The sequence below is a fragment of the Chenopodium quinoa genome, unplaced genomic scaffold (assembly GCF_001683475.1).
Source record: "Chenopodium quinoa cultivar QQ74 unplaced genomic scaffold, ASM168347v1, whole genome shotgun sequence".
NCBI lineage: Eukaryota > Viridiplantae > Streptophyta > Magnoliopsida > Caryophyllales > Amaranthaceae > Chenopodium > Chenopodium quinoa.
In genome coordinates this window covers 1,710,748-1,841,945 of record NW_018744092.1, presented here as the reverse complement: position 1 = coordinate 1,841,945, position 131,198 = coordinate 1,710,748, and the positions used below count along the sequence as shown (strand labels likewise).

The following is a 131,198-nucleotide window of genomic DNA, read 5'->3' as shown; positions in this document are numbered from 1 at the left end:
ATTACTACTAAAGAATAATGAAAAAGAAAAGTTTGAAGAGGAGAGAGGTGAGAGAAAGTAATAATGAACATTGAAATTAGTACTCCATCCTATATAAAATTGAAAAAATACACTATCACATGCAAAATTGAGGACAACATGAGATATTAAAAAATAAAGCAAGGGTAAAGTAGTCCAAATTTTATGTCTTAAAATAAAAAAAATCTTAAATGTAAAGAATAAATAAAAACACCTAAAATGGAAACGTAAAAAACAAATAGGAACGGAGGGACAAGAGAGTATAAGATAAACCTAAGCAAGTTTTTATAAAAATTAAAAAAAAAATTAATTGCTTAATCACAATGCTATACGTTAAACATCAAACGAATGCACAATGCTCCATAAAATTAAGTTCATTAGAATTTATGTTCATGTTATTGAAATGAGACTTAATATTCAATATATGCATATGCCTTAATATTCATGTTAAGAAAAATTAAATATTAGGGTGCTCTCTACAAGAGGGGAAAATCGTATTTGTATATCCAATTTCAAAATTTCGATACGAGCATATACAAACCCTTGTTAACAGTAAACACCGTATATTACTTCCTCTTCTCTATTTGATTTCCAATACCTATTTAATTTCATTATTTGCTTCTCTCCTCTCTCTCATTCTTGTTAGTCGAATCTGATGATTTTCATCATTGATTGAATTGACGAGCCAAGCTTCTTAGCTATGAACAGTGGCCAGTGAGTAACCCGCTTACACCACTCATCAACCAATTACCTGGTATTATTTTGTTACGTAATTCTGCTTATAATTTGTTTTTGATTCGAATTTCGACTTTTAGTTGTGTGTTGTAATCAATTTAGAAAATTAGGGTTTTGATTAATTTTTTTAGATATGAACTTTCTAATAATACTATATTCCAAGTCCTAACACTTTTTTACGTTTTCAATTTTATGAATTTTTTAGTTTGTGTGCTTTAATTCATTGCTAGTTACAATTTGCGAATTTAAATTTTATCGTATGTCAATTGATTTTTTATTTTTTTTAGTATACTTTTTTTAATGCTGGATATATAAGATCTTCTTGAAATTGTGGAATTTAATTATGAATTATGTGAAATTTCACCAGCCGTTGTTACGGAAATCAAAGAACCATAGCCGATTTTGATATTTTGGTGGCCCCGAGAAAAATGATAATTATAAATATTTATGTAATTTGCTAATTCATAAATAATTTTATGTAATTTGTTAATTGCTTCATCCGTTATTTTAATTGTATTATTTACACTTCTCCACTATTCACAAACCTATTTTAAATTTCTTTTGTGATTTATCCGTTAGAAAAAAAATATAATTGAATATCATATTTTAAATAGTTATATGTAATAATTTATTGCATTCACCCCTTAATTTTGTGATTAATCAATTTATTACATGGTTATGACACACACAAAATGTGCATGATTACACTTCTATGTTGGAATCCTTCTTTGACTCAACTCATTCTATAAGAGAGTATTAAATTTACTTACTTATCCCTATCTATAAATATGAGTGAGTAATAGATAACAATCATGTTACATAAATAATAAATGTAGCTCTTTCTTTTAAAATTAAATTAAGTTTGCATTAATTTTTTTTCTTGTTACTTATTATTTAAATAATTAAATGATTCAGTCTACTTTTAATAAATGTATCATATCATAATTAAATTATCACATCTTATCATGCTTGTAAACAAATCATTAAATAAAATTCATCAAACAATCCAAAAATCATAATCTTCTTATAATGATATCATTTCAATTTTCAAAGTATATAAAATACCTAATATGATACTATGCGAGTATTAAAAATTCATACATGCATACATACCAAATAAAATTGTGGTGAATAGTCACAATCACTAAAAATCATCTCACTCGAATTCTCATATATCGTAAAAATAATTATTGTCAAAATAAAATTGCTTGATTAAAATATTCTAATCTTTCTTTGCCAACTAGCTTCAACAGAGTCAAACACAATTCCTAGAACATCTGTTGCCTCTATCCATGCTTTTATGGTTTCCTTACTCTCATTCCACTCCCACATTTTCAACAAATCAGTATCATCACACAACTCCAACTTTCTTTTTGTTCTAGGTTTATCAATGAGCATAGTGAAATATTAAGGGAGGTAGACATTTTGTTTTACAGAATCCTCGAACATGTACTCAAACAACTCCATTAACTTACTCCTATTAGTGTCCTCAATCAACACATCAAATGCATCATGTTTATGAATAACCTTTAGCCACACATGATTCTCCTATATATGCACACAACAAATTCACTAAGTGCACAAACAAAATACAACTACCAATTTACTCCATTACATTCATCAAACACATTCATCAAACAATAATAGGTATAAATCAAACACATTTATCAAACAATAATAGGTATAAATCAACCACATTCATCAAACAATAACAGATATAAATCAACCACATTCAAGTTACACTTATTAAGCAAACACATGCAGCTCATCATTTCAAAACCCTAAACCCTAAACCCTAAATCAATTTTCACAAAAACCCTAAAAAATGAACGCGATTTCAAGATCGAAAGAGAGAATAGTACCTTAAGCGACTTGTCAGACAACAAATGCAATGTTCCGATTACACTTTTGCTTCAAAGTCAACCTACCCTCTCGCAACACGTCGCAAAGCTTCTCTCTGCCCACAATTCAGTCTCACTAACTCTTTGGTACTTTGTTGTTCCAGGTTTGAACTTCAGATTTTGGAAATATTGGATTTTTCGTGATGATTTTTTAGGGTTCCTTTTTGCTAAAACCTTGAAGAACAGAGCAAGAGAAGATGAGAAATACGAGGGGTCAAATTTTTTTTGGCTCTTATGATCAAGTCAAAGAGTCAATGGTATTCATGGCGCCATTTAAGACAATAAGGGCTAAATGGTAAATTTGTACTAATAGAATTAACGTCAGGGGTCAATTAAGGTCAAGGTGTGAATAGTAACAAACGTCAGTGGTATTTGGTGAATTTTGAAAAACTTGAGGGTATTAGGTGAATTTTGAAAAGGTCAAGGGCATTTGGTGAAAAAATGTTATAGTATCAACAAAAATGTATATTAAAGTGTTTCAATTACTTTAGGATGATTAATTTTGTAATTTTGTAGGGTACCCCTACGTTTCTTTTTATTGGTTATTATCAGATTTTAAATATTATTCATAATACTCCCTCCGTTTCTTTTTATTGGTTATGTTCAGATTTTAAACACTATTCATAATACTCCCTCCGTCCCAAAATACATGAGACATTGGACCTTTTTTCACTAAATGTATTAGTTTTGATCATAATTTTTTACTAACATAATAAAAACATATAATTCTACACAGTAACCCTCAGATGTTCACTTTTCCACGTTGTGCCCCCTCCTTCTAAAAGTTCCACGCTGTAACCTCAAGGTCCATTTATTGACTACCCTGTAACCTTGCCGTTAACCCTCCGTTACATGTTGCCGTTAGTGGGGCCCACTTTACACCTATTTAATTTTTTTTCTCGATTTTCGTGCTAAAATAATGTTCCGTTAAAGGTTTTAGAGGTCATTTTAGCCCTTAAGGATCCAAATTGAGCTCGGATTTTGCAAAAAAAACAACATAAAAGCCCCGTTTTGTGAATTCTAAATTTAACTACGGGAATCCGAATTCACAAAACGGGGCTTTTACGTTATTTTTTTTGCAAAATCCGAGCTTAATTTGCAAAATCCAAATTTAAGGAAGATAATTAAAATACAAAACTAACAAAATAACTAACCCAAAATTAACATATGGTGACCTCCACTACAAGTTTTAGGAAAATATTTGCTAGATTTTAAGGATTAAAAATGATTGTGTAAATAATATATTCTATAGAAAATAATTAACTAGAAAATATCAACTTAAAACTAACTTAATTAATTAAGAAAAATCAGATTTTCTACACTTAGAAAATCCGAAAATCTTATTAATTAATTTAGGAATTTCGGCCCTTTTTAAAATACAACTAGGAAATATAATTTTGTTTAAATTAAAATATCCGATATATATATATATATGTATATGTATATATATATATGTATATGTATATATATATGTATATGTATATGTATATATATATATGTATATATATATATATGTATGTATATTGATTAGGGGATTTTTATCCACCAAGCACCGTTTGACAAGTGGACCAACCAGGTTCCGCCACGCGTCCTCCACGGACCACTTAAGACACGCCACGTGTCCACCCATGCCAAATGGGACAACCGGCCATCAAGGCCCATTTCAGTCTAGAAGCCCGATCGGCCCTAGGTTTACCTTAAACCTAGAGAGTTGCACGCTTCCCAAGGCTATAAATACTCGATTAATCCTCATTAATCAAGGGACCGAATAATTGACAGAACACACTAATAACCGGCTGATCTCGCTAGCAAAGCAGATTACCTACATTAAATACTCTCACCTAGAGAGACCTTATTACTTTAATTTCTGTATTAATTACTCCTTAATCAGGTACTAACTTGACCGTTGGAGGCGGAGCTCTCAGGAGTCTCCGTTATTTTGCAGGTACAGGCGTCCGGTTCCAGTCTCGGAATTGTAACTCTCCCGCAGGACATCAGAAAACCCCGAAACATTTGGCGCCGTCTGTGGGGAGAGTACTTCAGAGATGGCATCCAAGTCTGTACCGACCCCAGAAGAGAGGCGTCCCCTAGACGACCCTCAAGTTCAGTCGGACCATGATACCGAAAGTGAATTTGAAGTTGAAACTCATACAGCTCCAGACGGGACCCTAAGGGCCCGCCGTACCCGTCATACTGAAATAAGGGAACGGGAGTATCTTCAAACAGGAAGCGAGCCAGCAGGCGCACCGCTTGCTCGGCAACAGCCGACTGATGGGTCTGCTCCGATCACAAGGAACGAACTCATGACCTTCATGAGGGGATTCAAGGGAGAGATCCAAGAGTTGATCAACAAAAAACCGCCTGCTTCAGTCAAAGAGCAGGCGGCCAAAAAACCTTCCACTTCACTGAAGAGGAAGCCAGTTCAAGGGCGAGAGGCGACTCCCCATCCTAAATCTAAGAAGCGGGAGCCGTCTGCTCTTGATTTCACAAAACTCCGTTATCCTACGGGAAATAGGAAACCGGTTCGTCATATTCAGGCGGACGGGTCAAAGCAAACGTTCACAGATGCTCGGCACCTGCTAGAGCAGAAGAAGAGTGACCGATTATCAGAGTCGGCTTCTACTTCAAATTTTCAGGACAGTTTGCGAAATGCCTCGATGAGGCCAACTCAGTCGTACCATGAGAGTCAGTCAGGCGGCACCTCCCGTCAGTCTGGCTTTCATAGTGCGCAGGCGGTACCAAATTTACCATTTGTGCCGCAACAACAATATTTTATGCAGCCACCTCCATTTGGTGGACCTGCAGCAAAAAACGTCCAACCTATGGACTGGCAGCTACGGCTGCTTAGACTTGGTGAACAGCCGTCGGCCTTCTCCAAGGAAATTACTGAAGCCGCTCAGCCGGCCAAAGTAAAAAATGTTTTAGTAGGCGCCTATGATGGCACTACTAACCCGGAAGACCATCTGATGGCATTCACCAACCTGATGTACCTTCAAGGGTTGGATGATCCCACTTGGTGCAAGTGTTTCCCAGCAACTCTCAAGGGAATTGCACAGCAATGGTTCGGCAACCTGCCGACTGGTTGTGTAAACAGTTTCAGGACGCTTGCTTACTTAGTTGCCTCCAACTTTGCAATGAACATCCCTGCGAAGAAAACGACCCTTGATTTGGGAACAATTCAGCAGGGTGAAAAGGAGGGGCTTCGTTCCTACATCAGGCGGTTCAACCTGATGAGAATACAGATTCAAGGGTTACCGGATGAGGTAGCTTATACTGACTTTTTTAGAGGTCTCAAAGACGGGTCTACCTTCAAATTTGATTTAGTTCGAAAAAGGGTGGCGACTCTTCAAGAGGCCTTGATTGAAGCAGAAGCCTATATACAGGCGACTGATCTGTGTACAATGAAACAGTCGGACGGGAAGAGGTTCGACAATAGAGAAGGACGACAGAAACAGTCGTCCAACAAAGATGAAAAAAGAAAAGGGGTCTGGGCGGCTGATTTCTCTAAACAGCCGGCCAAGAAGAAAAAGGAATTCAAACCATACTCCCCAAAGTATGTGTTTAACAAGGATAACCAGTTTATCCTAAAAGAAATAAAGGGACGGCTCTCAATTGAGAAACCGCTCCCCATGAAGGGTTCTGCGAGCAACCGGAACCAAGACAAAATCTGTGCTTATCATGATGACATTGGTCATCACACCAACGACTGCATTAGTCTCATGCGGTACCTAGACCGCTTGGCTGATCAAGGTGATCTTGACACTTATGTCAAGAAATCTACGGGGAATACTTCCTCAAAAAAGCAGTCGGCCAAAAAGAATCAACAGGCCGACAGTTCCGATACAGATGATGCAGTCGTCTACACCATTGCAGGCGGCTTCTCAGGAGGCGGCCCCACTATTAGGGGCAACAAAGATAATATAAGGCGGTTAGATGTAAATTCCGTTCACCAAGAACGACCGTCCAAATATACATTTCCTGAGATTGTCATCACTGAAGAGGATCTAGGAGGAATAAGGGGGCCGCATGACGACCCTCTCGTTATTGAATGTAAAGTGGCCAACCAGAGAGTTGGTCGAATCCTCATAGATACTGGGAGCTCTTCAGATCTCATCAGCAGCAAATGTCTGTCAAAACTGAAATATCAGACGGACTGCATACATCCGGCCTCCCACCCTTTAATAGGGTTTGGAGGAGGAGTCGTCCACCCACTGGGACGAGTTGATCTACCCGTCCGCCTGGGCGAAAAAGGGGAAGGACGACACATGGTAGTCCGATTCCTAGTTGTAGAGGAACTCTCTGCCTACAACATGATTCTGGGTCGCCCAACCCTGAATAGTGCCAAGGCTGTTATAATCCCGTCGCTTATGCTGCTTAAGTTTGAAAGGGACAATGGAACAGTCGGCTCCCTAAGGGGAGATCAGAGGATGGCCCGAGAGTGCTATCTCTCGGATGTCAAACCCACTGCTAAGGCCACTGGGTCAAGTGGAGAAAAAACAGACCTTGACAATGTCAAGGAAAGTGCGCCTGTTCAAGAAACAGGCGACAGAAAAAGAAAGGCGTCCCAGACAGAGTCCGCCAGAAAGGCAAGAAAATAGCAATCATTGGCAGAGGACCGGCCGGATGAGTTCCGCCCTCAGCCGGCTGGTGAGCATACGGACCTGATATTAGACGACTCCTGCCCTGACCGAACAGTCAAAGTTGGGACGACTGCTCTGAGAAACCTTGGTGATGACTTTCACAACCTGTTGAAAGAATACAAGGACATCTTTGCATTTGAAGTCCATGAAATGCCAGGCATTAGTCCTGATCTGGCAGTACACAAACTCGCTGTGGATCCGAAAAAGAAGCCGGTACGGCAAAAGAAGCGGAACCATGGTGAAGAAAGAGGTCAGGCGGCCGCCGCCGAAGTCAAAAAATTACTTGATGCAGGGTTCATTCGGCAATGTTACTTCCCAGATTGGGTTGCAAATGTGGTACTTGTTAAAAAGCCGAATGGCACCTGGCGAATGTGTGTAGACTACACAGACTTGAACAAGGCGTGCCCCAAAGACAGTTACCCTCTGCCCAAAATTGATAACCTGGTCGACTCAACAGCCGGCCATGCCTTGATGAGTTTTATGGACGCCTATTCTGGTTTTCATCAAATTCCTTTGTGGAAGAAAGATCAGGAGAAGACGGCCTTCGTCACTGATCAGGGATTATACTGCTATACGGTCATGCCGTTTGGTCTTAAGAATGCCCCGGCTACATTCCAACGAATGATAAACACAGTGTTCTTTGATCAGATTGGGAGAAACGTCGAGGCATACATTGATGATATGATTGTTAAGACTAAACTTCAGAAAGATCATCTGACGGACCTCCGAGAAACTTTCGCCACACTCAGGCGGCACCATGTCATGCTCAATCCCAAGAAATGTGTATTTGGAGTTGAGTCTGGGAAATTTCTCGGATTCCTTATCAACCAGAGAGGAATAGAGGCGAACCCTGAGAAGGTACAGGCGGTCATTGACATGCAGTCGCCTCGTACCGTCCGAGAGGTTCAGAAGTTAACAGGTTGTCTGGCGGCCTTGGGAAGATTTCTAAGCCGATCAGGCGACAAATGCCTATACTTTTTCCAGGCAATTAAGAAAAAGGCAAGGTTTGAATGGGGGCCGGATGCTGAGGCCGCCTTCCAGAAATTAAAGGTTCACTTGCATTCCTTGCCAAGGCTGGTCAGCCCTTTGCCCAAAGAAAATCTCTACATGTACCTGGCCGTCTCTGATCATGCGTTAAGCGCGGTGCTCCTTGCTGAAAGGGACGGCTGTCAACTTCCGGTCTACTTTGTCAGTCACGTACTGAAAAATGCCGAGTTGAGGTATCCCCTAGTGGAGAAATTTGGTCTTGCACTCTTCATGGCTGTTAAAAAATTGAAGCCCTACTTTCTGGCACATGCAGTCGTCGTGTATACCGACCAACCGATCAAGCGGCCCCTTACCACCATGGAGTCCTCCGGACGAATGATCAAATGGGCCATAGAAATGCAGAGTCTCGAAGTTACTTTCGAGCCTAGAAAAGCAGTGAAGGGGCAAGCCTTTGCTGACTTTATTGTAGAGATGACTCGTCCTCCTAACTCTCAAGTTCCAGAACAAGTCTGGAAGGTATATGTGGACGGAAGCTCTACTTCAAACGGTTGTGGAGCAGGCGTCGTATGTCAATCTCCAGAGGGCGACAGGTTCGAGTATGCTCTACGCTTCAGTTTCCAGGCTTCAAACAATGAGGCAGAATATGAAGCTTTACTAGCCGGGATCCGCATGTGTAAGGCGGCCGGGGCAAGGAAAATAGACGCCTGTTCTGATTCACAACTGATAGTGAGTCAGTACAATGGCGAATACGAAGCAACACATCCGGCCATGATCAAATATTTACAGGCGGTCCGACAAGCAGTCGGCTCCCTTGAGGATTTCCATCTGATCCAAGTACCGAGATCAGAAAACAACCAGGCAGATGCACTCTCGAAATTAGCATCATCCGCCTCCTCCGATACTCCTCGAACTGTGTTTTGGGAAGTAATGGAGAAGAGAAGCATCGAGGAAAATCCTATTGGAATTCTAGACAGAAGCTCAACCTGGATGGATTCAATCAGGGCATATCTGACAAACGGTACACTGCCGGATGATCCTCAACAGGCGGCATCACTGAAAAAACGAGCCTCCTGTTTTGAAATGATACAGGGGGAACTGCACAAGAGGGGGCACCTTCAACCTTTCTTAAAGTGTGTTACTCCTGAAAAGGGACGAGAGATACTAGATGATCTTCACTCTGGTTTCTGTGCTTCCCATACAGGTGGTAGGATGCTTGCTCAAAGGGCAAGGCGGCAGGGCTACTTTTGGCCTACTTTGGAAGCAGATGCAATGGAGATGGTGAAAAAATGTGACAAGTGCCAAAGGTTTGGCAAATTAATTCACCGTCCGGCTACTGACCTCACTACCATTCACAGCCCACTACCGTTTGCTAAGTGGGGCATGGACATTCTGGGTCCATATACGCCTGCTACAGGCGGCAGAAGGTATATACTTGTTGCCGTTGACTACTTCACTAAATGGGTAGAGGCGGAGGCTGTAAAGGGAATCAAGACGAAAGATGTAATTTCATTCATTTGGAAAAACGTCATCACTCGGTTCGGGGTTCCCATGTCTATGGTTTTTGATAATGGTCCCCAATTTGAGACGCCTGTTCTCAAAAGCTGGTTGGGAGACCAAGGAATTGGACATTACTTTGCATCTGTCGGCCGTCCACAAGCAAACGGCCAGGTAGAAGCTTTTAATAAAATCATCTCAGACGGTCTCAAGAAAAAAATTGAACGAGCAGGCGGCCTATGGGCAGATGAACTACCACATGTTCTTTGGGCCATTAGGACGACTGAAAAAGGGGCGACTGGAGAAACTCCATTCCTCCTAACTTATGGTGCAGAAGCTGTTCTTCCAATAGAACACTACGAGCCGACTCTTCGAGTAATGCTATATGACGAAGAGGCAAACTGGGAAGCTATGCGCCTGGCATTAGATTCACTTCCTGAAAAGAGGGGCAATGCTGTTTTGCGCCATGAAATCTACCGCCTGAGAATGACTAGATCATACAACAAGAAAGTGCACAGGCGTCCACTCAAAGTAGGGGACTTTGTACTTAGAAAAATGGAAGCAGTTGGTAGGGCTAACGAGTCTGGCAAACTAACTCCCAACTGGGAAGGACCCTACCGAATCTATGCGGAAGTCAGGGACGGTACCTACCGTCTGGAAACACCAGACGGACAACCGTTGCCTCGAACTTGGAATGTAGATAACCTTAAGAAATATTTCTTTTGAATGATGTAAAGTAAAGAGCTACTTAATAAAGTTGGCACTTACTATTCAATTTTGTATTACGAGGGGCATGCCGTCTGTACCTTTACAGTCGGCTACTCTCCATTGAGTTTTTTCACTCTATCTTCAGAGGGGCATGCCGTCTGTACCTTTACAGTCGGCTACTCTCCATTGAGTTTTTTCACTCTATCTTCAGAGGGGCATGCCGTCTGTACCTTTACAGTCGGCTACTCTCCATTGAGTTTTTTCACTCTATCTTCAGAGGGGCATGCCGTCTGTACCTTTACAGTCGGCTACTCTCCATTGAGTATTTTACTCACAATACTTAGCTAAAAAGATTAGGGCCTGGCCGACCCTGTGCCTAACAGGCGGCTACCCTTCTTTGACTTAGCACCTACGTTCACCAAGAACTTACCAAGGCCACCGGCCGAATGATCAGACCAGGCGCCTAGTCAACTGATCTAACTTTTAAAAACTAATCCGACCTGTCCCAACATTATAGCAGGCGTCCGGCGGCATCCATTCGGATGAAATTCGTCGCAGAGAGCAGCTCCCTTTTGGGTGGAACATTGTTCTATAAACTAATTACACGGCACCTATACGACTGTCCCAAAGGGCAACCACGTAGCCGTTTTTGAGACAAGGATAACTCTATCACTAACCAAACCAGTGGTAACAGTTGACATCTAAGTCAGATGACCGCCTGTATTACTTGGGATAAATGCAGGGGGTACCTATTGAGATAATAGCCAACAAACATTGGCGAATCAAGGGGTCTAGCCGGCCTACGCCGCCTGGTACCTCTACTTCTCAAACAAAAGTGACGGCGACTGAGTAACTCCAAAGTTAACTCATAGTCACTCCTTCAAATTTGGTATGGAACCTAAAAAGTTTGAGTCGTCCGCCTGTTTTATACAAACAAGGGCACTCGAACCCCTATTCCTACTGGATAACCTATTGAGTAAATAGCCAACAAACATTGGTAAATCAAGGGGTCTAGCCGGCCTACGCCGCCTGATACCTTTACTACTCAATCAAGATTGTGACGAAGACTAAGTAACTCCTATGTTAACTTAATAGTCACTCAAACTTAGTACTGAGCCTAAAAGGTACGAGTCGTCCACTTGTTTTTAATAAACAAAGGCTCTCAACCAATACTCTTGCTAGGTTAACAAATAACAAATTAGAGGCCAACATTGGCAATAAAGGGAAACAACCGGTACCCGCCGCTTGTTTTCCTACTTAAATTCCTTGGCTACTTGGTAATTCTATTTACTTGGTCAAATTGAATAAAGAGTTCGAATACCGATTGATTAAATGGCCGACTGATCATCTATCCTGGAAACAGACAACCAGTCGTCCAGGGGCATAGGCGGCATACTTACTATTTGTACCTGTCTTAACGTTCGGCCATACACAACAGTCTGTCTAGTGAGCAAATTTCAAATACTTAGACAAGTTTGAACAAAAACAAAAAGTTTGATTAAAATGAGCCGGCCATAAAAGACCAGCAGAATATTCAAAACCCCGGCCCCCTGGCCGGGTAATTACAAAGCAAACGGCACGCAGGCCGTGAAAAGAAAAAATATACTTAAAGCTTAAGAAGGGGGCAGTTCAGTATCAGCAGCAGCCGCCTGGTCAGCACTCTTCTTGCTGGACTCGGCCTTCGCTGCATCATCTTTTGATGCCTTTCCCCCAAGTGGCACAAGCGCCACAACCGGCTCTTCCTCCTCCAACGCAACGTCCATCGCCTCTTCTTCAGCAGCCGCCAGGATCTGTTGATTATATATTTCCGAACACTGGCGGTACGTTCTTTCCCATGAGGCAAAGTCGGCACTGGGGAACAGTCGTTCCCAGGTCATGCGTTGGATTTGGGCGGAGTCTTCCACCATCTCCCGGACGAGCTCTTGTTTCTCTTGCTCGGCCTTGTCCGAGAGCTCTTGGGTAAGACTCTTCTCCTGGTTCACCAGGCGTTCTTTTACGTTAGCCAAAGATTTCTCCATGGCTTCGTAAGAGTGCATTTTCTGACGAAGGGGCTTCAGCTCGGCTTTAAGTTTGGTGACGGTCCCCTCCAGCTCGTCAACCTTCTTTTGGGCCGCCTCTAGCTGAGCCCGAACAGCGGCGGTCGCCTGCGCCTGATAATAAAGAAGATCAATGGTCAGTACTTCATTTTGGGCAATTTGAAACATTGCTTTATCACAGCTGGAGGCGGCCATAGCCTTTGCGGCCTTTACCTCTTTGTTTTTCCGATCAATCGGCTTGCGAAGGCTGTTGACTCGGAGCAGGGCCTAAGAACAAAGAAAAACAGGCGTCAGTTTCCAATCATAAGGGTTAACAGGCGTCCTGGAACTTCAAAAGGGTATACCTCAGCTAAGATCCCCGAAATTCCATCGAGGTCAAGGGTGCCGGCACCCTTGACCGCCTCCCTGTCAGAGGGAGGAACTACTTTAACCATTGACTTGGCTACCTCAACCAAGTCAAGTCCCTGGGGGCCGGCTGCATTAAGCAGAAGGAAAAACAAGTTAGACCTAATCAAGAAGGAATCAAGAGTGAGTTTTTACAAGCAAGTGTCCATACATCTAGGCGGCCCCGCTTGGGTTTTTGAAGAAGTGGCCGGCTGCTTCTCAGCCGCCACTGTTTTCCTGGAAGACCCAGGAGAGCTTGCAACAGTCGTCCTCCGGGCCTTGGGGTCCGGCTGTTGCGAGGAAGAAGCCCTTGGAGTGCCAGACTGAAAACAAAAAGAGTTAGTATATGCATAATACAACTTAAAGGGGAAGAGTTTTCAAAGCTTACCAAGGGTGCCTCCTTGCTGGGGGAGTCGGCGTACGACTGCTTCATTAGCGAAACCCGCAGCATGGCCGCCGCAGTCTTAGATGCTGTTATTTTACTCATGGCGTCGGCTGAAAGAAATAAACAGCAAAGTTAGTAAAAATCCCAAGTAAACAAGGCGTGAAATAACAGAGTATTCGTCAGGCCGGCTACCTCTAGAGCACCGACTGCCGAGGCCACAGGCGGCCAAGAAGTACTCATCATAGAGCCACTTGAAGCTCGGGACGCAGTGTAGGGGTACTTGCTCTCGTACCCCTGAAGTAGAGTTCACCCTAGTCTCTACTTTGAAGAGTCCTTTGTCTAGGATCTCTCTTTTAGCCTTTGGGGGAACAGGCGGCATGCTGCGGCCGCCTGCAAGAAGAGGCGGATCCCTGTTCCACTTGTTAAATCGTTTGTTCAGCTCCGTGTCTGAACTCTCGATAATAAGGAAGGTGTTCCGCCAATCCTTCCATTTGCTTGCCTTACCTCTCGTCATGAGGTAACCCCTGTGGCTTGTTAGTTGATACCAGCCGGTACCTCCCGACTTAGGGGTCCGGCTGAGATAGTTCATGTGGGCGAAAGCCTCAAAACTTGGCTCCACCCCGTTCAGTTCGCACCCGGCCACATAGCCGAGTACGTTTACCCAAGAGTTGGGGGCTAACTGCCATAACCCCAGATCATACCCATCTAAAATCCGCTGAACAGCCGGATGTAATGGGAAGCGCAGACCAGCTTTGATGGCCGCCACATAGCAGCCACGACAGTATCTTCTGGATCCGGCACAAACAGTAAATACTCCGGGCTCATTTTGTGGTTAGCAATAAAGCTAGCCACGTTGTCTCGCATGGTTGCGATCCGGCCCCGGGGCACCCTGCAGTAGTAGGGGGTGTTTTCCTCTCTGTAAGAGGCGGACGGCTCTGCCCAATTATCCCCCTTCTCCACTGCATGGGAACTTCTCGCCTCTTGTAGGCGGTTATGTTTTTCTTCTGAGTCAGAAGAACTATGGTCAGAAGAGCTGGAATCGGACTCGTCCCCTGACGAGTCCGAAGAGGACGACTCCTCCCCTCTCCTAGAGGGGCCCGCCTCCTCTCCCTTAGAAGGAGCAGAAGGTAAATTGGACATGTCCACGGTTAGATGAGAAGGGAACACCTTGGTCCCTCTCTCAGAACTGTCAGCTTGACAGTCGCCTCGTTCCACATCTGGCGCCTGGTCAGATGTTTCGCTAAGGAGTACCCTTTGGGAGGAGCCGTCTGAGTTTGATATTCTAGCAGTCTTTTTTGTTCTGGCCATCACGTTCTGCATAGACACAGATTCAGTCGGACTTTGTATAAAGGGCAAAGATGGGTCCAGAAAAGGGCAGGCGGCACTCCTAGTCCTAGATTCAGCCGTCCCCGGTGACCGGCTGATCACTAACTTAGGGCGTGTCGTGTGCTTCCATGGTGCCATTTCAAAAAATAAAAAGAAAATTAAGAGTAAGAGAATTGAGTTACCTGAACGGATGACAGTTGATGAAGTCCTGAAAGTTCGGGTCAGTCGGCTTGACAGAACAGGCGGTAGGCAGAAAAAGTCCGAAAATGTCAGAGCAAGTTCAGGGGTCCGAATGTTCTCGCAAAAATTCTCAAATGTGAAAATGACCGAAGTCAGCACTTCCTTTTATAGGCAAAATGAGAAGGCGAAGGGTCGCTTCCGAATTCAAATTTGGGCGGGAGAATCTCCCGGCCGTCTGCAAGGTGACACCTGTAACGGGCCGTCGCCTGTCACCGTGCGACGCCTGTCACAGGCGACACGTGACCAGTCGCGTGCCACCTGTGAGGGGCAAATGATTAGGGGATTTTTATCCACCAAGCACCGTTTGACAAGTGGACCAACCAGGTTCCGCCACGCGTCCTCCACGGACCACTTAAGACACGCCACGTGTCCACCCATGCCAAATGGGACAACCGGCCATCAAGGCCCATTTCAGTCTAGAAGCCCGATCGGCCCTAGGTTTACCTTAAACCTAGAGAGTTGCACGCTTCCCAAGGCTATAAATACTCGATTAATCCTCATTAATCAAGGGACCGAATAATTGACAGAACACACTAATAACCGGCTGATCTCGCTAGCAAAGCAGATTACCTACATTAAATACTCTCACCTAGAGAGACCTTATTACTTTAATTTCTGTATTAATTACTCCTTAATCAGGTACTAACTTGACCGTTGGAGGCGGAGCTCTCAGGAGTCTCCGTTATTTTGCAGGTACAGGCGTCCGGTTCCAGTCTCGGAATTGTAACTCTCCCGCAGGACATCAGAAAACCCCGAAACATATATATATATATATATATATATATATATATATATATGTATATGTATATATGTATAATTCGGTTGTTATTAAAATAATAAATGGATAATAAATCTTATCCAAAATGCAAAATAATAATTGAGTTTTGAAAATATTGTTGGCGCCAAAATTCAAATTTCATTTTGGCTCCAAAATTCAAATAGTAAGATAAATTACTAAAATACCCTTTTTTAAAAATACTAATTAATTAATTACCTGGAAAACAAGTCTCAAAAATACAGGGTATTACAGAGGAGGTGGCCGGTCGAATTTCGGTGGGGCTGGGGGTTGTGGCTAAGGGGAGGAAGGATGGTGGCTGGCCAGGAAGGGTTTTTAATTATTTTTTTTTCTTTTTTTTACAAAATAAAATTTGGACCAATTATGTTGCGACACATCACACATGGCTTTTACAAAATAAAAAATCACCCTTTCTTTAGGTCACTGGTAAATCGACCTAGTGGAAGAAAATCCACCCAAAAGTTCATAGTGTTCCCAAATAAGTGTAAGTTTGGATTATTGAGAGTAAATCGCTGAAAGTTCGGATTGATAAATTAAAGTGAATTTTTCTAAAAATTTTAACTTAGATTTTGGAAGCACCCAATATAATAGATTGAAAAGCGAGGATAAGTCGAATTCAGGGTTAATTGGAGGATGAAATGGAGTCGTTTGACTCTTAAAATGACCCTTTTTAATTTCTTTAGTTTTAATAAAAATGTGTTCCTTTAATGGAAGTGGTGTTACTTATGTTTGTTGAGAGATGGAGCAAAATTTCAATTTCAGGTTTACATAAACCCTTGTTGAAGGAGGATGGTAGTAGGTGTTGTTAAACCCACTTGTATGTGATGATGGTAAAAGTCATTACAACATCATAACCTTGTATGAGAATATATACTCCCTCCGTCCCACAATATAGTTTTTGTTTTCATATTTTAAAAGCCCAAAATGTTGTTCCCGTTTCTATTTTTGGATAGTATGTAAAGACCATTATACCCTTATTTTTTACTTTATTCATTGAACTTCCTAATTTACCCTTAACTTATCCACTTGCATTGTATTTTTTTTTTTTCACTTTCTCTCTCTAACTTTTGTCTATAATTGTACTTTTCACTTTTTTCCCCTTAAATTATTCACTTACCTTGTACTTTTGTCTAGCTTTTTTCCACTTTTAATGTATTTCTTCCACTTCTCCTCCCATTTCATAAATACCGTGAAAAAACACAATAGGAACTATATTATGGGACAGAGGGAGTATAAAATATGATTTTTTCAGATCGCATGATTGACATGTATGAAGCATAGATCTCAAGAGGATTTTATCCATTTGAATTATTGGGGTCCCTTAGGGTAAAACATACTGATTTTGGGCCATCTCCATCATTTCAGTAACATTCATAGATTTTTAATTGTATGTTAGAAAATACCTTGCATAACACGAAACATCATCACTAACTTCCCTCGTTCTATCAATAGTCTCATCGTATGTTTAAATGTATGTTGGTAAGTCTTATTTGCGTTATCCTCACTCGTTATAATAACTTAGAGGTAAATGTCGTTAATGACCTTAATTGGTATTGTGTGCGGGCTTCTTATACCAATAGTAACTTATGTTACTTTATTGTCCTTTCGTTTGTTGTAAACTCAGTTTAATTAATGTAATTTCAACTTATTTTCTTTTAAAAAATCTAAAAAACTTAAAACTTTAATGTGTGAAAATATTTAAAAAATATTTAAAACATGTTTACTTAAAATCCCTGTAAAACTCACCCTTTCCCATAATTACACGATCACCCGCCCCATTTATTTATCAGACCTCCATTATAACTATGGCGGGTCATGGCTCTTAAAAGGCTTCCATTCCTCCATTCCTACCTCTCTCAGTTATTTCATTGAAGCGCACTCAACGTTCTCCATTGAAGCGCAGTTGACGTTCTCCATTGAATTGCTCTCTCTCAGATATCCACTGAAGCGCATTCAACGCTCTCCATTGAAGCGCAGTTGACGTTCTCTGTTGAATCTAGTATCCCCCATTGAAGCAGCTTCTAAGGTAAGTTGTTTGTTGTTGTTATCATCGTATCAATTTCACAATCTAGGGTTTATATTTGATCTAATGTAATTTAATTATCAGTGCTTTAAGTTTAGGGTTCGTAAATCCTTAGATTATCTAAAGAAAAGAAATTTATGAGCCTAATTTGATTATTGAATCAAATATCCCTAAAATTATGAGATAATTGAATATGAAATTAAATCTCTTTTCCCTGGGCCTAGGGTGGCCGCCCCTCCTGTCCTGCCTCAGGGACAGGCCTGCAAAGAACAATGGAAGCAAAAAATCCTTTGACTAACAACTTGTTAGCTACGAGTCTACGACTACTGATTTGCATAAATAAATTGAAATTGATAAGCTTATACTATGTAACATTTATGTGACTTGAACCCTTTTTGTGATTGCAGACAAGCCAAATAAGGCATTGTTATCATCTGTGGTTTTATTTCGTTAATTATGGCTTCTTCAGATGATGCTGATGACAAGGCTAAGTCGCCATCCTCGTAAAATTTCTTACCTTCTTTTTGCTTCCCGCATATCCTGCTCAAATCCCTTTTGGCTCTTTTCTACTGCCTTTGCTCGTCCTGATCATGTTTTGCATTATGGATGCGTATTTTCAGGCCAAAAGATGTCTATAAGGATCCAGATGATGGGCGCCAACGCTTTTTGCTTGAATTGGAGTTTGTTCAGTGTCTTGCAAATCCAACTTACATCCATTGTATGTCACATCACTTATGTTATTATATCTAGTGAGATGAAATCTGGAGTTGTGCTGTGAATTGTTTAATTAGTGGAAAAGTATTTTACATGTGCAGATTTGGCTCAGAATCGCTACTTTGAAGATGAAGCTTTCATTGGTTATCTGAAATACCTTCAGTATTGGCAGCGGCCTGAGTATTTAAAATTTATAATGTAAGCATTATTTAACCACTTAAATGGTTGGTTACAATAAAACATGTACAATTTGCCAATTTGATGATTATGTAATGGAAACTTTGTTGGCTATTCTTTTTTTCTTACTTGCTTATCTAACATGACCTTGTTAAATTCAGGTATCCGCACTGCTTGTACTTCCTCGAACTTTTACAAAATGCTAACTTTCGCAATGCTATGGCTCATCCTGGGAGCAAGGTACCTTTTGTTATCTTTCTTGTTTGTCTTGATGATGCATTCAAATGTTGGTAATGAAAATAAAGGAATGAATATTTGTTGACCTGATATTGTTTAGTGTATACCTACCATTCAAAGCAAAGACTTTTGTCCTACACTCCTACCATATGTTGCCTGTTCTATCAATTATTCTGTTTTTATAGGTTAGAGGAGTACAATGTTACACATTGATTTGGGAAAAATAGCATGGTCTGAGTCAATTTGTCTATGGGCCCCCATCTACCATTGCTGATATGTGGGTTCTATACTTCTATGTATATGTTGTACTCCATAGTCACAAATTCACAATAGAAAATTTAACAAAGCCCATATTTGTTCACCTAAAAAGGGCAATTTCCAAGAAAATAAGTTTAGTTAAGGATCAATAATTCTATAAAAGGGTCATTAGCTCTAGATAAGGGATACCAAGTTTATTACTGATCATAAGGTGCTAAAGTTTTGTTAAGTTCAGATTAGATGATTTAGATAAAATCATTTTTAATAAACTTGAGATAAGGTAAATTTAGGTGAAAAGAACAAAGTGTTGATAATTTTCAAAGTAAGACTCTAGCTGTATCATAAATGGTGTTATGACTCGGTTGTAGAAAGCAGAAATCTGACTAATGTACTTGGAAGATTGTACAAAGTACAAAGAACATGTGTTGTATGAATACATCTTCATTTTCATATAGCCTTTGGTTCCAGAGTTTAGACATCATTTTCAAAGAATTTTTTGTCACAATTTGATTGCTATTATGATTGGTGTTGCTGGAATGCCCTTTTGCCCAGCCTTTCCCTCCCTCATGTTTTGGGATGCAAGTTAAGATGTTAAAACCTCACAAGCTTAGGATGTGAGTTACTGATTGTGATCTATCTATATGGTATTTTAACTTATTGTCTGTAAATAGGCTTATCACAGTAATGTGAATGGAATTCCAAGTTTGCGACTTTTTCTTTGTTATACTCCTTCCATCTACAAATGAGCGTCTTCTGTGAGTTTTTCTCTTGTCCAAAAATTGTCATTTTTTTTTTTCATTTTTAAACTTGCTGTAGGCCGGGGACTGCCCTGACAGCAAATCAACTTTATTTTATGCTTCTAATGAGTGTAGCTTAAAACCTGAAGGAAAGAGGCAAAGATTTGCCCTACAACATATGAAAGGAATAATTATAAAAACAGAGAAAGAGAGCCCTATGAGCCAGAATATTTAGATTTTACTCATTTTAGTATTCTAAATTCCATAAAAATAAAGGAAAAATTAAAATTAATAATCCCACCTTTCACTAACTTGCTCAAAACCATCCCACCTTTGAATAATCTGGAAATAATCCTACCTTTGACATTAATTTTCTTAAAACATGCCTTTTAACCTACAACTTGTTTAATAGGTTAAATTTTTATTTTTTATTCTTAATCTCTCTCATCCCCTCACAAAGTCATAACCCTCTCTCCATCATGACCAATTGACCACCAATGCTATTAGCTCCTCCCTCGCTATCTCACGCATCAACAATGTCAGCAACATTGCCCTCATCCTTCACCTCTGCCTTCACCCCACCCTTGCAACACCCAAAACAACCGCATCTCTACCTCTCCAAGCAACTACACAGTAGCAACAAAAAAATTAACGCCCAAATTGCGGCACTCCTAGCTCGGAGATTTCTCACGCCTAGCCAACAAAAACTGTGCACCTACTCCTCCCTCGTTATTAGTGTCGATGAATGAAGCTCCGTAAAATTTAGATCAAATTGGAGATGAGAAGTGATAAAGGGACTGTGTGATGTGCGTGGTGCTAAAGTGCTAAGTGGGGTGGTGGTTAAGACGAGCTAGGTTGCACGAAAACGGATACAGGAATAAAAACGTGTACGAATACAGGAACGGTATACGACAAAATCAAAATTTCCAAAAATGGGTTACGACATGGATGCGGTAAAAAAATAATTCAGTATAATATAAATCCATAAAATATTTTTGATTTAATTTTTTTTATATTAAAAAGCCATATCCAATTGAGAAATGACACGTGTCAAATTTACTTGTTAAATGGGTTACCAACAAGTCTCAACAGGTCATAGCCTGTTTTGGGAAGATTGATGTGAAAGGTGGGATTATTCTCAAATTTAGTTGTGACTGAGGAGATTGGTAAAAGGAGGGATTATTAGTTTCAATTTTTCCAAAAATAAATAGTCGTAAGTAAAAGAATCAATGTACATATATGCAACAAACGAACGATGTAACCACATCTTGGAATCAGCATCTCAACAATCGAAAATTAAATGATATAGACGTTATCCTAGTAAATGGCACAAGCCGTGCTCAACGCAGAATCCTATTCATCATTATAACCAAACCACAAATATTGAATAATCCCATAAAGTTAATATCACAAAACAATTAGCATAGAGAGAAATATGTGCTTACAATGAAGAAATCTGGGGTTGAAAAAGTGGAAGAGAGAGGTGTGGCAATGAAAGCCAAATGTACATGAGATGAAATCAATTTGTATTTGTTGAGTACCAAAATTCCATATTTTTTTACCAAATCAGTGGTGTAATAAAGCAGCTTTACTGTCTAAAGACCCTTAAGCTTTGCATAAGCTACTACATATTTGCCGGCTGAGTTCTAGCTTTTAAATCTTGGGTTAAATTTCATCTTGAAGTCCTTAAACTGAATGCCGGTTTCCTTTTTTTTTACAACATAGTAAGCAAAATAAGACAAAGACTACTTCTTATCTCTAGCGATACATGCTAGATTAATGGCAGCCTTATACAAGATACAACTACAACTACACTTAGAATTAGAATTACAAACACATAAACTATTATTAAACTTCTTCCTTGGATGATCGGAGAGATTCATTGTCGTACCACCCTTTCTCTTCATACTTGCATGAAAACTGGATTTACTATTAGGATAGACAAAGTGTGGATGCAAACTCTTGTCCCTTCTTCGAACCCTTTCTCCGATTCTCCACTTTTGAAGACTGGATTTGTTGACAACGGCTTCAGACAAGCTTTTCCTCCTTGACTTTGTCTTAATCTTGGCCAAAGAAAGAATGATGTCTTTCCTAGGAACCGGCCAAATACTATCCTTCACTTCAAGGTATTGGACTTGATACTTAACCTTGTTGTACTCAGCACCTTCTTGTTGCGGATGAACATGATCGATTTCCACACCAACAGAAGCATTCTTATATCCGTTAATCCATTCATCGATGACGACTTTTTGGACTGATGTCATCATCATGGGTAACACTTGAAGTGGATACGAGTGAGAGGACCGCTGCTTCCCTTAAGCTATGTTTGTGTGTGTGGGGGGGGGGGTCTTTATCACGATATGTTCTTTTGGGGTGAAGGTACGTACAATGTTATTAGTTGTGGTTGATAGAGCCACAACTCTTTCCCTTCCCTCAATTATCTAAATCTGCACGAGCAATTCTCAAACATGAAGATGGCTTTTTTCGATTGACAAACGAAACCTTAGGTTATGAAGAGTTAAGGTTTGAACAACACCTTGATTTCGAGTTTTTCAAATTACCAATATCCATGGGGTCTCCATCTTCTTTATTTTATGACTCTTGCCTACCATTTAGGCACTCATCGGCAGTTCCTGTTTTTGGCTTAGCAACAGAACACTCCACCTAATTCTTCTCTTCCTTGGACCCTTCAAGTCTTGTGTCATACTCCTTCAATCCTTCATTGATCGAGTTTTTTTTATCTTCACCACATTGTTGGAGATGCAATCTCTTCTGCCATCGAGATTTCTAAAGACTATTTTCTCCGATCTTTCCATCCTTTCCAATTTCCTTGTTATTTGGCTCAATCTCCTTTGTCAATTTGAAATCATCATACATTTTCTCCAAAAATCCTGACTTCTCCAACGCTACTCCCCTTCTAAACAAGGCCTTCACATTCCTTTTATTGTACTCCAAAACCAAAGAACAAGAAGTGCTAGCATCACTAAATTTGTTGAGCTTAATTGAACTTGCTGCAATATTCAAATGCAGGCAAATAGCTAGCTCTTTCAACTCAATACTAACCTCACGCTTATGAGGGTCTTCACTAACGGTACATATTATAACACACAAGCATTTGATACCCTTATTGTAAAGCACCAAAGCAGAACAAAATTTTGTCAATTTTAACAAGGAATTTGCCTCTTCCTTCAGGTCAGTCACATATGAGATAGCCCCCTCTAGACTGCTGGATCCCTCAAACATTTCCTCAACATCAATATCATCCTCCTCCAATTGATCTAGGTGATGCAACATTAAACGTCCTAAACTTGAAATTTCCCCCATACCTTAAAAATCACCCAACTAAAAAGACCCAAAATACAACTAGCATAAATCTGAACAAGCATTTAAGTAAATGCAGACCCAGAAAAGAATTAAGGGAAAATAAATAGATCTGGAGAGACTTACAAAGCAACGAGCGGCCACCCACTAATCTTCGAGGACAAAAATTGGGGACGACTAACATCAGAGGTGCATTATAGAAAGACAAGCTCGCCGGCGACCAGAGGAGGGGGGATGACCGCCGGCGAGCTTAATGTCGTTGGAACAATAGGAGGGATTGGAGAGAGGGGTAGTGGAGTTTAAGGCTAATAATTTCTCTATGGAACCTTAGAAGTGAGATTTTTCAAGACCAATGCTAGTGCTTTAATATAATGTATGTAATTTTTTTTTTTCCTCCCTGTTTCGATTTCCTTCTAAGGGATGAGATAAGAGAACATGTGAAACAAGGTGATCAAAAATATTTGGACCCCCATATATAACTTCCTAGATCCACCATTGCTCATAGCAAGTTAATGTAAAAAGCTTAGCATATATATATTCAGGGGGGGGGGGGTGGTGGAGGGATTTTCTTGCAAAATATACTCCAAAATACTAAACTCAACTCAAAGCTAATGTAAACCTATGCTGCAATTTTCCATGTAACAAATATTATTGAATGCATGTTAAAAATTAATCTAAGGATTGCTGATTATGTATGTTATATCCACATGAGACACTCAGTTATGGATGTATGAAGAGAGTTGGTTCTAATAATGTGTAGTTCTTTTAAGTGAGGAATGGGTGAGTAATCGAAAACAGAGGACTTAAAAGTTAAGATTCTTATCAATGATTTGAAAACCAAAGCTCTTGGAGTCTTGACTTTGAGCATTGTGCCACTTTAAAACAACTTGAATCTGCCATGCTAAATTCCTGTAAATCATTATTACTTTCTTATTGCTTTGCTAATTTAGTTCTTGGTTGTGACAATACCTTTTACTATCTTTTAGGTTGGGCGGTAATATGGTAGGAATGGTGATGGATTTGTGTAATTTTGCAAGCGAATTAAATACTAATGTCTATGATAATGGAACCTCGCCTTCATCTATAGGATTTTCTTCATAATTTTATATTCGTTGTCATTCTAGAAGTATGACTGAGTGCTAGTGAAAATATTAAGGATAGAGTTACCAACTTATTCTGAACTTTAGTATGGGATTTTTATTTCATCAAAAGTGCAATAAAGCTCATTGTCATTACCTTTATTTATTACTCTCTCCGTTTCATTTTGTTTGTCCCATTTTCCTTTTAGCACAATTTTCAGGGCACAAATATTTAAGCATTAGTATCTTAAATATGCGTTGTAAAAGATTGTACGAAGTTGATAATTAAAATCTACACATCGATATTATCATAAAAATGCCCTACATTTATTTTATCTTATATTTATCGATTCTTTCCAGATGTAATTGATGATTTTTTCAGCAGCTTAATGCACTAATGTTTGTCACTGAATTTCATGGAAGAAATGTTTTTGTTTTAGGTTTCTTTTACTTAATCTGTAAGTACTTTAAATTTTCAGGAAGTGGCACACAGACAACAGTTTTATTTCTGGAAAAATTACAGAAACAATAGGCTGAAGCACATTTTGCCAAGATCCCTTCCTGAACCTGCTCCTGCACTTCCAGCTTCAACTGCTGTGCCATCATCCATTCCTCCTGCTATTCCTCCCACATCTGCTCCCTCTCCAGCTCTATCTCCAATGCAATATGCAATCCCTCCTGGATCTGGTGCTGCAAAGAATGATACAAGAAACAGTGGTATTGATAGAAGAAAGAGAAAGTAAGTTTGCTAATTTTGTAGGATCTTGAAAGTTGACATCGTGCAATTCAAAGGTACACATGTAAAAAGGTGCACAGATACTGATGCAAATGACATGTACACAGGAAAGAAGGATAAGCATCTTGATTACTGGATTTGTTATTGGTGGATTGAATCTCAACCATTCTAGGAAGCAGGAGTTTGTTTAGACTTCTTGTCACCAATGGTAAACCACCACTTTATATCTTTTGTTGTAGCATATCAAATCTTTCCTTTTATCAATCAAACGTTTCAAACAAACAATATCTTAAAGTAATAGTACTTAGAAAGTGGACTTAAAGTCCTCTCTAACGAAGCTTTCCATGAAAAAAAAAAAGAAAAATTTTGATTTTCTTTTGAACTAGTAATGGTAGAACCTTATTGACAAATGTTGCTTATATGCATTGGTGTCTTAGAGCTTTCTAAAATCCCTGCATTATAAGAATTAGTGTACCTACTAATCCTTTGAGAGATTTTCCTCTCAATGCCATTTTGGCATTTTCAAATAGAGTATAACAAGAGGGGATGAACTTGATTGTAGAAAACTCTTCTCATGGTTCTCTAGTTAATGTTGCTAATTGTTGTATAAATATGACACGTTTTTCCCATGGTTGTATACTGTCTTGTCCTTCTTGGTTTTCGAAACCCACAAGATACCTTTGCCTATGGTAATTAGACCTCTAAACTTCATATGTAGCCACACTATACATGTGCTTTCTGGACTAGCTTATGTATTGCAAGTTCAGTTTGGTGTGAAAAAGCAGAGGAAAGGTTTTATTTATGGGAAACGAAGAATCTGTTCATCATGTTTGGAGATGTATATGAATTGGGTGTTTCCATTCTTGTAAATTTAAATTTGAAAGTTTGAATTGGTCATTGAGCATAAAGTAGGTTATTGTGCTCCAAAAGATGCCTTCTAGTAGATCAGAAATGAATATACCCCTCTAGCTAATACACAGACTGTGGTGGGGAATATTTTTTTTCGTCTGTTTTTGTAGAGGGGCAGATAGTTTTCCCCAAAGTGGAAACTAGAAATACTTTTTTTTTTTTTTTTTGTAGAATGCCCACATTTTCTGCTCTATTTCTTCCCTTTTACCCTCTCTTCTCTTTCATCCCCCGCCCTCCCCTCCCCTCTGCTTCCGTTCTTCCTTTTCTCTCTAACTTTTCTAATAAAGAACCATTTTCAGTTTCACATGTTTTCTGCCCAATCAAACAAAGTATCTTGGCACTAACATTGTTAGTTTGGTGCAACCATGTAGAGTGATGTTTTTCTGCCAATTGGCTCTTTTATAGGGGTGTGTGTTAAGTAATTGTAGATACAAAAAATCTACTTGAAATTTTGTAGAATTTCCTGATGTCATTCACCTCATGCGTTTTCACTTTTAATTTCATTTCTTTTACAACCATCTTAATTTATTTATTTTTATTTATTCTGATTTTACTTTGTCTTGCACCTTTTTTCTTTCTTATACATGATACATTGATACTATCTTCATAGGGGTAGCCCATGTACATGCTTCTACCGTAAGTGCTGACTCTCATTGGTAAGAAAAACCTGTTGTTAACAAGGTTGGATGTCTTTTGAGTGTACAAGAGTTTTGGGAGGGTTTAAATCTTCCAATCTATATATTTGTTTATGTTATATTGTGTTTAGGAATTGTACGTCGCTAGGTGCAAAGGCCAACATGTGTTTTTGTGTGTGAAATTTAAGTTTAAAAGAATACAGAGATAAAAGGCATTTAGATCGTTCAGTATTTGGAAATCAAATTCTCAAGAGTTATAATAGATATTAGAGCCTTTAGAAGTATCCATGAAGTCCTGAACTTCCGAAAAATTCTTTTGTACACTCAAATGTTCCTTAAAAAAAAGGCACACCAATGTTAAACATGTAGGGCACATAACTTGACACAAGCCCTTAATATATCACACAATGGCATGCACCTCGCATACATTGGCGATTGACTTGCTTGCTATTGGTGTGACACTGATTAACATTATGGCCTTTTACTGCATAAATAGTTTGTCTTTGTATCCTCAACAATTTTCACCAAGGGCTTCTCTCCTATCCTACCCCCATATTATATACTTGATTATAAATTATCTAGTGTTTGTTAGGTTAGATGAAGTATTAGTTTCTAGTAAGTTCAATGTGCATTAAAATTACTTAAATAGAGAAATTCCCACTTCCCTTGGGAAGTTTCACTCACATAGGAGGGATTAGGTAATTGAACTCTATTTTGTGGGAAGAGTTCTTCCTAGGAAGCTCTGATTCTTACTCCATGTTATGTTGTCAACCAAACAAGTGGATATGAATCTACTTCCTAGCTAGGAACATCTATGTGTTAGTTAAACATGTGCTTTGTCTCGACCCAAGCCTACGTGGTCATACTGTAGTAAGAGGCATTTCACCTTGTCAAGTTAGTACTTAGTAGTTCTATGATTTGTAGGTATTATTTCAGGATTTAAGTTGCTGAAATTGAAAGAAGAAATCCAGTACTTAATGATTTTTCTGTCAAGTTTGAAATATTGGTTTGATTGGGAAAGCTGAAAGCATGGACATGAAATGAGTTTGATACTTTCATACCAATAATTGTGACGGGGATGGGAGTCAGCAGATCATCACTTTGAATTTCTTGTTTTAATATACAAAGTATATATTATTTTTTAAATTTTGATTTCGATTTTGATAGCTTCCTGAACTAGGAAAGTTGTAACCTTGTGGTTAACCAAAGACCTACATCTAAGTTGAGCATCCTCTCTTTAAAGTGAATATAAAGAGTCACAAGGAAACAAGTCTATGGCTAATCCATGATTTTAAATTTCACAGGCACACACCTCTATAATTTAAACCCTTCGTTAATATATATTTTAGATTTCTCTTGTCCAAAAGAAAAAAAAAACAAATCCAACATAAAAGATTAAACGAAATATCCGTGTAGAATCTATAGCCGATTTTGATGAACAATCAAGGATTTCTTAGCTCACAAATCTTTCCATACCCTTGTATCTTGTTGCTCGTTCAATCAGCTTAGTCTTCCAAGTAACCCTTTAAAACGTCTTTTGTATATTGTTGTTTGTTAATCGTAGTCAAGTGGGTCATGATGCCTCATTAAAGTCATCATATACAGGGGTTTACTCTTCTATTATTGTTCAACCAAGACTTAATAGAAAATTAGATACGTTTATTATAATAACCATGATATTAATCAGCTAACTACTAGCGCACCTAGCATTTTAAATATGTTCGAGCGAAATATTATTATACGAGTTGCCGTCTTGCCGACAATAAATTTTACCAAGGAAACACTAATGTGGACTAAGAAAATGATATAGTAATCAAATCAATAAACTTTATTTTCCCAAAAATCTTCGTAACTTTTAAATGGTAGTAGAGATTCGAATGAATATTAAAAAGTGTAATAGATTTTATGGAGAATAATCATTTGAGGAGATAAATTGAAGCTATTAATTAGATATTCATATGGTCGCAATTTTGATCTATGAGAAATCTAGTAGTATGATATTAATTGGAATATCGAAGTAATGCACGGATTTAATTCATCAAACTATAAAAACAAGTAAACAACAAAGAAATATTGAACTTGTGGAAAAAACTTTATGAATTTAATGGAAAGAAAAACTTAAATTTTTACTTTAAATTACAAGTAATTTCCTCCGTTTTGGAAAGATTTTGATGTTTATCAACTTGTGGCCATACTTGGTAGATTAGATATAAGAATAAACATTGGACCTTGTTAGTTTTATTTTACCCTTTATGTTCAAAAGTAGTTGTCCGGGAGCATAATGATCAATCTTGATTCATAGAATAACAATTGGCAATAACTTGTCTCTAATCAATAATTGATGACAATTTTCCTTGTCATAATATGATCAAGATATCTTTCTATAAAAGGAATTAAGTTGATTAAATGGGAAATAAATAACAGAGTTAATCTGTTCTAGCTACTTCTTTATTTAGCTACTAAGGAATGAAGATGGTGTTGGTTTGAGCTATTGGGCATTGTCCGACATAACTAAAGTATGGCACGATAGAAACACAGGATAGTCACGATATAATACGTTAGAGTGCATGTTAGACCATGGACCACATTTGTTCTAGGGAAACACAGTATGGTATGATAGAACATAATCCAATATAACTGATCACAATCAAATCCAATTTAACTTAAATACGTAACTAATGTAAATATGAGACGACACGACACACAAACAATAGATTCGAGATGAGCCTTGGGCCCTTGGCTACCCTTTGAAAAATTTCAACTCGCACAACATTTAACCAATGGGTGCAATATTTACGGAGTACAATCAGTAGTTCAGTACTTGACCTAGTATTACTCGCGGAAATCTTCTGTATCAAAGTGAGCAATTGTCGGTTCAGAACGACAGGGTCCCACCAAGAATTTTGTTACAGTACAAAATTGAACCCACCAAAAAGCGACATGCTAATTAGCAAACGAATAATGCTAAAAATGATTGATTATTTGATTATTTCTACTTGCAGAGAAAATTTGGGCCCCATTTTAGAGCAATCAATCATAATTAACACCCTGTACTTGTTATAACACCACGATTATTCCCATACTCCCTTACTATATATACTCATTCTTCACTCTTCACATGCTCCACTCTTCCCCATCACCACCACTTGATCTCCTCCTCCTAACCCAACATAATCACAATGCAGCCATCCATGGCGGCGGTCGTATCCCTCCTCCTCTTCGTCCTCCTCGTTCCTGCCACCACGGCGTTCAACATTACGAAGATCCTTAAAGCACACCCTGAGTTCTCCACCTTCAACCAATACCTTACCGAAACCCACCTTGCCAATGAGATCAACCACCTCCAAACCATCACCATTCTTGCCCTCGACAACTCTGCTATGTCTTCCCTCCTCTCCAAGGGTTTTCCTACTCGCGTTATTCGCAATGTCCTCTCACTTCATGTCCTTGTTGACTACTATGGTGCCAAAAAACTCCACCAGATCACTGATGGTATGTACCTAATTACTAATAATATTATTTCGATTTTTTTTTACATATTAAAATTTTTAGACTTCGTATAAAATTGTGTCACAATAACTTAATGTAAGACAAGTTAATTTGTTACTATGCATATTTGAATTTTTTTTAGATGTCAACTAGATCGGTCACATAACTGCCCTTTGTGCATCTTTCTACACCAAAGAAAAAAGAAATTGTTTTTGGTCTAACTTGCGTATAAGCTACTACTACGCAATATTAGTAAGCCATGTCAACAAAAAAATAAAAAATTACACACTTCTACGACTTATGTTCATGTTGAAATTGCTTTCTTGATTTTATTTGATACATTACAAGTTAATCTGATCATAAGATATTGATATATACTTCGTATTATGTACAGGAACCACGACGACGGCTTCATTGTTCCAGTCATCAGGGGATGCCGATGGGGATGCAGGGTATGTGAACATAACAGATATGCACGGAGGAAAGGTTGGGTTCGGACCAGCTAACACGGGTGACTTGAACTCATTTTTTGTTAAGGCAGTACTAGAAAAGCCTTACAATTTATCAATTATTCACATTAGTCAAGTGCTTGATTCAGCCGAAGCCGAGGCTCCTACACCTGAGCCTAGTAAGGTTAACTTGACTTCCTTGTTGTCTTCCAAGGGTTGTAAAGAATTTTCCCACTTGCTCACCTCTACTAGCGCTCAAAAGACCTTCCAGGTAATAACTTTAGCACACCTATTATTTTGTGTCACATGAACTTTTCTGAATTTATTGAAACTTACTAAGTACATTAATATATCAAAATAAGGTGCGGAGAACAAAATTGTCATAAATGTAACACTAATGGATAACTAGTATTAATAGGGTACAAAATTTAACGTTGTTTCTCTTTTGTGTGTTTCTTATAGGAAAACATTGAGAGCGGCTTAACAGTATTTTGTGCTAGTGACAGCGCCGTGAAGGCTTTCATGCCGAAATTCAAGAACTTAACGGCCGGAAACAAGATCGCGGTACTCTTGTACCACGGTGTTCCAGTCTACAGCTCAATGAGCATGCTCAAGTCCAGCAACGGCCTTATGAATACATTAGCGACGGAAGGACCTAACAAGTACGATTTCACCATTCAAAACGACGACGAATCCGTAACAATAAAAACTAAAGTAGTAACGGCTAAGATAACGGGGACGTTAGTTGACGAGGATCCTTTAGCTGTATATAAATTAGATAAAGTACTCTTGCCACGTGAGCTGTTTAAGCCATCGGCTACACCTGAGCCGGCTTCTTCACCCGAAGCTGAAGCGCCGGGCCCTGATGCAGCCGATGGCCCTGCGTCGGATGAGGATGATGATGTGGCGGATTCGACGTCTCATAAGAAGAAGAATAATGCAGCTGGATTGATCAACGGTGGAGGATTTTTGGCTTTGGGGCTCACTTTGTGTTATTGTGTGCTGGCTGCTTTGTAAAAATAATCCAAAACATACCAAAAAATACAAAAAAAAAAAAAAAAAATATTATTTTTTAAAATTAATGGAAAAAATTGACGGTGTGATATGACGTGGATTAAGTAAAGCTGGAAGTGAGCTGGAAGATTATTTGGCAAGGTTTGAGCACCGACGATTAGCACATGAGATAGTGAGAAAGTTTATGAATTTTTTAATTATTGAGTGTAATGTTAAATAATTGGTCCACATAAAGGTTTTTCTTTATTTTTGGTGTATAATGATATGATTCTTTTTGTTTTTTGTTTTTGATATTTGGAAGATTGTACAACACGTCCCTTTTTGAATTAAATAATTAAATTGTACATGTTGGTGTGGGATTAGTTGATTGCAATTTAGATCTTACATTCAATAGTATTATAAATTTATGCATTATTCTTTGGAGGAGATGAGATTTGTGGTCGAAAGTCTTATGAGCAATGACAATAAGTCAATAAGTTATCTACTCTTTAGTAATGACAATAGTTATGACTACACTTTAGTAATGAAAATAGTTATGTTTAATGTTGAGGACAATGTGATGTATATTCGTAAATTCGACAAGTAATTATAATATCCAACACTTTGACAATCCCTTCGATACTTTTAAAAACACATCCATATTGTTGAAAGTACAATAGAAGTATAGGGCAACAAACGAAAAGAAAAGAAAAAGTGAGAGAGAGAGAGAGTGAGAGTAGTAAATTTAATTGTGTATATGTGTTGGGTTTGAGAAGTGTGGAGAATGATTTAAGAAGGCATAAGGGTGCATAGCTTTGGAAATAATTAAGCTATGGATTGATTGCTTGGTGCAAAGCAACAATGAGCATATCTCAAGATCTAGAAATGATATTGAGATGATTCAAGTTGGATGTGATAACTCGTCTAAAGAGCTTTCCAACGACTGGTCATAAGCTCGATTTGGTCAAGAATCGAGGAAGTTATGGCTGTTTTATGAAGAGATGTCTGCGCATTGCGGGAGTTCGGTCGAACCTATGAAAGTTCGCCCGAACCTGTGCATGGTTCGCCAGAACATGAGGTAGGTTCGCCTGAATACAAAGAAGAACAACATTTGAAGGCTTTTGCCAATGGAGTTCGCCCGAACTACAGGGAAGTTCGGTCGAAGTTGACCTGGTTACTGGGCTCTGTTTTTTGTGGCCCGTTTTCCCTCTTTGCGACGTGTTTTAATCTTGAACGTAGGATCGTTATATATATACTAATGTTTATTCATTGTAAGTGAGGGAATAAGATGAAGGGAAAGATGTAAAGAGACAGCCTCAATGTAAAACCCAAAACACTTAGGGTTTGAGTGTTTGAGAGGGTGAGTTTCGGGTGGGAGCTTTCAAGGTGAATTGAAAGCTTGTAAACTACATTGTTCTTCATCAAAGTATTTCTTTATAGTGGATTGGTGGGTTTTTCTCCTGGTTCTCGGGTTTCCCACGGTAAATTTTCCTTGTCTTGTTTATCACTTGTTTTTCCGTCTTCGCTATTGTTAATTGTCGTTAATCGCATACAAGCTAGCACAATGCATGCGTTAATCCTTTCAATATGTAGTTGATGATTTATGTTATAATAGATGCAAGGGGTATTAGAATGAAGCATATGAATATATGATTGATGAACTTAATGATAGATTTGTCATGAAGTTTAATAATAGGATATGTTTATTTTGGTGGAGAGAGAGTCACAAATGACAATAATGTGAACAAGATTAAACATCATGTAATGATTATCAACCCAACGCGTATATCAACTAATTGACATCCACTCGACATTAGGATACATGCCCATCAGCCCATATGTATCATTTACTCTCGAATCTTGAGAAACATAGAAGTTATTTTAAGTCACAGAAATCTTTACATTCACCTTTTGAAATTTGCATAATAGACAAGAAAGTAAAAATACTATTACAAGTAAAATAGACTCTACAGCCTGTCATAAAATCATCAATATTTCTCAGTCGTGCCAAATCTCAGTTGGGATTTATTAAATCAGAAACACAACTTGAAAGTCCAACCATGACAGAAGAAGCTGACACAGACAGTAATCACTAAGCAGCCAAAGCACCACAGTATATCATCGGGGATAGTCTCAATAGACTTCTAGCCCAACAAAATAGTGCTACATTACAACCACCTTATTCACAATTATTCATTTGGTGACACTATAAACATGCACTTGACCATGTCACAGCTAAGCGACTGGTTGGCCGTGCTCGTTCACAAGTTACGTACAAGAGATACAACTACTTTCACCACTTATTCAATGTTTATACGTGGGGTGAAGAAGAAAATATCACCAAGCCGGTCATTGCTAGGTGAATTACCACCATAAACCAACAACCCGGGTTTTCCATTGCTTTTTCCATCAGCAAAGGCGCACCAACCCCTCGGGCCTGGATGATCAGCTGAATTGTAGCCATCCTCCAATTTCTTCCACACTAGTGTTTCTGTGTCCAAAGCATAGACTTCTCCTGAGAATTTACCAGCACCTAGGTGACCCAAATCACTAGGGTCAATCTCTCCACCATATATGAATATGTACTTGCCAATTGTAGCAGTTGAAAATACACTTCGAGCTGTGGGCTTTTCGCCTGTTGTTTCAACCTCGGCCCACTCTTTCTTGATGAGATCAAAGCAGTGGACATCATCCACCTCTTTCCCTGCGAATCCATACACAACCCAAACTTTATCTTGTACAACTGCAAGCCCAGGCCCACCTCTTCCTTTGCAATTTTCACCAGGAGGTGGGAAGTTCATCCATTTTTTATCAATGGTATCATATGCCCAAAGGTCGTTTAACCGGCCAGAGAATCCACAGCCACCAAAAATGTACACATGACGATCATCAGTTGCTGTAGAATGGTAGCTTCGGTGGAGTGGCCCAGTTTCGCCACTAGAAAGAAGGGTCCATTTGTTAGTAGTTGTGTCAAAGGAAAAGAATTCATTGAGCTCTTTGTGTTCAGCATCCCTACCACCGAAGACATAGATAGTGTCATTTACGGCTGCCATTGAGACACCAACACGTGGCGGTGGGATATCTCCACTGGCTTCATTGACAGACCATGATTGGTCCTCAAGATCAAAGACATACAGCTTGTTATCAACGGGGACTCGTGGCATGAATTCACCCCCAAAGGCATAGAGCTTCTTTCCTACTATGGCTATTGCATGTGAACTCCTTGCTCCAGGCCCTATTCCATTCTGTTCAAACTAAAAGCATACAAGTATATAACTAACAAGCACCTCAGGATTTCAGTATTTTCTCTCAAAATTAAACTCAGAACACAGCTGATAAAGATCATATTAGTCGTTACAAGAAAATATCTGTATGAAGAATACCACTAATATCTTCACAAGGTAAGCGTAAACATCTAAGAACTTTATTTTAGGATATCCAAACAATGGACCAACTCTGTCCTGTCACAAAAGTATATTAGCAAATGTTTTATCATCTTTACTGATCGTATAAATCCTACAAGATTGCAGCTTTTCTAGCCATTGATAACACATTTGCAACGGTAGACTTGCTGATAACATTAAAAGTGTATGTCACTTGAAATTATGGGAAACTTTGAAAGGATATAAGCAGTCAAAACCATCATAAACATATCTGGTCTGAAGACAAATTAGACCCGCATACAAGACCTATGAGCAAAACAGTCCTATTTTTAGGAAACATAACAATTCTTGTAGGACATATCAATATACTGTAGTATAATGACATGTTTGTGCTCGTTTTCATGAAACTTGGATCAAAGCTAACAAAAAGGTTGTTTTAAAATACTCATAAAGGTCAGTGACATTAGACTTTAGACCCCTCATTGAAAAGACCCTGATCTTAATATTGCTACATCAAGACTCTGGTTGACTTGAAGTAAGACTGTGATTATGAAACAAAAATTATACCTTCAATTAGCACTAATGAATTTGATCATTTTTGTCAAACAAATGATTGGTGCATACTACATCCATCCATCCATACTCAATAATAGTGAATTAAAGTGCACTTTATTCACCTAATTTGTTAATTTGATCTTGTTTTAATCGTAAATTGGACTTGAGTATCCCTTACTAACTCTTATTTGAACTAGTCTAGACTTAAGGTGAATAGAACACAGAATCAAGCTGTCCCAAACCCTTCAAAAACAAATTTGTATACCATGATTTCACTCTTTTTAACTGGGATTGAATGTGAAAATCCGTAACCTATATTCATCAAGTTGTTGGAATTGAAAATAATATACGTGGCAATTAATTCCTGACGAAAGGAGTGTATTGATTTATTGTTGCTGAAAGGAATGTAACTCTATACAATGACACAATTACAATGATGCATGAGAAAATAGAAAGAAAAAAAAAAAAAAAATTCAAATTCAAATTCCTCATTTTAGAGAATTGCAATTTCATAATTTGCACGCAATATTGACAAATTACAAATTACAACCATGAACCTTTAAACTGCAAATTACAACCATGATCCTTTAAACTGCAAATTACAACCATGATCCTTTAAACTGCAAATTACAACCATGATCCTTTAAACTGCAAATTAGAGCAATTTACTTATTTGATCATAGGTTTTTTCTTGGTCATTACATGTTGGATTTGACATTATAATGCAAATTATAAGATTCAGAAACTCCTCGCCTCATAATCAAACAAAAGTACTCTAATATAAATTAAACCAGTTAAGATAAGCGAGTTAAAACAACAAATTGGAGCAGAATTGAGAAAAAAAAGGGACATAAATTAAGAAGCAAACCTTAGCCCAATTACCCTGAATGAACATTGTTCTATTCTTTCGAACCTCCCACTGTTTTTTTAGTGTAAAGTTTGTTCCTCGCCACCCCTTTTTATTTGTCAACGGGCCAACTGCCTCAGAAAAAACACTTCTAATGCTCTCTCTGTGTATAATATCGACGGTATTGGACTATTGGTAAATGCCAATTGCAACTGAGGCGGGTTAGGTGGATAATTGGATACACTTAGCCATATCAAATTTCAAACCAAAACCGTTTAACTGTCCAAAACCAACCGACTCAAATGAGAACTGAACCGATTAACAACCGATTTTTTAAAATCGAAAAACGACCCGAACCGTATTTTAGTAAACCTATAACCGAACTGATCCGAATAATGTTAAACTATATAAGAACCGAACCCGTTAACGAACAGAATCAGTTCTAAACCGAAATGAAATAAAACCAAACCGAAAAAGAACTTAAATTAGAGGTAATCACTGGGCGGGCCGGGGCTAAAAAAATTTGCCCACTTCTCGGGCCGGAATTTTTGTGCCCAAAAATGGTCGGGTCGTGCGGGTTTTTCGAGCGGGCCTACAAAATCAACTAAATATGCATTAAAACGCATTCCCAAACCCGCCCAAAAAAAATCGGGCCGGGTCGGGCCCAATCCGATTTCAGGCCGAAAAATTCTGCCCAAAACCCGCCCAAAAATGGGCCAGGCCAACGGGCCGGGTCTAGATGTTTCTAACCCGAAACTGTTTGATCAACCGGGATAAAATTCGTTTACACCGAACCGTAACAAACCACAAACTGCTTGCACCGAAACGTTTATAAACCGAATCACTTACAAATCGATCCGTTTATAAACCAAACTGTTTATGAACCGAACCGCTTATAAATCAATTCGTTTACAAACCGCATACTATAAAGGGAAGATTAAAAACACGTTAAAAGGAATTTTAAACAAAATCTAATTATGCACACATGTTTAATACAGGGTACATTAATGTTTTCCCTGACTTTTTTTTTGATGTAATTGTGGATTAAGGAAAATAATCTTCTTCTTCTCTTTAAATGACAATATCAAAGTGCTTCATATTTTGCTCGGAATTATATTGGACCAAAGCTATGGCCTAGTCAAATACTTATGATGTATTATTGTAATTCTGGAAATTTATAAAATGAGATGATTACATCCTTTGATCTTTCAAAAACAAATTAAAGTCAATACAAAAATTATAATAAAGAATATTATTAATCAAAACCGTTTAATTGCCCGAAACAATCAATCCAAATGAGAACCGAACCGATTAAAATTGATTTTTAAAACTAAAAACTGACTCGAACCTTATTTAATTAAACCCAAAATCGAACCGATCCGAATAATGTCAAACCGTATAAAAACCAAACCCGTTAACGAACCGAATCCGTTCTAAACCAAACTGAAATAAAACAGAACCGAAAAAGTACCGAACCGTTTCCAACTCGATACCGTTTGAATCGGATAAAAACAGTTTACACCGAACTGCTAACAAACCGCAACCCATCTGCATCGAATCGTTTACTACCGAACCATTTACAAGCTGAACTGAATTAAAACCGCTTCAAAATAAACCAAAACCGAATCGATAATAATTTGAACCGAAACCGAAACCGAATTGTCAAACCAGTTTGACATTGCCAAATACACTATTATTATGTACCCGTGCTAAGTTGAATCCGTATGGATAAAAGATTGATGCTTTAACGGATAGTGTTCGTACAAATTTTAAACTTTTGAATAGCTACGTAGAAGATATTAAAAGATTGGAACAATTATGATAGAAATTGATACATTGAATAGTTACATAGACGATTTCAGAACCCAATAAAATCCTAATTTTGTGAGAAATTAACCAAAGAACATTTTATAAGAAATTACTTAATAAAACCTTGATTTTGTGAGAAATTTTGTAATAAAAAAAATATTGTAAGAAACTATCTAACAAAAGTTAGATTTTATTAGGTATTTTCTGACAAAAAATTCTTAACCTAGTTTTGGAGTAATTAGGCATGTACATAACTATTCGAGAATCCAAAAATCCGATAATCCGATTCGCAACCAATCCGAATTTTTGGATATTCGATCCGAGTTTTCATTTTGAATTGGATATCCGATCCAAAAAAGCGGATATCGGATGCGAATTTGGATATTGATTTTTAAAATTTCGGATATTATATATCCGAAATATAAAGGCTGAAATAGTGAAATATATATAAAAGTTTTAAATTGTTCATATGAAGCTGACCCTAGATGGCTGTATTATTAACTTATTATAATATTCTTAATATATTTGATGATAACTTTTATTGCAAAAAGACTATTATTTTGTTAAAATATGTTATACAACTTAGTGATAAAAAGTGGTAAAATTAGTGAAATTTAGAAAGTAATCATAATCAATTTTACTTAATATTCAGATATCCGAAATTTTCGAATCGGATTTGGATATCGGTTTTTAACATATGAGCATTCAGATATCCGATTCAAAATGCGAATATCCGATCCGTGAACGGGCCTAAAAGTAATGTTATTTTAATCAAATTTGAGGCAGTCACTATCCATTAAATTGGCAACATGCAATTCCACATCACCTATCCACCTACTCAATTTTCTATGAAACGGATTTTTGTTTTAGTAACTTATATGGTCGAATTCATGCCAGTGGACTCTCTAATCATTCATACTCTATGAATCCTAAGTTCCTAACTCTTATTAATCCTTTTGTTATTGTGGGGTTAATACTTAATACGAACCTAACATATTAATTGCTATATAGCTTAGCTAATACGGACGTGATCGACTATCTATAACGAAATTGTAGGCAAAATCACTTGCATAAACAAAAAAGGCGTTTATCCTCCTCTTCCCTCCTTCTTATGTGTTTCCTTTCACTCCATTTTCAATGTGAATCAATTACCTAACGGTTAAGATTATTCAAACCATTTTAGTCAAATTGGTTTCATCACTTTCATGTCCTAGGTTTCTTATACTTTCGTAATCTCGTATGTGTTTGGTTTGCCAATTTTGGCTAGCTATAGGCACTTCACAAGTTAACAATTGCACTAGATATTTTTATATCGTATAACAATGGGTACAGATCGACAAGATTCAATTATTATTATTATTATTATTATTATTATTATTATTATTAATATTAATATTATTATTTTATTTTTATTTTTATTTTATTTTTAATTTTTTGGCAACAACGGGAACTATTTATTAAGTCAAATCAAGCAAAGTCAAAGTCAAAGGCATAGACTTTGGGGGAAAACATTCATACAAATTCGTTTCGTATCAATCAAAGTTTCCCATCTAGCAATACTATGAGCAACTACATTACCATCCCGCTTCACATGCCTACAAATAAAAGAAGTAAAATTTTGCATTTAGCAAAGACACTTCATCATAAAATAAGAAAGCTGGAGCAGCTCCATCTTGCTTGGTTTGGATAGCCTTGACTGCATTAGCTGCATAACACTCCAACTCAACCCTATCAACTCCAACTCCAACTCAACCCTATTATTCAAACCAACTCAATCTTTAATTCTCTTAATCATACATTTAATCATCTCATACACTTTACTAAACAAACTCAACTAACTTCTCCAACATTAATTTTGTTAATTGATTACCACTTATACTAATATCTACTATCTAGTCATCAGTTGATCAAGGTTCTGTTTAGTTCACCTTATTAAAATTATATTCATTGAACTACTTTTTCATTGTATCATCACTGAAATTATATTATTGAACTTTTTCATTATATCATAACTTATGTGTGAATGTGTGATGGAAGATTATTCAAATTAACTTATTTAACTTAACTTATTTTGTCTATAAGTTAAAATAAGTTGAAATAAATAGACTCTATACGTGTACATGTAACCTTACCCTAGAATAAGCAACATAATTACATAAGTAATCTATTAATAAAGTGAACATACATATATATGATAAGTAAACCAATATATTCCCATTAGTTTATCCAAATCAAGTGAAACAAAAGTAATACATGAAGAAAATAGCAGAATAAAGAGGCTTCCCAAACAACTCAGTAGTAGTGGTCATCGTAGAAGCAGAAAAATTATGGTAAGGTACATAAGTATAAGGACTACTAGGAGGAACATATTGTCCTTGACCTCCTTGACCAAAAGGTGGCCCTCCACTCATTGGAGGACCATTTGGGTATTCACAACATGATGGGACACTTCCCGGAGGACAATTAACCCCCTCATAACCCGAACTTGCCGGTGGCGGTGGAGCTTCAGGCGGTGGTGGCGGCGGCTTTGGTGGCGCTTGACATGGGAATTGACATATTATGGGACAATTACTAGTACAAGCTTCAACATTATTGTTATCATCCTCTTTCTTTTGGGATGATAATGAACAATGGATTGTGGAAATTTGCAACAATAATAAGCATAGTAGTGTTAGTTGTTGTAGTATTATCTTTGTAGGGAACATTATATCGTGCAACTTTTTTTTGTTTTGCCAAAATATAACTAGTGAGAAAATATAATTAAGCTAGTGAATTGTTAAGTTTGAAGCATTATATTAATTTCAATTGTTTGTGGTTCAATTCTGAAATATAACAGAGCTAGGAAGTGAAATAATAATGATAGAAAATGTTGTGTGACACATTGCCATTTAGAAAGGGTATGTGTCACCTTAGAAAGAAATGTGCATGCAAGTATTTATTTAGTACCGACATATATAGGAGGTGATCATGGCAAAATTGGATGGTATGTATACCTATAATGTTAATTCGGATGTTCAAATTGGATTTGGCAAGGTCGGGTCGAGTCTATTTTAAACTTGAGTCATGCTAAATTATTGTGTTAATGCGAGTCAAAATCTAAATCGATATTTTTCATGTCGTTAGATTAGTCGGGTCAGATTTTGACACCTCTATATATATTGCTACATATTATGAATTTATACGTAGAGTTGAATCATTATCTAGGAAAATAGGTTTTAGGAAATTATGTAAGGATGTGTCAAATATATAACAAATCAAGTCAAATATAATACATATATATGGATGTATCAAATATATAACAAGATGGTGTTGGTTACCTCGTTTCTCTCTCTAGAATTTCTCTTTCGACTTATTTAGGGGTTTTCTTCACACCCTGGGGTGTGAGGTCCTCGGGAGTTTACTTTAGTTTAATTTTACAATTTGTTTTCTTTCTTTTTTAACTCTTCTTTTCAATGGAAGAGGGTACTTCCACCAAGAATCCAGCTAGTTCAGGAAACACAAATGATGAGATGGTTGATGATCAAATGGAGGATTGTCAAGCAATAGCACCAACATTTATTGCTTCGAGTCCAAAGGGAATTATTTCCACCCCTATTTATTTTAGGGAGGTTGTAGCTTCTTCTTCACAATGGTTTAGTGAAGCACTAAACATTGCAATCACAACTTTGGATTGGGAGGAACAACTGAAGGAGCTACCTAATTCAGATCTTGCTGTGGAATAATTCACCCCACAAACGCTTTCAAGGCTTTATGAACCATGGAAGCTAACTCTAGTGGGGAGATGTTTAGGGTTGAATATTAGGCCTAGTTTTATGGCTTCACGCACTAGAATCATGAGGAAGGTTAAGGGCTCTTTGGAAACAATCGATGTAGGGAATAATGTATATCTCTTTCGTTTTTCCACACTGGATGATTATGAAAGAGCTCTATATGGGGGGGCATGGTTTATCCTCGATCATTACCTAGTTATTACTAAATGGAAGCCTAGCTAAGTTCCTCCACCACAAACTTTGATGTGATGTCTGTCTGGATTAGATTTCTTGAGTTACCAGTTGAATATTATGATAAGGAAGCTCTTTTTCAAATTTTACAAAAGGTGGGCATACCTATTCGAGTTGATTATGCAACTGATAAGCTTTCAAGGGCACGATGTGCAAGAGTTTGCATTGAGATTAACATGACTAATCCATTCATTACAAAAGTTTGGGTAGGCGGTGGATGGAAACACATTCAATATGAGAATATTCATTCTCTTTGTTTTTCATGCGGTAAAATTGAGCACCTACTAAAGGATTGCAAACAAATGGCAAAGTTTGATCCAACTGAGACGGTGCACGGATCAGGCCCTACAGGGAATTTTTCACCTCCACCTTACTTTGGGTCATGTTTTTAAGCATGGCGGTGCTCCAAGGAAAAGAAGCTAGAGAAAAGAGTCGCCAACAAGTTTTAGGAACTTGTAAACCGTTCATGATTGTGAAGGTTACACCCCATTCACAATCACCACACACAGAGATTGCTAACCCCATAGTGGGTCGGAACCATGACTGGATGTTCGGGGATGATGGTACGAACTTAACCTTAAAGAGGTTAAATCCGCCCTAAAATAGGCCTCTACTTGATTCTTATTGATATTTATGCGCACTTTTCGATCAACATACATACATCAAATTAATCCTAAACCTGTTTAATCTACGTTGGTTGATTATTAATGCACAATCAAATCTAATATAGGTGATCACTTGAATTAAAATCATATTAAACCTAATCGGATTATTAATTATCTTTTTAGGCGTGATTTCAAGTACAAATTCCCTTTAAGCCTGCAGAAAAGGGCATGATCAAACAATAACGATAAATCATGGATAATCAAGCAACATATAATTAATATAACAATCATCATCATAAAAATATCGTTAGAACATCGTTAGAAGTAAGATCCTAGGCATGATACTAAACAGATTAATAACAATCCTAGCATGTCACTAATAACAAAATCAACACGTTATCCTAAACATGAATCAAATTCAAAGCGTTATCCTAAACATGATTTCTATTCAAAATTAAAAGAGTGATTAAATAATCAAATTACTTACTTTGATGCTTCGACCTTCTTGCTATAAAATCAACACACACGTTAGTAAACTTCAAGAAAGCGAAATCAATAAAGTAAATAATAAACTAAATTAATTAAGAATTGAAATATAGATTTGGGACCAAACCCTCATAACTATCAACCTTTCACGTTGAGGTCGAAGACAACGACAAGTATGGTTTGGAGTATTCGAATCACGCAAGGGAAGTATGGTGTATGATTGGGGTGTGTTTAGGCTAAGAGCATGGGTGTTTAGGAACTTATGTATAGATGAATATTGATGATTGTTAATAAGGATTCTTGATGATTGTTACTGGGGAAATGGACCTCTATTTATAAGGAAAAAAGATAGTCGAATTGATTTAAAAAAATCAGAAATTCTGAACGAAAAAGAACTTCTTCATCACGACACGACAGGTTTATCGCGACGTGTTGGCCCTTGTCTCGGCACGACAAGGCTAACACGACGCGTTGGACCTGTCGCTGTGCGATGGTTCTAAAGGATAGCAAAGTTCGTACGGAGTCTGGTCCCTGAAGGGTTTTCTATGAGAAATGTATCCAAACGTCTTTGAATTTGAATAGGATAAGGATTATCATATGAGAAGTTTAATTCAATCTCGAATTTCTTTGATCTTTGTCTTTTCGGAAAGGATAGATTAGAATCTTTTAGAGGATTCTAGAGCTGATTTAGAATTAATATGATCATGTACGGCCTAAATAAAATATTTGGCCTCCATACAATCATTGGGTTGTACTAAAGGTGGGCCTAGGCTCAGTTTGGATTCAGTTTAGTATCTTGGCCATAACTCATTCATTTTAAGTCGGATTTGGGCTTATAATATATTGTTGGAAAGATCTTTTCAACCCCATCCAACTAAACAATAATGGGACTGAGAACATGGACCAAAATAATCAAGTATGGACGTTTTTATAATTTGGTCACAAAATGAATGATTTAATGGACACGAAATAAATGATTTTGGGTTTACAGACACGAAATGAATGATTTAGATTAAAAAAACACTTTGGGGAGAGGTTAGAAATATGGTCAAGGCTTAAAGAAACTTTGTGCGACTCTTCAACTCTTTGTCGGACTCGTCAATCAAAACGTGAAAGGTACTCATCACTGGGTTTGGTGTTTAGGGAGACACAATCAGGTGTCTACAGGCCCACAAAAAGATTTGGCATCTTCTATGAAGCCCACAAATCCAATTGTGACACATCATTCTCTAGGAAAACAAGTACAACCTAATGCAAATACTTTCAAATTGAATGTAGGGGCCCACGTTGAAAAGCCTGATGAATATTTTGATGGGTATGGGCCATGGACTTTGGTTACAGGATCCAAGAAATCAAAAGGCAAAGGACAACCTAGTTTCAAAAATAGCGCCAATAATCCAAATTGGAAGAATAAAAACCAGAGCTCAAAGGTTCAAATTCAGAAACAATTAAACTTTAGCATTAAATCTGCTCAGGGCTCAAGGCATTTATGGAAATTTTTTTATGAAGGTATTTGGGAGATGAACAACTCCAAAATTCTACTGTTCATCATTTATTGCCACCTACATCTAGCCAGTGTATTAAAGCATGAGCTCTGGTTGTACTATTGATAAGCTAGAATTAACTTCTTCTTCTCAACACTTGGATAAAGTGTCAGAAGAAAATCTTGTGAAAGATATTGCTATTCATGATTTTCCTATTTTACACACTTCCTCTTCTCAAGTTTTTTCCATAAAAGAAAACCCTACTCTCGAATTACATACACTTACTACTGTTTTAACTCCTATTTGCTTTTCTTCTCCTGCTATTTTAGTTCTGTCCTTTCATCTTCTTCAACAAAAAATCAAAAACTTGATCAAAATGGAAAACAAAAAGGTGATAGTTCCCTCAACCCTAACAATGACCCAACCAGCTTCGTCTAAACCACCACGATCATCACCAGTATGGAAACCAGTTCCATCTCAACATCATCCAATCCCAACTCTTCCACCAAACATAACTCCTCTAGCCAACCCATTTCAGCCCTCTCCAACCATGATGAACCTCAATCTTCCACCACCACAAACCTCACAACCACAATCACTGACTTACCAGTTCCAAGGCCCTGCATTAACCAGAAATTGGACGTATAGGGTTCAACCACCCCAACCATCCACTCTTGCTCTTTTCCCCCTGATTCCGAGACCAATTTGCACAACTACAAGAATTCCCACAATAGCATCCTTACAAACAGCCTCAGCTATGGTAGCCCTGGATGCCTTGAGGAGAAGGGAGGAGGAGATGCCTCCTCATGCGAGAATGAGCCTATCTCTCCAATGGCCATTTATGAGAGGCTACTTCAGTTCAGACGCATGCGCAAAAATCTACCAATCATTCCCTTGCAGTGTGCCACTGAAGGCCAAGACATGGCTCAGCAGGGGCACCTTATGGAGATTTATCAAACTCAAGGGGAATTACTAGGGATTCAAGCTCAGGTGTTGTGCATGGAGGATCCTCGCTCTCTATTAGCTCTAAAGAGTTACATCTCACCAATCAAGGTGGAGGATGTCCACGGATTAGGGCATTGGGCTCACTAGAGGGACTAGGAAGAATTCTTTCTACCCCAGAATCATCAACCAGGTGATATTCCACGTTTATCCCCTCAAAAACCTCTTCTAGATTCAAAAATGAAGCTAATAGTTTGGAATTTTAGGGGAGTGAACAATGATGATTTCATTTCGCATGCTTGGGATTTAGTTATAACTCATAAGCCTGATATTTTGATTTAGCTTGAAATTAAGTGTGATGCTGGTAAAGCTTCTAACATTAGGAATCATTTAGGTTTTCATGAAAATAGAGTTATTCCTACCCGTGGTTTGAAGGGTAGGGTTTGTGTTTTTTGGAAAGTTACCTTGGACTTGGTTTTTTACACTAATGATGAGCATAATTCCACTCTCCTTTCAAATTCCATAATCACCAGCCTGAAGTATTAATCACAGGCTTGCATGCTCTAAGTGTTGCAAGGGAGAGACATGCATTTTGGAATGACATGTAGTCTCATCTTCCTCCCCCTGCTATACCTTGTATGGTTGTTGGGGATATGAATGAGGTTACTTCTCAAGGAGAGAAGCAGGGAGGTCGTGCTTTTAGGACTTCCCAATGTAAGGATTTTAATCATTTCACCAACGAAGCAGATCTTATGGATTTGGGAGCTGTTGGTAATCCTTACACCTGGGAGAATGCAAGGTCTGGGATACATTTAATAAGAGAGCTCCTTGATCGTGCAATTGCTAATGCTACTTTTGTTGAAATCTTCCCTTAGGTAAAGGTTACTAACCTTGTAAGAACATGTTCTGATCATAATTCTATCTTGATTAGTTTGTGTGATGAACCTGCTAAAGGTCCTTTCCCCTTTCAATGAAAGGAAGCTTGATTACAACATGATAATTTCAAAGATTATTTCATTTCAAATTGGAAAAATTGTTCCCAGCCCCTCCCTTTTCTAGTTAGAAGGTCCAATTTTCTTTCAAATATCCCCTATTGGAATTCTAATATTTTAGGGAATTTAAATAAGAAGAAGAAAGTTCTTTTAGCTAGAATAAATGGCATTCAACTTTCATTAGCTAATAAATAGTCTTATTTTCTTGTCAATTTGGAGTATACCCTTATTCAGGAATTAAATGTCATTTACAAAATGGAAAGAGTGATCTAGGCTCAGAATGCAGGGATAAATTGGAGAAAGTATGGGGACTATAACACCAAATATTTTCACATACTAGCAAAGGTTAAGAAAAGTAGAGGGAAAATAGTTGCTTTGAATGACTCTTCTGGCACTTTGATTGATGATCAAATATTACTTAAGCGGTAAGCTAAAAATCATTTTATCTCCTTGTTCACTAGTTCTACTTTGAGTAATGGACCTTCCATGTCTTCTGCTCATATTGTAGCTTTAAATGATTCAAAACAAAATTTACTTGCTTCTATTCCAAGTATTGATGAAGTTAAGTCAAATCTATTTAGAATGGATCCCATCAAAAGCCCAAGCCTAGATGGTATCCAACCTCTTTTCTATCAACACTTTTGGGAGGATATTGGGAATTCTATTCATGAGTTTGTTGTCCAAATCTTTATAGAATCTCAAATCCCTGATAATGTCAATCACTCCTATATTTCTGTAATCCCCAAAAAAGATCATCCTACTTCCTTGTCTGAGTTTAGGCCTATAGGACTTTGCAATACATCTATAAGCTAGTAACCAAAATCTTTTCCTCAAGGCTTAGAAGTATTTGCATCGTGTCATTAGTCCTTTTCAATCCAGCTTCATTAAGGATAGATGTATGGGAGATAACATCATTCTCATTAAAGAGGTTGCTCATCTTTTCATAAAAGTGGGAAGGGTAAGAACTTGATGGCTTTAAAATTGGATTTAGCTAAGGCTTATGATTGCCTGGAATGGTCCTTCATTTCTGATACTCTCAATAGTTTTGGCTTCCCTTCCTCTATCATTAAGCTGATTATGCATTGTGTTTCTTCTACTCAAATTTCTGTTTTATGGAATGGTGAACTCACTGAAAGTTTTAAACCTTCAAGGGGCATAAGGAAAGGAGATCCTCTCTCTTCTTATCTTTTTGTCTTATGTATGGAAAGACTTTCTCTTGTAATTGAGGAAAGTGTAAGAAAGGGTATTTGGAAGCCTCTCAAAATCTCAAAAAACTATAGCCTTTCACACCTTTTTTATAAAGATGACGTGTTTCTCTTTGGCACTGCTAATGTTCATAACCTAAACACTATGATGAGTATTCTTGATGAGTTTGGGGTTTTCTCTGGTCTAAAGGTTAATGATTTTAAGTCTAGTATCATTTTACCAAGTAAAATGGAATATAATATTAGACAACAGCTTATTACCTTATGTAATTTCAAGTCTAGTTTCTCCTTTAGGAAGTACTTAGGAATAAACATTAGTCCTAACAAGATTAAAAAAGGGGATTACTAGGAACTAGTTTCAAAGACTTTGGATAAAATTAAGGGTTGGCAAGCTAAATTGTTAAATGTGGCTGGTAGATGTACTTTAATCAAATCAGTTCTAAGTTCCTATCTTGTCCATGAAATGTAGCATAGTCTTTTGCCTACTTCTATTTTGCATGACATTGAGAAACAATGCAAAAGATTTCTTTGGAACAGGATTGATTCCATTAGGTACACTCCAACAACCAAATGGGAGAATGTCACCATTCCTACAGCTATGGGGGGTTTAGGTTTAAGATCCTTAACAGATTAGAACCTTTCCTTTATGGCTAAGTTGGGTTGGATTTATCTAACCAAGCCTGATAAGCTCTGGGTAAAGATCCTTAAAGATAAATATGCTAGAAGATCATCAAACCTGCAAGACTATTTTCCAAATGCTTCTCAATCACCAATGTGGAGAGATATTTTAAAAGGAAGAGATTTGTTATTCAAGGGTATTATTATTAGAATTGGAAATGGTGAAGATACTTCCTTATGGTATCATCATTGGGTTGGTTCAGAACCACTTTACAAGATTATTCCCACTGATATAACTCAATCAAAGTGTCATTGGAGAGTTTCCAACATTATAAGAAATGGTAAATGGTACATTGATGACATCAGATACCTTTTACCAAATCATATTTTCTCTCTAATTCTCTGCACTCTTATTCCTACTTTTGATCCCTCCTCTTCTCCAGACCAACTTAGATGGCAGCATCATGTATCTGGAGACTTCACCATTAAAACAGCTTACTTCCTTTCTAAGAATCCCTCCCCTTTTTACCTTCCCTTCTCTTTCAACTGGAAGTCTTCTGGAATATTAGAGTGCCTTTCAAATACAACATGTTTATGTGGAATTGTGTTCATTCAACCAAACCCTCAGTTTCTCTTCTTGCTACCAAATTCCCAAATTTTGATGATACTTGTTCCAGGTGTTGTACATCTGCTGAAACTTTCATTCATCTATTTAGAGGCTTCCACACTTCTGGTATTCTTTGGAAGATGATTTTTCAGAAGATAAAGCCACCCCATACTTTTAACTACTCCACCTTCATGAATTCTGACTGGGATAATTGGTTGATTTTAACTTTTCCCAAACACCAAGGTGGAAGTCTATCTTTATTATGAGAATGTGGCATCTGTGGAAATTGAGGAATGAAATTGTTTTTAATGCTGATATTTATAATTGTAACTCTGTGTTCAACATATTTATTATAGATTATCAAATCAACTCCTTTGTTTTACAGGGTACTGGAGGGGGTAAAGGAAAAATGACTGATGGTGCAGGTCCTTCAATTGTCAGGCCTTCATGCTGGCGTTCACCTAGAGGTGGTTTTATTAAGTTGAATACAGATGGAGCTTGGGTTTCAACAGAAGAAGGAGGAGGAGGAGGAGGTGTTTTCAAAACTGAAAAAGGAGAATGGTACTTTGGCTACTTTAGCAAGTACAATGCACCCAATGCTTTAGCTGCAGAGCTGTATGCATTAAGGGAAGGTTTGAACTATGCTCAAGCAATGCCTCTTCAATATCTGGAGGTTGAAACTGATGCCCAAGCAATAAGAAGTCTACTCAACAGGGAAGGAGATCACATGCACCATGAGCTAGCTGCAGTCATCATTGATGTAGCAAGGGCCCTCAACAACAAGAAAATAGTGATAATTTTCAACACAGTACCAAGGGAGCTTAATGCTTTGGCTCACTATTTGGCGAAATATGCTATGGATATGCATGTGGGTCATACTCCACATTATGTAGTTCCTACCAGTGTTGTTGCTCCGTATGAAGATGATCTTACCGCTCTGCAAGCTCCACCCTCTACCTAGGCTTTTCTTAAATGGTTGTATTCCAACTGTTTGTTTTATGAACTTTTCTAGCGGCTATGTATTCTGCTACTTTAGTTACTTTGGTTTCGAAGAATGCATTTTGGTTTTACGCATGTCATTGAAATGTAGGTTGTAATTATAAGGGAAATGCCTAAGTAATATATGCTTCCTTTTGTGTTAAAAAAATCAAATATATAACAAATTGAAGAGAAAATTTAAGCTAATATCCTATATAAACAAAATTTGTTTATATAGGGGTATAAAAGTCATTTTCGCAATTTATTTATGGATAGTGTTGTAATTTCATTAACACTGGAGCTTCAACAATAAAGATCTTCAACAATGGAGCTCGGTCGTCTGCTTCTTCGTCACCACAACAATCGCCGCTTATCACGTTGAACCACTGTAAGCATCATCGTTATAAGTAAATCTATAGTAGAATGTTCTTCTTTACCTTCTTTAATTGTCTTTAGACCCCTCCGAACCAAGCCTTTCTTCAAACTCTACATTTTTTAATAGATGTTCTATTTGTTAAAGCCCATGTACCCTCAACAATACCTACCATTTTTAACCATTCACTTAATTTATGTATTCTTTCTTAGGATTTTCTTTAAATTTAGCGGCGTATCGTTGTGCATCGGCTATTTTTCATGGAAGAAGGAGGGTTGTTGATGGCGTTCATGGAGGAAGAAGAAGTTGTGGTGCTACTATGCTTGTGTTTGGAGGAAGAAGATGAAAGAAATATTTTTGTATTTGTTGATATTAACATAAGTGTTAATATAGGATATTAATTGTCTGGCTCAAAATTGAATCAAATAAAGATTCTTTTCAACAAATTAAAATTGTGATCATTGCATTTCGTCTGATTGTAGTTGAAAATTTATTAGTTATATTTTTTCGATCCCACATGAAAACTTTACTAAGGCCCCGTTCACTTCACCTTATTTTTGCTAAACTGAAATTATTTTTTTTTTAACTTAAATTATTTTTACTGAACTGAAATTATTTTTGCTGATTTTCTATTATATTTCTTCTTTAAGTTTACTGATTTTGACTAAACTGAAATTATTTTTACAGAACTGAAATTATTTTTGCTGAACTGAAAGTACTTTTACTGAAATGAAATTAATTTTACTGAACTTAAATTATTTTACCGAATATTATTGTTTTAAGCTGAAGTGAACAGGGCCTAAGAGATGAATTTTTACATATTGAACACAAACAATTCAACTAAAATTGAACCCTACATAGTCACATATATGGTTATCTCAAATAATATTGACTACACTCTCATAAAGTGTATATTATTGAAACTAGAAATGGAAAAAGAAAAAGGGAAAAAAAAACCTAAATTGAACGAACATAGAAAACAAAACGAAAATAGTCTAATTTCCAACAAGGCAACAAGATTGAAAACCTAGATTGAAAAAAGAGATAAAAAGGGAGGGTAGGTAGCTGTAAAATTGCTAAATCAAAATGTTTCACTTATTTAAATACGAAGGGAGTGCTTTATAATAGGTTAACAACTAGTATAGCACCCGTGCGATGCACGTTTAGTTTACTAATAATATTCACTTTTATCTCGCGTAAAATCTTAAATTAATTGAATATAAGAATAACAAATAATTTCTGTAAATTAGTACATTAATCATAAATTCTTTTCAATGTTAATCATAAAAAAATTCAAGATACAAACCTCTCTAAAGGATAAAATTAAATGATGTATGGCCGAAATACTTATTAAAGCAATTTTTTACTCTTATTTTTAAAGGATCAAATTAAATACAACAACTTAAACTTAAATTTGGTGACTTACAAAAGGAAAGGCGAAGTAAGAGCATGCTATTGAAGACGTTGCTACATAAAATAGAGTACAGGGACACGTGTCATCCATGGAGCTAGTGTACCCTATTTTAGTATAGTATATAGATTGACAAATTAAAATAGACCTAATCCACATAAAATTACTGGGGACCGAGCCCATCATATGCCTTTTATAATAACAACAAAAAAATCGATTTATTATATAATCACCTTTTATTTGTTATAATCATCTATCTTTTTTGATTCGATATATTCACTTTTAACTCTTACTTACAAATATATGATCTATAAACCAATAACTTGTATTTTATGAACAACTTTTTCTTCTTCTTCTTCTCTCCACCACCACTAGCACTATCCTTCGGGTTGACAAAAGCACTTGCATCACAATTGAATAATGAACTCCTTTCGAATATCATCGACGACATCTTTGTAACACTCCAAATTAACATGAGCCCACTCTAATAGATATTGTCCTCTTTAGGTCCTACCCCGCAAGGATTTACTTTGGTGTAGTCGTGCAAGACATAAGTGCTACTTAAAAGGCTTTTACTAGGTTGATGAGGTATTAACCCCCTTTATAAGAAATGCTTCGTTTCCTTTAACTTCTTATATGGGAGCGCCATATGCGGCACATTTTCACCTCCTTTAAAGAGTCTGTGTTCCAAAGGCACAACAAGACATCGAAATGGGCGACCATCTGTACCATCTGAAGTTAACAAAAGTCTGAAGGTTTAAGTCTTCGTCAAGTGCAATTACTAGATATATAATAGATCAAATTATGGAGATAATTAAGTTCGTTCTTTTGGGTCGTCGTTATATCATAGCTAGAGGTACTAGAGATCTTTGATCTAGTAAAATAGTCCAAAGCCTAACAAAACGGATCCTATAAGGTCACACAAAGGGCCTAGATTGAGCATAAGAGGAAGAGGCCCATGATGGGCCTTCTCCCTCTAGGTGGCCGGCCATATGGAGTAGATTAGATGGATTGGGCTTTGCTTCCTAGTCTAATTATAATATGATTATAAATAGACTGGGTGCCTAGGGTTGAACATATAATTTAGTGATCATAGATCTAACCCTAATTGGCAAACACAAGCCAACCTCTCTCATACTCTCCCTCTATCACGGCTCTCTCTCCTCTCCGTGCGCCGGTGTGTGGGGTTCGGTGGTAGTGGTGGTTTGTGGTGGTGTCGGTTGTCCGCAAAGGTGGTGATCGTGGTGTTTCCCTTTCATCCGACCAATCTAGTATTAGTGGACAGCTTATACGAATCCCTTGGACTAAGTAGTTGAGAAACGCTTGGGGCTCTATTCTCTCTCTAATTGTCAATCAACTTGCTACGTGGAGATCACGCTTCAAAGATATAGTTATGTGATTCTTGTGTGTTATGCATGCGATCTTGTTTTAGGTGCATATGAATATGATTCATGAAATTCCACTTAGAGTACCTAAATTCTTACAAAGCCTACTAGTAGATATTGTCCTCTTTTAATTTAGCCCTAGCTCGAAAGGATTTTCTTTGGTGCATAACATAAGTCATACCTAAAAGACATCTACTAGGCTGATGAGATAGATATTAACCCCTTATATAAAGGGTAAATACCTCAAACTAGTATTATTCCTTTTTTCTTCCAAGTGCTAGATAACCCCAATGGATCGTGGAGTGCTTTTCGTTCACTGAACAATCTCCTATTGCAGCACTTTACTTTGCTACACAGGGCAAACTTCACCATTCACCTAATTTATAAGCTATTGAATCAGGCGATCCAAAAATCCATTTTTTTTACTCCACGGATGATCTGAAGTGATTACTTAAGCCTCTTTCTTGGGGCCTTTAAATTGCGACTCTACCATTATTTTAAAAAAGAAAAAAGACCTATTTGTTTGATTCAATTCATGAATTAACCTGCGCTTTAAAAATAATTGACCCGTCAAATATCCGAGGCCTTTTGAGTTGGACTTTTTAACAAACATAATACAGTAATGCAATAAAAAATTACCAATATGACAAATTTCACATAATGAAATATGTTAAGGTTACAAGTAATTGATATAATGACATCTTTATATGCTATAGTCAAATCGCGTCGATCAGTTGAATTTAAAAAGAGGGAGTAATTAGTACTCGCTCTGTTTGTCCCCCCCCCCCCTTTTTTTTTGCTTCATTTGACTTTTAATGTTTTTCGAAATACGTCTTAAAATATATATATCTCCATTCCATGCAAGTAAAATTTATAAAAACTTTATATGAAAACTTAATATTAATAAAATATAAAATGAGATGAATCAAACAAAATCACACATGACTATATTTTTTTTATTAGATGAAAAAAGCTAGGTTATCCCCTTTAATTGGGCATACCTAAAACGTCCTTTTAGATGATAAGGGAAAGGGAAGGCGCATAATTATTAAAAGACCAAAATAGAGTGTTATGCTGGTGTCCCATGTAGTTTGTCGTACGTTCGTCTCCTTGCAACAATGTTGAATGGAGTAAGAATCGAGAGTGTTTAAATCCACCTCCATGTCACATATGATGTTGATCTCTTATGGGATTTTCCACGTCCTATTAATGACATTTATGACTGCAAGATTATCGTCTACTATAATTAGATTACTAATAATGCCTAAAAAGTTATTAGCTTCTTTTAAGCCTTCTCTTTGCTAATTTTCTAACTAGTACTGTTAGCAATAATGGTATATACACCTGTTGCTGCCAAAATTTAGTTAGCATACTAATATTTCCAATGATGTACATTTTCTTTTTCGCTTGTATATTGTGTGCTGTAATTTTGAAACTTTCCTAACGTTCAAATTTTAGATTAACATAATATTTTCAAATAAGATTTAACATGTAATTGCAGATTCTAACAACATCAATAGTTGTAGATAACTCTACAAAATAAGCCAGGATAGTAGTTTGGTGTAAGGTTAAGTCAAAATAAGACTGAAAACATGAAGACAAGCGTTAGGGTTTAAAGTATAGGTTTTGAAGAATATTGATGAAAAAGTTATCTAAGCACTTTAACCCTAAAAGTTATCTAAGAACTTTAACCCTAAAGTGCTTGGATAGAAATAAAGGAAGGAAGGGGAGGGTGGAGGAAAGAAGGGAATGGGAGGGAAGGGAGGAAAAAAAAACAAAAAAGCAAAAAAAGAAAAAAAATAAATAAATCAAGTTTCCCTTGTTTGAATGAGAGAGAAGAGGAAGGAAAGGGAAGGTAAAATGAGGCATATCAAAATTTTGTAGTTGTGCTGCAAATTTGCAGGTTTGTTTACAGATTTGCAGTTAGAACTATGCTCAAATATTTGATAATAATACAAAACCAAGCAAAAAATCGATCAACTGCTCAATGCAAATATACCGATTGAAACATCAAATTGAACAAAAAGATAGGGAAAATATCGATCGAAAAGCGAAATTCCATCAAAATCGAACCAGCTTAGAAATCTCAATAAATACGTTTTGAATTAGAAAATCTAACAAATTCGAAGTATAAATTACATTCTATAAACCCTAGTTCCAAATTGGGGAAAAGTTAATTGGGGGTTTCCATTGAAGAGAGAGAATCAGAGGAGTGGGAAAAATCACAATAAGAGGGTTGAGAGAGGAGAGGAGAGAGAAAATCAATGGGCTAAAGTAAGGGTAAATTGGTCTTTTTCATGTTATTCAGCTTTTTTTTTAATTCATTTTCCTTCCAAATCTCTTTAAAATTGGAGAGATTTTGATTCTCAAACACTGAAACAAAAAATTTCCTTCCATTCCCCTCCCCTCCATTTCTCTCACCTTCACAAATTGGTAGCCAAACAGTGGAAATTGCCCCCTCTTCTTTTCCCTTCCTTTCCATCCATCTAACAAGCTGTAAAAGTTATCTAAGAACTTTAACCCCAAAATTTTTCTAAGAACTTTTAGAGTATCTTGGCAACATGCATAATTGAAGCTAAGTTAAGAAAGACCAAGAGATGATAGAGATGTTAAAGATTTATTATGCAAATGTATGCACTTTGTAGCACAATCTCCTTTGTTCAAGGGTATTTATAGTTGTTTAGCCCATTTTGCACAATGTTATTATCATAAATTAGTGTTTATATATGTATTTTTCTGTCGGGATACTAATGAATAATTAGATTGTTTTATTATGTTATGTAAACATATCTGGTAATCCAAAGCCTATTAAACCTAAATATTTGGATCTAAGTCGGGTTAGGCTCCAATTGGAGGGAAAACTTTTCTATTCACTAGGGCGGCTAGCACGCGCCATAGATAACCATGTTCGGGAAGCTCTTTTAGTTTGGCCTTCTGTTATCGACAAAGTTAATAATGGAAAATATACAAACAAATATTTTTAGCGGTATAAATCTCCGCACATTCTTAAGAGTATTTTTTTTTAACATAAATAAGGACAAATAAGTAAATTAAATAAATATTTTAGAGGGTGATTGTACAAATGCAATTCATAAGAGTTATCTCAGACATTATAAAAGAAAATAGGGAAAATAAATGGAAAGAAGTAAAACATGGCGCATGCGCAAGCAAAATTCTTTGGAAATAGAACAAGTATTTAAAGAGTATACGAAGTATATGTTAAAAAAGAAACAAATAATTATTATTAATATTAAATATATTTATACAAGAGTAAATATGTAAATAAACATTTTAACGGGCATAATTAATTATTTCTTAAACAACCAAAAATAAAACAACAAAAATAGAACAAATTTTATTAATATAAAGGTAAATATATAAATAAACATTTTGAGGGGCATAATTATCTCACCACTATTCATAAGAGTTTAATATGGGTAAATATGTAAATAAACATTTTAAGGGGCATAATTGTCTCACCACTATTTATAAGAATTTAGTCATACTTTTAATAAGGCAGGAAAGTGTTCTTGCATTCCTAAGTTTCGAGTTCGGGCCAGAATCTTGATTAAGCTAAAACAATATCCTCTTGAAATGATATGAGTTGTTGCCTTGTGGAGGGTTTATTATATCTATGAATACAAAACTTTGGGTTTGTAATGAAATGTTATCAGTTGAAGTTAATTCCACTGTTAGAATTTCTTATTATCGATCCTTATTGATAGAGTATGGAAACCAATCTTGGTCTTCAACCATCAACTTAAACTTTTGATTGAGATGGTCCTCTTAACATGGTATCAAGAGCCAATGTGACAAGAAGATCACGGGTTCAAATCTCATCTACCCCGCATTTTAAGCCCAAAGGACTTTTATGTGTTGGGGGGGGACGTGATAGAGCATATAAATTCGATTCTGGGCTTCAACCATCAGCATAAACAATATCAGAAAAAGAAGAGCTAGTACCAATTATAAATCCAAATCAATATCTGCTTGCGATCCTAATACTAATGGAACAAATAAAAATAACCCTTCAATTAGGTACAATAAGGTACATATAATTATAATTGCATTTATTATGGTTAAACATGTGTATTAAAAAGTGTGTCACTCAAGCTGTTATAAATCTTACAATAACTTCCTCAAACTATTTCCTCAAATTACAACAAATTAACTTGTTGGTTATCTTTTAAAGTATACATTTATGGTCAATGGTGTGTACTTGACAAATATACAAATCAAAATTATTTTGTTTTACTCCATGATACTAATTATTTTTCATATATTACTCAAGAACTATTGTCAAAATTTGTATATATATAGTGAAATAATTCAAAATGTATCAATTATTACGAAATAAATGAAGTACATCTTAAGAAAATAGGTGTATCATTTACAAACAATTAATAAAAAAAAAAAAAAAAAAAAGTTCTCCAAAACAATGTCAGAAAAAAATGGGTACTAGTAGTACTGTCAAAACGGTTTGACAGTTCGGTTTCGGTTAGGTTTGAAATCGGTTCGGTTTGAAATCGGTTTGGTTTGAAATCGGGTCGGTTTGAAATCGGTTCAAATGTCTTACGAGTCGGTTTCAGTTCGGTTTAAATAATTATCGGTTCGATTCGGTTTCCGTTTATTCTTGAACGGTTTAAATTTGGTTCGGGTTGTAAACGGTTTGGGTAGTAAACGGTTTAGTTCAAACGGGTTGCGGTTTGTTAACGGTTCGGTGTAAACGGTTTTTATTCCAGTTTAAATTCGGTTCGGGTTGTAAATGGTTCGGTGCAGACGGGTTGCGGTTTGTTAACGGTTTTTATCCCGGTTAGAAACGGTTCGGTTCTTTTTTGGTTCAGTTTATAACTAGTTCGGTTCGTTAACGGGTTCGGTTCTTCTACGATTTAATATTATTTGGATCGGTTTTATTTCAGGTTTACTAAATTACGGTTCGGGTCTGTTTTTTATTTCAAAAAAACGGTTTTTTATCGAGTCGTTCAAAAAACCCCTAGTAGGAAGTGGTTTGTAAACGGTTCGAATTATAAGCGATTCGGTTCATAAACAGTTCGGTTTATACGCGGTTCGGTTTATAATCAGTTCGGTTTATAAACGGTTCGGTGCAAACGGGTTGCAGTTTGTTAACAGTTCGGTGTAAACGGTTTTTATGCCAGTTTAAACGGTTTTGGGTTATAAACAGTTCGGTTCATTTTCGGTTCGGCTTTCTTTCAGTTCGATTTAGATTTGGTTCGGTTCTTAAACGGTTTAACGTTTACTCGGATCGGTTCGGTTTCAGTTTTACTAACATGCGGTTCGGGTCGGTTTTCGGTTTCATAAAATCGATTTTTAATCGATTCGGTTCTCATTCGGATCGGTTGAAACGGTTCGGTTTCACCAGTTCGGTTCGGTTTTTGACAGTGCTAGGTACTAGTACAAAAAAAACCGAATAGGGCACATGAAAACACACCCCACAATACAATATCAATAATTTAGTAATGCCATTTTAAAAAAAAAAACAAATAATTAATAATTAGATCTTGCTAACAAGCATCCCGTCGAATAAATTAAAATATTACTTAAAATGGTACTCCGTATTAAGTTGGTAATGCACGACAAAATAACCCGTCAATTGATGCAATTAATGTTAATTTTTTTCTTTGTTAAATCCCCTTTAAATTGTTTTATTTAACACTCGAGGGATGCTCGTTATATTTTGCCTCAATATACTTTAATAACTAGGTAAGCTCCCGTGCTATGCACGATAATTTTCAATAACCATTATTAAACTACGATTATAATTGATTTTTTATAAACATTGTAAATATATAGTTGACAAATTGTAATTATAATAAAGAATTACAAAAGAAATGCTACATATATATAAAATGATGTAGAATGATTAAAATTAAACTAAGGACACATCAGAAGATAACACGTGTCATTGGTGGTGTGTCTTTTAGTATATTGTTATTGATTGATTGATTTAATGCTAGAAATCCTAGTGTTGTTCCCGCCCTTTAAACGTGTACTAAATACTGTACACTGTACCTTTCAAAAAATACTGTACACTGTACGAGACAACTAGTACATGTTTCACCGGCTGTGACGGTATCACAGGTGACAGCAAAGGACACGTCAACAGTTAGTTTACCAGACAGTGAAAATACAATAACTAACTATTCGTCTAAAAGTCTGTGACTCACAGCCGTTTGATGCGCATATACACACGAAACGCATTTGCATCCATTAATAATATTCAATGTCAGTCCAAAATCCAAATTATACTTCCTTTAATTAAATTTAATTTTTTTTATTAATTGTTCTAAAATTTTCTCAATCTCTCTCTTTCTCTTTGTAACAAATACAATACCCACTTTGATATTTTGATGTATGAATAGTCAAATTGTTAAGAAATTCTTGATTTTGACCTTTTTGATTGATTTAATTTTCTGGGTTTGAGGAGAATTTGACAATAGCGTGTTGCTTTGATACTGGGTCTTTCTGAAAGGTAACAATTTTTTGTGTTTTTACTGTAAAATTGATTAATGGTTATGTGGGTATATGTTTCTTGCACGCCATTTGCTAAATTGAAGTTGATCATTGGTTCTATTCTGCTGGTGGGGTTTGTTTTGTATATTAGTAATTCGGCCCGAACTTAGTTATCACGTTACTAGTTTAAGCACTATTAACGTGACTATCAATTCCGGAAAGGACGGAGGGGAAGAGAGTATGTTTTAATATACTTCTGTTATTGATTTTGGACGTTTGATAGTTTTTGTGTTTGTTGAATATGTTTGCAATGTACTGATATCTGCTTGTGGTGTTGCTAGCACTTGAGTTTGGTAGGTTAATTGCTCTATTTACATTGAATTCGCTACTTAAGTTTATATATAATGTTAATCATGTGTAGTTTTGGGAAAATTTGAAGTGTTGATTGAGTTAAATTTATTTTTCATGTGGTCATGTTGTGTAGTTGTAGCTATTTAATCACTATTGTTATCATAATTGTATGTGGAATTTGATTTTCTAGAGACTTTACTTAAAAAATGGTTTTAGAACCAATAGTAACATACTAACATAAAGCTTGTGTTTGATCAGTTTTTTTGAGGATCTTGCTTAAATGGCGGCAATACTAGCTTCACAGGGCTGTTATTGCCGCAATATTGAGTTATATCAACAAAGAACAGCAGTTGATGACCTTGGTTCTTCATGCTCAATTTCTGGGAGAAGATTGCCCAAGTCCGAGGGGCAATCCTTTACTAAAGGTTTCCGGTTTCAGGTGGAGATGCGACAAACCAAAGAGCCGACAGGTACAGGTAGTGATAAACATTCAATTAAATTGGTGCCAACAAGTGAAGTTGTAAAAACTATAAGAAACCCCCCTGTTGACAAGGCTAGAACAGTGAATGGTACCAAGCAGAATATTAATGGAGCAAGTAAGGTTATTAATGGAGTGAACATAGTTACGAGAGATGCTACTTCATCCTTGGTTAAGAGGTCCAGAATTTTGGAGGATGAAGGACTTCCTCCTTTAGAGGAACCAAGGGTAATGCCAAGTGATGCAGGGTTTAGTTGGGCTAATGACAATTACAGTTCTGTTCAAAGGTCTGCTGATGTCTGGTCGTTCGTTCTTTCTCTTCGTGTACGTGTTTTATTAGAGAATGCAAAATGGGCATACATTGGTGGATTTGATGAAGAGAAGCAAGTATGTTTCATGTCCTTTTTTTAAACATTTAAAAAAAAAAAAATTAATGTTAATTTGATGCCTATTGCTTCCATCCTGTTTGAATCATGTTTTCCTGTCCTTTGGCTCTAACAGTTACGCCTTTAGTAATTTTGTTTGGCTTTTTGTTCATACGTCCTCAATACTGTTATGTGCAGAAGAAGAGAAGGAAAAGAACTGCTTCATGGTTGAGGGAACGTGTGCTGCAGCTTGGTCCAACTTTTATTAAAATTGGGCAACTGTCATCTACGAGATCTGATCTATTTCCCCGAGAGTATGTAGATGAGCTTGCCAAGTTGCAGGTAGACATATATGGTCACAACTCACAAGATGTCTTTTCTATGCTCTATTCAAAGCAAAGCAATATCATTTATATTCAGATTCTGATTTGTAATGAACTTAATTTATATATGGAATTGTTTGCAGGATAGGGTACCTGCATTCTCATCGAACAAAGCAAAAGAGTTCATTTCTGCTGAACTTGGAGCTCCTGTTGACATTCTCTTTAGAGAATTTGAAGATCAGCCTATTGCTGCTGCTAGTCTTGGTCAGGTGTCCACTCTCTGACTTTTACTCTTTTTCTTTGTCGATTGATCACAGTGGTAAAATAATTTCAGTAAATTCTTGGTCAGTTGTGAACCCACAATGTTTATTCAAGGCTGCTCTTGATTGGATAGCAATGTCATACGTTGATAGTCCATATACTGTATTATTTTTCCTGGGACTTGACTTAAATCTGAACAAGTCTGAAATATGGTTATCGTTGATTCGTGGGCTTTTTGGGGGGTCGTATCACAATATGTACACAACATTACTTCAAACAAATCAAGATTAGTCGAGAGTCTCTTTCAAGCACTTTACTAAAAACAAACTCTGCTAGCATGTAACTTGATTTAAATTTACTGTAATTTCCAGTTGTATTTTCTGGCTTTACATAAGTCAAGATAGTTAAAGACAAGACCCTCTACTCCTGGTATACAGTGCCTTTTCATGGGCCAGAGTAACTTGAGATCAAAGAACTTCCCTAATCATGCAAAACCAAAGGACAATGCTATAACAAGGATGTCACAAACAATGCTACTCTTCATTTCTCATTTATACTTTTGTAAGATTTCCATATCATTCTTTCTATATTAAGACTGTCTTCAGTATGGAAAATGCAGCTTTAAAAACTGAAACATTAAATTTCTGGTAAAATAGACAAGAGACATAAGTACTTATTTGGGGATGTCGAAGTTGATTTCTCTCAGCATTTTAGTCCTGATGTGATGGTGGTTTATGGGAGTATGTTCCCACCAGTAGGATGATTAAATGATCTCTTGTCCAACTTACCCTAAGAGGCTAAGATATACTTGCTGATATGCTACATTGACATATTTAGATAAATTTTTAAATTTTGTACTATTACATGTATATTCTATAGTGAATTTATGTTTCATTGCATTGCAAGAGATCCTATCTCAATTTGAGCTGATACAATGAAAATGAAACTGTAGCGTCCTGTGTTTATTAAATCTGCAAAACCTATATATCTGTCATCTGATTATGTAAGGGCTGATCGAATATAGTTGTTCTCATGTTAAAAAATGAATAAATAAATAAATGAATAAAAAGAACATAATCACATTCTAATATAATTGAATTCACTAGATTTTTGACATAGTTAAAAGTATTCTTGCATTTTTAACTTTCCATATAGGGAATATAATGCAAGAATAAGATTTGAATAATGCAAGGAAAATTAGAATTTTATGACTAGTATAGACTGTTTTTGTGCTGGTGTGCTGCATTTCAAGTTGCTTACTCAGCTCTGTGACATTAAACAGTGAATGTTACTTGTAGGTTCATCGCGCTATACTGCATAATGGAGAGAAAGTTGTTGTAAAAGTTCAAAGGCCTGGCTTGAAGAGACTTTTTGATATTGATTTACGTAAGCAATGCTTGACTTATTATGATAACCAAAAATTGTTTATTACTAAAGCAACATTCTCACCAAAACACTATAAAGTCGGATTGGTTCTCAAGCACCGTCTTAACATAATCAAATTGTCCTTGTGAAATAAGTTCTTATAATATGTTCCCTTAAGTTATAACTTATAAAGCATCAAATCATGATGATTTTGGTCCTATACTTTTTTCAAGTTTATTGGCCTGCTAATGATACAGGATTAGCTAAGCAATCAAGGGATTTTCACTGCTTATATAATTATTAGACTAAAATTTTCTTATTCTTACCTACATTTAAAAACCTTCACCACCTGCTTCCTCTAGGCAGAAACCATAATGAAGTCCTACATGAATTATTGGTTGATGCACATTCAAGGGTTTTTTTTTTTTTCAATTTAACTTCCAGAGGTTTATGCATAAAATAATATACTCAAGTTGGCTTCTATAAACTCAGGAAATCTGAAGCTGATTGCAGAATATTTCCAGAAAAGTGAATCTTTAGGGGGTCCAACAAGGGATTGGATTGGTATATATGAAGAATGTGCTACGTAAGTTCTAAACTGTTTTGTTATTTCTTTTTTGTTGTTAAAATTTTCACTGGTGTTATCTTCTTTGAGTTAATTTTCTTTATTCTTTCCTGTGATATTCTATGGAGGATTGTATGTTGTACTTTGTGCTTTCAGTTTTAATTCTCGACTTTTTTCTCTATTGGCCTTGGTGGTTGTCTTAATTGGATTTAATACAAAGCGGTAGAATTTGTGCATTTTGCTGGGATTATGGTAGGATAAGGTTTAATTTACATTTTAGGGGTCAATATGACCAAACATTGTTGGAAAAATATAACCTGAAAGCTTAATGGGACAAAACGATTAGTTTTCACAATGTCTAAGTTCAAAAGGTGTAGATCTACAGACCTATAGTGTCTTGTTAAATTGGCTTACATCAATATCCCTTTGCCTTTAACTTGCGCATGTCGGGCATGGATGAAGGGAATTGTAGATGGTTAACAGATTGAGGAGTGACAGTATGAGGTTCTTGGTTGATTGCTGATGGGGACTAGTTGTATTTACTCTGCCATTCTCCAAAGAAGTTGGGAGCTATAAAGTCATTCTTTGGTGGTTTTGGAAGATCTTGCGCCTATACCATTGTCGTTATGACAGGAAAATAGGGAAGTGATTTTTATATGCTAATGGTTAAATACAAATGAAATAGATGGGTACCTTATAACATTAAAGTGATTGTACAATCAGGTTACTCATAGTCTCATATGCAAAGAAAAAACTTACTATTAGAATGATTTGGCTCAGAGTGATGGTAAGGCCAATCATGCTGATGAATATGTAGGGAGGGTCTAACTGCTGATGAGAGTAGTTTGACTAGTGTATCAATTTACAAATAGAAGGGAATAAATCCCCTGTAAGTCTGAAACAAAAAGAGTTGTCATGTCCACTTAAAAACATGTCTAGCAGCAATCCTCACAACCAACTATGAACCACTTAGATTTATCCAGAAACTCGTTAAAAAAAAAAAAAAAGGTACTGGGAATTAAAACGTAGTAAGTATTTGTCTCCAGCGCTAGAACGTCCTTCCCTCTGCCCCCATCCCCTTTTAGGTTATATGCATAGCTTAATTGGTACTGTACTAGATATATGTTGTATACTTTCACATCAGAGCTGTCGTTCAACTTGTGACTTCTAAAACCTAATAGTTTTTTTCTCCTTTGTAATTACTATATCCTTTGTTATTTCTGCTGAGTTTCTTATTACAAGAAGCCACTGGTTAATTACTAATCTAATTATTCTGTTTGGTAGCAAGTTGTTGCCCTCGTGATACATATGTTATTGTCTTAGTCTCTTAGCAACTCTTTCTTGCATTGAACATATTTTTTTCTTGCATATGAAATAATAGAATGGTTAAAATGCTAAAGTGAATACATTGAAATTGCTCTACTAGAAATTGATCAACTTTCTTCTTCATAATTTAGCTCAATTCTAAAGTGAATACATTGAAATTGCTCTACTAGAAATTGATCAACTTTCTTCTTCATAATTTAGCTCAATTGACTATATCACCCTCTTAAAGAATACATTGAAATGCTTAAAATTTTGCTCAATTTACTATATCACCCTCTTAAAGATTGCACTAAAATGTTAAATAGTGATAAGGGTAAATAGGAGGGTAACATGAGAAGTACTGCTTTAAATACTATATTGTCTTTCTATTTCAAGTTTACAACTGATGGTTTTTATATGAAAAAAAAATTAAAACTTATAAAGTGGTGGGAAATGTAAACTACAGTCCTCTAAACTTATTGCAGGTTTAGAGGAAATAAATAAAGCTGACAAGTATCTAGTATTCATAAATTTTAAATTCCTTTTTTGATGAAGATATTATTTGGGTCCTTTATCAACGTTTTATCCAATTCTTTTTAAGAAACATTTTATCCATTTCTTATCCTAAAGAACAAAAATAAAAAAATAAAAAAATAACATTTATCTTTTTTGTTTGATAATTTGATGGCCTTTGACCACTGTAATGCTTTGGTATGCATTTCCTTGGAACTTACTAGACCTGTGAAGCTTTCACTTTTAAATTGTGCTGCAGAATTTTGTACCAAGAAATAGATTACATCAATGAAGGGAAAAATGCTGATAGATTTCGGCGGGATTTCCGGAATGTCAAATGGGTTCGAGTACCTGTGAGTTTTTTTCTGTTGGTCATTTCTATTTTCAAGCTATTGTCTTTACATTTATTTTTTACCTCCCTTGTTAATCTGTTTAGTAAATCAGTGTGATTGTATCCTTCTCTTACTCAGATGATTCACTGGGATTATACTGCCTTAAAGGTTTTGACCTTGGAATATGTTCCAGGTATGATGCTGGTATTCATATGCTCTGGCCTGAGTTGAACTACTCTGTATAATGAATTAGTCCTTTAAGAAGCTTAATTTTGAATGCTTATTCCACCATATTGATCATTTACTATTTCAAACAGGCGTGAAAATAAATAATTTGGCCAAGTTGGATGCACGTGGCTATAATCGTTCTCGGATTGCATCACGTGCTATTGAAGCATACTTAATTCAGGTACCATGTGCATGATAATTCTGAACCTTTCAGTTCCTCATGGATTCTTGTAAAGGACTGTACATGCATCAGTTCTGAGAAAAAAGTGATATGTGCCAGTGTGCCACAATGTGATTATACGTAGTAATTAGATATTCATGCTGCAATGATGTGCTTGTCATTTTGTCAACTCCATGCTTTAGGCATCATGTGTTAAGAATTTCCTTGTGTCAAAGCTATCTAGTAGCTATTATATGGAAATGGGGACTACAATCTTTACTGTGGAAATATATGGCCTTCATGCAGTAAAATGCTTAAGACTTTTAACTATACTATCCACCTTACTCCTTTCTGCAAATAAACTGATTAATGGGATTAATTATTTCTTGGCTGATGGTTATGTCTCAAAGTCTCAACTGTTAGCCATGAGAGTTGAGAGTTTGAGTGTGTACTTTTGACTACTCTAATTACTGCTCTTTATTGCACTGATAGTTTTTTTTCTCTATTTTGGATCATTGCAGATATTAAAGACAGGCTTCTTCCATGCTGACCCTCATCCTGGAAATCTTGCTATTGACAAGGATGAAGCAATCATCTATTACGACTTTGGAATGATGGGAGAAATCAAATCTTTCACACGGGAAAGATTGCTGGATTTGTTTTATGCAGTTTACGAGAAAGATGCAACAAAGGTATTAATATGCATTTTACTGCCCTTCTGTAACAGATTTTTAGCAATTTGCAATAGGCCAATAGCACATAGAGTTTGTCGGATTCACTGGATATGGGTATCTATTAACATAATTTGGTAGCTAGCCAAGTCGCCATCATCATCTTATGCTACTTAATTTATTCCCCAGCCTAAGGCTTAGCTTTTCTCAAGAGATTTTTGTTCATCTTGGATTCTTGGATGTCAATTGCTCTACTCATTTAACCTATTTAATTGTCATATAGGACCATGAGTATATGCTATATCAACTTCTTCATTTAGCTGGATGAAAGGTGCCTGTTGATGACTTTTTACTCTCTCCATCTTAGAAGGCTAGAATAATTGACACAGTCAAACATGATACACATGCCAATGAACTAGTTTGACCTCAAATGTATATAATTAAAAATTAGTAAACATAATTAAAAAGTTGATATTTTGAAACTTTGTATTAATACCTAATTTACAACATATTTCATGATAATTTTTTTTTTATTATTATTATATATTACTAAAAATCTATGGTCAAAGTTAGTATGTAAATAGTGAAAAAGGTCAAACGTGTTGATTATTATGGGACGGAGGGAGTAGTATAGAAGCTTATTGTTGGTTCAAGTTCAGTTTCACTGGTAAATCTATTCGTCATTTGCTGACAAACCTCATCCACTCAGGTTATTACGAGTCTCATTGATCTTGGAGCACTTCAGCCTACAGGAGATTTGTCTGCGGTATGTTATTTCAAGAAGTCATAAACTCTTCTTGTGTCTCTGCATCTTAAACCTGAAAAGATTCTCATTCTGCTTACAGGTGAAGAGATCTGTGCGGTTCTTCTTAGACAATTTATTGAGTCAGTCCCCAGATCAACAGCAAACGTTGGCTGCTATTGGTGAGGTATGATTATCAACATCTAACTCAATCTATTCCTTGGTTAGCTAGACCGCCTCATGCATCATGAGGGCTTTTATTAATTGGCGTATATATTTTTTAGGTTTAGGCTGTGTAGCCTGTTGACATATCTGAACTCATTACACCTTATCACATTATCTGAACCTATCTTTGTCTGAACTTATTTTTTACGTTGTTACTTGGACTCTTCATCTCACCTTAAGTACCTGTGTTAGACCCTCGACACGCGGACATTGGTAGGACACTTCATTTTAGTTCAAAATCTTGGAAATTTTTCATAAAATAGTCGAGTTGGACACTTGGGCACGTGCCCGTGTCGGACATAGGTACCCAAGTCCGAGTAACATAGATTTTTGGTTTTTTTATAAAATAACACCACAAATTTCTCAAAAATTGGATTTTAACACCACATAATCTTAAACTTTTATTATAACACCACAAAAAAAACCCAAAAATTGGATTCACCACCACTTAACGGATTCTTGGATGGAATCCGTTAGTGGGGCCCACCATGTACACGTGTCAATAGCTTATTGGTCTAATAAAAAAAAAATAAAAAAATAAAAATAAAAAAAAAACTAAGCCCTAACCTAGCCCAAGCCCAAGCCCCACCACCGGCCACCCTGTCCCTCCACCGTTGGCAGTCCCCTCCCTATCCCACCCCAACCACCACCAACCCCAGCACCAGGGAAACCCACCGGAGCCGACCAGTAGCACGGCGCCCCACCCTAGCCTAACCCAGAGACCTCCCATCCCTTACCCTTCACCCACCAAACGGCCGGAATCGACCATGTCAGTCCTCAATGGTTGAAATGGTTGAATTAGCTGGCCGATGTTGATGGTCGTTTCAAGTGTGGGGGAAATGAGGGTGGTTTTCGCGGTGGGCCAAATGGGTTAGGGTGGTTTTTAGGGAGGGGGAAAGGGGAAAGGGTGAGTCGTCAGTTTAGGGGTGGTGGCGTTGGGCTGATTTCGACAGTCAAGGCTGGCAGGGGGTGTCGGCAACTAGATTGTGCTATCGGCAGAGGGGGTCAAGGTGGGGTAGGAGGTACCAGCGATGGGGCTAGGGCTAGGTTAGGGTTTAGGAATTTTTTTTTTAAACCAATAAATGCGTGACACGTGTATATGGTGGGCCCCACTAACAGATTCCATCCAAGAATCCGTTAAGTGGTGGTGAAATCAAATTTTTGGGTTTTTTTTGTGGTGTTATAATAAAAATTTGAGATTTTGTGGTGTTAGAATCCAATTTTTGAGAAATTTATGATATTATTTTCTAAAACCCCTAGATATTTAGTTGTGACATCACTCTTATATGAACTTATTAGATTAGAAATTTACCTTTTACATGGTGAAAAGTACACAACATAACCTTGAATTTGTTATGCAGGATAAAGTATCAGGTTTCAGTTCACATTGTTGCTTTTATTAATAGGTTTTGAGTGTGAGAGGGGTTTTTTTTTTTTTTTTTTTTGGGGGTGGGGGGGGGGGGGGGGGGGAAGGAAGGGAGGAAATTTATTTTACTATTGGGTTCACTTATCTGCATCAATCATTAATCATGGTCTATAGATATTTATCTGTATTGTTAAAGCTTTGAGTGCTTTTCACCTAAGAACCTTTTAGCTTATTTAAACAGAAAATATTTGAAGTTATTAGATGTAGGAACTTGTTTGACCATATAAGGCCCTCTTCACCTTAAAAAATAATACAAGTAATAAGTAAAAATAATTTCAGTTTGGTAAAAATAATTTCAGTTCAGTAAAAATAATTACAGTTTAGTAAAATTAATTTCAATTCAGTAAAAATAATTTCAGTTCATCAAAAATAAGGTGAGAACATGGCCCAAGTATGGAATTTCTCTGATGAATTTTTACTGAATGCTTTTACCATATGGCGCAGATGATGGTCTTGCTTTTGACCTGTTAATTATCCTTTTGTTTCTGATATACTCTGTTATATGAATTGCAAATATTCCAGGACTTGTTTGCTATTGCCCAGGATCAGCCCTTTCGCTTTCCATCTACCTTTACCTTCGTCTTAAGGGCATTTTCAACTCTTGAAGGTATTCTTCTGCTGACTCTTCCTATCAGAACACTGGCACGCCGCACATACACACATATAGCCAATAAAATATTATCAGTTTCCAGTTGGCCACAGTTTGCTAGATCAGATCTGCATCGTCCTTTTTTTTTTAATATATAAAAATGGACGAATAAGAATTTCTCATGCTAGCAAAATTTAGCTGAAGAGTGCAAAAGGTGTGTTCTTCTGTTACACTGCCGACATAGTAAAGAAAGACATGAGCCTTGTTGATGATTAATTTGTTATATAGGGGTGTGTTCTCTTACTATGATGATTGGAATCCTTAAACATAACTGTTCAGGATGTACTGATGTACTAGAGATTATAGTGTTTTGAGTGTGCTACTGTATTGTGTGCTGCATCTTATTTTGTCAAATCAGCATTAAGAGACCTGGTCCTGACATTGAGTACAATATAGAAATCACTCGATCATCATATTATATACTTATAGCTCACTTCAATCGTCAGGTTCTAGATTGCTAGCTCATTATCCTACCCCATTCCTGCTAGAGGGTAACTAATTTTTGTTTTCAGTCAGTGAAGGATTACAGGAGATTTTGAACCTAGAAACTGAAGGTATAAGCTAAAAGGGTGTTCTAGATTGCAAATTTTTAGTGTGCTCTTTAATCTTCCCGTTGTTTATCCATATCCCACCAGTTTTGTTGTTTGAGTTAATTGACTGTAAATAACTTACTTGCTGCTACAAGAGAGCATTATTTTGTGATTATATGATGAAATTTGACAATTTCCCCTTTTTACCTCTAGGTGTTGGCAAATTTCTTGACCCAGATTTCTCCTTTGTGAAGATTGCTGCACCATATGCTCAAGTATGTGTAATGGAGATAAATATAGCATAATGTTATCATCTAGTACTTATGTGTATGTCAATATTTCTTTCAGCAGGATCTAATTTGTATATGAACTCCCTGCAGGAGCTTCTTGACCTGAAAGACAGGCGTCGTACAGGAGTTCAACTTGTGCAGGAGATAAGGAAACAAGCTGAAGATGTAGCAAATCTTTTGCCTTGCTATTAGTCTCTTGTCTCCTAAATTGCTCAGACAGTTGATTTTACAATCCGTCAATCCTATCTCATATTTGCAGGCCAGAGACTACACAGTATCCATGCCATACCGAGTCCAGCGCATAGAAGAGTTTGTGAAGCAACTAGAAACAGGAGACTTAAAGCTACGAGTGCGAGTTCTTGAGGTAAACCCCTGCCAACCGTAATTTTTAGCTCTCATGTAGTCGTTCTGTATGACCATGGATTTGAGACACTTGAAGTTAAGGCTCTGTAAATTACATGCTGTATAATTCTAATGTGAAGGAGGGAAAGAGAGGATGTGAGGTTTTACCCTTTAAAAAGGTTTTATAATGGAAAGTTACATTGTACCTCCATTTTGAGTTGTGAGGATCTCCTAGTTATCATGACCACTGTGTAGAGAGGCAACAAATAAGTACTCAGCACCTGCCAATTGGCAATTGGTAGGATGATGCATGCCATAAGTGTTCCCTAATAATTAGAATGCTTATATGTATCCATGCTGGGTACTCAACACGGTGACGTGAATATGGACACTTGACTATTCAGTTTGGACTAAAATCCTGCAAAATTATTCATTAACTAATTAGGCCTCACTCTTTCCATTACCAACAGTAGCTGCCAAGCCTGAGTAACTTAGATTAAACTTTTCATACATAGATATCTCGATGGCTTCTCATGCTTTGTGTAGCTAATGTGATTCCTAGCTAGAATGGAGCAGGCCTTAGTTTACATTCGTGTCAATAATTGGTGATTTGATTCATGGAAGCATATGGAGTTCATTTTACTCGTTGCATTTGGGATGGGTGGATGCGGCTGTGCATTTCATAGCCTACAATTGTGTTTTTTTTTTTTTTTTTTTTTTTTTTTTTTTTTTTTTTTTTTGACAGGGCAGTTGTGTCTTATATGTCCTAATTTCGTTTAATATACTGTCAGTATTGTGAATTTGTACTTTGGATCTTGCATACATGATACATCCTTATATGAACTTACTAGTTAGCACTGACTTGTTAGCATGGAGCTAACGTAAGAAATTTTCTTTAAATGACCATGGAATTGAGGGAGCTGTTGAGATTGAGCTACATTCTTAAACAGCATCTGTATTTCAGGGCAATTGTCTAGGGATATTGCCTATAGGACAGGCATATGATCTGTGCGATGGGTTCATCCATTTTTGGAAGACTAGTGACGTTCAAAGAAGCTTTAAGTTCTAATACATACTATGATACTGTGTGGGAAATTTTGTGAAAAATATCAACAAAAGGTCAAAAGCTATTCTTGTTATAGAAAATCAGACGTTTCATCTATGCATCATTGTTTGTGCTTTGGATAACTAAGTGTTGAAAAAATTATGGATAGGAGGTAATTTAGCTTTATATTATTACTTTATAAAAGAGCATATGCAAATTGACGTGACTAATTTCTGTTTTGAATTTCTTCTTGGGTAAAACTTGTATCACTCTACTATTCTAGTCTGAAAGAGCAGCTCGGAAGGCAACAATATTGCAAATGGCAACCATGTACACAGTTCTAGGCGGTACCCTGCTGAACCTGGGGGTCACCTTCAGCAGCCAAGGAAGTCAAATTGTCGCTAACAGTTCATTTGTAGGCGCAGGTAAGACTCCACTGCCAGCAAAAGCATTTTCATTTAAGTTTCTTTGTTATATACATTACACAAAGGTAGTAAATGACTGCATATTTTGTTGCAGGTGTTTTTCTGACTTTGCTTATCAGGTCCATGCAAAGAGTGAAGAAACTTGATAAATTTGAAACTATGATATGAAGAATTCAAATGTCTTCTTAAGAAATTGTAGAATTCGCGTATACACTTCATAAATTGTAGAAATGTTGTAAATACAAGAATTATTAAATTCTTTTGCCTTCTCATACAATGAAGTTGGTAGGGTTGGTACATAACCACTGCATGATGATGAACTATATACGAGTGAAAAAATCGAGGTGGTAAGGTTGAAGAAGGGGAGTTCAATAACATTTTAGCTGTGGAAAATTCTTACGTCATTATATACTGCTCTTGTAAAGTTGTAAGTTGTAATTCATTTACACCAATTATTCATTAATTAAACTAGCCTTTTGGCCTGGAGGATGCATGGGTTATTTCTTATACAGTAGATTATTTTTCTTGAGTTTTTTTTAAGAAAAAGGAAATTCTCAATGGTAACCCTTAATTTGTGCTACACGGAATTGGTGACCCTCTCGAAAATAATTTATACGAAATGACCTTATTTAAGAATTTTATCCCTTATAACCTTATTTCATTAAATGATTACTTAAATTTAACTATGTTAGATTTATTCTAAAAGAAAAAAGAAAAACTAAAATAACTAACCTAACCACCAAACCCAGAACCCTGACCACCTCCAGACCGTCAAACTCATACCCCTACAACCTCTAGACCGCCGAACTCAGAACCCTGACCACCGTACCCCCTGATCGCAGAAACCAAACCCCGACCACCTATGACCGTCGAACTCGAAAACCCCAACCACCCCACGACTGCCGAATTACCCAGAACCCCAAATCCCGACCACCGATCCTCCCTCTCTATCTCTTTCTTCTCCACCCTCTCTCTCTTTATCTTCCGCCTTCTCCCTACAGTACTATCTAAATGATGTATTATTGTCTTATGTTTACCTGTGTAGAGTTGTTGTTCTCATGTCCCATAAACTAGCGCATGTAATATACATCTCACCTTATATGCCAACACTTCAGGAAGGGTTCCCGTCTTGGACATGACACACTTCACCTTAGATGAAAAGTCTTGACTCCATTTTTAATGCTTGTACCATCCATATATAGGGTAACTATGTCTTGCTCTAACTAATTGCTTTTTGATGGAATTATGCTTAAAGTTGGAGATTGATCCATATTATCACCACAATTTATAAATAAACCTTTAAATTAAACCTTAGTGCTAAAAGCTATTGCATCTCTTCTCTATTTTATACAATGAATAAATACTTGTTTTGCATGACGCTACAGGATAACTATGCTTGCCAAAGCTTTGAGCGTGGCATTGCTGCTCAGGAGACTGGTGTTTTTTCATGGGAGATAGTTCCCGTAAGGGCATAACTTTGTTGTTATATTTTCATTCTCTTTTCTGTGATTGTTTCATACTGATATATATATGTATCGGTGCAGGTTGAAGTTTCTGGTGGAAAGGGAAAACCAACAACAGTCGTTGATAAAGATGAAGGCCCTACTAAGGTATAATATTGATAACTAACATTGTCAATGACATCTCATGTTGAAAAAGTAATTATTTATGTGTACGTTAATGTTTGTTTATCCCTTCGTAATATTGATTGTTTGATGCTCTATGTCTTTTCATTATTTTACCAAAAACCCTTTTCCTTTTCCTATTCAATTTTTCTTCTATGGCCTTCAAAATGCAATGACCTTTGTGGAGACTATTGACGTGGTCCTGGTGTAGCCAAGAAGTACCCCTTCTATGTAATTTTCAATTTCTTATATCAAAATAAAATGAATGAAAAAACTGGTCATCAAGTGGCTCATTTCACTTCACCTGCACTGATTTGAGTAAAGCCTATAAGCTCTCGGGACATATCATGACTTTACATCTGTATTCTGCCAAAGTTTTCATTTCTGTTTATGCTATCTTTATCAGGGGCTGCTTGAGTTCATCTTTTTTCTTCTCTTGTGTGTTGCAGTATGACCCTGCCAAATTCAGAAAACTTAGACCAAGTTTCAAAGCAGATGGAGGCACTTCTGGAAATGCTTCTAGCATTAGGTTTGTCACTTACTCGTGGATGTTGTGCTTGTTAGGTGATATATATGTAGGGAAGTCAAATGTTGCAAACTTGCAGTGCATGCACTCTTTTCTAACATTTTTATTGTTTGATGACAATGATGGTGCTGCTGCAATTGTTTTAGTGAGTGGAAAGAAGGCACTAGAGCTTGGGTTAGAGGTGATTGCTAAGATTAGTGGTTATGGAGATGCTGCTCAGGTATTGCATGAACTTTTTACTTGTAGACAACATACTCTAGAGTTTTACGTAAAAAAATTTGGAGGATTATTATTACCTATAAGGTAATAAGTTTTTTTAATATGCATTTTGAGTTTTGCCATCATGGTATTTTTGTGTTTCTGAATCCTAATTTATGCTCAGGCTCCAGAGAATTTTACGACAGCTCCTGCCCTCGCAATACCAAAGGCCATTTCTCATGCAGGCTTGAATGCTTCCCAGATTAATTACTATGAGATAAATGAAGCTTTCGCTGCATGTGCTCTTTTTCTTTGTCATGCTTGAAGCTATGAGCAACTGTCATATTTTAATTAATCTTCTTCTGACATGAGCAGGTTATTTCTGTTGCGAACATGAAATTGCTTGGACTTTCTGAGATCAGTCTCCTGGGACCTAAAATTTCTTGCACACTGAAAAAACAATATATTCACGCTCAATTATGTTTGCATAAAGTTGTGTCATGTCCACATCATTGTGCTGTCGTTAGTGTCGTGGTTTCTTCATATGCTAACAAGGTTTTGAGCCATTCGACTTGATGGTGTTTGTTGACTTTCTACCTTCAATTCTGCAGGAAAAAGTAAATGTGCATGGTGGAGCTGTGTCTTTGGGACACCCTCTTGGGTGCAGTGGAGCACGAATCATCGTGACACTCTTGGGGGTATAACTCTTATTGCTCTTTTATGGTGTATGTTTGTATAGTTTAGTGCAAAAATGTATCTCAAAATCATCTCATTTGACACAGTTACAATTTTGTTATCCTCATACAATGAATAGTGGGTATATTAGGTTAAAACGAGTTATCAAAAGTATCTGAATGCAACCCTTTTTTGGTTGGCTGTATCTTTTTACAGGGTTGTTATTGACTCTTTCCTGATTGTAATTGCATTGCTTTTACGGGTACTACGACAGAAAAGTGGGAAATATGGTGTTGCTGGTGTTTGTAATGGTGGAGGTGGTGCATCTGCTCTTGTTGTAGAGCTTTTGTAAGACTTGATATTTAAGTTAACCCCAAGCAATAGTCCTCACTCATTGCAGTTTTGAATAATAATATTTCATCAATGGGCACCTTCATTCCTGCTTTTGGCCCTTATATAGTTCTGTACTTTCTGAAATAGAAATTCCAGCAGTATATTTTTGTATCATTCAGTGAAGGATACAAAATAAATTTGACTGGGAGAGAACTCTGAAATGTGTTGTATTATGCTTTTAAATTGCAGGCTTATTAAGGACTTAGCTCATCACAATGTTGGAGGAGCTGTTAGAAATAAGTTTTATGCAACCTGTCATTTATGACATTTTTTATGCCCTTTATATGGCTCCAATAATGCAAGCATTTTTTTAAAAAAAAAAAAAAAGAAAAAAAAAAAAAAGTATTAGTGGTACAAATGTTTTCGTACTTCGGTAGCTTTTGTTTTTTGTATTTTTTTTCTTACTTAGTGTTTGGAAGTTTAGATGATATGATAGTATTTGTTTTATGTTGTACTAGGACTGACCAATTGAATGGGGGCATAAGCTGTATTCTTTGTATCTCATCTTTAAGTTTATGTGTATTCTTGACTTTAAGTAATAATAAGCTAAATGTTGATTTCAAAAATGGAATTGGATCCATTGCATATTGCAATTAACCTGAATGGTGAGTGCAAGTCCATCAGCTGGATTATTAAACAGTTGGTTTTGTGTTACTATCATTGACAAGTGAAAAGTGATGGTTTTCAACTTCAAATTCCATCATCTTGTATTAGACTTTTAAAAAGTGGCAGCTAATCATTAAGTTGTAGGGGCCTAATTGCTCATCTTTGCCTATAATACTTTTCATAAATTTTGTTTATCACAAAGGTATAAATGAAAGGCCATACTCATTGGATCTTGCTAACGAACGTCTCCGGGGCGTTAATAACCCTTTAAAATAGTTCCCAAAATGGTACGGAGTATTAATTTGAAAATACATGCCAAAATCACACGGTGATCAATGTAATTAATGTTTACGGAGTATTTCAAGTTAATTTTCTACTTTAATTTATCTTGTCGGACATTTGTTAGCTTTTGCCGTTAATAATAATTATGAACATTAATATGTGGACATTAATATAAAATGAAAACAAGAAGAAACAAGGAGATCTAAACAAAAGTTTTTGACATGGGCTAGATTGCTTTACTATGTCTATGAAACCATAAAAATAAATATAAATTAGAAATGGCATAATATCAATTGAGTATATGAAATCATGAAACACTTCTGTGAGACTTTTCAAGTGCATTTGCACATCCAACTAGCATCTCAAGAGAGTGCGGCTAACCAAATATAAATAGAGATACAAGATATACTTGATACTAGTACAACACATGTTACAGACTACAAGAAACCGAAACCTTAAAAAAAAATAATAAAAAAAAAAAAATTCAACATAAAGAGAAAATTGCCACCCAAACTTCTACTTTGAACTACCTAAATAGCAAGAAGGGAAAAAGTAAGGAATGGCAAAAACACAAAAGTGGGAACTATACGAAGCTGCTCTAAAATTGGGGGCAACAGGTATTCATTCACCAACAAAACACTAAACTCTGGATGTCCCAAGCTTGCGTTCAAACAGGCGTTTGAGCAGATAGACTTGGAGAACACTCGCCCCAATAAGTGCTGCTGATTCAAAGATTGCCTTATGGATTGCTCTTTTGCTCATTCCTTCGTTAACTGCATCCAAATCAGGCAAATTTCAAGTCATATTTCTCATGCTGTTAACAATGTACACCAGAACTGCATTTTTTTTAAGTATGCGGGGAGAGAGAAAATCTTAAACATACATAAACTAAGCTAAACGATAAGGGAGAATTCCGCATTTCAATTTACAGCTCATTCTACAACCAGCAAGAGATAACTTTAACTCTTTTTAAGTTTCACTCCCTAATGCATAAAACTGATTCTTGCCTATCCTTAACAGAGTTTACAAACATGCAATTTTGGATGTTATTTGGTCATATAACTTCCAAGATAGGGAGGCAAATTCTAGGCAAGTGCAAAATGGGAATTACAACAAAAATATCCAATTTCAATTTTATTATGCATAAGCATAGAGAACAGCTCTGAAATATATATATAGCTTGCAGGACTGAAAGATGAACTAATCTAAAACTGTATCTCATGAATAATAATAGTATTCATAGAATAACATTTTCCTAATAATTGCGTATTTTTGGCAAAGGTCTAATTTTGGAAATTTTGATCTAAACCTACTTTTAGTTACTTTAAGGTTCACTTTTGGAATACACAGGAAACAGAAATTTTTTCAAATAAAGCATGATTTGAAAGTAAAATATGTTCCCAAAGAACGTACTTATTGCTTGGCGATCGGTCTCAGCCTCCAACCAGTGCTGTTCAAACTGTATGTTGTAGAGAGCCTCCTCCAATTTATTAATCTGTTCATACACTGGACTCAAATGCTCTGCAAATTGTCACATTGGTCTCATAAGATTTTCCTTAAATGAAACAGTAGAAAATATTTGTTCAAATAAGGCAATGTATTGAGCTATTACCATCTTTTACATGATGGTCAACATATCCATAGTGACCGGCAAGCACATCAAAATCTATGGTTTCATGATACGGGGACCCATTGGTAAAGCAAAAGTTGTAGACCCCCTTCTTGTGGGCGATAAACTCAAACTTCTCACTAGTTTTGTCACGAGTGTCATGGATTTGTTCACCATCAGGTCCTTTCACCTGGCATCAAGACAATATACCAATAAAGAGTAAGAGAAAAGTTTGCCATATTTTTTTTAATAATAATCTGTCCAAAGCATGAAGTTCAATTAAAAGATAATATTGAATCATTATTAAATTGCACGTATAAAAATAAAAAATCTGACAGGGCTTTTTAACTAAAAGCCTTGTAAGGGGGGAGTTTGGATTGAAACTACAATTTCGCATTTGGTTGCAAATCAAAACCGTAGACCGTTTGTATAGAGCATCAAGTACAAGTTCCATGAAACCAAAGGCTTTATTTGTGTTAGAGTGGGGGGCACAAGGCTCATATAGATGTAAATCACACAAGTGGGATAGCAAGTAGACACATTATGAAACTACTACCCCCGCCGCATGGGGCATGAGCTGCTATAAGTGCCATCACTCAAAGTTATCCTTGATAACCACACCTCCTTTCTCCTCCAACCAAAACAAAATACATACCTAACACTTTGGCATAAAGACGACTGCTTTCTCATCAGCCTACTCATATGACTCATTCACTGTTCTTTGAGGTCCCAAATGACACCCAATTTCCAATAGAACTGCCAGTCTTCTGTGCTATAAAATTCATCATTTATGGAATTGCTTCCACCAAGAAAGTGACCTCTGGGATTTAGGACCTCATCCTCGATTAGGGCAAAGGAATCAATTGTATCAGTATCATTGTCCACACTAAAGATACTTTACACATTTACTGTGTTTTCTTCACAAATTACTTAACTGTGGATGTGGTGGTTTGTCAAGGTGATTTGTTGAGAAAAAAGGAACTCTGCTGGTGCAGAGTCAGAAATTAGGCTTGAATGCCCACATTGCTTTATTTTATTAACAAGTTAGCAATTTATTATCATGTATTGCACTAGTGCGGATCATGGTTATAATGAGGTTTAAATCCAGCCTGAATTTCTTTCTATAAAAGAGAGGGAGAGAAAGAAATCAAGTACAACTACTCTAACAAATATCTTCTTTCAATTATGGAACCCCTGGGGCTTTTTATGTAATTGTATCAAAAGGTCACCCCCTAACGTCACATATAAGAAAGGGGCGGGAGGGTCCAATCAATTCCAATCCATGTAAGATTCTAGGAGATAAAAGAGGAATTATTCGAAAAGATGATATCCACTATTGCTTAATTTGGATATCTGAGGTAAAATTATAGTGGTATCTTGGAGCTTTGGTTGAATTTTAGTTACCACTAAAGCCAAAAACGTGTTTCAAGGTACCTTGCGTTTAACTTGGCCAAGTGTTTATTTTAAAGGTCATTTTGGAAGCTTTGAATTGAAATTATTTTTCGGATTTAAATTACTCATTTAATCTAATTTAGTTCGATTTTTTTTTTTTTCCCTAATTATGTCCGAAATTTTATTTTTTTTAATGAAGGGGTCCGAATTTTTTTAATTTTGGAATGTCTGAAAATTATTTTTTTATTTTGAAAGTGTTTGAAATTTTTTATTAGAGGGAGTCGAAAATATTCAATTATTTTTGGTGATTTTCGAAATTAATTTGGTTAAAAAAAAATTCTAAAAATAGTTTTAGTTTGCTCGTTTTGCGGGGAAAGCAAAAGATAAAGGTATGAATTATGTGTTAAAAGCTTTTAAAGCAAAGCATGTTTTGAGATTGGATAGGCAATAATTGGGCATATAAATTAGAATTATTTTGTTCTTGTATGCATTAATTATTTAGATTCTGGTTTTGATCATGGGAATTAAATGTTATGTGGAATGAAAACATGTAATTATGTGTAGAAAAGAATTGTATGATTGGACACCAAACTTATATTCATGCACGAACTGTGTTATTTTCTTTTTCTTTTGGGAAGGGCTTTCTTTTCTTAGCTTCTTTTATTTACAAGATGCCGATAGCACTCTCTAGTAAGTACACAAAAATCAAAACTTTAATTAGGAAAGCCTATGAACACCCTATGACTTTGTTAGGAAGATCCGTTTTCACGGCTCTTAGTTATGTGATGTCATGGGAGACGAACAATGGGATCTTCCAGATCGCATTTCAGCCTTAATAGACGAGCCACCCTACATAGCCATAAAAAACAAATTTGCTGATTTTTATTTGCTTAAGGGTCTACCCAACTATTTTCAATACAAATATCATATTATCATTATATTTATCATACATGCACCATTCATGTTAAACGAGGTAGAGGGAGACCGAAAATGACTTAGTTGGAAGGAGTTAGGAAGGATATGAAGCATATGGATGTGCATGAGAACATATGGATGTGCATGAGATATTGTTATTTGACCGTGAGGGGTGAAGGAGGAAGATTTGTGTGGATAACTATATGGAATAATCACTTTTGATTCATGTAGACGACCCCACTTATGGGATTAAGGCTTTGATTGATTGATTAAGCACCATTCATAGAATTTGCAAAGGTTAATTTTATTGACTAGCTAATAGAATGCATTCTCTTAATCCATTGAAACATGATAAGAAAATACAGTATTCAAATTCCTCATGCAACAAGAAAAGAATTTTCTTAATTCCTTGTTAACTCCACTATTCTAAAAAAAACAGCAATCTCAGATGCTCTAGGGAAAACCAAAGTGAAATTACTTTCATGTCTTTTCCAAATTAAGAATCTGGTTTGAACCTTCTAGGTGAGACATGGAAATAAGCTAAGACTTTTATGATAGCATGGCCCATACAACTTGTAAGTTGTAAGCACAGCAACTCATATTTCATGTAGATGCCAACACCTTAGAAACAATAACCATATTGATTACTGTTTCTTTGACAATCATACAAAATCTTAAATTCATTCTATGTACTTGAAAAGTTATTAAATCTTGAAAATAACTTTGATTTCTCATATGGAAAGAAATACAGAAGATATATATAGAAGATAGGATCAAAAATCTTGAAAAGTCAACAATAGGTTTTGAGATCAGTCATCAACTACTATAAGCCATACATTACAGAGGAGAAAGCTACCAACTCTGAAAGTTTCTTCAGCAACACATTGCTAAGTCATAATGACCTATACAAAAATCAAATCCTAGCATTATTAATGTTCCTAACATTACTTACTGGAAAACACAATAAGGGGTTGACCACCTCTAAATTGGATGGTTTATAAGCTCCTCAATCCTCACAGCCAACCATTAACTTGTCCATCACAGTAAAACCAACAACAATTTGCTCCTACGCACTCCACCACACCACCTTAACTGCTATTTCCTATGTAGAGATGAAGCGTGGGGTTTGTCAGTTTGACCATAGATGAGAATTTATATTGGGTCTCACCTCTCATCAAAAGAAACCATTATTGTTCACTCTTCCTTAGGTTCTAATTGATGCTAATGGCTAAAGTAGCAACTTTAGTTCAAACAAAATTCACATCAAAAAAGAGGATAGCACATGGATTTACAATTACACCATCTCCCTTTTCACTATCTATACAATATCCTCTCTATTTTAATAACCAAGCAACACTACATGAAACAACATTCAAACAATAACACAAGAACCTAATCAAAACAGCCTTGGACAGCAATGATAGTTTACATACCTAATAAAAACTAATTCCAAATCCAAACACAATTCAATTGGTGTTTCCCTAAAATAAGGTAAGTAAATCAAAATGCAATACCAAAATCATAAAATAAACCAAAACACATCAACAAAATCAAGTCTTGAACATAAAATTCCATAAATAAAAGGCAAATTCAACAAAACCTATAAAAAAAAAAAAAAAAAAAGTAAGGAGATAAAGAAGAAGAAAATACCACAAGATCAACACCACCTTCATTGTCACGATGCCAAGGGGTATCAGCTTTGATAACAACAAAGGAAAAATGAAGAGTATCACCTTCATATTCAACCTTATGAGAAAAGCATTCTTCTCTATCAATCACAAATCTTAACCCATTTACTCCTTTTAATATTCTTATACTCCATAACATTATTATTATAATACCCATCAAATTTTTCTTCATACCCATCTTTTTCTTCTTATTCTGCATCATTGTAACATGAATATAATCAATAATTGAACAAAAAAACATACAAAAATAAGTCAAAAGATAGAAACTTTGAAGATTTTTTGGTAAAGCAGAATTGAGCAAATTACCTCTAAAATTAAACCAAAAAAGTTGCTTGAAGTTGGAATAATTGGGTTTTTTTGTTTTTGTTTTATTGATCTTCAAGATTATGAATTTGATTGAAGTTAAAGTTTCTGGCTTTTTGAGGTTGGAAAGTTAGAACATCCCAACCCCTCTTTTTTTTTTTTTTTTTTTTTTGATTTTTAATCTTTTTTTGGTTTTCTAAATTATGAGAGGAAGAGAAGAAAAGGGCATGTGAGGGGCGGTACTTAGGGGTGTTCAGATCCGGTTACCCGGATTTTCGGATACGTTCGGGTAGTTGATAAGTCGGCCCGTGTCCCGTCCCGGATAATTCGGGTACCCGAATTCTAAGTTTCCGGATTTTAAAAGTAAAACAAATAAAAAGTGTAAGATTACTAATAGGCAAAGAATTCTGAAGCGGCGAAGACAGAGGCGATATCTTTGGCGAAAACAGAGTCAGCCCAAGCACCGCTTATCGCCTCTCACCACCCCAATCAGGCTGCCGTCGGCCTGGGTTTTCATACTAGGACATTTACGGAAAACAAACTTATACTTTTGACAACCATAATCTAAATTGATGGACTCTAGAGAGGACTCATTATCCAAAACCGTAAGAACCTTAACATCTAACATAGGTGTGGAATCTGGTTGAGAAACATCAAGGACAGGGCATTGAGCAAACCCGGCCATAGTAGCACCATCCACACAGCAAATAAGAGGTGAAAGAAAACTAAAAACAAAGGTGAGACCAACTAGTGCAGAATAAAAGAAAACCACAAAGAAGACACTTACGAACCCAGCTAACACAAAAACCCCAAAAAAAAGAACATTAAAGCAAGAGAAAAGCAAAGGAGCTCAAGTCATCACCAGTCCGTAGGATGGTGTCCAAAGCGGAAAGGCTGGTGCGAAACGCTGGAAAACCAGGTTGGAGAAAGTGTTGTCGGTGGTTCACTCCGATCTCTGCTTTGAGATGTCGAGATGAGGCGCAAGAGAGAGAAGAAGAAGTCTGAGGTCTGACTGCGTGTTTTTTGTTTTTTTGTGAGTTATTGGAACCCAGGTCTAACTGTCTAATGGGCTGGGCCTTAAATCCGGGTAGTTTCATACGTTTTTTTTTTTTTTTTTTTTTTAAACGGGTATTCGGGTACCCGAGATTAGCAAAGCTTCTCCAATGTCCCGGCCCACGAAACTGCTATTTTAGCGGGACGGGTACCCGACCCGAAAAAATCAGAAAAATTTGTCAATTTTCCATTGGGTTTTTGCGGGTCATCGGATAATTAGGACGGGATAACCGGGTCGGGTTTTTTGGAACACCCCGATACTTTTGAAGGGTTTGAGTTATTCGTAATTTTGTGATGTGGCAAATTCTCATTGGTTTTTATGGACAAAGAAAGGACAGTATGTTTTACTTCAAACTTCAAATGCTAATTGGAATCGAATTGAAATTCCTTTATTTAACTAAAGTAACCAAATAACCATCAAAAATTTGTAGGTAATTTTTTTTATTTAACTAGGATGAGTAGTCCAGTACAAGCCCACGGAGAGTTTGCCACATATAAATTTGGCAAAATTCCAACCTAAAAGTAATTGGAGATAGGTGGAGCCGTGGAGTAGTCTTACTATTTTTGTATACTAGTCATTCTCTTCAATGTGAGATAACTAGTTTCAACTCAGTTACGGTTATTTTTTTTAATGTTCTCCTATACATGTGAACTACCTTTAATCTTGCGATGTGGAAATGTCACAATTTTTATTGTTGGGCATTCTTTTGATTTCCAACATGAGGTCAAATGGCCCGTGCTTAGGCAATTGCAATTCTATTGGGCTACTTAATCCAAAAAAATCTTCAAATCACTTTCATCTTGCATTCTTCAAATCATTGAACCCTATTTTATTAAGTGTTGACAATAGATTAAGATCATTTGCTCTGGTACCATGACAAGTTTTAGGTAAAAATGTAATATTATAGCTTTTTTATATTATTGAAAAAATCATCAAATATTCATAATCAAGAATTCTTAGTTACTCTCAATTAAACATTCCTAACATCATACAATTTCCCTTATGATAATATTAAATATCTTTACTCACTAAATCGTACACTGTATCTTAAAATAATTAAGCATAAACCTATCATGCTCCTAATATATTGAATATATCTAGGGATGAGTCACGGTTTGGCAGGTGGTAGGTGGGGATAGGGATAAAAACCATACCTGTCATGGGTGATGGGGCGAGGGTGGTTTTAGGTTGTACCTGCACCATCCCCGCCCTACCCGCCCCACTTCGTAACCGTCCCATACCTACATCCATATATTATTTAAAATAAAATTATACACTTTTTATAGTATTTTATAAAACAAAAAAATTAAGTAAAATAAAGTAGTAAATAGAAAAATTGTAATATTGACAATGATTTTTTCTTTTATTATAATCTATATTATGTAGTATTGTTGTATTTGGGAAGTGAGGATTAGGTGGATATTGAGTGGGGATTAGGTAGGTGTGGATATCCAAGTGGGTGGTGGGGTGGGGATGGTTTTGAAATTGTACTCACCGGGGCGGGGATAGGGATGAATTTTGGATCCGCCGTGGGATGGGGATGAGAATATTATGCAGGGATGGGGATGGGAAGGCCAACATCTGTCCCGCCTCCCGCCCCATTGATATCCCTAATTATATCTCATGCCTCTAACATTGCTAACATATCAATACATCTTGATGATGTTCTTTTCAAACCTATTTTGTTTTTTCTTATGGAAAAACACCTCTTATCAAGTATTAGCTTTTCGAAGTAAAATCTAACTCAAATCCATTAACTTAATCATGATTAAGATTTTTAGAGCAAAGCCAAACTCAAATTCATTTTTATCCCTATCTTAAGGCACAAGGAGAACCAACGTTGTCTCATGACACAAGAAGAGCCAATAAATTGTCATAATAATTTTCATCTTCATAGAAGATTAACCATTCTTAGATAGAGTGTGATCACATATAACATATAAATGCAGTGGGATTTCACCCTATACCTAATTGGTAATAGGTAAAGTAACACACTAATATTATATGTTACTCAATAATCTTCCTCTATTTCCTTAAAATGGGACAGCTAGTTCCAACTCACATATGAATTATTTTCCCAACACAATAATTTTTATAACCCCATCACTTAATAATGCTTACTACTTTCCATATTTTTAGTTCACTCAATTTCACTTTAAAATGAGACAACCGTTAATATCCTAAATTATTAAGGAAATTGAGGGGGGAAGGCCAAAGTAAAATGACTAACAAAAGACAATTAAATTGTTGTGCCTGTAGTGTCGAAATGAAACAGTAAAACCAGAGTTAGTACCTCAGCAATATTGTAAACAAAAGTGTTTGTTCTTGTATTTGCAGAAGAAAAATCTTTAAAGAAGCAAGAGAAGCATCAGAGATAACACTGATAAACGAAGCATATACATATACAACTACTAGCATAATCAATCAGTCATTACAACGCCATATGCACATCTACAACTTCAGGTAAAACAGTGCTCGATTTAATGTACTATGCAGCTCACATAATTCACTAAAGGCTTGGGCTGTGTATCTCTACTTCTATAGTGCTATCCGGAATACTGCTGGCCGTGATAACATTGAATACAAACATTACTGAACAGTTTGGTTAAGTTAATATGAACAGGGTATCTATGCTTCCATCATAGATACTGCATTCAGTTTGTAAGATTCTACACAATACTCGTGTTAGGCATCCAGGATGCGCTGCTCCTCCAAGGCCAGCCTTTTGGACAATTGCTGTTGATGGGTAGTGAAAGCCAGATATAAATCCCTTAGCTTCTCTGCCTTGCTGTATTCCTCACTTCCTGACTGAACAACTCTCAATCTATCACCAGCTGACTGCTGCCTTTCATCCTGTAAATCAGCAAATGAGTAAATGCTCAATGAAAAAAATACAAGTCATAGCAGTGATGATATAAGACACAACAGTGGTGGAACAAGACCAAAATCTTGAGATCGAAAGAGATTCTGACCTTGAGATCTGGTTCCAAACACCAAAAAGAAGGCCTCACCGATTCAGTCGTTGAAGTATCCGACACAATCCATGGCCTGAAGCAACAAATTGTCATTAATTAGAAAAGTAGAGTGAATTCACTGAACTGTAGCCAAAAAAAAAAAAAAAAAGTAAAAAAATAAATAAATTACAGCCACACTCTTAGCAAACAAAACTACAAAAGTGCTTATTAAAGGCAAAAACCAAAACAAAGAGCAAAGATCAAATTGTAGTAAAGTGAAGAAATAAATTCTGAAGATTATTCCATTGAAATCATGGGCATTCTAGAAATCAAATGAGATAATTCTATGTACCTTCCCTTTGATGATGTGATCATCTGGTCTGGTTTAACCATAAAATTACACAATCTCTCGAGATCCTCAGCACGATCAACCACAAGGGCTCCTCTGGTATATGGCTCTGTAGACAGACTCAAGAAAACAAAAGCTTCAATTTCAAGACCAGTCTCTTCTAATACAAATTCCACAATGGTTGAACGAGATATATCCTTCTCCAAGTTCTCAACCACAACAAAATAGCGTGCTTCTGTATCTGCAACTTCAGTCTCTCCATTATCCCTCCCTCCCAAACCGATACTACACACATCTGCCACCAATTTATCCAAAGAGTAGAAATAACTATCATCATCTAGCCTTTCCTTAGCATGAACATTATCTCCTCCCCCTCCGAGATCTACATCTTCATTCTTTTCATGGCCAATATTTCCTGTTATGCGCAGGCAGCACAATCAGAAAGGCAAAACTCGACTTTGCAAAAGAAATCGACACCACTAATCAAAGCATGAGTTCCTAACCTTCATCATATGGCACTATACTTCCCGTATGTCTTTCGTCTTCCAATTCCTACAGAATATTAAGGGAAAATCCATCAAACTCATACCATCAGAATAGCTCTGGTTCATTCAAGTACTAGCACAGTGAATAATTCCAGCAGCAAATGAACAACTTGCCTGAATAACATTCCGACGTTGGCAATTTAAAGAGGTAGGACTTTCTTCCTTACGTGTTATACCCTCACTGATCAACTTAGAACAAGGTGAAGCTATTCCTTGCTTCCACTTGGCTAGCTCCAAAAAGCAAGCAACCCGTGGATCAAGCCAAGGAGGCTGGATTGGGCAAAGATCTTCAACTCTTGCTGTTGTCAGTGTCCCAGCTTTTGGACCATGCAGCCATGAAAGAATAACAGTGCATGAGCAATTCTCTGTTTCATCCACAATAGTATGCTCCTCACGCTTCACCTATTCCAGAATACAGGTAGAAAAATAAACACCAAGCAGATTTAAGATACATTTTATCTTGATAAGACCAAGCACAAGTTGAATAGAAGCATTAAAATCTGAGAGTAGAGCAAAAGAACAGCACCACTTCAACTCATATGAAGAAAGGCTACCTACTTAAATTACCCTCTCTGCCTAACGAAGGCATCTAATTCTCCAGTTTGAGATGTTCAAAAATTTACTGTTATCAGGCCAGTGTGTTGCTAGCCAGCAACTTTAATAGATACAAAGTAACAAACTTATGAGAACTGAGATGTTAGCGTAAGAAAATGAACTAGAAACAGAAAATCCTACAAAAAGCCTGGTATATCTTTCATTGGTTAATAATCTTAATATTGTCCTAGATTCTTGATGATAATTTCCTCTTTAAATTCACTTTCCTTCTCTTGGGACAGCTTTTAAATTAATTGAACCTAACAAGTTAGGAAGTTTAAACTGATAGCAATTATATTACAATGAAGAAAGACATCAGCCACATCCCACATGTCCATATGATGCGTTACTTACTGTTTTAGCATAATCCCAAACAAAATGATGCGAGTTCTCGAATGAATAGCTAACAAGATAACAAAAGGCTACTATATCAAATAAAATCCTAGCACATATCTAGATACAAAAGTGAATGAAATACCCTGTCCATCAAAAAAGTCGCATTTAAGTTTTGACCCCAATTACAATTAAACTATAAATCTTATGAAATCCTATTTGAGACTGATAAAGAAATGTTAATTACTCAGTTACACATATTCAATGCAGTTTAAAACAAATCTATGGTAACATCTAGAGAAATCAAACTACCAAAGTTAGATATATTTCCTTGAATCTAGCAATCAATCTCATTTTGTTTAAATCTGTAGCAACCAAGTACGGAGTAAAATAGAAACAGTAGAGTTGATCTGTACAATGGCCATACGACCATACCGATACTCCTTTTTGATAATTGTGAAAAAACATATATATTACGGTCATACGGAGTGCATTTTATGGCTCATTTGGTAAGTGCTAACAAATGTAAGTTATACTCGTGATTTTGAAAGTTACTTTGTGAAGAAAATATCATGCAAAATTGCCAATATCTACTTTTTTTTTGGGTGAAAAAGGGAGGAAGACCTCAACTAAAAGACAGGAAATTTGCCAATATCTACATAAATGCTAGTAGTTCATTATTAATTTTCTTCCTAAATTTTCATTATCATTCATTACCACCATAAATGTGTTATTGATAGTAAATGGAAATTTATGAAGACTTCTAGGGGTGTTCTTTCTATCTCCATGATTCCATGAACAAGAGCTTTCCTCATAAAATTATATACAAATATATTATCATGCTCATGATTTAAACTAACCAAACGAGTCATTAGTATAATAATCTCCTTGTCAAAACTGCCTTTAACACCAAAATGGTGCAATATGATCTTTAATAACCATACATTGTTCCAATTTCTAACGGTCTCAACATATATGGAAGCCATCGAAATCAAACACGACCTAACCCGAACACAAACCCCGTCAACAAAACCTCCCTACACGCGTAGTCGTATAACCTTGTTACTCATTCCAAGGCAAAATTAGTCTAAATCACAAACAATCCACAATTTTCAGGACAAACCAAACCCTTAAAGGCCTTAATCTCAATAACCTCATTATTAAATTAATCCACTATTATTATATTTCTCTTATGATTACTTTATCAACAACACTATTATAATCAAATAATCAAATAAGATAAATGTCATACTACCAAAACAAAGCATAACATCAAAAAGACTAAAAAACTTTAGACAAATTTAAGAGAGAGAAAAGAAGAGAGAGAGAAAAGACCGCTTCAACAATGGCGTCATAAAAACGGCGATCATCACGGCAAATAACGGAATTCATCAAAGCACAAACCCTCATACCTACTTTGAGCGTTACACAATCCGACGGTTCTAACTGCAAAGTCAACGGTCGGAATCGTCGCCGGAATTCGGAAATTTCGGCGGAAGAGGAGATTTCAGTGGTGTGGAATTCCAAGTCGTGGTCGTCTGGAAATTCGATGAATTTGACGAGTAAAGTTTGGTTTTGAAGAAGGAGTCGAATGTTGTACCAGGCATCGTCTTCGGGGTTGCGGAATTCGACACCGGGGCCTATTGGCGGTGTTTCGCCGGCGGCAGTGGTGGTGGGTTGTTTGGGTGTTTTGCGTTTTTTTATACCCATTTTGGTTGTTGTACAGTTGAGAAGAGAGTAAGTGAGACTGTGAGACTGTGGAAATGGGACTGTAGGAGTGCTACTGTTGACTGCGGTAGAATGGAAGATGAATGGGTTTTTTGACTGGATTTCGTACGTGTCCACAATGTAGTGTTCCTTTTTTGTTTTTTGTTTTTTACGGGATTAAATTGTGTTTTATTTACTACGTATTTGATTTTTAAATTTAACTTATTTAAATTTAGGAAAATGATAAACATAGATCTAAAACTAAGCAAAAGAAAAAGTTAAAAAGAAAAAGGAAAATTCTCTCTGTTAATCACAAACTTTTATTTTTTTCTCAGTGGTAAAGTGTGAAACTTTTGATTATCAATAGTTTTTTCGAATTAATATTACTAAGCAAATGGTAACTTAAGTTAAACAATTTGTTAATTCCTTAACCATGGTTTTAGCTACTAAACTGCAAAAAGACACAACTACCCTCATTTAATTACCCCCAACCAATTTTGTCTAACCAATAATGAAAAAAAAAAAAAAAACCATCCCCTTCCCCACTAGCCAGCCACCGCCATCCCCCTCAGCTCCCTACCAGAGCTTAGCTTCCCCAACCCCAGCTAACAGTGTTCCAACTCCAAAAACGACCCCCCTTTAATTACCTTTGGATTCAATTCTGGAAGATTTGATGGAAAATTGGAAAGACATTTGAATTTGGGAGAAATGATTGAGTTGAATTTCGAAAATTGAAACCCTAACCCTAAGAATGGCGATAGAAATGAAGCTCTGGTATATGCTAACATTGAAAGTTGATCAACCGGAGTAAAGGAGGACGACGCGACGACGACAGCGGGAGAATGAGGTGGTTGTCTCCAAGGGGAGGGAATTGAGACGCCATCAGCAGGCAAGGGGAGGAGGGGCTTGCGGTTGGTTAGTGGGTGGGGAGGGGTTTGGATTTTTTTTGTTTTTTTTTAATTTTGTTTTTAAATAATTTGAAGGGTACTAATGTCAATTTAGTTGAATAATTTTTCTTTTTAACTAATAAATTCTCTCTATCTCTCTTCTACCACATGGGCCTCATTTATTTTTTCCTCTCTACCTTTTTCTTCTCCAAAAATTGTCTAGAAGTCCGTAAAAACAAAAGTGATGCAACTAAAAAAACGAAAAAAAGTATCTAATAAATTCAAAGGTAATGTTATACGTAGCCCTAATTTGGTATTAATTTAGGATTGTGTGACAAAATTAGGCACAAATCAGTGTAATTAATATTATATTTTCATTTGTTTTTCCAATTTTTACTTCTTATGGCATTTTCCTTAAATTTACACATACATTTAAGGTCCAAATAAAATTTTTAATTTTAAAAGAAAATTCCATAAGATCCAAATGGATAACAGTCTTACTATCTTCAACTTGAAAATATTTATTAATTTAAGTTTAGATCTTTAAAAAATTTATATACACCCAAGGACAAAGTGCACCTAAGGGTATTTTTTGCTTATTCAATATTTTTTTGCTCATTTTAAAATCTTAAAATGCACCAAAAAAAAAAAAAAAACATTTGATTCACCTATCTCTATTGTTGAGATTACCATGGAAGCACGAGGCCTCAGAGAGTGAAACTGAAAAATGGAAACTGAAATGAATGCTTGTTGCTAGGTAGTGGTTGCATTTTGTGGTGAATGAGGACAAACTTGTCATTTAGTGGATCCCTACTTCTATTAAATAATTTCTTGAAAATGCTGCTCTTGGCAAGCTTTTGGAAATAGGCGGGTCTCTTATTTTGACCGTTGTCTAAAAAAAAAAAAAAGTTCAATTCAATTTTTTCATCAACTGAACACCAATCGACTAAATTTGGTCAAATCCTCTAACTTTGCCACAATATACATCCTTCGTTTAGCAAATACGCTTACACCTCTAGTATGGGGTAATCATTCAAAGTATTGGCGAGATCACTATTCTTTATTTAGATGACAAACCAAAAGCAAAGCAGCATTAGTCGTAAGCGTCATATATCCCCAAGAAATAGAAATCTTGTCATTATTAGTTGTCTTTCCTCTCCTAATCTCTTAATCATTTTTCTATGTCGTTGGAAAGAGATTTTTACCACATCATAATAGTGGGTTTCTAAATAGTATTTGGGGTCAAATGACCCCTGTGCTCTGGCTCTACACAAAAGATCTGCCCTTGTAAATTGTAATGGCAATTGGCACATGCTTTCAATTCAATGTATTCTCACAAGATATTGACATAGAGACACAAAATCTTAGGATTTCAATTCGGCAGTCTCAGCACACCTTCCTCATGCAGCAATACGTGAGAAATGATAGCTCGATATTTGAGATTGGCATTGTGCCAAGACCTATGTATCGGGCTATCATTTCTTGCAAAACAGGCATCCAAGTTTTTTTACTGCTCAAAAGTGAGATAGTAGTATCAGGAGAAGAAAGAGACGATATATAGCCAATATAAGCAAGTAAGCAACTTTAAAAGTTTCTATTATCCTCACTTGATTGTCAGGGTGTACAATAATTCACATTACATTAAACCAATAAATTTACATCACAGGAGAAGAAAGAGACGATATATAGCCAATATAAGCAACTTTAAAAGTTTCTATTATCTTCACTTCATCGTCAGGGTGTACAATAATTCACATTACATAAAACCAATCCTACCAAAATGGTATGTTTACTACCATCGAGACATTTGTGCCAAAAAACTTACCATCGAAATATAATCCCAGCTTGTTATCAGGTAATTGCATCAATATGCCAATCTGCTTAAATTTCCAAAGACTTTCATTTAAACCAATTCCGGAAACCATCAAATAATCTGAGAGCTTTCAGTTCACCAGATCTTATGTCTCTCAATCTCCTCCTTAGTATCTACACCAACATGACGATTGAAATAGTCAGACAAATTCATGTGATGAATGGGAAGGTAGCTTGAAAAAGGGCACAAACTTTCATGAGAAACAAAGAGCAAGATCAAAACTGTGCAGAAAAATTCACATTATACTCAGTGAGCAAAACTAAGATGAGGAGATTTCATACATATTGGGTGCGGTACAATATCCTTCTTTCACTGTTACACAAGTCCACGGCTAGTTGCTTTAAGAACAGTCTTCGATTCAGCTGCTTCGGTGAGGTCACATCCAAATCCATAGATCCACTTGCCTGTCAAAGGAGGAATAACATGGAATATGGATATTGGCAAATCAAATGAGTGGTGCTAATTTTGTAAACCATAGTACTTTTTTGTGTGCGTCTGTGCACGCTTTTTGTGCAAGATCTGCTAGTGTTCATAAATGAATAATTCTAGACAACTAGAGTTACCTGCAAGAATTTAGTGTATTTTGCAATGCTTGCTTCACAAGTGTCTAAAATGAATTGGAAAGCTTGCTCATCTATTTCAGGGTATCTAATATTCTTCTTGGCCCCTGTTTTATTTGATGCTACAGCAGCCATCTGAAATATAACTCCGTGAGTTCACTAACAACCCAGGACATCATAGCTGCTCTTAGAAAGTTAATCAGCAGATATAGTACCTCGTCAAATTGTTGTAGCATGCTTGGTGGGCTGACTACCAGGTACGCATAAGCCATCATTTCAACCGGCCAACCAGTCACTTGCAAAGGAAAGCAATGAGATCTAGAGAACAAATTTGCAGTCAATTGTCAGCAAAAGCTTTCAGTCATACTACCCAGTTCAGAAGCAGATGACAATTCCGCAGTGTAATCAGCTGCTTTAGACACAGCTGACAATCCAAAGCAAGGGGAGGGCGGGAGGAACTTGAACATCATTATATATGTAAAAGAATCATCCACTACTCTATAAGACCTTCTGGATATAAATAGATATTTGTTTTCATACTCAGTTAAGTACCCCATACACCATAAACTTACCCTGACAAACCATATTTCTTTAGAGCATCAAGCTTCTCCTTGTAACATTTGTCGGATTTTTTTAGTGACAATGACAATTCAGCAGAATCAGAAGGATTGGTTCCTTCCTTGGGAACAAAACCATATGACAGCAACAACTCCCCATTAGACTTTTTTCCATATGATATAAACACCTATATAAACAACAAAAGAAAGAGTCAGAGCTTAAGAAACCCTGCAGCCTACCAGTATATGTGTAAAAGGAGCATCTTTCTATTTGTAGCACTCTTGAGAAACAAGGATGATTGCCTCTTGATATCAATTTAATTTTCCTTGATTTTTTTATAGGGGAGACAACAGCCAAAACAGAGGAAATCTATGATGCAGACAATATAAGAGGTCGGCATCTTATCTTTTGCACTTAGGAGTTAGGAGCATGGCAAAGTAAGTTATCAGGTTTAGATGCTGGTGACTTCCAAAATTATTGAGCAGCTTTTTGATCTAGTCTTGTATTAAAATTATTATATAGTTTCGATTTACCTGCTCACCTGGCTGGTATTGGCGGTCAGTTGTGAAGACAATGCCCTCTGAGGACTTATCGTAATCCAAATATGTTTCCACCTACGAAAAATCAAGATATTTGATTAATATACTTAATCTGACCAAACTAGGCCAAGCCCTTTCCCCAAACTTTTGATGCCAGCTAAATGTGAAATATCAATCCAGGACACATTTTTTGGCTCTAGCACTAGACCATATACCTCACAACTGTGGTTCAGCATATCCGCCCATGGTACCAATGCTACCTTACCATCCATTGAAGGTAATCTTACCTACATTTTCAGGAAAAAGTAATGCTAGATGTTAGTTTTTAGAAAAATATGCAAATTTCAGTAACTCAAAATATATCTCTACTACCACAGGTAATATGCCATCAGCTGTAAATTTACACTTCAATCAAACATGCTCCAAGTTTCTAATAAAATAACCAAAAGCACTTGCTAAGAAATTGCAAAGATTTTATTGGCAGTTGGATGAACATCAATATGCTCAGGGGCTGATACATTCATATAGTAAACAAGTTCTCCATACTAATAGAGGCCGCATCAATAAGAAGAACATGACTGAAAGAGCATGAGAAGATAAACATTTCAAATTCAATACAAATAATAATATCCCTTACAGTCTCTTGAGCTTCATGAAGATTAAAAAAAAAAACCAAAAATGAATTGGAATAGATTTCAAATCTTCTATATGAAGAGGCCACGTGTGCATCTCCATTATATTGTATCATTCACTGATTTAAGAAGCTTCAGGAAAACTTAGAGCTAATGTTTGAGGAACTTAATGTTGTAAAAGAACTACAAAATCCTATATTGAGGCTAGAGTCTGGGTACACTTAATTGGAGCTCTGGACCAACTTTATTAAGAAGTGTTGATGAGACTATTTTCACAGCCACGTGATGAAGTACCACTACAGTGTCATAGGAGAGGTTTATGTCAAATGGCAGTATTTTTTGACCTTCCTATCCCTTACGGTGTGTTTGGATAAAGAAAGAGGAAAGAAAAGAAGGGGAGGGAGGTGAAGGGGGGGAAGGGAAAGGGAGGGGATGGAAGAAAGATTAATTTTCCTTCCAAATCTCTCCATTGTTGGAGAGATCATTTTCTTATAATAATCTCTCCATTTCTTTTCCCTCCAATTCCTTTCCTTCCACATTTGTTATCCAAATGAAAGATACTGATTTCCTCATTTTCCCTTCCCTTCCTTTCCCTCCATTTCTTTCAATCCAAACAAAGTGTTACTCAATTTATCCTATTTGTTGTTTGGTCTCCTTTTTTTATTAACTTTATTTGGGCTCTGTCCATATGATGTCTCCTCAACTGGATGATAGAGTTGGTTATCATTCTGCTGCAACTATAGAAAATCTTCTTTTTCTCAGATGTTCTATTTGTTAAGCATGTAGCAATCTTTTTCATCATCTATAATTCACTAGGAAAAAATATATCACTTTCTTCAGTAGCACAAATTGTCAGCCCTAATAATGCCAAATCATTTCACTCAAAAGGAGTATTTCCATTAGCATATCCAGCATGATTAAACAAGAAAAGGATTTTTTTTTGTTTTTTTTTTTTTAATAAAAAAAAATACATCTAAGATGCCTTACATAAAAAAATCATGCTGAAAATCTTTTAGGACAACTTTTAGAAAATTGACATCTATACACTTTACTAGTTTTATCACCTCAACTACCCAATTCAACAAAAAAATACAGCACATATTAAAGAATATTAAGAATGAATTGTAGCATAGCTTTTGGGAGTTGCTCATAAGCATATAGGACATACAATTTGTAACATCCCAAAGACGTTACAAAAAATACATACTAATGAATGTTAAGAATGTAGTATATTTTTTGGGCATAGTTCATAAGCACATAGGACAAATGGTTTGAAACATCCCAAAGACTTTTTTTTAAATATGTACTGCTATTTAGGAATGTCAAGAATGAATTGTAGCATGTTTTTTGGGAGTTGCACATAAGTATATAACACATTGCTAAATCCTTTTTTCTACAATGAATTTACAACTCTAGAAACCAAACAATGCCAAATCCTTTAAAATGTGTGTGAGCATACAACTTCCATATGAAGTTGGATTTGTAAAGTCAAATTTATATAATCTCCCAAAGGCAGAGACAGAAAAAAAAAAATATACACGCCATAGTCAATCCTGAGATTACTATAAGTAATCAACATACCAATCGTGAGAAAAGGATGCCAAATGACCACCTAAACGTCTCCATATTGTAAACCTGCATTTTAAATGCAAATGGAAAATCATTAGAAAAGTGATACTTGTATTATATTTGAGTAAGATTTCACACAGCTCCATATTTTATGAGTCAAAGACAGAAAGTTCAACATAATAATAGCTAATGCAGTTTAATATGATCAAGAGGATGTGCTATGCTACAAAATGCAAACAATCATCACATTCAACAGAAAGTGTCTGTTTCAAAAAGGTGACAGAAGAATCTGAAATTAAAAAATAAAATAAAATAAAAAATAAAACTGTTGAGTGGAGATCTATGGGCATTGAGAGTTCTTGTCAATCCAGAAAATATATTCGCACACTAAAAGACTAAGAAAATTTGTTAAGTATATAACAGGGAAGTGCCAGGATAAAAAAAATCTTAATCAGTGTTGCAGTAACAAAACCTTCACATCAATTATTGGCAAGGCCAATGTGAATAGCAGGTAGGAAGAAAAATAAGAAGTCTTGCAAAAAAGTTAAATGAGTAGAAATAACAACACAAATGCAAACTACAATATTATAATTTTCATAAAAAACGATATACATACTTCTTCAGGGAATAAATCAGGGTGTTTAGAGAATATCCTAAGCTTTAAATCATTGTATCTGCACATAGAGACATTGATATTAATGATTTGATGAATGCTTGTTTCCCGTGAAGAAAAAGAATCTGCCTCAGCCAGATGAATCAAATTGTCCATTTGACAAGAACAAAGCTTTACGTTCCAATAACATCATTACTCCTTTCAATAGCCCTTTCTCTAATCTGGGACGCTTCCAAATATCTATCCAGCTCTGAACGTGTCCTGAAATGACACAGAGAAGCTGTAGGGGAAGACATTGAGAGTACACCCTTTCTGCCAAGATATTGAAAAAAGGAACTAAAAGCATCCAACATATAACTGCATATTAACTTACCAGTACAAAAGGGAATAGGGCTGTCGAGGTAAGGCTGAGATATAATTGCTCCATCTTGATGAACTCATTAGACTTGCTTCACTTATTAGGTATGTCGCAAGCAGTGGCCAATCAGGAACAGAATTCTTTTTCAGAACTTTACCAGCCTCAGGACAGCTCCACTCCTGATAATATAAACAAGAAATTGCTTCATGGTAATTAAGGTTTAAGATTTAAAAAAAAAAAAAAAAAAAAAAAAAAAAAAAAAAAAAAAAAAAAAAGCTGATAATCCATACTTAGACTAGTAAAATTACACAAGATGACAACTTAAAAAGGTTGAAACTTGAAAGTAAAGCAGCTTAAGACTGTTGGGCCTGTTGGCCAACTTCAATCTAACCCCCCCCCCCCCCACCCTCTTTTTTTGGTAAATAACTTCAATCTTACCCTTGTTACAACAAATAATGTCTTGTAAGAAACAAGACAATGAATATTGATTGGCCAGACATTATTAGCTGAAGATGCTTCATATGTAATTGATATCTGGTGCAAGCCAGACATTATTAGCAGAAGACACTTTCATATGAAATTGATATCTGGTCAACAGTCATTTTCTTGTCTCTTACAAGATTACAGGAAGCGTATGTAATGCTACTTAAACTGCTAGGGGATGAAAATTCATATATTTTTCTTCCCTTTTGGGTGAAAACGTTACTCCGTTAGCAATTATCCCTTCAATATCTCTCTTAATATGCTAGATTCAATTACAGTAAGGTAGGTAATCTGAAGAAGTAAAGAACTATGACGACTAAACCCCAGGTCCTAATATATTAACTGCTATGGTCAAGCCTTCGGCTGATCAAACTTGGAAAGCAAGTTACGAAGTCAGATGAACACTAAATTTAAGTTACGAAGTCAGATGAACACTAAATTTAAAGATGGAAATCATAGGATTATTAATTTATTATTATAAGAAACTAGAGATTTGTATAATGGTCGAATTAGGAAAGCTGGATATAATTCTACAATGTGCTAGTATAACAGTATCTCTACGGATTTTCCATTCCAAAAGAATTGACAAATTCTTAGTTATTCCCAAGTACACCTAAGTTAAGTGTATCCATGAGTGATTTTAGTTCATTTTATCAATTTTGCTTATTTAACACTCTCCAAGTAAGCAAAATTAATAAAATGAGCAAAAATAATCCTTAGGTACACCTAGCTCTACTTCTCTAGGCCTACTCAGGAACAAGATAGAGATTCCAAAAAGAGTTTATTTATACAACAATATATTATTCGTCAAAAACTATATAATCAATCCTACTTTAACAAGCCGCATTCTACTTTGGTATATCCTAAAATAATAGGCCAATCTTAATGTATAGCAAGTCAACTTATGAATTTCCCCACCAGTGTTCATTGTTATACAACATAACATCACTAATTTACTATGCATTCATACTATTTTAAGTTTCAACAATGGTTCAATCATCCAAGATAATTATGGCATTTCAATCAATTCTTTAATAACTCTTTCGCGATGGCACGACCTTGGCAAAAGTATGAAAGACCAAGGGAATCATGGCTTATCCCATCCCTTCTTAGCCTGATATACTATATAAGTTCATATGACATACTTTTAGCTTACAATTGGTTAAATGTAGCAATCTTAACAGACCTTAACACGAGCAAACTCGACGATTCAATCCTATGACTAACAATCTTAGATAATTGATTAATTACCAACAAATAGGAAACAATCCTCCAAAGTTCTGATCAATTGAACTTGACATAAATACCAACATATATAAAAAAAAATAAAATAAAAAAAACCATGAATAAGACTTATACCGAATCAGCAGTAATAACAAGAGAAGGAGGAACAAAGAGAAGCTTCTCTCCCTTTCGAATATTATTATTTGCAACAAGACCTCTCTCACCAACATCCACCCTCTCAATCCTCATCTTTTGAGAGGGTAAACCAGACTTAGTAAGCCAATCCTGCAACGCCTCGGCATTTTTTACAGAATCGGCTTCGCAACCCCATGGAATTCTGTCCACTGCAGAAGCAGTACTTGGGGTTGCAGTAGTGGAAATTGAGCACTGAATTGGGGTTAGAGCGTGGTGGGTTTTGGGTGTACAAATGGGTTTAGGAGATGAAAGGCGATTGTGATAGAGATGGTGGTGGAATTGAGAGGAAAAAGATGGGAGTAGTGTGGTTTGGAATACTACTGTTAAAGCTTCTGCCATGGCTGATGAGAGATAGAAAGTAGAGTGAAGAAGAAAGCCTTATCTGCTGACTTCTTTGGCAACCTTTGGTTGTAAATTGCACTTAGTACGAAGTATCACTGTTTTTCAAAATATTTCCCAATGGTTTACACAGGGGTGGCAATTCGGGTCAGCAGGTCGGATTCGGATTAGATTTCGGATTAATTTTGGGTTGTGTTTAAAAATTATCAAAAATATTGTAAAACTTAATATTATTACAAAATATGAAATTCGGGTCAAATTCAGATTGTTCGGTTTTGGTTCGGGTTGGGTTCGGGTTTCTCTCAGTAAAGATCGGGTTATCGTGTCGGATCAGGGATTGCCAGCCCTAGGTTTTCAGGCTTGACTATTAATCGATTGGGTCGGGTTTGGGTTTAAGTTGGTCAATCTAAGGTGAAACGCAATAATAACAGAGTACCTAAGAGCATTCTAGTCATTAATCATTTTGGATGGTTATTAGGAGAGAGATTGTAAAAAAAATAATAAAAATGTAAAGAGGGAAATTAGAGGAGAAAAAAACCAATAACCTGGTTGAGATGATAATCGATTCTCAAGTGTTGGTTATTGAATCAAATATAGTGTCAACTTGCATTGGATTCTATTCTTCATTTATTGTCTTGTGATATGGCAAATGAAAGCTTTCACACAATGCATTGATCAATGACCAAGATGCATTCAAAAATTATAACAGTTGTAATTTTTCCAACGGCCATAATTTTATTATTATGATACGAATGTGATTATATCATTTCAAAAGTAATTATATGATCCAAACACTGATTATATAAATGTATCATTCAAAAAGTGAATTTATCATTAAAAAAAGTATCAAATAATAATTGTATCATTCAAATGATAATTATATCATCTGACTAACTTGTTTAAAATACGACTATATCATTCAAAATATGACTCATAACAAGAATATTATATTATCTAAAAAAAGTGATTATATCATCCATAATGTGATTATTTTATATGAGAATATCAAATATTGGGTCTACAATAATTTATTAATAATTTATTGTAAATCGGGTTTATACAACACTTGCTAGAAGAAGAAATATAAAAAAAAAATCAGTAAAAATAATTTCAGTTCAATAATATTAATTTCAGTTTAGTAAAATAATTTAAATTCAGAAAAAAAAATAATAAAATAAAAAATAAAAATCCGGGCCACCTAAAAACTAGTTATCTTTAAGCCGGTCGCCGAGAGGGAAGGGATAAAATTGAGCGCAAAATGTGGAGGAAATCAAGCCAAATGCAGCAAAAATGATAGTAAATTCAAACCTCATCTCCTCCAATTTCCTACGCTTTGGCCCTGTTTCTCTTCATCCCAAACCTTTTAACCCAAACACCTTATTATTAACAAAACCTCCAATTTTGGTCAAGTTAAACTACTGCAAGAGGATACCCATTAATCAATATCAAAAGTTAAAAAATACCCAAATTTGTTTAAGTTCAAAATTCAAAGACCCAATTGTGGAAGATAATGATTCCAGTGAAAGTGATGTTGGAGGTGATGAAGATGGTGGTAATGGTGGAGATTGGACTACCTCAATTTTGCTCTTCTTGTTCTACGCTGGACTCATGTACTATGTTTTCAATCTTTCTCCTAACCAAACCCCGGTATGAATTTTATCTTTGTTGATTATCCTTTATTCATTTTGTGAATGTTCGAGTTACTAATAGTGATCAAAATAAAATAACTTTAGTCACTTTCGCAACCAAACCCAATATGATTTTCATCTTTGTTGATTATCCTTTATTCATTTTATAAAAGTTCGAGTTACTTACCATTCATGTGATCAAAATAACATAACATTGAACGTATGTTATCTTTGTTTTTAGTCACTTTCCCAACCACACACCAGTATGATTTTATCTTTGTTAATTACATGTAGTGTCTGGTTAATTAGTTAATTGGTTAAATTCTGAACTTAAGTAATTATAGGACTTATGTACTATTATGTTTTTGGATTGCATTTGACATTGATTTTGAAGTATATGGAAAATTTCAATACGACTATTCGAGTAATTTTCGTGTGAGATGGTTGTATCTACAGTGTTAGACCATAAAAGTGACATAAGGTAGTCGTTTGAATATTTTATTTTCCAAATTAGACTGAATGGGGAAAAATTAGACTAATTTGTGCAAGTGTCTGTATTCATGTTGTAGGGTGAGTATTTGACACGGGTACTTAAGGTGAAAATAGGACTATAGTCTGTAACATAGAATTGCACAAGATTATTGATGACTTCTATTTGATTGCAGTCTAGGGACATGTACTTCTTGAAGAAGCTCTCTAACTTGATCGGAGATGATGGATTCGAGATGAATAGGATACTTGTGTCGCTTTGGTACATTATGGGTTTATGGCCAATTGTTTACAGCATGCTACTGATTCCCTCTGGTAGAAGGTGAATTTATGTACTACAAAATTGGCATGTTCTCTATAGCATCTTAAGCTCCATTGAATAAGAAAACTCTTTTACACCTGAAATGTAGTGTTTCTTATTCTGCAGCTCGAAAAGCAACATTCCTGTGTGGCCATTCGCCACACTTTCATTTTTTGGAGGAGTTTATGCTCTCATTCCATATTTCATTCTATGGAGACCTCCACCACCTCCAGTTAAAGAAGGCGAACTAAGTAGCTGGCCGCTGAACTTCTTGGAATCAAAGCTGACAGCTGGGGTAAGAATTGATTTGATTTACATTGGTAAAGAAAATGATACTTCATATTGACTCACATCTTGTTGCTTTTTGCTGGGTTGGAGACTTGGAGATGACATGGTTTGTTGAATTGAACTAGTAAGGTGGTCAGAGAATAGTTGCAGCCTGTTATGAGTAAAGCTTAAGGGGAAATTCAAATATTGTTTTATAAATATGAATCAAAATCTATGAACAGTGGTTCAAGAATATATCTGATTTTCTTAGTCGAAAATTGCCATAATTATTTGCAGAGCCCTTCACTATACTGTCATACACTTTGCTTGGGATAGTACAAACATTCAAGTTTCATCCCCATCCTAAGAACTTGTCAAGGAAAATCTTATGTTTGCATAGCTGTTAAATGTCTTCGCTTTTGTATTGATTTGTATGTATGCTTTTGCAAAAATAATTAACCTTCCTGGTTGTCAGTTCTTGGGTGCTGTAGGACTAGGCCTTATAGTATATGCAGGCTTGGCAATAGATGAGTGGAAGGAGTTCTATCAGTATTTCAGAGAAAGCAAGTTGGTAAGCTACGATCTTGATTGTGCCTTAAATTTATTCTTGCTTACCTATGTCTTGTTTATTTGAGATGCATCGTATCTCTTATAAAATAATCTTTTCCTTTGTTAGCTAATTGACTCAATAGATCTAAAATCTTGGTTTGATAGTTAATGGTTTTGTAATCCCTTGGATCTTTTAATAAAAGTGTTTTCTATAATCTATACCCATTGTTCATCAAAATTCATGATATAATCTTTTAATAAACATCCTTCATCAACAAATTCATGATTTGGATTATAAAAGAAGGTATTTCCAAATGAACAGCGACCATCTACTTTAAGAAGATATTTCTCCCCGGAAGAAGAGAGGGGGGGGGGTGGTTCACCCAAACAGAGGTTATCTAATACTACGTAGTATAACAATTTTCTCGAAAGTTTTAGCATAAGTAAATTTTCCATAGAAACATCTCTATCAAGCGCCTGTGGACAAAAGCATATTAGGCTGCAAAAGGCCTTATCTTTTCAGTAAGTTACCATAATTTAAATTATTTGAATCTATAGTTCTGATTATGATTGTCTTAGAGTCTCTCTAATCAAGATTTCTTTTATCCTAACTCCAATTTCATCATATCATAGAAAATGCGCTCAGTTAGCAATTTTTTCCCACTCGCCTCAGGTCCATGCAACCTCCCTTGATTTCACTCTTCTATCAGCATTTGCACCTTTCTGGGTTTACAATGATATGACAGCACGAAAATGGTAAGATCCTAAGACTTTTTTTCTTTCTATAATGAGATCCTAACTCTCGTTAGTGTAACATCAGAAAATTACTAGAACCTATGGTTGAATTCCTCATGGTTAGATTTATGTGCTCAATGTTCTGTTGTTTCCATTTTACAGCTATGACAAGACAGCTTGGCTTCTTCCTTTATCGATAATCCCTTTCTTGGGTCCTGCTTTATACCTGTTGTTGCGGCCACCACTAACAACAATGCCTGTCTCACTTGAAAGTACACTGAAGTCTGATTGATGATTTGCATCATTATGCTGACACAACTGCCATTGGAGTTTCTCATATGACACCAAATGTTCTAAGAAGGTTAAGCAGGTGAAGATGGTTGCTTTCACATTGCCCAACAAATAAGGAAGCAGATATTTGTGGCCAAATCTAGCAGTTGGCGTGTTCCTCTACTTAACATGCAGATGGATATCATTTTAGACCAAACTAAACTTGCTAACATGCAAGTTAGTGGTTTTCAACCTGCTTTACTTTTAGGAAAGAAAATTTTCATTAGGGAAATATTCGAGGTTTTTTTATATTGGATAATTTCTGTTTCGCACCCTGAACCTATAAATAATCATACCTTCTGTTTTGCAGCAATAAAAATTCAGTTTGATTCATTGACTTCATTACTAGTTATGAAATACTTTCGTTATATAGAGATTATTAGTGACTGTACTTGTAGGCCGTATGAACCTGCTTATGCGATTTCATTTGCAATAAAAATTTGTTGAGTTTTACTATTGCCTCAATAAGAGTTATAAGATAGGAAAGTTTTTCATTAACTTTAAACATATTGCCACGTTATGTAGAAACTTTGTTGGTAGACATGTTTTTCTATTAGTAGTGCAGAGGATCGAGCTTCTTTGGTTGACAAAAGATAACAAAGAGATAAGTTTTCTTAGGAAGTGGAAGATGGTGTTGTTTGATTGGAACTTCCTCAAAAAGTTCCATTCAATACTCATCACCGTTACAACTAAAAATTACGGCCTAGGCACCTACCAAACAGGGCAAGGGTTCTTTAGCATTTTGATCTAAAAAATGTCACTGGAAACAGAATTTGGCTTAAATCCTTTCTCTTTTGATCTTGTCCAATCCTGTCTTTGACTTTACCTGAAATCTGCCTCTGAAAGCTTTCATTGTATATGTTAACACATCCAATATTAGTAGTAAAACAAAGATTTCAGAAATGGAGCAAATTATGAAATCTAATTCAGCTGACATCGAAAAATAGCTTAAAATTTCAGTATTCATCAACAATATCTCATCTCATTCTATCCACAAAATAAAAAGTAAAAGGTCTTTTGGCTCAACTAGACATGCTTTTGAACCTTACAATGAAAAAATTGTAAGGCCCTGTAAACAATTCAGTCTTTTACCAGCACAAAACCTTAAGCATAGAGCCACAGATTACAAGTCAGGCCAAGCAGGAGTAACCTGGCCCGAAAGTGTGAACTTTGTATCGAGTAAAATAAATTACCCATTTCCATCATGCGTATAATTTTTCAAGGTCATCCTTGAACTTGGTTTTAAGTTGCTCCCTCTTCAACTTAAGGGCGGCTGTTACTAATCCTGAATCGGGAGTCCATGGATCAGGTAATAACTTAATTTTTGCAGGAATTTCAAACTTATCCAGCTTTGCATCCTTTCCAACCTGTAAACAGAAATGAAAAAAAAAGTTTTTATCATTCCTCCTACAATGAACACAATAAGGTAAGAGCATAGAAATTAAGAAACAATGTTAAATGTAAAATGCAATTATAAAGAACAAAGAAAAAGTGAAAGACTAAAGAGGTTATAGAGTGTGTTAGAAACAACACAAGAATATTGTTTGAACGGAGAAAGAAGACAAACACTGATTAAATATTTAAATAGGCCTCTATGGTTCTATACTTCTATTACATATTATCTACCTGCTGTATAACCTTTTTTCCTTTCATATAATCATATTAGGTACGAAGATGATACGGGTATCCCAAGGATACGTCTCCAATAGGGAACGGTCAATGAATTTGGATATGATCTTTTTTATTTTTATTTATTTATTTATTATTATTTTTTTTTTTACATATGCTTAATTAACTTTTAAAATTACACAATATGGAGTAAGTTTGGTAAACTACCCAAAGAAGCTTTACTAGCTTCAATGACACAAACATTACAAATAAACCTACATAACATCGTCCTTGCAAGAAACAGTCGGTTTGAAAACCCATGTAATAGCCTTCGAACATGCTTCAGGAGATACCCAACAATACCATTGTTATCTTTGTATCCCATATACCGTTGATCTTGGAGAATGGAAAGAAGAGCATAGAACACACAGCTTTTGGTTAACAATAACACGAGCTCAAAAGGACACCAATAGCCCTTAACATTACGAAACAGGGATAGGACAACCCAGGCTTGACAACTCACTAAGAGTCACTTGAACGAGTGACTCGGTGACCTTAATTTGGATATGATCAACGCTTGATCAGTGGACGTTACGGGAACGATTTTGGCAAATATCACTACCCATTCTATTTCAACAAAAGAAAGGGAAATAATTCGTTCTTTTTTTACTCTTTTTCTTTCACCTTCATTCTTTTTTTTTCAATTTTCATATAGATGTTGTAAATCGTTTAGATGCCGCCTTTCATAAAATTTAATTTTGCTTATTAATTGCTCCCTCCGTATGTTATTATTTGCTCCATTTCTCCATGCGCGGAGTTTTAGGAGGAATGGTTGAAAGTAATAAAATATGATGGAAGTGGGGTTGGTTGGAGAATAAAAAAATGTAAAATAACAAAAGTGGGTAACTGAGTATAAGTGGGGAGGAGAGAGAATATGAAAGATATTAAAATATGATATGAGGGGACCACTAGTTGGGAGGAAAATACTAAAATGTTGTTAAAAGTTTCCAAAAAAGGAAATGGAGCGAGTAATAAAATACGGCTACAAAAGGAAAGTGGAACAAGTAATAAAATATGGAGGGAGTAGTTAACTAACTGTGACCCGACTATTAATCACTTAAATTTTGAATTCCTTCTTTGTTTTTTAATTATTTTATATATTTTTAAAAACTACGCAGTTTAAATATTTCCAATGTTTTCTTCACATTAGGGGACAGGGTGGCAAGGACTTGACTTGGTAAGCTAGATTGTTTATTAGAGCCAAGCCCTGCTACAGAGCTCCACCTAGAATAAGTTTTAAGTATAATAGTAACTAGGAATAGCCAGGCAGGCTATTTTGCGGCGTGAGTTTTATGTACCAAGAATTTAAATTGTGATATTTCCTACTCATTCTCTTCAACTAAATGTTCAGCTCATTCCCATAAATAAACATGCTTTCTGCCAGCAAGGTACACATTTATCTGGGTAAAAGTACGCTATTGGCAACAACTAACCTTTGACAGAGATGCTTGGACTTCCTTGATTGCTTCAGGATGGTCACAAAGCTCAGAAATACTTTTGTACTGGATGCCAGATTCTTGAGCCCACTTCTCCAATTCTGAATGTGAAGGAACAACAAGTGCTACGCAATGATTATGAAATGGATCTGCATGTACCATAATATTTTCCACATAATTGCTTGACATAAGGGCTGCCTCGGCCTGTAACAGTGAACAAACGTCAAATATTAATCAACATGCTAAATCAAAGCTTCACCCATTAAATAGTGTTAGAGGACCATCTCAACCAAAATGGTTGAGGCCCAAGAATATGTTTTTATACTCTATCACTTCCCCTCACATTTTGAGAGCCCTTTGGGCTTGAAATATGGATGCAGCATGGGCCTTCCGCATACCCTGCGCGAAATATTCCACTTGAAGGTGGGGGTGGATGAGATTTGAACCCATGATTTTTGTGTCACGCTAACTCCGATACCATGTTAGAGGACCAACTCAACCAAGAGCTTTGAGTTGGTCTTCTAACATGGTATCAAGAGCTAGCGTGACACAAAGGTCACGGGTTCGAATCTTATCCACCCCTGCTTTCAAAGTGGAATATTAAAATGCTGGGTATGGTGGGGCCCATGCTATATCCACACTTCAAGCCTAATGGGCTCTCATGTGAGGGGGCATGATAGAGTATATAAACCGATCCTGGGCTTCAACCATAAGCTTAAGCTTTTGGTTGAGTTGGTCCTCTAACAAATAGGACAAGGAAGCCAAGTTAGCCAACATAATACAGTAATGGCATCCATGGGATGCATATTCATCATTCCAAATAAGACAGGACAAGAATGAAACTCAGTGAAAGCAGCAAAGCTATATCTTATAAACTTGTTTATTCAATCATTAGTCAACCACTGCTAGTTTGCTACATTCATTCATTCATTGAAGGCTGAAAATCCATGCAATGAATCAAATACATGATTTCTAACAAAGGAATAAAGCAAAGACATAATTGCTGACATTTTCTGAAATTGAATGTTCCTAGATGTCTCTTTCTAGAGGGACCAAGAGGCTCATTGTCTTTAGCCTTTGGAATATAATGAACTAAACTAAAATAGCCCACTAAAGTAAATGCACATCTTATTCATTCTGAAGTACCAAACCACATTGTATCTCAGATTAACTGCTACTGGTAATAACCTCTCAAGGGTAAGGCCGCATATGTTAAACCTCCTTACCCTGCTCTGTCCAGGAACAGGGTTAGCATTAATGTTGATGCTGATCTCGTTGCTGGGTGAAAATAAATCTAAAGATAAAGACAAGAAGTTCAAAAGACATTGTGCCATGGACCTACTTTTCCAAGGGAGATATATTCTCCATGTTGAAGCTTTACAATATCTTTCTTTCTATCGATGATTTCAAGGCATCCATCCGGGTGAAATCGACCAATGTCACCCGTGTAAAACCAACGCGTCCCTCTTTCATCAACCTGGAAATTTGTGACAACAAGACAATTAAAGTTCTGGACAATTATCAGCAGAAGCAAGTAAAAATTTAAATCGATAATACCTTGTAGACTTCTCTAGTTTTATCTTCATTCTTAAAGTAACCAACTGTCACACTCTGCCCACCAATCACAATCTCCCCTCTGGGCATTGGTTTGTCTGATGTTGTATATCCACCTTCTTCCCAAGAAACAAGCTACAAAATCAAATGGAAGATTGTCAGGGACAAATAATCCTAAAACAGTGTAGTTAAATAAGTTCTATTTCAATAAGTTCAAGATTAACCGCTGTCACTAAATAATCTTTTATTTTTTTAAAGCTTAAAAACCTTAAATTGTACTATCTGCATACCGTAAACAAATTAAATTTTACATTTGGCACAGACACTAAGGAGAGTAAGAAAGAGGAGAAGAAAAAAAGAGTAAAAGGTTCTTGGAGTAGAAAGAAAATGGAATTTGACCTATATGGAAAGTAGGTTGATGAGCAATATAAATGGGAGGCAACAATAGACATATACAGCAATGCTCACTAATAAAGCATTATTTGAAATGAAGGTTGCATAAGCAAACATACATGTATGATAACAAAACACTAATGGGGCTTTTCGTGAATAGCAACACAAGTTTTGGAATTGAAGAGTGAAAAGGGTAGTAGGACTAAGTGGTTGGAAATCAATTAAATTATTCTCTACCTTTCTTGTTCAGTTGGAAATGAGATAATAAGAGAAAGAATATTAGTTCACTCAAATAACCTACAATAATACTCTACTTCACTTTTGACTGACAGCAATAAGATTTTAAAAAAAGAAAACAAATTCTCAAGGTCTTATATTGCTTCTTCTGCGTAATACAACCATGAGAATAAGGAGAAAGGAGAAACCACTCTCAATCACCTTCTTGTTCCCCTTCTCACCAAACAAGGGATATCAATCCCCCTAAAACTTGGGAAACATCCAAGTACAACACTTACATATCACATGTCTCATGACTGTGCAAGAGTAGAACAATAGATGTGAGAGATTAAAAGATGTCAGAAGAGATACATTAACACATCTTCTGATCTAGATAGATAGCATACCTTAATGTAGCAACATGGAAGAGGAGGACCAACACGTCCAACAGTAGTGTCATCCCACTCAGAGAAAGCTGCACCAGCACAAGTCTCTGTCAAACCATATCCTTGTCCAATAGGCGCCCTGAGCATCATGAATGTAGCTAGCTAGTCAGGTTAAGAAATCTAAACATGGCATAAGAGACTGTCAATGTCAAAACATGTTCATGTAATTTCTTCATCATAAAACTAAACTAAAGTACTGAGCCAGTCAATAAGTTTACACAAGCCTATTCCACAAGCATCTACAGCCTACAGGGCGTATCGGCAACAAGAAAAATTATAGCTAAAGGCTTTATTTCCGCATACAGGAAGGTTAGAGGTGAATCAAAATTCAAATTTTTACTGTATGTGAATTTGTTTTTTTTACCTTTTTTTCTTTACCTCAATCATCCTAACTTCATTAAGCCTTACAGGATTACCTTATGTGGTTATAGATATGCATTAAGACTAATACCTTACAGTTTTATTTCCCCTTTCCACCCCCCACCGCACCCCCCCCCCCCTCTCAAGGGCCCCAACACCCACCCACCCTCTCCTTTTTACTTTTGAATTTTGATTTTCAGATTATCCTTATAAGTGGATGCCAAAACTGCTAATGGAAGTAGGGTTTCATTTGTGGCAATCACCATTAGGCCTGTAATTCTAAAAATAATAAATGTTGAAATAAATAGCAAAACAAAAATACTAATCTCCTCCCATTCAGATTCTGGTATCTGTGGAAGTTCTTTTACGTAGTTATAGGTCAGCTACAATAACACTCCTAGATGGTGTATTGAACTATGTTTGGTTGCAGCAGTTGAACAGAAGTCAAAAAAATGAATATTATCAAACACGGATCAAACCCACACGGAAACTTTACCCCATGCAGATGTTGATAAAACGTTGCGACTCTCCAGATAAAGGGGCTCCACCGCAAAGCATAAAACGAATGCGCCCACCAAGAACTGACTGTATTTTACGGAAAACTATAACATCCCATAGCAATTTCTCTAGTCCCCGAGCACCAAACCAACCTCCTTCTACAGCAGTTAGACGGCGTTTATAAGCAATATTGAATAGAGTTTTAACAAAACCACCCTTCTCTTCAACCTGACACAAACAAAAATTTTATTAGAAAAAATTAAATATCAATAACAATAAGCTGTAGATTTACAAAATTGATGTGTAAACCTTTTTAAGAACCCCATCACGGACACGGTCTATGATAGCTGGAACTGCTGCCATGAGAGTGGGCTGTAGTACGGACACATCTCCCTTGGTTCCCTTCTTTATTTTGTTTGAGGTATCAGTCAAAGTCAATGTTGTGCCATAACCAATTGCAGCACCTGAAGCCAACATTATCGTCTAGACAAACAAAGTTAATTACAAGTTCTAAATTAAAGAACATTAGAAGACAAGAATAGAGTCTAACATATCAATACCTCAGCTTCCAATTCCAAAACATGAGCTAGAGGTAAATACGCCAAATATACATCATCTCTTCCAAGACCAGGAACCACAGTCATGACAGCTGCAGCAGTTGCTACTATATTTCCATGAGTCATCATAACTCCCTAAAAAGAGATGTATTGATTAAGTAATATTAAATAATTACTTTAACAGTTTAACATATTGCAAACATTGAAAGTTCGATTGATATGTCATCCAACATGAATCATAAGTCAGCATAACTTCCTAACAGAGAATTGTATTGAATATTTGATTAAGTAACAACAAAAATTATTTTACCACACTGCAACTTTAAAAAATAAAATTGAGTCATGGAAGTCATCTAACAAGAGTATCTAAGTTTCTTATCTAGAGGAAGCAAAATACAGTGTCATTCTAAAAACCCGCCTCTGGATAGACAGTGATAAATACAAGAGTTTTGCTAAGTTTCTTGATGATAAACCAAGTGGGTTGTTCAAATAAATAATTTTTTTTCAATATAAAGACTGTAGTACAAACAAATTCTAAAGGTGTCCCGTTGGAGGGCCTCTAAACTAAAGTTAGATGTGCTTCATGGATGCAAAGACACAATCTACACATAACTCAACAATAACTAACATACAAGTGCAACTGTGTGATAACCGACAAGTTTCTTAGATGCTAAAACTAAAGAATTACAAACCTTAGGCAATCCTGTGCTGCCACTTGTATACATAACAACTGCAATATCCTCCTTCTTAGGTAGTCTTGGTTCCAAAGGATGATTCTTCCCAAGTTTCTCAACTTCATGAAAAGATGATACGTTCAAGTCATCCATATCATCATAAATGCCAGTATCACTCAAAGCATTATCTTCCTCAAAGTAAATAATATTTTTAACTGTTTCCAACTTTGAAAGTATTGAAGCTGCCTTCTTAAATTGTTTCGAGTCACATATCAAGGTTGATACTTGAGTCTGTAAATTGCATCAGGAAGAGGAGTTAATACAATCAGCTTCATATAGCATTCCAAAGACTCTGACTACATAAAGATAATTTATCAAAGATGCTTTGGGTGTCCAATTACCAATTACAATACAGCACAATGAACATACATCATCAAGCTAAGTTGTCAGCTATTATTCAGGCCTATCCTAAAGGCAAAAAATATAAACTTTAAATCTTCTCGGAGAATAATACTCCACCTCATTAAGGGAGTGGATTAGAGCGTCCTCGCCTAATGAAGCATACATAGTGACCACGGTAAGATTCTGTCGCAAGCATCCCTGAAATAAAAACAACAATATGTTAACATTGTCAGTAAACTCAAAAGGCAATAGATTTATTCAATTAGCTTTATCGAAAAGTGATCGAATGGCCAACCTGCAAAGCAATAAACCACTCAGCTCGTGTTTCAGAGAAAATAGCCACACGGGTATCGAGATCATGACCTAGCTTAACAAGTCCTGATGCAAAATTACAAGCACGCTCAAAAACCTGCCCATATGTTTCCCATTGGTAGTCACCTAAATGCACCTTCTCAAACTTCCTTCCATCACTAGATTGAATCACTTCCTTATCAATTAGTTTTCTTGTTCCAAGAAAATGATGGTTTTCATTTTTCTTACATGCTTGCTCAAATAGAGCTGCAACAGTTGAGGCCCCATCCCAAGGAACCTCTACTAGCTCCTTAAATTTAGCATTACGCATAGCCAAACCGGCGTCACCACCAACTTGCACAGGAACTCCTCTTTGCTTCACCTTCCTCCTTCCCATCCATAAGATTGAAAGCAATAGAGGTAGTATCACAGCGATTGCTACAGTCCCTACAACGCTGTAAGGGCATTGTCTTTTTAAGAACTCTACATACTCACAATTCACATACTTTTCCAGCAGCTGTGAGCCCAAAGAACTTCCATTCGTAGTGTTTGTGTCTTCCATTTGCCTAAATTAGCTTAGACCTACAGAGCATATCCCTATAAAAAGTAAGATAGAGTTAATCAATGCAAGTAATCAACTGTTTCAAAATAGAAGCAATAACGTTTTTGCATCATAAATCATAAACACAAACCCAATTACTCAGAAAAAATAAACAATAGATCAATTAAGGAGCAAAATCCAAATATCAAAACAAAGACATGTTGTTACATATAACAACAAAGACAAACAAAATCGATGAAACTACGCAAATCGAACAAGTAAAACATCAAACTGTCAACATCTGCACAGGTGAACCAAGCGGACGAATTTGAAATAAGGACAAACATCAAATTGCAGGTGTATGCTATTAAAGCTAAGGAATTCAGAATCAAAGTGCTTTCAGTTTACAAGGTAACATAAAAATCAATCATACTTGAAAATAACATAATTCAAAACATCATCAATCATATTGTAAAAAAAAAGTGAACATCCACTAGCTAAGTTGGTAAAGTTTCGGAATGTGTGATCAAATCTCGTCTATATCACCGCCGACATTGAAGCCGTTGATTGTTATCCACCAACAAAATACTACCAAAAAAACTGCCAACTAAAATCATAGATTCTAAATAGGTAAAATTCAGCATAATAATCAATGGTCGAAGAATCATTCAACAACAAAGATAAAATTAAAAATACCCAAAATTCAGACAAGGATGATGATAATATAATACCGTCTCGTAAAATTCCACAAATTAAGGTAAACCCTAAGAAATTAATTACAAAAATTAGAAGAAATAAAGATTAAGAGGTGAAGAACTGCAGTAATTTAGATGATGAAGAAACGTATGATTGTTGAGCTAAAGGAGACAAAGAAAGAATAAAAAAGAGGAAAGGGTACCTCGAAATGAGGAAAGTTAAGCATGAAATTCTGGAGAGAATGGGATCGTTTAGTTTAAGCTCGAAAAGACGGGGGATCACAGCTCACAGGAGACAGGACATAAGAGCATGTACAAAGTACGGAGTAGCAGAGAGAATGCTGGAGTTAGAGGTGTCCACCGTGCGAGTCGTGCGAGCTGGGTTAGGGTTAGGTGGGTCGCGGGTTGGGGTTTCATGACACACGGCACGACACACGTAGGGTAGGGTGGGCCGTGTCGTGGGTTGGGTCGGAGAAGTTGGACACACCAGGGTTAGGTTCGTGGGTTAGACGAGTCGTGGGTGGGTCGAGCTGGGTTTGTGGGTTAGACGGGTCATGGGTGGGTCGAGCTGGGTTCGTGGGTTAGACGGGTCGTGGGTGGGTCGAGCTGGGTTTGTGGGTTAGACGGGTCAAGGTGGGTTAGTGGGTTAGGGTGGGTCGAAGGGTGGGTTAGTGGGTTAGGGTCGGGTGGGTTTGTGGGTTAGGTGGGTTAGGGTCGGGTAGGTTCGTGGGTTAGGGTCGGGTGGGTTCCTGGGTTAGGGTTGGGTGGGTTCGTGGGTTAGGGTCGGGTGGGTTATGTGGTGTTTTAATTTTTACAAAATTAACAATTTGATGACTTGCTCAGTTGCTCTTATTTAAGATGCCTACGTATCTTTATATTATAAAATAAGGAATCAAAGACAACGTAGTTCTTATATTGTACTTCTTTTGAAACTTGGGGGGAGGGGGGGCTTGGACCTATCTTTAGAAAACTAAAATTTAATTTTGCAATTAAATTGTAATTTTCGAAAAATAAGTTGCCTACGTATCCCGAAAGAATCAAAGCCCACGTAGTTCTTATATTGTAGTTCTTTTGGAATTTGGGGGAGGGGGGGCTTGGACCTATCTTTAGAAAACTAAAATTTAATTTTGCAATTAAATTGTAATTTTCGAAAAATAAGTTGCCTACGTATCCCGAAAGAATCAAAGCCCACGTAGTTCTTAGCGTACCTGATTTAGACTTTTCTAGCCACCCATGTTTGTTGCATCATCATCCTCGGAAACTGCATCATCCGTTGACGATTCCAATATCATCACAGGATCATCTTCATCGTCTTCGTCTTCCTTTAAACCTTGAGTTCTTCTTTCAGCTTGATCCCAATCTTTCTTACAAACACAAATTTGAATGCTTTCCGGAGTTAAGCGAGATCTTTTTTCATCTAACACTCTTCTACCTGCACTAAAAGCAGACTCGGAAGCAACGGATGAAGCGGGAACTGCAAGTATATCTTTTGCAATCCTCGCCAATATAGGAAAACTCTTTTTATGTTCTTGCCACCATTTTATAATTTGAAAGTTGTTGTTGGTCTCATGTTGATATGATAAATAATCATTAATAGCAAGTGTTGAAGAAGATGATGATGAGAATGATGTAGATGCTTTGTGTTTTTTTTTCATAACTTTATCAAGAAAACCAAATCTAGAATCGGAAGTGTTAGTAGAAGTTGGTGTTGCTAAATCCAAACCATAAATAGATGCATAATGATCATAAAGGTCTCCCAAAACAGATTTGCATTTGTTAATATATTCACTAACATCATAATCGATACTTAAACTTGTATAATAAAATTCTAAAAGATTTTCCAAACCTTCAGCTTTGACACCGGGGTCAAGAATAGCAGCAATTCAATAAATGATTGGAAATTCACTAAAATAAGTATGCCACTTACGTTTCATGCTATCAAGAACGGGACGAAGTCCATCAATCATCATATGCTCTTCGATGGCGTGAACAACTTTAACATACTCAATTATGACTAAATGAATGTTAGGCTCATAAATATAAGAGAAAATATAAGTTGCACTATCAAAAGCTTTTAAAACATCACGAACAAAAGAAGCATTAGTCCAATGACTTTCGGTTATTAACTCAGTAGGATCAACACGAGTCTCATTGTAAAGTTGGGTTAAAATATCACGATACTTTATAGCATCATTCAACAACTTGAAATTAGAATTCCAACGGGTAGGGGTATCAATAGACCATTGTCTTTTCTTAAGACCTCTCTCTTTACACATAGCCATGTACTTTCTTCTAACTGACTGAGTAATCCTAATCCATCTTACAATTGTTCTAATTGGGTTTAGCAATTGTTGCAACTCTCTTGAACAAACAAATTCAAAATATGAGCACAACATCTAACATGCAAGAGACTACCACCCAACAACAAATGTAACTCGGAGTCATTTTTCATATATTCAATACACTTTGTGTTTGCAGTTGCATTATCAAGAGACAAAGAAAAAACTTTATTATTCAAGTGAAATTCTTTTAAACAATCCAAAATACGAACTTTGATGTTAAAACCGGTATGCCTTTCTTCCATAGCTTGAAAACATAGTATACGTTTTTGAATAAACCAATCATCATCTACCCAATGAGCAGTAATGCAAAGATAAGGTTCGCCAAAACTAGAAGTCCATGCATCACTTGTAAAACTAACACGACCATCAAAAGTACGAAATAATTTAATCAAACCACTCCTATACTTATAATAAGAAGTTTGTGTATAACGTCTTAGGGTATTTCGGGGGACACGAGTAAATGCAGGTTGTAATGCAACTTTATTAAAATGCTCAACGTTTGCATTTTCACCGTAACTAAAAAGGTATTCATTAGCAATAACTAAAGTACTCATTGCTTCAATCATTCTATCTTTATTATAAATGAAAGGTGTACCTTCGCCGGGTTGGTTCATGTATCCACCCAATTGTGTTTGGACGCCACCCCCCGAAGGACGGGGGCCATTTTCGAACAAGTGGTGTTTATTTTGCAAATGCCGACTAAAGGTTCCGGTTCCATCTCCCGTTTTCCAATTATATGACTTGACATTTCCCCCTAGCGCCTTGCAAACTAGACATATACACGTGAACCTCTTTGGTTGACCGGGTTGCCATCCCGGGGGTGTGACCTCAACTCGTTCAATATGTTTCCACACCCAAGAATAATGTGCTCGACCTCTACTTTCACCGCCACCACCTTTCATAAATCAAATTATTGAAATTAATTTTTAAACTCTATTCATGAAAATAAGCTTTTAAATTTTAAATATTTTAATTATAATTACTTAAACACATTTTTCATGGTACTTAACTAATTATAAATCATAGAAAATTGGAAACTAAACTAACTTTATAATCATTAATAATAGTTTTTTTTAAAATATTCATAACAATAAAAATTTAATTAGAAATTACCTTGAGATGAAGGTTGAGATGTTGGTTGTGATGTTGGTTGCGATGGAGGTGGCATAGTTGAACTCGATGATTGGTGGGAGAAATGTTGTGGTGGAGACGTTTGAATATTTTGCCCATCTCCTAAACCATAATCTCCATATTGATTGACAAATTGTTTTAAATTTTCCGTATTAATTTCATACGAAAAATTTGCACCACCACTCCTTTGGCCACCACTTCGACCACCACTTTGACTCCTTGCCATTCCTCCTCTTGAGCCCATTTTTTTTTTTTTTTTTTTTTTTTGTGATTACTAATTATAATATGGAGAAGAATTTTTTTTTTTTTAGAATCTTAAGAATACTAATTAATTAAGGAGATTTTTTTTAACAAAAATCTAACTCTATATAACACTTGAGAATTTGAGAACAATTAAGAATTTTTGAGTAAGAGAGAAAGAAAGATTGAGTTGTGTGGAAATTTGAGTGAAATGGAATTGGTATTTATAGGGAAAATTGAAGGGATGATCATACACTCAAAAAACTAGCCGTTACATACAAAAAACTAGCCGTTTTTTTAAAAAATGGATGTTGGGCCGTGCGGGTTGTGCGGGCTGTGCGGGTTGTGCGGGTTGGGCGGGTTGGGTCGTGCGGGTTAGGCGAGTTGGGTCGTGCGGGTTGGGCGAGTTGGGTCGTGCGGGTTGGGTGGGCCATGCGGGTTGGTGGGCCGTGCGGGCTGGGTTGTGCGAGGTGGGTCGGGTTTGGTGGGTTCGCGGGCTAGGTGTGTCGAATTAAATGGGTCAAAACGGGTTGTGCGAGTTGGGTCGAATCAAACGGGTTAAACCGAGCTAGGTTGAAATGGGTTGTGTTGAAAATTTTGGACCCACGACACAACCCAAGTTAAATCCGAGCTGTGCCGGGCTGTGCCGGGTTGAAACCGGGTCGAACCCACGTGACCCACCAGCCGTGCGGGTTAGGGTGGGCTGGGTCCAACCCGGCCCACTGGCCACCTCTAGCTGGAGTATTCATTCATTTGCTAAATTATTATAACTTTATCCCAATAAAATATCTAATTTAACTGTTTAAATGTAAAAACTACAAACCAAATGTGTCTAAATTTTGAAAATAAAAATTTTAGCCATAATAAATTTATTTAAAGCCCCCGAAAAATATTTCATTATAAATTTTGGTATTTTATTGGAAAAATTTTAAAGTTACTTTCAATATCGATATATTAAGTAAAATGTAGTCATGTTGACCCTATTTGATTTGTTTTAATTACTCCGTAGTAGTTTATTTAACTATTACTTTGTATACTTTTTACTAGTATGCAATTATACATATTTATGACCAAACTGATGCACTAACATATGTGCACAGTTAAAATGAGAAGATATATTGATAACAAATAAAATATTTAAGAATTGATGGTTATGACGTTGTCACACGGCGCAGGTAGATTATGAGATGAAGTCAATTTTTCCGTATGAACAACCAGCATTAAACATGATTGTATTCGAGATTTCGACGCATAATAACTCTTGATTAACTTGCACCAAGACATATTACTATAGAAGTATAGATACACTAACATAGAATGTGGCTTCATTCGACTTGTTGCGCCATAACATCGGCGAGACTAAACATTGTGACAACAGTGGGCCGCCAAACCAAACAAATTATAATCAAATTTGCAATGGATTTTTTCTATAAACCGTATTTTTTACATATATGCCATTAATAACATGCCTCCCACTTTTCTGATCCATTAAAAACGGCAATTTAGACTTTTTCTCCTGCCCCTAACTTCTTCCTTCAAATGCTTAACGGCTTTAGGTATTAATATGATGCGAATTAAGGTATCCACGGAGGGAGCTTAGCCGAGTAGATTGAACATTTGGAACTTTAAATCTAATCAATAACATAACATAATACTAAAACAGACACCAAGAATGACACATGTCACTTCCTGGTGCTTTTATATTCCCTCTAAAGCCCTCATTTTTTTCGTCAAAGCTTCTTAGGATTATATTTAGCATAGTATTATTATATAACCTTCCTATTTGACCACCATATTTTTTTCATGCAATAAAAAAGATTCATACCATTTATATTATAGCAAATATCTCAAATTTTCCATATTCTTATATAAAATATTTTTAAGGTATAAATACAAATTTTGATTTTTTTTTTCTTTGGCAATTTAAAATTGCGTACGTATGATTGAATTAACACTTTTTTTAATAACATTTAATTAATTGAAAATAGTATAGTAAGGGGGTGTACCATGTGCATGGTACACCCGGAATTACATTAAATATAAATAAAAGAACATTGGGACAAATTTATTGTTATTTTATTTATATGTAATGTTCTTTATTTTATGTGTAATGTTCTTATTCAGAAAACATGACGTACTCTATGTTCGTTTGTAATGTATAATAAATTATTATAACTAAGATTTTTATTTAATGTTCATTATTTTATATGTATGGTTCTTTTTCATAAAACATGATGTAATCTATGTTTGTTTGTAATGTATAATAAATTATTATAACTGTTGTAAAATAAGGAGGAATATAAGAGATTGAGAGGGAATTGATCTGTATCTTTATTCCATATGATGATGCTATATATACATACAATATAATTAGGGTTTGTTTGGATAAGAATAAACCCTATATCTAGAATATTCCGGAATGATACAAGGAGTATAATGGTCATCCACACAATATTTCATAACACTCCCCCTTGGATGTCCATTATCGAAGACCGTGCCTCGTTAAAACCTTAATAGGAAAAACCATGTGGGATAAAAACCTAATTAAGGAAAAAGAGTACATTCGTAATACGCTCGGGATGCTGCCTCATTAAAAACCTTACCAGGAAAACCCAATGTGGGACAAAACCATGGTCAAGGAAAAAAGAGTGCAGTGCATATTTTCTCCCCCTGATAAATACATGACGTGAAATCTTCAAGTGCAATAATAAATCTGACATGATGTGGTTGGATAACTTCTCTCATGTAGCATAACACCATTTCTTGATAATTGATCCTTTCAAATTGAACTTGAATCTTCAAATCTTCACACGAACTTATTGAGACGACTTCATTTCTTCATACTTGTGGAAGTAATACAAGTGTTCACCGGTATTTCATTCGATATTTTTGTTTCAAATTGTCATAACAATTAAATGTATGCCTTCTTCTGGAAGTCATATGTACTACAAAATGATGATCAATAATTGATCACATTATCCAAATATAATTTCATGGCAATACTTGATATCATCATATTTCACTTTCCAATATCATGTAATTAAGAAACTAATTACATATTTTGCTCTTGGCTCTTATGGACCATAAGAATATCATTCTTTCTCAATGATATCACAATGTTATTCTTGAATTAGACATTTCATGTTTTATATGAGAGTTCACCAATGAATATAAAGACTGGTTGAATCTCACATAGTCAAACACCATGTTGAGATATCAATGATGTAGTCACATTGACTTTTCAGGAGATAAGATTGCAATATTCAAGTACAAAATTTGTAGGGTTGGGTATCTAAATACGTCGTATATCCAAATATGCCTTACTATACCTTAGATGAACATTCACACATACCATAATTATTGTATAGAAACTAATACATACGTGCAATATGAGATATAGAAATCTTGATAAGATATTAAACAAAATATATATGTAATGAGTAATGCATCAAACTACATCCTATACATACAATGAGTAATGCATAAATCTAAAACTCAAACATGCACATAAATTAAAGACTAAAAAAATGCAAACACTGTACAGTGTGGATTTCAGAAAATGGACATATTAGCATTTGATCATTAGCATTCATATTTCATTGGACTTCTTGTCCATGATAAGCTTTTGATTTATTATCTTAGTTTCATGTTGACATCAAAATGGACATATATTTCTGATCCTTTATCCACAAGTCCATTCCTTCTGCATATGCATATTATATATCGATCCCATCATATATCGGTATCATATAATTTCTCAAGATACAATTTTAATTTGCATGCTATTTTGACAATGATATCTGAATACATTTCTCATTGGTACCATCATAACTTTTCTTATATAATAGGTCATCTATTATAATAATTCAGATATCTATACCATCTATCAAGGGTATTTCTCACACTATGGTATTAATATACTATTATTATACTTTAAAAATATCAACTGTACTATCTTGCCATATATCACATATTTATATTGGAACCGATCATACAATCTATGCTTCACGTGTAGTGATTTAAAGAAAAATTGGCAAGATCTATCTTAATATATGCACATAATATCATTATCACTATAATCAAAATATATCTCTCTATGCCTCTGGATGGGTCATAACGGTATACAAATTAAGTCATAGATGCGCAACATATGTTGATAGAAAAGTTGGCATGTAACTTTATAAAGTATCATTAGAGGGATCAACTAATTATAATTTTATAATTTTGCCAACTTACTTCAATTCTTCCCCCTAAGTTGGTAAAATATATCAAATATTGGGGAAATTCTTCACCAACTTAGAATATAATTTCATGTAGAACAAATTTCATCTTGTAAGATAATCATATATATTCAACAAAATTATATCTCTTCTGGAGAATAATGAAATTTTGTTCTCTTCTAGAGATCAATATTAAATGGGGGGTTATGAATTGTGCAATTGTCTATTTTCTTATTCTATTTCTTATGTGTTGACATACAATATCTCCAATCAAGAGAATTGTTATACAAACATAAACTTTCCTGTAATTCCACTAGGTGGTGATCTTCGGGATCACTAGAAACATTGATAGTATGATACTAGTTACTTAAAGTTTCCACATATAATGGTGAGCGCTTCTGGTCAACTAATGTTTGTCAACATATAAATAATTCTAGTGAACTTCTGGTCACCAATTATTCAGAAAAACCAATATATTATCTCTTGAACTTTTCTTTTAGCACAAACTATTAAAACACAATCCAAATATAGATCAATCTCAATTTATGTCTTGCCATTCAATTCATTTATATATCTAATATGAGATAGCGTCAGCGCGCGCGCGCACGCACACACACACACATTTTTTTTATAACAAATGAAACATTGATTTTCTAAAACGGGTAATTATTAAACCCGGAAGGCCTAATTTAATTATCACATCCAATCACTTCTCTAAATTTGAACTCTGCTCAGTTTTTCAACACTAGTGATCACTTTATTAAACTTGTTTCATGCATGGCCATTAATATGATGTGATATTAGAACACCAACACGTGTTTCTTTATACAATTGGCAAGACAATCAACTAATATTTTATCCAATAATTACTCATACTCTGCTTGAATTTTGACTATAATCTTGATACATGTTAATCTTGTTAGACATTTCATACTCTCGTTTATATAATCATGGAACATATGAATTTTACTAAAAGTATTTCTTCTAGACATTTAATGGGATTTACCACTTCCTCAAATTTGTCATTATCAATAGTGACTCCTTTCCTTTTCGATGATACTTAGGGGTCGTTTGGTTGGGGTTAATAATCAAAGGGAAAGGGAATGAGCATGCCTCATTCCCTTTGTTGGTGTTTATTTGTCACTTTTAATCATTTCCTTTACCCATTTTTATTTTTGAGTTTACCTAAAATTACTCTATATTGATTCCCACCCCCTAGCCTTTTCCATTCCCTTTCCTTAGCCAGCATTACACCACCGTGCATACACCAGCCACCATCCTTCTACCCTACCCCCCACCGCACAACCACCACCCAGCCACCTCACCGCTTTTCCCCCGGCCATCGCCGTCCCTTCTCAGCCACTCGCCGACCTCCGGTAAGCTCGCACCTCACTTGAAAATCTTCCCCAACCCCTCGTCGAAACTCACTGCCCCTGTTTGCACCTCCCTCACCTCTAGCCAGAGGTTTTCGCACCTCCCCCATCCCTCGAAAACCTTCCCCGACCCCTCGTCGGCCATCGCTTCTCCTGTTTCGATTGAGCAAAGTTCGAATAGAAGAAAAACGAGAATTTGTTGGATTTCTTAATTGGGGTTTTCTGGGGTTTGGAGGGTATTGACGATGAATAATTAGGGTTTATGAGCTTGATATTGACGGCAATGGGTGGTTTAGAGGAGAAGGAAAGGTGAAAGGGATTAGGAAAAGGTTTTCCAGGGAGGGGGAGATATTTTCGGGGAGGGGAGGTACGACGGGCTCCGGGGGATCATGACAAGGTGATGGCTTGGCGGTGGGGTGGCTGGAGAAGTGAGAAAGTGAAGGAAAAAGGCGTGTGTGGTGGTGTTGTGGTGGTGTTGGTGGTGGTGTTGTGGTGGGGGTGATTCCCTTTATATTTTTAAAACAAACAACACACTACATGGAATGGTTTTTCATTCCATTCTCTTTCATTCCCTTTGTTCATTCCATTCCGATTCCCCTGCGCAAACCAAACGGCCCCTTAATTATCTTTAGAACCTATTAATCTATCACGCTTCAGGCGTGCTATAGGTTCATCAACAATTGATGTTGTCCTTATAGGACACAATTTTAATTGGAGCATTTACAGCTAGTATATGATCAAGGACATTTATTTATAACCATCTTTAGGATGATATCATTTAAAAATATTTATTTGACATGTGGCCACTTCTATTTAATAAATTGTTGATATTTAAGTTAATGTATATACCAAACTGACCATCAATGTATTTTACTATATATGTGCAAGGATTACATAAAATAATGGAATACATAAAATCTCCCCCTAATCCTTGCATATGGGGCATGAAATAAATCCAACCTTTAAATCTCTTCCACCTTTTAAGGCATAAATTCTTTTAGCAATGCATGTATCAAGCATAATAAAATTATTCTTATAAACTCTTACGCGTAACTCTTGCCCAATTACATTAATCTTTATATTGAAAATTCTTAAAACTATGGGCATAATAAATACATTTTTCAAGCAAGTTGTTCACAATATCATGTTTAATTACTTGAACTCATAACATTATTTTTTGCTGTATATTTAAGGAACTTCAAGTCCATATGTACGAGAATATCAAATACTTAGCTTAAAACTTATTACTTTCTCACAATCTTCAAGACCACATTTGTGAAGGATAGATGGAGCATCTTGACAACATGCTTTAGAAGTAATAACAATATTCTAGGCTATATATTTCTTGTATTGCTCTAATCCATATGGGTTTAAGGGTCTTCAAAGGTAAATATCCCGACGTTAGCCATGGACTTATTTAGGCTTTTGCCATATTTTCTACATTAATAATGATATCACTAAATTATCAGTTGCCCATACGTGCATTTCAACATCTAACTCCCTTGGTATATATTATTCGAAATAAAAGTAAATCCCCTAAATTCGAGTTTTTCAAGACTCCATATGTAGTAGATGCAATTATATAACAAAATTGAGCTGATTATAAAATTACTAATTAAACAAATATTTACCAATATGAAACTTTCACCTTAATAACTAAATAAATTAACTTAGCTTAATTCAAAAAAAATTAATCAGTTCATCACACATTTCAAAACGAGAAGGTAATAATAAGACGTGATTTAATTATTTTAAGTTGCAATCAAAACATACCTTAGTTTATCTACTCAACTATATTGGCCAAAATAAAGATTAGGAAACAAAAGCAACCACTTAAGCACACAAGATTAACATGTCATATGTCAATGGAAAAATCAGCCATACTTAAGATATCAAGGTCATGCATAAAATTTTTGTAGCGCATAATAACATCACCCACAAAAGGTATGACAACTAACTTTTTGGGTAAATAAAATAATATACATATAAACAACAAGAATGATTTGCTACTCCATATTAAATATGTTCACGCACAAAACATTCATAATTATTTAAGGATTAATACCAATAATAATTCTAAATTATCTTTAAGAGTCAAACTAATAGGGATAATCACATAATACACTTCATGATCAATAAGACCATTCTCCAAGAAGACTATCAAGAGATATAACAAAAAGCATCTGAATCAACTATAACAAATTATAGAGTTCATGATCATACAAGATTTAAGAAAGGACACAAAAAGTATTAGACGAAGCAAATAAACTACCAAGTCTACAAATCAACAAGTCAACTATATACTTGCCACAGACAAATAAGTTATCATAGAAGAATTCCTCCTAACACACTAATCACCAAGATGAGTTATAAACTTACACTTATTGTTTCAAGTAAAACAATAGGACCTTCGGCAAGGTCCTTTTCTGTGGGCTGAAGATTGATCTCGGTCCAAGTGATGGCTGGGCCGAGGGTTTCCTGCACAGCAAACACACGTAAACTGGCCTCGGGGGTTGTGCCGAGGAAGGTCCCTCCGATGCCAAAGTCAATACAGTGTTTAGAGAGAGAAAGCTATGCAAGAGTATTAATTGCTTGAGGCTTGAATTGCATGACTGTAGAGAGAAGAGATTGAAGGCTTTTATACCTTTGCTCAATAGATAAATGGACCTTGAATCAAGTGGGCTTGCCACGTGAATTGACCTTGACTGACTTGGCAATTATTTGGAGAGTTGAACCTTGCTTTGCGCTTTGCAATTAAATCATTTATGGACCGGCCCAATTGAAGTAAATTGGACCCAAACAACTTGCCCCCCAGACCCGATTCAGAAGCATGACGGACCGGGTTTTGACTTGCAAAATCAAGGGAAGTAAATGGTTTCATTAGAGTTTGAATTTGGGTAGTTATAGAGGCAATAACAGTTATTTAGAGAGTAATTAAGGAAGTGGGAAGGTTTAGTGGGTAGTTAATTAGGGAAGTGTTTAACGGTTGCATTGAAGTGGAGTTAGTGGGGGTTTTAGTGGTGCGGACTCCCAGAATTCTGCTTCCGGAAATCCTATTTAAGCCATTCATCCCACTCTTTCTCCTCACTTCTTTGCTTCCTCTTCCGTTCTTTGCTAGTCCCCACTGCTAAACCGTTTTCTTTTTTTCCCGCATATTCTCAGCAATCCGAAACCTGAAACCGAAGTTCGTTGCTCCGAACTCATAGATCGGTGAATTCCGCTTCTATTAAAGGTAATTTTCTTCAAAATTTCTTCGGATTTCTTTGATTTTTAGAGCATCCCCCTTTTTCTCGATTTCCCGAACTTCTATTGACGAGAATGGCTCGAGATCAAGGAAAGAGACCTATGGTGGTTGATGAGGAGGAGGAAGTTCCTCAGCTGATTCCGTGGCGCAATCGTCCGCTGGAGATGATGCCTCCTTTGAGCGGCCCCAACCCTCATCCTAGGGTTGGGACCTCCCCTGCGGAGCCGCGATTCCTATGGTACTGTTGTCATCCGCGCCTCCCCGAGATTTGGGGGAGGCTAGAACCTCCGGCCAAGGCGGAGCGCCCGGACCTTAGGATTTGCCCCCTGGAGCAAGGGAGTGGTCGTCCTCGAGAATTTTGGGATGATGACCACCCTTCCTTATGACTGGTGGGTGAACAAGAGTCCCCTTTACCACTTTGCCGAGCAAATTGAAATCTTTTACGACATAATGGAGGAAGATGGGTTTGGTGCCGAATGCCCACAGCTCTAGATAGGATTCACTGTCCTCCCCCTGGGTACACCGGGGTGTATACTCGACAGCTGCATTTTGGGCTTCGGTTCCCTCCGCACCCCTTTGTGGTTGAAGTGATGAACGAGTACAACATCTCGTTGTGCCAATTAACCCTTTCCAGCATCCGAAGGGTGATGACGTTCCTCTGAGTGTGCCTCTTCTATGGTTTTACGCCGAGCCTCTATGTTTTTCGGAAACTCCACAAGCTGGTGCCGAATCAACAATCAGACGAATATCATGGCACTGGCTGGTGGCGAATTGAGACCCATAGGGGGCACCTCACCACTTGGCCGAATGATACTTCGGACAAGGATTGGCGGGGCTAATGGATTTGGGTTTGGGCGCCTTCGGAAGAGGACCATCAGAACCATTTTGGGGGGCTGAGGTACTTGAGCGAGCCTGATCCCTAGATGAAGAGCATCGGACCTGACGAGTTCGATGATCAGGAGAAGGAGCTGCTGACTCTCTTCAGCAAGAAGAGGAACCCAAGGGGCACGGGCCGAATGGCCCAAGTGCCCACAACTTGGCTGCCCTACTACCATTATATCTTCCAAGAGAAGATGCTTGCCGTTGTCGGCCTCAGCTGAAAATACCAAGGGGGTAAGGAGTTTGGCTGGGGCCGAAGGCCTTTGCTTTTCTCTTTTTTCTTTTACTGTTTGCTTTCTTCGTGTTGACTAACCCTTGAATTTCAACTTTTCAGTGCTGCACGAGGGAAATGTTGGTATTAACTACCATCGGCACGGGATCAACGCTGCAAGGCAGGTGACGAAGAACGCCCCCAATATAATCGAGTCCTCAAACCGGCCCCTTTCTTAGCGCAAGAATAAGCTTCAAATAGTCAGCGCTGTTGAATACGAGGCGCAGAAAGTCTGGTGGAAGAAGCGTGACCTACTTCCTTCTAAGCCCCGCAGAACAGGTTGTTGTTGCTGCTGCTGCTGCTGTGAGGGCGGAAAGGGCTACCGAGGCCTCTAGCAGTGGTGCTGGACCTTCTGCCCCTGCTGCTAATCCTCAGGCGGAAGGGGAGAAAGCTGAAGAAGAAGACGGGGCTTTTAAAGATGAGCGCCTGTTGAAGACTTCGGTGAGACTTCCAGACTTGTCTTGATGAACTTCTCTCTCTCTCTTTTTTTTTTTTTTTTTTTTTTACTTGGTGCTCATACTGCTCTTTGCCCCCCTATTTCTTCTGCTGCAGTCTAACGAAGAAGAAGGAAATAGAGGAGAGCCAGCTGAAGAAGAATCCTCTTCAGACGAAGAGATGTCTGGCTCGAAGAGAAGAAGGGTCGTTTTTAACCTCGGGCAGTTTCAGCCTGCCCTAGTTCTAACCAAGAAACCTCGGCTTGAGGAGGACAAGCCGGAGGAAAGGAAAGAGAAGACTCCTCCCCCTCCTGAGGTTCATGCCGAGGGAGATATCCTGACGAAGACTCCTCCCTCCTCTCCTCGGCACGTGGCCGAACCTTTTACTGATGAGGTTCAGAGGGAAGCTGATGCACTGCTCGTCCACCCTAAGGACGAAGTGCCAATTTTGAGTGAAGACCCCAAAGGTCTTGGTGTTGATGGCCTGAAGGAGGCCGAAGTGGAAGAGAAAGCTGAGGAGGCCAAGAACACTGATATGCCTTCCACTTTGGCTACTAAGTCCTTCAAGACTTTTCAATCTACAGAGATGGGGTTCAGTTCTGCCCCTTTGGTGTCTGTTCCCGACCATGCCAGGAACAACTTCGAGTCCAGGCGTAGCTTAGTCGTGGAATACTTCGACAACCTCTCTAGCATGTCTGAGCTGGAGAGGGTCGGAGCTTGGACCGTTGGGGGTGCCGCTAGGGCATTGGAGCCACTTGCTAGGGTCCCGGACCCCTTTGCCGAAAGTCAAAGGCTGCTGATGCAGGTAAACCCTTCGGTACTTAAGCTTTTTCACTTAAGTTTAAGCTTCCTCTTCTTCTTCTTCTTCTTTTTTTTTTTTTTCTTTTTCTTTTCTGCAGCTGATTATTGTTCCTCCACTCTGTAGGTCGTTCATAACCATTTCTTGGCCGTGGAGATGAACGATGAGCTGAAAACCAAGGCAGAGAAGGCCGAGGAAGCTGAGAGTCGAGCAAAGATTGTTGAGCTGAAGAGGCAAGATGCCGAAGAAGCTGCCACTGCCCTCAGAGCTGACCTGGTTTTCCATGCCTGCCAGCTTCCGTACCTTCTATCAGGATTTGGAGCAAACCGTCTTCCCTTGGTTAGACGAGGGTCATGCGATGGCCCAAGAGTACGGGGCTGCAGACATTCCCAGCCTCAAGGCCCGTATCGAGCAAAAGGTGCAACGGGAGGTTGAGACTTGGCGTCTGATGGTCGAGGACTTCAAAGGGAAGGCTGCCCAAGCCGAAGCTAAGAAGAAGCAGTCTAAGCTTGAGGCCGAGATTCTGCGGCTGATGAATGAACTAGATGCTCGAGACGCGGAGCTCTCTAAGGCTAAGTTTAAGTTGGAAGGCAAGGATGCCGAGCTTTCCCAGGCCCAAGCTGAGCTGAATGAGGTCCGAAGCCAGCTAAAGGCTTAGGGCGAAGGGGCTGCTAAGACTCAAGCTGACCTTAAGGCTACCCGGAAGCTGTTAGAAGTCAAAATCTATACCCAAGATGAATATGACGAGGGTTTTGACAACGGCTTCCAGATAGCTCGGCGCCTTGCCTTCCTTGCTGATCCCAACATTAACTGGGACGCAACTGAGGAGTGGTCCATGGATCCCAGTGACCCGCACCTGCATATGGCCCATCCCGCCGAGGTTGCTTTCCTGGCTTGTGAGGCTGAGGCCGAAGCTGAAGAGAGGAAGAGAGAAGAAGCCAAGAAGAGAGAGAGTTTGAAAAGACTTTTGCTCAGCCTGCCTCCTCTTCAGCTGGTGCTGAAACTTCTACAAGCCCAAGCGCAGCTGCTCAGCCTGATCCTGCTGGTGTTGAAGCATAGGAATTCGGGCAGTCGTCTTCAGAATCTTGCGGATCAACTTATGTTTAATTGTTATGTTTGTCGCATTTGCTTTTGCCTTAACCTTTTGTTTCAGCTTGCCTTGATTTGCATAAACTCTCATATATATATATATATTGCCTTGAGTAGTTGTACTTAGTTCGGCAACTGTATTTTTCCGCTTGTGGGCGACTGCCGATATAGAATTTCTTGTATTTGCTTTGAAACTCTCAACTTTAAAGTGGCTCGGTGATCCGAGCACATTTGAATTGTTGTTACTGCTTTGCTTTGCTTTTCTTTCCCATTGCCTTGCTCTTTCTACTTAGTCTTCTTGCTATGCCTTTTTTTTTTTTTTTTTTTTGCAAAATTTTTTCTAAATGTTGAGCTTCAGCTTGGAATTATTACTTAGCTGAGTGCTTCTTGCCCCCCCATAAATCTGCAGTTGTAGTCTTCAGTTTGAAGGTGCTAGCCTCAACATTTTTCAGTGCGGACGAAGCTTTGCCTTAGCAAAATTTCTAAAAATAGAATTTTGAAGTTTCCGATCTTTTCCTTTCTCTTCTTTTTATTTTTGAAGAATTTATGAGTTCGTTGCTTAGAAGTCTTATACTCCAAGAGCAATATTCTCTCGACCCTTAAAATTCATTAGAGGGAATGACTATCCGAAACACAAGGCCATCATTCTGGCAATGCCTCGGATATAACTCCTCTGAAGCACGATGCCAATGTTTAGGCTATGCTTTAGATTTGTCCATGGACTCTTTGCCCCAAGGAACTGATTTATCTGAAGTACAATGCCCCGAAATGACCATACTTTGGTGGTGAAATCATTGTTCCCTGTCTGGTAGGTTTGACGACAATCCGAAGTACAATGCCTCTGCTGGCCTATACTTCGGACAGTGCCGAAGGGATATCTTTTTACAAAAAGATAGGAAAATAGAAACTTGCTAAATTGATAGAAATCGTGGCTCAAAGGCCTTTCATTAATTCAAAGAGATGCACTTACATAGATTTTTCTCCCCCGAAGGGTTTATACATGATATTTTTTCAGTACATCAGCATTCCAGTGGTTTTTCAGCTCGACTCCGTCCAACTGTTGAAGTCGGTAAGTTCCATGCTGAAGCTCATCATAAATTTCATCAGGTCCCTCCTAAGTGGCTGAGAGTTTCCCATGAATGCGGCCTTTTTGCACAGCTGCAGCATTCCGAAGAACCAGATCCCCAATTTTAAGAAGTCTTGGATTGACTCTTGGGTTGTAGAATTTGCTGATTCTTTGCTTGTACGCAGCCATTCTGTCTCGAGCCGAATCTTTGACCTCGTCCAGAAAATCGAGGGATTCTTTCATGAGTTTCTCGTTTTCTTCGGCCGAGAAGAGATTTACCAGCAGACTTTCTGTGCGGATTTCCACTGGAAGAACAGCTTCGGATCCATACACCAGCTCAAAAGGTGAATGT

General features: G+C 36.5%; 10 protein-coding genes and 1 long non-coding RNA gene across 17 annotated transcripts; 6 read left to right on the top strand and 5 right to left on the bottom strand.

The window, feature by feature from the left end:
* The first annotated feature begins 17,390 nt into the window (after positions 1–17,390).
* Positions 17,391–25,357, top strand: LOC110691802 (mediator of RNA polymerase II transcription subunit 31-like). The gene is made up of 7 exons (XM_021868760.1): positions 17,391–17,676; positions 18,081–18,176; positions 18,294–18,391; positions 18,489–18,585; positions 18,726–18,804; positions 24,676–24,935; positions 25,040–25,357. Exons 2-7 carry the CDS (start codon positions 18,130–18,132, stop codon positions 25,050–25,052), a joined length of 594 nt encoding a protein of 197 aa, XP_021724452.1. The 5' UTR covers positions 17,391–17,676; positions 18,081–18,129; the 3' UTR covers positions 25,053–25,357.
* A 4,222-nt stretch (positions 25,358–29,579) lies between these two features.
* LOC110691801 (fasciclin-like arabinogalactan protein 2) lies at positions 29,580–31,850 on the top strand. Its single transcript, XM_021868759.1, has 3 exons — positions 29,580–29,968; positions 30,360–30,685; positions 30,877–31,850. Exons 1-3 carry the CDS (start codon positions 29,656–29,658, stop codon positions 31,429–31,431), a joined length of 1,194 nt encoding a protein of 397 aa, XP_021724451.1. The 5' UTR covers positions 29,580–29,655; the 3' UTR covers positions 31,432–31,850.
* A 1,370-nt stretch (positions 31,851–33,220) lies between these two features.
* Positions 33,221–36,367, bottom strand: LOC110691800 (nitrile-specifier protein 5-like). The gene is made up of 2 exons (XM_021868758.1): positions 36,214–36,367; positions 33,221–34,661 (listed from the first exon to the last, which is right to left on the bottom strand). The coding sequence occupies exons 1-2, from the start codon at positions 36,238–36,240 to the stop codon at positions 33,708–33,710; spliced, it is 981 nt and encodes a 326-aa protein (XP_021724450.1). The 5' UTR covers positions 36,241–36,367; the 3' UTR covers positions 33,221–33,707.
* Positions 36,368–59,352: 22,985 nt separating this feature from the next.
* On the top strand, positions 59,353–72,657 carry LOC110691799 (uncharacterized protein sll1770-like). 3 transcript variants are annotated; one of them, XM_021868755.1, is made up of 18 exons: positions 59,353–59,578; positions 60,169–60,775; positions 60,952–61,095; positions 61,220–61,345; positions 62,636–62,723; positions 63,195–63,288; positions 65,345–65,438; positions 65,556–65,610; positions 65,735–65,826; positions 66,327–66,497; positions 67,186–67,242; positions 67,322–67,405; positions 69,392–69,476; positions 70,262–70,323; positions 70,429–70,503; positions 70,598–70,702; positions 72,009–72,150; positions 72,245–72,657. In XM_021868755.1, exons 2-18 carry the CDS (start codon positions 60,191–60,193, stop codon positions 72,316–72,318), a joined length of 2,133 nt encoding a protein of 710 aa, XP_021724447.1. In that variant the 5' UTR covers positions 59,353–59,578; positions 60,169–60,190; the 3' UTR covers positions 72,319–72,657. The 3 variants fall into 3 exon arrangements, with proteins under 3 accessions (XP_021724447.1, XP_021724448.1, XP_021724449.1); XM_021868756.1 differs by lacking the exon at positions 59,353–59,578 and adding an exon at positions 59,644–59,797; XM_021868757.1 differs by lacking the exon at positions 59,353–59,578 and adding an exon at positions 59,785–59,912.
* Positions 72,658–73,535: 878 nt separating this feature from the next.
* On the top strand, positions 73,536–74,326 carry LOC110692054. Its single transcript, XR_002505376.1, has 3 exons — positions 73,536–73,613; positions 73,695–73,760; positions 74,225–74,326. It is a non-coding gene; the product is annotated as an uncharacterized LOC110692054 (long non-coding RNA).
* On the top strand, positions 74,324–74,916 carry LOC110691704 (acetyl-CoA acetyltransferase, cytosolic 1-like). Its single transcript, XM_021868640.1, has 2 exons — positions 74,324–74,521; positions 74,684–74,916. The coding sequence occupies exons 1-2, from the start codon at positions 74,324–74,326 to the stop codon at positions 74,822–74,824; spliced, it is 339 nt and encodes a 112-aa protein (XP_021724332.1). The 3' UTR covers positions 74,825–74,916.
* A 1,801-nt stretch (positions 74,917–76,717) lies between these two features.
* LOC110691798 (transmembrane emp24 domain-containing protein p24beta2-like) lies at positions 76,718–83,420 on the bottom strand. 2 transcript variants are annotated; one of them, XM_021868753.1, is made up of 5 exons: positions 83,225–83,420; positions 82,022–82,252; positions 78,068–78,254; positions 77,869–77,976; positions 76,718–77,228 (listed from the first exon to the last, which is right to left on the bottom strand). In XM_021868753.1, the coding sequence occupies exons 2-5, from the start codon at positions 82,235–82,237 to the stop codon at positions 77,095–77,097; spliced, it is 645 nt and encodes a 214-aa protein (XP_021724445.1). In that variant the 5' UTR covers positions 82,238–82,252; positions 83,225–83,420; the 3' UTR covers positions 76,718–77,094. The 2 variants fall into 2 exon arrangements, with proteins under 2 accessions (XP_021724445.1, XP_021724446.1); XM_021868754.1 differs by lacking the exon at positions 83,225–83,420 and adding an exon at positions 82,366–83,196.
* A 2,297-nt stretch (positions 83,421–85,717) lies between these two features.
* Positions 85,718–90,095, bottom strand: LOC110691797. Its single transcript, XM_021868752.1, has 6 exons — positions 89,527–90,095; positions 87,379–87,666; positions 87,223–87,271; positions 86,723–87,134; positions 86,389–86,464; positions 85,718–86,269 (listed from the first exon to the last, which is right to left on the bottom strand). Exons 1-6 carry the CDS (start codon positions 89,899–89,901, stop codon positions 86,102–86,104), a joined length of 1,368 nt encoding a protein of 455 aa, XP_021724444.1. The 5' UTR covers positions 89,902–90,095; the 3' UTR covers positions 85,718–86,101.
* A 2,265-nt stretch (positions 90,096–92,360) lies between these two features.
* Positions 92,361–99,820, bottom strand: LOC110691796 (ribulose-1,5 bisphosphate carboxylase/oxygenase large subunit N-methyltransferase, chloroplastic-like). The gene is made up of 12 exons (XM_021868751.1): positions 99,330–99,820; positions 97,503–97,666; positions 97,307–97,390; positions 97,133–97,190; positions 96,529–96,582; positions 94,531–94,602; positions 94,310–94,390; positions 93,791–93,963; positions 93,434–93,536; positions 93,222–93,353; positions 92,940–93,062; positions 92,361–92,771 (listed from the first exon to the last, which is right to left on the bottom strand). The coding sequence occupies exons 1-12, from the start codon at positions 99,726–99,728 to the stop codon at positions 92,685–92,687; spliced, it is 1,530 nt and encodes a 509-aa protein (XP_021724443.1). The 5' UTR covers positions 99,729–99,820; the 3' UTR covers positions 92,361–92,684.
* Positions 99,821–100,736: 916 nt separating this feature from the next.
* LOC110691795 lies at positions 100,737–104,360 on the top strand. Its single transcript, XM_021868750.1, has 6 exons — positions 100,737–101,375; positions 102,022–102,167; positions 102,273–102,441; positions 102,889–102,984; positions 103,636–103,718; positions 103,860–104,360. Exons 1-6 carry the CDS (start codon positions 101,019–101,021, stop codon positions 103,987–103,989), a joined length of 981 nt encoding a protein of 326 aa, XP_021724442.1. The 5' UTR covers positions 100,737–101,018; the 3' UTR covers positions 103,990–104,360.
* Positions 104,361–104,921: 561 nt separating this feature from the next.
* On the bottom strand, positions 104,922–114,098 carry LOC110691794 (long chain acyl-CoA synthetase 8-like). Of its 4 annotated transcripts, none has more exons than XM_021868746.1 (12): positions 113,962–114,098; positions 112,527–113,119; positions 112,349–112,429; positions 111,848–112,120; positions 111,159–111,290; positions 110,908–111,081; positions 110,597–110,826; positions 109,702–109,819; positions 108,689–108,820; positions 108,474–108,608; positions 107,129–107,335; positions 104,922–105,394 (listed from the first exon to the last, which is right to left on the bottom strand). In XM_021868746.1, the coding sequence occupies exons 2-12, from the start codon at positions 113,082–113,084 to the stop codon at positions 105,230–105,232; spliced, it is 2,205 nt and encodes a 734-aa protein (XP_021724438.1). In that variant the 5' UTR covers positions 113,085–113,119; positions 113,962–114,098; the 3' UTR covers positions 104,922–105,229. The 4 variants fall into 4 exon arrangements, with proteins under 4 accessions (XP_021724438.1, XP_021724441.1, XP_021724440.1 ...); XM_021868749.1 differs by having other exon boundaries at positions 112,527–113,104; positions 113,962–114,093; XM_021868748.1 differs by lacking the exon at positions 113,962–114,098 and adding an exon at positions 113,795–113,931.
* Positions 114,099–131,198: the final 17,100 nt, after the last annotated feature.

Bases quoted from the DNA above. Each gene is read 5' to 3' on its own strand.
- LOC110691802 (XM_021868760.1), top strand. From the start codon at position 18,130: ATGGCTTCTTCAGATGATGCTGATGACAAGGCTAAGTCGCCATCCTC. The intron at 18,392-18,488 runs GTATGTCACATC...TTACATGTGCAG, and splicing joins AAATCCAACTTACATCCATT to ATTTGGCTCAGAATCGCTAC. The intron at 18,586-18,725 runs GTAAGCATTATT...TGTTAAATTCAG, and splicing joins GAGTATTTAAAATTTATAAT to GTATCCGCACTGCTTGTACT.
- LOC110691801 (XM_021868759.1), top strand. From the start codon at position 29,656: ATGCAGCCATCCATGGCGGCGGTCGTATCCCTCCTCCTCTTCGTCCTC. The intron at 29,969-30,359 runs GTATGTACCTAA...TATTATGTACAG, and splicing joins ACTCCACCAGATCACTGATG to GAACCACGACGACGGCTTCA. The intron at 30,686-30,876 runs GTAATAACTTTA...TGTTTCTTATAG, and splicing joins GCGCTCAAAAGACCTTCCAG to GAAAACATTGAGAGCGGCTT.
- LOC110691800 (XM_021868758.1), bottom strand. From the start codon at position 36,240: ATGTTCATTCAGGGTAATTGGGCTAAG. The intron at 34,662-36,213 runs GTTTGCTTCTTA...GTATGCTTTTAG, and splicing joins TTCAGGGTAATTGGGCTAAG to TTTGAACAGAATGGAATAGG.
- LOC110691799 (XM_021868755.1), top strand. From the start codon at position 60,191: ATGGCGGCAATACTAGCTTCACAGGGCTGTTATTGCCGCAATATTGAG. The intron at 63,289-65,344 runs GTAAGTTCTAAA...ATTGTGCTGCAG, and splicing joins ATATATGAAGAATGTGCTAC to AATTTTGTACCAAGAAATAG. The intron at 70,504-70,597 runs GTAGCAAATCTT...TCATATTTGCAG, and splicing joins TAAGGAAACAAGCTGAAGAT to GCCAGAGACTACACAGTATC.
- LOC110691704 (XM_021868640.1), top strand. From the start codon at position 74,324: ATGTTGTGCTTGTTAGGTGATATATATGTAGGGAAGTCAAATGTTGCA. The intron at 74,522-74,683 runs GTATTGCATGAA...ATTTATGCTCAG, and splicing joins GTTATGGAGATGCTGCTCAG to GCTCCAGAGAATTTTACGAC.
- LOC110691798 (XM_021868753.1), bottom strand. From the start codon at position 82,237: ATGGGTATGAAGAAAAATTTGATGGGTATTATAATAATAATGTTATGG. The intron at 78,255-82,021 runs GTATTTTCTTCT...TCTTGATGCCAG, and splicing joins AAGGTGGTGTTGATCTTGTG to GTGAAAGGACCTGATGGTGA. The intron at 77,977-78,067 runs GTAATAGCTCAA...GACAATTTGCAG, and splicing joins TGACCATCATGTAAAAGATG to AGCATTTGAGTCCAGTGTAT.
- LOC110691797 (XM_021868752.1), bottom strand. From the start codon at position 89,901: ATGGGTATAAAAAAACGCAAAACACCCAAACAACCCACCACCACTGCC. The intron at 86,465-86,722 runs GTACATAGAATT...TTGTTGCTTCAG, and splicing joins ATCACATCATCAAAGGGAAG to GCCATGGATTGTGTCGGATA. The intron at 86,270-86,388 runs GTCAGAATCTCT...GCTGATTTACAG, and splicing joins GTTTGGAACCAGATCTCAAG to GATGAAAGGCAGCAGTCAGC.
- LOC110691796 (XM_021868751.1), bottom strand. From the start codon at position 99,728: ATGGCAGAAGCTTTAACAGTAGTATTCCAAACCACACTACTCCCATCT. The intron at 94,603-96,528 runs GTATGTTGATTA...CTGAAAATGTAG, and splicing joins GCATCCTTTTCTCACGATTG to GTAAGATTACCTTCAATGGA. The intron at 92,772-92,939 runs GTATGAAATCTC...ATGTTGGTGTAG, and splicing joins TATTGTACCGCACCCAATAT to ATACTAAGGAGGAGATTGAG.
- LOC110691795 (XM_021868750.1), top strand. From the start codon at position 101,019: ATGATAGTAAATTCAAACCTCATCTCCTCCAATTTCCTACGCTTTGGC. The intron at 101,376-102,021 runs GTATGAATTTTA...ATTTGATTGCAG, and splicing joins TTTCTCCTAACCAAACCCCG to TCTAGGGACATGTACTTCTT. The intron at 103,719-103,859 runs GTAAGATCCTAA...TCCATTTTACAG, and splicing joins GATATGACAGCACGAAAATG to CTATGACAAGACAGCTTGGC.
- LOC110691794 (XM_021868746.1), bottom strand. From the start codon at position 113,084: ATGGAAGACACAAACACTACGAATGGAAGTTCTTTGGGCTCACAGCTG. The intron at 111,082-111,158 runs GTATTGATATGT...TTGTTTGTCTAG, and splicing joins TTTTGGAATTGGAAGCTGAG to ACGATAATGTTGGCTTCAGG. The intron at 110,827-110,907 runs GTTTACACATCA...TGTTTGTGTCAG, and splicing joins GTGATGGGGTTCTTAAAAAG to GTTGAAGAGAAGGGTGGTTT.